This window comes from Symphalangus syndactylus, chromosome 18 (genome assembly GCF_028878055.3).
Source record: "Symphalangus syndactylus isolate Jambi chromosome 18, NHGRI_mSymSyn1-v2.1_pri, whole genome shotgun sequence".
In the NCBI taxonomy this organism is placed as follows: domain Eukaryota; kingdom Metazoa; phylum Chordata; class Mammalia; order Primates; family Hylobatidae; genus Symphalangus; species Symphalangus syndactylus.
Genome location: NC_072440.2, coordinates 22233642 through 22345513, shown reverse-complemented (window position 1 = coordinate 22345513; position 111872 = coordinate 22233642). Strand labels below are relative to the sequence as shown.

Here is a 111872-nt window from a genome sequence, read left to right as displayed (position 1 = left end):
GAGGTTGCAGTGAGCCGAGATCATGCCACTGCACACTAGCCTGGGCAACAGAGTGAGACTGTCTGAAAAAAAAAAAAAAAAAAAAAAGGAAGGAAGGAAGGGGGGGAGAGAGAGAGAGAGAGAAAGGAAAGAAAGAAAAGAAAGAAAGGAAGGAAGAAAAAAGAAAGAAAGAAAAAGAAGAAAGAAAGAAAGAAAGAAAGAAAGAAAGAAAGAAAGAAAGAAAGAAGAAAGAAAGAAAGAAAGAAGGAAAGAAAGGAAAGGGAGGAAGGAAGGAAGGGCAAGCCTGCTGCCACGGGAGGTGAGTAGTATGTTCCCCATTGCTGGAGGAGTGCAAGCACTGTTGCTCCAAGGATCACTTGGTGGGTAATGGAGGAGCTTGAATTCAATAACCTTCATTTATTTGTACATCCCACAAATGTTTATGGAACACCTACGGTGTGCCAGGCACTGTCCCAGACACTGGTACAACAAGGCAGAATCCCTGCCTGCATGGGGCTCACATCCCTGCAGTGCTGAACACACGCTGTTCCAGAGGAGGCAGAGCGGGCAGTTGAGGGCTGGGCTGGGCTGGGCAGAGGGCAATCCGGGGAGGCTTCTCTGAGGAGGGTGCTCGAGTATTGGCAGCCAGGCTGGGGACAGGACACGCACCTGATAATGCAGTGAACGCACCTCATGTCTGCCCCACACTGAACTGTGGGCTCCTTGTGGGCCAGACCGTGCACCTACTCAGTGCCCAGCACACAATAGGTGCACAATAACTGCTAGTTCACCTGAAGTTAACTGATAAAAGGCCCTCTGGGTCTCAGCATCAGCAGGTGCAAATGTCCAGAGGCCTCGAGAGCTATGAGAACGTTGGTGTCTCCAGGAGATGCAGGAGTACCTGGAGAGGCCACATCACAAGCCAGGAGCATGGAGAGCTGGGCTCTGACTCACTGGCCCCCTGAGTCTCTCCAGGGCATCTCTGCTCGCCTTCCTGCCGTTCTGCCACTCCTCGCTCTGGTCAGCAGGGGGCTCCCACCACACGTGGATAAGAAGTTTCAACGCTGCAGCCAGCATGGCTGGACCGGCTGGACAGGGCTGGACAGGGCTGACCAGCTGTCCCTTGCAGGGACGGGGTCTCTGTCCAGAGTAGAGCCCTGGCCTGGACATCCTAAAGGGGGAGGCATCTGGTCTACCAGGGCCCAAGGGCTGGAGCAGCCCAGTGGACACCCATGGACACAAACAAGCATGGGCCTCCCCGCCACTCGTGCTGGGCACAGTCACCCCTGCTGGGGCTGGCATCGGGCCTGGCGCTGGGAGACTCGCGCAGTCTTGCTTTCTGGCTGTGGGGCCCTGAACAAGTTGCTTACCCTCTCTGGGATTTTCCTCCCTGAGAGGTTGGGCCAGGTGAGTTCCATGATGCAAAACTTGAAGGGGGACTTCCACATGCAACAGGCACCGCTGCAACACAGCTCCTGCCCTGGAAGGGATGGCGGGGGAGGAAAATGAGCAGGTACCATGAAAGCCATTACTGTGACAGGGCACGGGGTGGGGTGGTGGCGCAGCCGTAAGAGCCACCCAGAGGGCCATGGTGAAGGCTCACCTCTCCCCTGTGTCTTAAGCAGATTTCCTAAGCTCTCTGAGCCTCAGGTTTTCCATGTATAAAATGGAAATAATTAAATATACGTAAAATGCTAACAACAGCGTTGGGCAGCTCCTGGGATGTTACGTGCTGCTATTGTTATGATCACAAGGCTGACTGTGGGCATGCTTTCATGGAGCTACAAAAACATGGAATTGGGGCCATTGGAGGGGGAAAGATTCATGTGGGCAGTGGGGCAGTAGGGGAGATCTGGGAAGACTTCTTGGAAGAGGTGTGCTCAGGAAAGATAAGCCAAGTGGAGGTCTGAGCCTTCCAGGCAGTGGGGCCAGTAGGAGACAGGACAAGGATGCAGGTCGAGGCAAGGTATTTCTGGAACTCCCTTGGGCCCCAAACACAAGCCCCAGTGGGCCAAAAGAATGCAAGGTTGAGGGAGGCTGGGTGCTGGCTGGGACTTAGCTGTGTGCACCGTGCAGGATCCTTGCAGCTCTGGGGCTGCAGCTCTGGCTGCATGAAGCTCCGAGTGGGGCATCCAGTAATGTGGCTGCTAAACGGAGACATCCCAGCCTGAGGGAGGACTAGCTTGGCACAGAAGGCTCTGGGTTGGAATAGGCCGGGGCAGCAGGGCTTGGAGAAGGCAGAGTGGGCCCCTGCCAGGTACCTGGGCAGGAGGAGCCCCTCCATCTTGAAGCCTGGCACACAGAGCTGCCAGGGGACAGGAGATGGGGGCAGGCAGCCCAAGTCGAGTGGCGGGTGTGAAAGACCTGGAGAAATTGATTTATTAGGGACATAAAAGGAGCTAAATATGTTTGCCGGCTCAGCGATGACTCAGGCCTTCCCCAGGAGTCTGCAAGTGTGAGCATCAAAGACAGGCCTGCTCCCACCAGGACACTGCAGGCTCCAGACCCTCCTTCCCTTCAATGGCAGGACCACCTCCTACCCAAAGTGTCCTGACAGCCTGACCTCTGAGGGGCACCAGAGACCCAGCTGCTCACTCCTGCATGCCTCCCAACTCTCTAGACTGCACCCAGAATGGCTGAAGCATGAAGCCAGAGAGTGACACACATCTGGGTCAAAATCCTGGCCTTGCCCCAAACTGCCATGTGATCCTGGCCCAGTGGGGACCCTCTCTGGACCGTCCCCGTGAGTCAGCCCCACCTCCCTCCCTGTCTGGCAATGTTGTCCCATCCCTTTTGGCTTCTTCCTGACAGCACAGCCTCCTCTGCCCAAGATCCACCAACCACCCTCCAGGAGAAAAGCCAGACTCCACAGGGCCTCGCTGGGGAGAACATGCTCTTCCCGTGGCGGTTCCAGGCCGGGCACTGGGCTCTGGAGAAACGTGGGCGAATCCAGTCTGCAGGCAGGGCCGGCGGAGGAGGAAGAAATGACCTCGCTGTGGGGACAGCATTGGGAGCGACAGTAAGGATGAGGGAAGGGGGGCTGTGGGGCCTGGGGAGAGTGGAGCACGGAGCCCCCACACAGGAGTTTGGCACATTTGAGAAGCAGTGAATTCTTTGGTAGGCCTGGAGGAGGCCTGCCTAGAACAGCTGGACTTGGAATGGAACAGAAGCAGAGCCACACTGGCCAGCCTGCGTGGGTGACTTTACCAGGACGGGGAAGGGGAGCCAGAAAAGGGTTCAAAGCAGAAGAGAGACTCTGCTGGAGGCCATCTGGGGATAGCCCCTAGGATCGACCACTCAAGGGATGGATTAAGGAGGCTAGGTGGGCCACAGGAGGCTGGAGGAGCTGAGGGAGGAACAGAGTGGTTGCTGGACAGGAGGAAAGAGGCTTGATGGGCCTCCAGGACTAAGACTTGTAGGAGGTGACAGCATTCCCCGAAACAGCCCAGGGAAGGGCAGGTGGGGGGAAGGAGTCAGGGAGAGGGGAGGTGAACAGGTCGCACTGCGTCAGAGGGGCAGCAGGACCTCCCCGTGGATACCTTCAGCTGTGAGTTAAATAAGGGCCCTGGGCTCAGTGGAAAGCCCTTCCCACCTCCTCTTTCACACCCTCTTATCTCCTCCTCCTCTCCCCCTCCCCCTTCTTGGCCATTTAGTCTTGGCTCAGTGGTGTGTACTGGCAGGCATCTGGGTCCTGGGGTCCACCTGCAGGCCTGGGTTCCAATCCCAGTGTGCGGGTTCTTAACAGCACGTGACCCTCAAAAGTAACCCACAAAGACCATGGTTTGCCCTGGACAGCCCTGCCCACCCCCACCATGCCCAGCATCAATATGTCATGGCCAAAGCCGCCAACCATGGAGCACTCGCTAAGGCCAGCACCTCCCCCTACATGCTGTCTTCCAACCTTCCAGCACTCCCTAAGCAGGCGTGACTATCCCCATTTTACAGAGAAGGGCCCTGAGGCTCACTCTGGCCCAGCCAAGAAGGACCTGAGCCGGCATGGAACCAGCGCCATCTGATTTGAAACCTATGTCAGGGCGGCCACAAACTCATCATCCATAATAGGCCCTTCCTATGAGTGCTGGAATCTGGATTCCAGGGGACGCCAGGACAACAGGCAGAAACCAGGACTGCTCCAGGCACCCCAAGACATAGGGTCACCCTAGAGATCAGACATATCTCTAGGCGCAGCAAGGAACTGGGGTCACTCTGGGTGGCCCTGTGGACTGGAAGAGTTGTGCCCCGTGGCTGCTTTATCCTGGAGAAGGAAAGGACAGCTGTTTCCTCCAGAGCAGATGGGGCTCAGCCTCTACCGCCACCAATTCATCCAGCGAACTTTTCTCCACGGTGAGTCTCCCCGAGTCCTACCCCAAAGTGGCACCGTGTGGACTGACACTGGATTGGGTGAACCTGGTCTACTGCACGCCCTCAGCAGATATTAGCTGTCACTGTTATATTATTGATGGAGTCTCACTCGAGAGGGCTGAGTTTGAGGACTCTGAACAGGACAGAACCATGGAAGGTAATGGGGGCTGTCCATGCCATCCTGCCAGCTCTCCTCCTGCAGGAAGCCCTCCCTGACCACCCCTGTCCCCAGGGCTACTTTAAGACTCCAGAGGTTTCACCATTTGGCTTTTGGTGGGCTGGCTTCCTGGTCTGGGGTTGCCAGGCTCAAAGTTTTTGTTCAGCTGCTCAATGCCAAGGCCCACAAGGCCTCTCCTTTTCCATCCCTCTCGGCTTCTGTACGGGGTCCTCCAGCCCCATCCAGAAATGCCCTGGCCTATAAAAGCATCCTTCCTGTTCTTTCATGAGGAAATCAAAGTTCACAGACATTCAGGGACACGCCGTAAGTCACCCAGCACAGAGGCTCCATGAAGAAGCCCGAGGCAGAAGTCGCTGGCATTTGTAGAACATACTTCACCTCATCTGATCCTCCCAGGAGCCCACAAGGTAAACAGGATTATTCCCATTTAACAGATGAGGATGTGGAGGCTCAGAGAGCTTGTGACTTGCCCAGAGTCACACAACCAGGAACAGGCATCGGATCCAATTGTCAAGGCCAGGAGGACCCACCAGCTGGAAGGCTTCAGCAGAGGGCGAGGATTAATTCTGTGACCTTTCCAGTCCCTTTGATCCTTTGAGGCTAAAGCTTAACTCTTCTCTTTCTCCCTCCCCCAAGGGATTTTCAGTTCATAAATAAGAGCCCAGAGGGGACCAACCTTTGATCCAAAGAAATGATTTTTTAAGAAAATGTCCCCCATTTAAAAATTAATAAAACATGCTCATTGCAGAAAATTGGAAAGCGCAATGAAGAGGAAGAAAAACCTTAGACCAAAAAACGAATGAGATCATGTCCCCTGTTGCAACACGGCTAGAGCGGGAGGCCATTATCCCAAGCAAACAAACATAGACAGGAGCGGAAAGCCAAATACCGCATGTTCTCACACATAAGTGGAAGCTAAACAATGAGGACACACAAATACTAGGAGAGGGACAACAGACACTGGGGCCTTCTGGAGGGTGGAGAGTGGGAGGAAGGAGAGGATTAGAAAAAAATACCTGGTGGGTATTATGCTTATTACCTGGGTGACAAAATTATCTGTATACCAACCTCACATGGCAGTTTATCTATATAACAAATCTGCACATGTATCCCAAACCTAAAAGTTAATAAAAAACCTAGACCAAGAATTCCTCTCCCGATATTTTTGTAAACATTTCAGGATATTTCTAGCACACCTCTACGCTTTATGTGTTATGTCTCTGCAATGATACTGCAAATGCAGTTTTGTAACCTTAACACTTACGTCTTTTTTTTTTTTTTTTTTGGAGACAGAATCTCACTCTGTCCCCCAGGCTAGAGTGCAGTGGCACGATCTCAGCTCACTGCAACCTCCTCCTCCCAGGTTCAAGCGATTCTCCTGCCTCAGCCTCCCGAGTATCTGGGATTACAGGCACGCGCCACCACACCCGGCTAATTTTTGTATTTTTAGTAGAGGCGGGGTTTCGCCGTGTTGCCCGGGCTGGTCTCGAACTCCGCACCTCAAGTGATCCGCCCGCCTCGGCCTTCCCAAAGTACTGGGGTTACAGGCGTGAGCCACCGTGCCCGGCCTTAACACTTAAGCCTTAAGACTATGAAATCCGGATGTCCACGTGTATACCAGCCAGGACAGGTTAGGTTACACCGTGGCAACAAATATCCCCAAATCTCAGTGGCTTCACACACCACAAGAGGTTATGTCTAGCTCACACCCTATGCCCTGGGATTGCAGGGGAGGGGTTGGCATGGAGTCTCTGCTTATCATAGTCACTCAGGGACCTCGGCTGAGGAGGTGCCATCCTGGCATGAATTGCCAGGAGTGCTGTCTGGACGTGACATGCCACTTCTGCTCACATTGCATTAGCCAAAACATGCCACATAGCTACCTCACTGCAAGGCCAGACGAAATTCCATCCTACCACCGGCCCTGCAACATGCGAGGGCAGTAATACTTGGTGTGCGGCACTAGTGCCGATTATAGCTAGGGTGACCAACTGTCCCCATTTTCTCAGGACCAAGGAGTTTTCCAAAATGCAGGCCTTCTTGTGCTAAAACTGGGAAAGTCCTGGGCAACCCAGGAGGACTTGTCTGCTCCTACTGTATCACGTTGTGCGGTCTTTACACACTCACTTTTCAAAACTGCACAGCAGCCATCTTGTAGATGAACCAAGGTTTCTCTCCCCAGTCCCCTATTGCTGGAAACTCAGAGTGTTTCCAGTATTCCATGTTTATAAATACCTTGTCTTAAATACCTCCATGGATAAAACCGTGTCTGCGTGGCTTCTCAGAGGTGCCGTTGGTGGCCGTTTACAGGCTCACAATACCTGTTGTCCATAGGTAATTCAAAACGGTTGAACCAATACAACTTGCCTTCTGCAGCCGAAGCACGTGCGTGCTTTCCTTACCTTCTCCTGGAACCCAGAGCAGTCATTCTCTAATTGTAGCCTCCAGCTCACATGGGGAGCTCCTTAAAACAGATTGCTGGGCCCTAGCGCTAGAGTTTCTGATCCACCAGGGCTGGGGTGAAGCCTAACCTTTGCGTTTTTGTGTGTGTGGTTTGTTTGTGGGGTTTTTTTGTTGTTGTTTGTTTGTTTGTTTTGATGGCGTCTCGCTCTGTTGCCCAGGCTGGAGTGCAGTGGTGCAATCTCAGCTTACTACACGCTCCACCTCCCAGGTTCATGCCATTCTCCTGCCTCAGCCTCCTAAGTAGCTGGGATTATAGGCGCCAGCCACCACACCTGGCTAATTTTTCGTATTTTTAGTAGAGACAGGGTTTCACCGTGTTAGCCAGGATGGTCTCGATCTCCTGACCTCGTGATTTGCCCGCCTTGGCCTCCCAAAGTGCTGGGATTACAGGCGTGAGCCACTGCGCCTGGCCAACCTTTGTGTTTTGAGTGTGTTCCCAGGCAATGTTGATGCGGCTGTTTTCCGAATTCCGAATCACACTTGAGAACTACTGATGCCGTGGCTTTGTTTTTTTGTTTTGTTGTGTTTTTTGTGACGGAGTTTTGCTCTTGTCGCCCAGGCTAGAGTGCAATGGCTCAATCTCAGCTCACTGCAAACTCCACCTCCCAGGTTCAAGTGATTCTCCTGCCTCAGCCTCCCGAATAGCTGGGATTACAGGCGTGCGCCACCAGGCCTGGCTAATTTTGTATTTTTAGTAGAGACCGGGTTTCTCCATATAGGTCAGGCTGGTCTCGAACTCCCAACCTCAGGTGATCCACCTGCCTCAGCCTCCCAAAGTGCTAGGATTACAGGCATGAGCCACCACACCCGGCCAGATGCCATGAGCCACTGCACCCAGCCAGATGCCACCGCTTTGCCACCGAACAGGTGACCCTGCTCAGCTACTCACCAGAGGTCTAACCTGGAGCAAATTATGCAATTAGCCTTTCTTAGCCTAGGTTCCTATCTGTAAATTGGAGCAGTTGGGAGGATGGACTACCAGGGTAACCAAGAGTTCAGTTAAAGATAGTTACAGTTATTCAGCGATAGATTAAATAACTTTATGTTTTAAAATATTTGTGAGTTTGAATGGAACTGCATTGATTAACACTTGTATTCCTTTCATACCTGAGTGGGAATGGACTTTCTCCCTCTGAGGGTTAAGCATTTGTGTTTCCTTTCCAGTGTGAATCATCGCTCCTGCCCTTTGCCCATTCACCTGCGGGTTTCTCTGCCTTTCCTCTCCGTCTGCCTGGGCTCATTACAGAGCAAAGATAAACCTGCATGGCCGTTCTTCGTTGCTAGAGATTTCTCCAAAGCTGTTGCTCACCTGTCTGCTGGGGCCATTTTTCTGGCTTACAAAGTGGCCGAATCCATCTGACTTTCCCATTTTTATTTTCTCTATCACTTTTAAGCTTAGATTGGAGCCCTTCTCCAGAATGTGACAATATAAAGGAAATGGATTTTGAATGATGAGATTTCCTGCACCTTGAGGGGTGGTGGAGGTGGGGGATCCTGGCTCACCTCAAACCCTGTGGTGGTGATAGAAGGCATAGTCGGAAACCAAGGGCCCCTCAGCACCAGGACAACCCACCACCCTAAGCTCTCCCCGGCATTAGCCACACTGTCTCTCTCCCCATCTGCAGAGTCCCCCCGCAGAGAGGCACAGGGCAGGCCAGAGCTGGATGCGCCGCTGGAAAGTCAAAGGCGTCATCCTCAGGTTGGAGACAGGATGACCGAAGGTGTAAGAACTGGCCAGACGAGTGGGACAACTCCCAGCTCAGGTCTCTCCTCGACTGCATCGGCCGTATGAGCTTTGCCTCTCTGGGTCACTGTTGTCTCATCCATAAAATGGGCCTGACCATGCCCAAGTCGACGGAAGGATTTAAATAGATCAGCGCCCTGAGGTCGGTGCCGGACGCCGAGTACACGCGCGCAGTACACAGGGCTTGAGCTCATTAGACGCCCCAATTCTGTTCCTGGGGTGGTGGCGTGAACCCCACTGCCTTTGCCTTTGATTGCACTGAAAATATCCAGCACCGCTGATGTCAAGGGCCCAGGGCCCGGCGGAAATGAACTCCCAGACTTGGGCGCCCAGGTTTCCGTGCGCGACCCCCAGCCCCTCCCGCTGCGGCTCAGCCCATCGGCCCTGCGCGGGAACAGCGTCACCCGGGCACCCGGGCCAGAACAGGCCACGCGTGTCCCAGGAGCGCGGGAGGCTCCCACGCCCCCTCCCCCGCACCGCTCCTTTGGCTGGCAGAGCGGGTCCTGAGCGCGTCTCAGCCGCACCAAGCGCCTCCCGCTCCCGCGCCACCCGGGCGCGCTGCTGGGGCCTGATTTCCATAATAATCAGCCATAGATCTCCCGAAAAGGCTGGGAGCGGCCGCCGCCGCCCACCGGGGAAGCTCCCGAGGGTGGGCGCCCCCCTTCCCACCATCCCTGCCGCCGCCCGGAGGGAGCCTCGTTTTTAAAAGCTTTCAAGAAACCGTCGGTGCGCAGGAGGCAGCTGGGAGACACCCAGGATGTCGTTCTCCGCATTAAGGAGGGGGACGGCGGTGGGGGGAGGTGGGAGAGGCCGCGGCGCAGGTGTAGACCAGGCTCAGAGGCAAAGAGGGGAGGAGGGAAACTGAGGCAGCCGCGGTTTGAGGAGACGTTTCAAGGTACATTCTCACCGCAGCCTCACAGCGACCCTGCGGGTGAGTTATCTGCTATGCCCCACTTTACAGGTGGGGAAACTGAGGCCTAGAGAGGTTTCCAGTCTTCCAAGCTGGCAAGTGGCTGGGCGGGGACCCTTTTCCGAGTTGGGGGATTCAGAGCCCGTGGCCTGCCCGGCACACTACCTCCTGCCCAAAATGGGCAGCGTAGGAGCAGGATGCTCTGTGCATCCCAAGATGGGAGAACCAACCCGAAAGGGAAAGACCAGGGGGCTGAGGTCCGGCACATACTTGGAGCTGATCTGGTACAGAAGCCCGTGGGCTCGCAGAACCTAGTTTGAACCCCAGCTCTGCCACGTCCCAACCATCCCCCAAGGGGTGGGCAAACTACAGCCCCTAGGCCAAACCCTGTCAAACTGTTTTGGTACAACCAGAAACCAAGCATGGTTTTTTTTTTCTTTTTTTTCTCTTTTTCTTTCTTCCTTTTTTTTTTTTTTTTTTTTTTTGAGATGGAGTTTTCGCTCTTGTTGCCCAGGCTGGAGTGCAGTGGTGCGATCTCGGCTCACTGCAGCCCCTCCCTCCTGGGTTCAAACAAGTCTCCTGCCTCAGCTTCCCAAGTAGCTGGGACTACAGGCGCCTGCTACCACACCTGGCTAATTGTTTTGTATTTTCAGTACAGATGGGGTTTCACCATATTGGCCAGGCTGGTCTCAACCTCAGGTGATCCACCCTCCTCGGCCTCCCAAAGTGCTGGGATTACAGACATGAGCCACTGCGCCCAGCTAGGTTTTTTTCTATTTTTGAATTAAAAAAAAAAAAATCCCTGACATGTGAAAATTATATGAAATTTGGATTTCCATGTTCATCCACATTTTTTATTAAAATACAGCCACACCCACTTATTTCTGGTACTGTCTATGGCTGCTTTCCCTCTATGGTGGCACCGTTGAATAGATTTGACCAAGAAGCATGGCTCATAAAGTCAAAAATATTTACTACGTAGGCTTTTCCAGAAAAGCTTTGCCCATCCCTGCAATAATGGGGCAATGAGGAAGCTTCTATGCCTCGGTTTTCTCACCTGGACAGATGGGAATGCTATTAAGTGAGGATGAAGTGAAGGCTGGGAAAGCCCTGAGCACAGTTGGCAGCACCTATCTTAGAAATGCCTTTGACTGGCCGGGTGCAATGGCTTATGCCTGTAATCCCAGCACTTTGGGAGGCCGAGGCAGGCAGATCCCCTGAGGTCGGGAGTTCAAGACCAGCCTGACCAACACGGAGAAACCCCATCTCTACTAAAAATACAAAATTAGCCAGGAGTGGTAGCGCATGGCTGTAATCCCAGCTACTCGGGAGGCTGAGGCAGGAGAATCCCTTGAACCCAGGAGGCTGAAGTTGCAGTGAGCCGAGATCATGCCACTGCACTCCAGCCTGGGTGACAGAGCGAGACTCCATCTCAAAAAAAAAAAAAAAAAAGAAAGAAAGAAAGAAAAAGAAATGCCTTTGACTTTTGCCAAGCCCCTGCTGCGTGCTGCCTCCCCATTCCGAATCACAGCTACCTGAGTGGATGCACTTTGAACTCAAGATGTTCATCCCCTGCCCCCATTCATCCTGCTTGTCCTCACTCCAAGCTTATCAACCTGGCCTCCAGCCACCCTCCCCAATCAGTGACCCAGCCTGACCGGTTCCACCTCCAGCATCCAGCACAATCCCTGCCCCACACTGGTTCTTAGCAAACATTTTCTTTCTCTTTTTTTGAGACGGAGTTTCACTCTTGTTGCCCAGGCTGTGGTGCAATGGTGCAATCTCAGCTTACTGCAACCTCTGCCTCCTGGATTCAAGCAATTCTCCTACCTCAGCCTCCCAAGTAGCTGGGATTACAGGCATGCGCCACCATGCCCAGCTAATTTTGTACTTTTAGTAAAGATAGGGTTTCACCATGTTGGTCAGGCTGGTCTCGAACTCCTGACCTCAGGTGATCTGCCCACCTTGGCCTTCCAAAGTGCTGGGATTACAGGTGTGAGCCACCGCACCCGGCCTCAGCCAACATTTTCTAGATGGATGGATGGATGGATGGATGGGTGGATACTTTGCAGTCTTTCTCCATTCTCTCAACTCTAGCCTCCATCATCTCCTTCCAGGTCTCCCTGCTCCCCCTCTTCGTTTCATCCCCGACTCTGTAGCCAGGGTCACCTGCCTCCTCCCTGGCTCCCCAGTGCAGCACAGGTGCTGAGCCACCACCCTCCACCAAACGCCCAAACTCCTAGCACTTCCCTGAGCCCAACAGGTTGTATCAAGCCTCCAGGTGTTTGACCATTCAGTTTCCTCTGCCTGGAACCTTCTTTATCCCCAGTCCAATGGGCTTTGCATCCTCTACTTGACCCCCAAGACTCAGTTCAGGACCCAAGTCTATGAAGCCATTCCAGGTCTCTCCCTCTTCTCCCACTGCCCCAGTATACAAAGCTATCTTGGTACCAGTGGGACTTTGGTACCTTTATGAATATGCATGAGTTTCTCCTGGTGAGCCTGTGAGCCTCTTGAGGGCCAGAACTGTGACTAGTATTTCCTAGTATTTTCTTTTTTTTTTTTTTTGAGACAGAGTCTCACTCTGTTGCCCAGGCTGGAGTGCAGTGGCACAATCATGGCTCACTGCAACCTCCACCTCAAGCGATTCTTCTGCCTTAGCCTCCCAAGTAGCTGGGATTACAGGCGCCCATCACCACACCCGGCCAATTTTTGTATTTTTAGTAGAGATGGGGTTTCACCATATTGGCCAGGCTGGTCTTAAATTCCTCACCTCAAGTGATCCACCCGCCTAGGCCTCTCAAAGTTCTAGGATTACAGGTGTGAGCCACCGCATCCGGCCTATGACTAGTATTTCTGAATCACCAGTCCCAGCAAAGGCATGCCGCAGAGAAGACAATACATTTTTAATAAATGAGTGAATGGAGGAAGGAAGGAATTAATATACTGGGATCATCTCCCTCCTTGGCTCAACAACTTTCAGACGCTTCCCAGGTTCCCTCTGTCAAGGCCCAGCCTGGTCTTCAAGTCTTGAAGCCCTATATGAAGTGGTTCTGGTTCACCTCCCAACCTTGTCTCAAGCTGCATCCACCATACAGTCTTCCCGAAGCAGTCCTGGCCTCCAAGCCTCCATTCATGCACTTCCCCCTCCCTGTTTATCCTCCTTAGCCTACCCACATTTGTGCCTGTGGGGGCCCTGGCCATCCTTGGAGATCTTACAAGGCTTCAGGGATCCAGGGGCACCTGCAGTAGGGACCAGCTATCCCCACGTTTCCCAAATCCCACAGCAGAAGGCAGTGAGCAGGACTTTGACCGGGGGGACCTGGGTCCCGAATGAACCCTGCTAATGTTTACTATGGAGATGTCATTTCAGCTCTTGGAGTAAAGAGGAAGAGTCCACTTTACTTGTCTCCCGGGACTGCTGTGGGGTTAGAGATACTGTTACCTCTCTAGCACACGGTAGGTACTCAATAATGGACAGCTATTTCCAACCTGTACACAACCCTTCTGCCCTTCTGAGAGGAGGCTTAGAGAGCAGACCTACAGCTCCCCTCAACCTGCAGCCCCAACCTCTCTCTCTCTCTCTCTCCCTCTTTCTCTCTCTTTCCCTCTCTCTCTCTCTCTCTCCCCTCACCCCCGACAGTGCCTGCAGCCAGCGACTGATGCTGGCGTGGACAGAATGACAATGAGGCCAGGACCCAAGCGAGCCCATCTGGGAACCTAAGACTGTGGCAGAGGCTCAGATGAAGCCAGGGCTTGGGAGGGGTTGGACAGGGATGGGGCAGGCAGGCAGGGCAGAGCAGGGGTAGGAGCAGGGCAGTGATCTGCCACTGACCCTACAGCTGGGTCTCAGCTTTCCCTTCTGCCCAATGGGTGAATCATTCCCTCCTCTCAGGTCTTGTCCTGAGTACTAAGGGCCAAGTGAGAGTTTGGGATGAAGAGGGACAGAGCCAGGCAGGGCAGGAGCCAGGGAGTAGGGCAGGGGCAGGGTGGGACCAGGGGATGGGGTTCACGATGGAGATGGGGCTGGGGCAGGGACCAGTCAGATTTCTGATTCAGAGCAATTAAGATTGCTTGGGCAATCAATCGGACAAAATCACTCCCAGGGCAGGAAAAGAGACAGTGAGAATATTGTTGGGGGTGGTGGTGCGTGCAGGGAAGAAGGAAGAAGGAGAGAAAGAAGAAAGAAGGAATCTGAGAAGGGACCGTGGAGGGGAGGGGGAGAAGCCACCCCCTGCTGGGGTCCTGGAGGCAGCCCCACTGGTGCCAGCCTTCTCCTTTGGCCGGTGGGACCCCTGTGGCCAGAGGGCTAGGGACTCACCCAGGCCCCAGTGAGGAGGAGGCAGAATGGACAGAATAGGTGGGAAGACGGGCATGGGGAAGGGGTAAGAGGGGAGGTAGGGTGCGGCTGGCACAGGACTGCATAGCTAACAATCAGAGAGACGGCCGCCCCTCCTTTTCAAGTCCACATCACAGGTGGAGGGGCTGACTCTTGCCACATGGCCAGCTCTTACCACCTCATTGCCTTTGCCCAAGCCAGGGCCCTGCCTGGGATGCCTTTATTTCCCTACCCTCACCCCAAACATTTAATCCTCCTCCCTAATTCCTCCAGCCTTCACCCCAGCCCTGACCTCCCTCAGCAATGACTGTCTCACCCTCACCCTCAGAGCTTGGTGTGAGCGGGGTTACAGTCTGGTGGTCCAAGCATGCTTGCCGGTGTCCCATAAATGTGCTTAGTCCTCACAAGCAGCATGGACGAGCATCACAGCCTGGTGGTTAAGCTCACAGGCTTGGGACTCCACTGGGCCAGGTTCTAGTCCCAGTAGCTTTGTTTTCACATAGTAGTTGCTTCATAAATGCTAGGTCCCCTCCTCCTGTTCCATTGCTAGCTCAGAATGTGCACACAGCAGGTGCCCAATGGTGGCTTCTGGGCTGAGGATGCCCTTCTGTTCCCTAGTGGGCCCCTTGTCCCTGAAAGGACACATAGATGTCACCCCTGCCTTGGCCTCCAGGCCCAAGCCTGAGCAGTGAAGCTTGGGAGAAAGGCCCCATTGCTCATTCCCCTTGAGTCTGCAGCTCGGGCAATCAATCGGTCACCATGGAAACCAGCCTTCCAATCAGAAGCAGGCACTTCTTGGCTGCGCCAGCGCCACCTACCCACCCACTCAGGCCTGGCTGTGCGGTCCCTCACCTAGGACTGCCAGGGGTTGGGGGCAGGGAGGAGAAAAGGGAAACTGGCATAATCGGGGCACACCTGCTTGTATCCCTAAAGCCCTGAGACTCTCCAAAGAGAGAGCATTTTCTTGGGGTGGGGGTCACTACTCCAGTGGCCCCCTGATTTTTACAGCATTCATTCCTATAGAGTATGGCCCTTGGTACTCAGAACAAAACCTGAGGGGAGGGAATGATTCACCCATTGGGCAGAAGGGAAAGCTGAGACCTAGCTGTAGGGTCAGTGGCAAAGCTAGGCGCATGCCCCCTCCCTGAGCCCCCATCTCCTTCCCCCTCCTCCCTGGCCTGAGGAATGGGGCAGGGAAAGGAGGGGCAGAAGAGTTCCTGGCCCGCTGCAGCCAGCACCTGCCTTCCCACTAAATCTACGCCTGGCACTTCCAGGGCCCATTAGCGCCGGGCCCACCAGGGCCCATTTGCCAGCATCTATGGGCCTGCGCACCCACCTGCCCACCCACGCCCAGCTGCAGCCTCCCGCCCAGGCCCCTCCTTCCCCCACTGCCAGCTGGGATTGGACAGAGCCCAGGCTCTGAGTCACACAACCCCACGTTCAACAATTGGCTCCTCACTGCTGAGCCTGAGCAAGCCAGAAAACCTCTCTGAGCCTCAGTTTCTCTGTTTGGAAAGTGGAAAGAATTACTCCTGCCTTACAAGGGAGTGATGAGGAGTCAGAGTGCATAGAGAGCTTAACACAGGGCCTGGTATGGACTCAGTAAAAGGGAGGCCACCTTCCCCGTCCCTGTTCCCTCTCAGTATCCAAAACTGTCCCTTGGAGCTGAGCTAAGACATCCACCTGCCAGGAGAAGGCAGAAGACAAATTCTACTATTCTTAATAACCAGCCCAGGAAAGCAAATTACAAATGAGATTTAGAGAAGGGCAGCAACTTGCCCCCCTACCCCGACACTGGGAGGGATAGGTAGGATTTGAACCCAGGGCTGTCTGACTCAGACCTGAGCTGTCTGCTGCAGCCCAGCCTCTCCTGACCCTGACCCAGCCCTTCTCCAGCCAGACAAAGCCTGTCACCCTGGGCCACTAGTGCCCAGCTCTGCACTGACAGAGCACCTGCTAAGAACTTGGCATGCCAGGTGCCCACCACCACATACAGCACCCCCAGCACTCACAGGGCTGCAGAGGGGAAGTTGAAGGGATGTTGAGTCATGCTGGGGGATCTGACCTGGTTGAGGATGCTGGGGAGACTTCTGGAAGGAAGGTGGAGGCTAGACCACCTCCCGGCCACCACACAGCTGGTGCTGCCGCCTGCTGTTTGAAGCTTTTGCCCTCTCTGCCTAGAAGTCTCCCATTATGGTGCTGTGTCTGCTGGGACCCATGGGGCACTGCACAGGGAACCATGTGGCCGTGTACCTCAAGTCCAGCCCAGCAGGGGTCAATTGTCTCAGCCCCACCCCTCGCTACCCCCAATATCCTCTCTCCTTTATAGATCACCCACTAAGTGCCAGACACTGCAGAAAGCACATTGACTAATATTAAATATTAGCCCAGCTACCCTGCTGGGCTGTCCCTCTTAGAAATGAGGAAATGGAGGGTTAAGTGGGTTTCTCAAGGTCGTGCAGCTGGTAAATGGCAGAACCAGGATTTGAACTCAGGTGTGCATGACTTCAAAGGAAGACACCACTGAGGCCTCCTCTACTGGGTCTGCCTCCCTCCCACCCCTGGCTCCTCAGTGATGACTCCTGTACAACAGGATGGAGCAACTTGCTTCCAACTATTATCAGATTTCTGCTTCCCCCTTCTCTCCTCCAGAAAACAAATTGATTCATCAAATTACACCTTTAATCTGTCCTAGGGAAGGGGAGGAACGGGACTCAGCACCCCCAGCAGGAAGCAGGATGGGTAATCAGCCCACCTGTCCTCCCCAGCTCAGGCACAGCCACCCATGCTCTATCCTCTCGTGATTAAACACTAATTGCCGCTATGCTCTCGAATTGAGTATTTTAATTTCCAGAAACGCAGAGTACATTTCAATCAGTTCCTCTCCCAAACCATTCCTTCTCAGGAGCCAAGCCAAGAACATAAGCCCCCCAAGGCCGTAGACAGCTAAGCCCCACTCCTGTACTCCTGCCATCCCTCTCCCCCGCAACCACTGCTTCTCTCCTTCCCGGGTACCCCGTGGGGGGATTGTGGGCAGTCGAAGTGTGTGGGAGCATCCAAGAGACCCTACAATTGTCAGCTCAGAAAAGTGAAGCAGGCCCCCCCAATCCTGGGGTCAGACAAGGGGACGGGGACTGTCCACTAGAGGCAGGGTCCAGGCTGCCTGCTCCTCACCTGCCCCCGACCCTCTCCCTGTACACAGTCAGTAGACGCTCATCCCAGCCTTCGGAGTGGACAGAGGCTGGGCAGGAATCCCAGTGGGAGCAGAGACTGGCGGGCTGGACACCAGGCCCTTAGTTCCAACTCTGCTACACATCTCCCCTCTCTAGCTCTCAGTGTCCCCATGTGTCCCAGGAAGGGGCTGGGGAGGGTCTCACAGTCATAGCTGGAAGGTATGTGCTTCCCAGGCACAGGCCCAGGGCCAGGACCCAGCTGGCTGCAGATTCCCCTTGGGGTTCTGAGGAGGGGCCAGAAACTGACTGACTTTTTTTTTTTTTTTTTTTTTTAGACGGAGTCTTGCTCTGTGGCCCAGGCTGGAGTGCAGTGGCGCCACCTTGGCTCACTGTAACCTCCACCTCCCAGGTTCAAGCAATTCTCCTGCCTCAGCTTCCTGAGTAGCTGGGATTACAGGCACCTGCCATCATGCCCAGCTAATTTTTGTATTTTTAGTAGAAACAGGGTTTCACCATGTTGGCCAGGCTGGTCTCAAACTCCTGACCTCAAGCGATCTGCCCTCCTCGGCCTACCAAAGTGCTGAGATTGCAGTCGTGAGCTGCGCCTAGCCAAACTGGCATTTTTGAAAGGCTTTCCGAGCTGGGCATAGTGGCTCATGCCTGTAATCCCAGCTACTCAGAAGGCTAAGCGGGGACGATCCCTTGAGGCCAGGAGTTGAAGACCAGCCTGAGCAACATAGAGAGATTCTGTCTCTTAAAAAATAAAAATAAATAAGTAAATAAAAATTAAAATGATAAAAAGCCTCTCCAAATGATAACAATATGTAGCTGGGGTTTGGGAACTGCCAGGCTAGTGCAGCCCTCTCTGTTGACAGGTGTGAATATGGGCCCAGAAAGGGTGAGCCTCTAGCCCAGAATCACACAGCAAGTGAGAGATGTTAGCCAGGAGATAGCTAACAACCCTTCCAGTTTGGACATTTCAGAAAAGCAGGTGAACAAACACACAGAGTGAAGGAGAACGGGGTGTAGCACCCACTGTCACAGAGAGGAAGGGTTGCTGAGAGGTCTAGTCAAGAATTCCTACTTAAAAACTGCATCCCCTCCACAATGTTAGATGTAGGTCTTGAGCAAGTTACTCCATCCCTAAAAACAAAGATGGGGCTAGGGATTTAACCGAGGTCTCTCCAAGGTCCCTTCTGGCTCCAGAACCCTCCTTCCAGGCCAGCTGGAAGCATAATAAATAATAATAACAATGGCAGACATTTACTGAGCATTTACTAAGTCCAGGAACTGAGCTAAGCCTTTGGCGTGGATTGATTCTTTCTAGCCACTCCACCATCCTAAGAAGGGCTGTCTTATTTCCCTCTACCTCCCCTACAGGTGAGCAAAGCGCAGCTCGGGGAGGTAGCTCCCGCCGGAATGGAGCAGAAACTTCTCGGCTGGGAATCGAACCCAGGGTCATTCAGTAGCGGCCGCGTTTTAGGACCCGGCGGTGCACGGAAGACCCGGCGGAGCGGCGCGCACCCCAGGCCCAGAGCTCATTAGCCGGGCGCCGCGGGGGCCTTCATTAAAGCTCAGCGACGCGGAGGCCTCGCCTGGGCGCTCCGGGCTGGCCCGGACCTGCGGCGTCGGCCTAGGAGCCTCTGGAAACGGGGCGCGGGGCGGGGATCGGTAGGACCGCCTATGCTCAGGGACTGTCACCCACCCCCTCCCCCAAGCCAAGGAGTAGGGGGGAGGGGGGCGAGTGCACTCGGGTATTGGGGGGAGCATCAAATCGGGGTGGAGGGGGCCGGTGTCACCGAGCTATCCCCAGACGTCGAACGGCCAAGGCCGAGTCACCCCCGCCCCACCTCCACACACTATGCACCCATTTCACAGATGGCAGGTCCTAGCTCAGAGGGTTAGGGCAGGCCCAGAACCGCATCGCCATCGCCCGTTCGCAGGCCTGATTGGGAGGCTGGAAACGAGGATGGGAAGGGAATGAGGACCAGTAGGCTCTGCCGGAGAACTTGGGCGGGGCCGGAGCGGGGCATCCAGGAAGAAGCCCCCACCCCAGCCTTGGATAGGGTAGTATACGATAGGGGGCGTAAAGAAGGGCCACTGGCTCCGGTGGTCGCAGGTCCCACCGGCAACCGCCAGGGCGGGGGCAGCAGGAGCAGGAACCTGCCCGCCTCCACACCTCGTCGGCTCCCCTCTCCCGCCAGACTCCTGTCTCTGCGCCAGGCTGGCCACCCATCCCCCACGGCCCGCCCCGCGCCTCGGTCCTCCTCCCGGCTCCCCGCGCTCTCCTCGCCTCCTCCCGCTTCTCTTACCGGAAACTGATCCTGTCCCCTCCATCCCACTCCACCGGTTGACTGAGGTCGCCGCCCATCTCTCCACCCCCGCTGTGTGACTCTAGACGATTGTCTTAACCTCTCCGAGCCTTAGTAAGTAGACAAGTGGAAAAAGAAGTCAGAAGACTCGGGTGATGGAATGCCAGCCTTTAATGGGTTAAAAAGTGGGAAATGTATGTGTGTATATTTGCTTTTCTATGCATATGTTTGCTTGTCTGCGCAGACAGCCTGGAAGAGGAGGGAAGTCGCTGGCGAAGCTGGCTGCCTCCAGGGAAGAAGCCTGGTCCCTGGGGAATGGGCCGGGGGGAGACGGAGACTCAGTATTGCACACACCTCTTAAATATTCAAATGTGTAAATGCATTAGCAATTCCAGCTAATAAACAAAATAAAATACATTTACAAAACTAAAATTTAAGAATAATACTAGTGAAGATTAAGCCAGATAAACTGTGTGAAGCCAGCAGACACACAGAAGTTTCAGTGAACCGCCCCTGTTTTGATTGTCACTGCTCACTAGGTTTGCTGTCCGCTGCTCTGGGTCCCCCTTTTCTTCCCCATCTCCCTCCGTCTTCTGGCCTCAAACCCACCTCGCCTCCCCCTCCCTGCAGCCCCTCCCTGCGCTGAAGCCCCTTGCACTCCACCCCCATCTCTTCGAGGGTGGCTGGACACCGGACAGAGGGGCAGGGCTGCGGTGGAGCCCTGGGGATGATGGCGAGTGGGGGGCAGCTGAGCTGTCTGCCAGTCCCCAGGATCCCGTTTGGGAGGGGATTCCCAGTCCAGCTTCAGATATCTCCCCACCTCGCAGACGCAGGGTCCCAGCGTAACCTTTGATGGGTGAAAGGGTTGGGAGTGAGAACTAAGAGCAGGGGGCGTGGCCGGGCGCGGCAGCTCACTCCTGTAATCCCAGCACTTTGGGAGGCCCAGGCGGGCCGATTGCCTGAGCTCAGGAGTTGGAGAGCAGCCTGGGCAACATGGCGAAACCCCATCTCTACTAAAAATCAAAAAATTAGCCAGGCGTGGTGATGGGCGCCCATAATCCCAGCTACTTGGGAGGCTGAGGAAAGAGAATTGCTTGAACCTGAGAGGGGGAGGTTGCAGTGAGCCGATATCGCGCCACTGCACTCCAGACTGGGAGACAGAGCAAGACTTAGTATCAAAAAGTATATAAAAATAAAAATTAAAAAGTGGTGGGCGAAGCCCCCAGTGAACCACTGGAATCCCTTCTACACGCCCCTGCAAGACAAACGCCCCCGACATACACACACAGCCCATCACCCTACACTCCATCCCACGTGCACCCGGCACAACCTCTGGCCTGCCCATCCCTCTCTTCTCAGCTCCTCCCCTCCCCGCCCCCTCCACGACACAGTCTTGGCAAGAAGGTCCGCAGAGATAGCAACAAGTAACTAGCACCTTAGGCCAGGCTGAGGGTGTGGCAGATGTGGCCTCAAGGCAGGGCAGGGTGGGGCTGGCCCAGGAACCAGAGACCTTTTCAGAATCCAGGCTCAAGGACAGGGAGAGGTGTTTCATGACAGGAAAGAAGGAATCACTCTAGCAGCCCCAGAAAGCCTGTCCAAAGGGAGTCTTGGAGCTCCCCTAGAAAGACCCTCCTTTCTAGTCTTCCTGCCTCCAGCTCGTCCCCTCCAGGCCACCATCCCCGATGCACAGTTCAAGGTGCTTGACATGTGCTGGCTCTTAACAGGGCTTTCCCAATGCACACCTGCCAGGCCTGTCCCCCACCTTCCTTTGAGGATCAAGTTCATGCAGTGCAGGTTGACATTCAGAGCCCTCAAGAGGTCCTCCCTGGCCTTTCAGCTGCAGCCTCCTTTCTGAAGCTCCAGCCCCCACCTCACCCTATGCTCTCCGCTCCATTTGGAGTGAAAGGTACCCACCCGCCTGCTTTCTGTGAGAGCACCGCACAGTCTGCAACCGCAGCCTGGCCCAAGTGAGTGGAGAACCTAGAGGCCAGGGTCTGACTCATTTCTGAGTCCTCAGGGCCCCTTGGACACAGGGAGCCCAGAAGGGCAGGGGAGTGATGGCAAGTTCTGCAGATCAAGAGGGCTGAGCCGGGGCCCAGTGCCAGGCAGAGAAACAGCCCTGCCTTAACCACAGACCTGCAAGGCCGGCCTGATGGGTCCCTTTAACAGGAGAGGAAACTGAGGCTCAAAGCAAGTGTCTTCTCCAAGACCACACAGGCCTTGTTTTGGTTCCTGCATCAGTTGGCTCCCAGGTGGGAAGAGCCTGGAGGGCAGGAGGAAAGCCAATGCCAGGGGATTCTGCCCCTCTCTGACCGCCTTGGGCGCGGCTCTGGCCAAGTCTGCACCCTCAGGGCTCCAGCTGCTGCCAGAATTGCTCCTCCTGGTTCCATGGTGCTGGAATTCCAGTAGAGCCATCTCCTCCCTCTGTCCCCCTGGCCTTGGGAAGCAGCAACTTCCTACTACGCTGTGATCTCATTGTCCCTTTCCTTTTTTTTTTTTTTTTTTTTTGAGACTGAGTCTTGCTCTGTCACCCAGGCTGGAGTGCAGTGGCACAATCTTGGCTCACTGCAACCTCCACCTCCGGGGTTCTAGCGATGCTCCTGCCTCATCCTCCTGAGTAGCCGAGATTACAGTTGTGCGCCACCACACCCGGCTAATTTTTGTATTTTTAGTAGAGATGGGGTTTCACCATCTCTTTGGGATTTCCCAAAGTGCTAGGGTTTCCCAAAGTGCTGGGATTACAGGAATGAGCCACCGCGCCCGGCCTTCATTGTCCCCTTCTAACGCTTCCAATCCCCTATGGTAAGTCCCCGATTTTCATTTCCTGGCTTGGCCCACCTTCCAGGAGGGGAGACTGAGGCCCCACCAGGCTCAGAGATGCCCCCATAGTCAAATGACCTGGCCCCCGAGTGGAGCCTGTGACCCCACCCCACCCCTGAGCTTCTCCCACTGCATTTTTTTTTTTTTTGAGAAGGAGTCTTGCTCTTTCACCCAGGCTGGAGTGCAGTGGCGCGATCTCGGCTCACTGCAGGCTCCGTCCCCCGGGGTTCACGCCATTCTCCTGCCTCAGCTTCCCGAGTAGCTGGGACTACAGGTGCCCGCCACCTCGCCCAGCTAATTTTTTTTTGTATTTTTTAGTAGAGACGGGGTTTCACCATGTTAGCCAGGATGGTCTCGATCTCCTGACCTCGTGATCCGCCCACCTCGGCCTCCCAAAGTGCTGGGATTACAGGCGTGAGCCACCGCGCCTGGCCTCTCCCACTGCATTTAAGCCCAGCCCAGCACTGGGAGCTGCTCTGGAAACAGGGCACTGTCTGCCCCAAGTCCTGCCCGGAACTGGCCCCCCCACCTACCCCTAAGTGCCCCCCTTAGTTGGCAAATGCCTCGAGAGTCTCCTTCCTTCCCTTCTCCACCGCAGCCATCCTGAGAGTATCCTCACAGAGAAGAAAGAGGCAAGGAGATTCCTAAAAAAGCCAAATATCCTGGTGAGAAGCTGCTATTAACCTCCTGGGAAGCTCCAGAGAAGAAATAGCAGGGAGCGGGGAGGCTGCCCGACTCCTGGGCAGTGATGGAGAGCCAGGAGGCGGTGTCAGGTGGTGGGTGGGCGGAGAGGCGGCAGCATCCAATGATTCCCATCACACATTCAACGTCTGGCAGCTCCCGCTGAGTGAGCACCTGCTGAATGCTCAGGGGCCTCTGCAGGTGCGGCAAACCTTGAGGCCAGAGCCGGGGGTGCCAACTCCATGATACAGATGAGAAAAGTGAGGCCTAGGCGAGGCAATGGGCACGTGGACGTAGCCAAGGTCACACAGCTGAGGAAGGCCGGGGCTGCAGCTTTGAAACCACATCTGTCTGAAGCCAAAGTCTAGGAGAGAAATAGACAGATGGAGGGCAGCAGGGCAGAGATTGGACTGAGAGAGATGGAGAGAGGGAGGGAGAAGGGGAGGGATAAAGAGGGATGGAGAGAAAGAGGGAGAGAGAGCAAGTGAGCCAGACCATGAGGGGCACCCACCGACCTCACCAGCAGCCGGGGGCAGGGGTCACCATGGAAATTGTGTGCTTAGTGGCAATGTGGCAGCATGGGAGGGGAGGTGCAGTCTTGAGTGGGTCGAGTGGGCCTCTGAGGCTCGCATGGCAGGGGTGTAGGGCAGGAGCTGAAGGGGTTCAGTCCCTCCCACTTTACTGCTGTCCCCTCTGGAGTCCTGCCGCTCCACCACTGTGGCCAGCCATCCTCTCCGCTTGCCTATCTCAGGCCCTCCTGTGCAGCTGTGGAGGACGGAGCTAGGTGGGCAGTACCTGCCTTTCCTCTCCAGCTCTGGGCCGAGCCCACTGTGCTCACCAGCCTGGGTCTAGAGGAGGAGGGAAAGTCTAAAGCCCTGGGTCCCGGTCCCTGCTCTGTCACTGGTGTGCTGTGCGGCCCCGGGCAAGCCATATTTCCAAGATGGTTGAAGGTTTCCCGGATGGTTCTATTTCTGGGGTTTTCACACTGTCTCAGAACAGCCCCATCTCAAAGAAATCTCTTGGGTGCTATTTGGAGAGAACTCATTCTGGAGTCCAAATCCTCAAAGTCTGACTCCCATCCCTTCATTAAGCACCTGCCATGTGCCAAGCACTGGTTCAGAAGCCAGAAATACTGGTTTTGTTGGTGAACTCGAACCACTGACAATGCTGAACCTTGGTTTCCTCATCTGCAAAATGGGTCAGTGAGGACAGAGCCCCTCCTCAGAATGAGGAAGAGGCATGGATGAGAGCATTTAGGGGAATTCTTCCCACAGGCAGGTCGCTACCAGGATTCTCCTCCTGCTGGGGCCCTGTGGTCACACAGACGCAGGTTCCAAGCCCAGCTCACCCACTCACCACTTGCACTGCCCTGTAGAAGCCCTGACCCTGACATTAGACAGGCACAGGGGTGGCCTGCCATCTGCGTTAGTCACCCCAACCTGTCCCCTTGCCCCCCAACTACCGCCACACCTCCATGCATTCTTTACACCCCTCCCCCAAGACAGGATGAGGACATGGGTCCCTGGAGACCGAGCAAGTCTTCCCCTGAAGACTTGAATAGGCACGGAGAAGCGGAGTGAAGCAGAGTTTCCACATATCCATCCCCTGCTCAAAAACCTTCCATGGCTCCCTATTGTCCTGCAAATGATCCAGCTCCTCCCCAGCATTTCAGTCCTCCAGAATAGGCCCCTCTGCCCCTTTCTCCCATTACTGCCCTTTCTCTAGCCTCCCTCTAGCAGCACCTGTTCCCCAGTGTCTCCTGCCCACCCCCTGTCCTCTTGCAGAGAAGGGGGAGAAGGAGGGCCATTCCAGGCAGAGGGATCGTCCTGTGTAAAGGCTCCGTGATGCAATGGGAGGAGTGGGGCACAGTGGGGCCCTCCCCCGAGGTGCAGCCCGGTCCTGCGCTCTGCTGAGCGCAGTCCTCCCTCCCAGGCCCCCCCACTGCTGGGTCCCACTGCTGCCCCTGGGTTTTTCCACCTTGTTCTTCCGGAAATCCACTCAGATTTCTCCGGGGGCCCGGGAGCTGCTGGGCTTCACTGTTGATTTTTCACAAGTGATTACTGGTGGTAGAATTTGTCACCTGCACAAAGAAAGGAAAATGAACCTTTCATCAGAGCCAGTCTGTGGGCCCCTGAGGAGGCTCAGCTTCAAGAGCTGGGGAGCAAGGTGTGGATGGGGGGCGGGCACAGGAAAGGGAAGCGGGGAGGGGAGGGAAGGGGCAGGGCTACCCAGGGCCAGGCCCAGACAGGTAGATCTGTTTCAAGCCCCCATTCTTTGGAAGATGGGGAAACAGAAGCTCAGAGAGCCTGAGGGCGTTGCCTAAGGTCACACAGCAGCTAAGGGACAGCTTACCTGGGCCCACTCGGCACCCCGTGAATGCCGGCAGAGTGGGTGCCCTGGGGCTCAAGTCACAGAAACAGGAATATGGCAGATGGTCTGGTCCCAGGCCTCTTCAACTTCACAGAGAGACTGAGGCCCTCAGAGGGACCGGAACTTGCCGAGGACACACAGTGAGGCCACTAGAGACTAGAAGGCAGAGACTCGACTGCAGGCTCCTGAACCTCAGCCCAGCTCCTTCCTCTGGCCAAGGAATCCCATAAGTGAGGCAGGTGGGGGCCCCAGCTGCAACAGTCTGTGTCCCAGGTCCGCTCCTCCCTGCTCCCCCGCCCCTATGCCCCTGGGCTCCGAATGGGTGGCTTTGGAACAACCTGCCCTCCCTGAGCCTCAGTTTCCCCACCTAGAGATGGGCACTACACCCGCCCATTTCTTGGTCTGCTGTGAGGGTTCCCATCTGCTGGCCGATGCCCGCCTCTCCCGCTCCAGGCTGCCTCCAGTCTGAGGTTTCTGTCTCTCTCTCAGCCCCCGCCCTGGGCTCCACTGTCGGTTTCACGCCTCCTCCGCCTCCACCTTGGCCAGCTTCCCTCATTGCTGTGAGCCGAGCCCGTCTTGCTCCCTCCCCAGTGCTCCCGCTGCTCAGCCGTGAGGATGATCAACACCCACCAGGCTGCCAGCCACCAGCAGGAGGGAGCGCAGAGAGCCGGCCTGGCTGGCACCCACCCCTTGGCTTCCAGACCCACCCCCCCGGACCCCAGCCTCCCCGACTCATCTCCAGTGTGCACCCGCCTCAGTCCCTCCAGCCATATCTAGCCCCTCCAGCTCCCAAACCCTTTCTAATCCTCCCCACACCCTCTCCAGCTCTCCCAACCCTCCTGGCCCTTATCTTCCCCAGTTTCCGCCAACGCTATCCCTCCTCATGCCCCTCACACCCCCCTGGATCCCTTAGGCCAGGCTGCTGTCAAAGAGAGAGTGGGACAGGGCAGTGGGTGGAGGGGCTGAGGGCTTAGAGCACTGCTCGCCCACCTGCCCATGACCCCCTGCCTATGCCCCCCTGCCCACACCCCCACCCATGCCCCCTGCTCATGCCCCCCCACCCATGCCCCCAGCCCCCACCCCCGCCCATGCCCCCTGCCCACACCCACCTGCCCATGCCCACCTGCCCACACCACCTGCCCACGCCTCCCTGCCCATGCCCGCCTGCCCACGCCCACCTACAACGCAATGGTGGCAGCCACCACCCCTCCCACAGCCCAGTCACCACACTCACACAAGTCCTACACACACCGCTCCCACAGATACCTCCTACACTCACACACAAATCCACATGCGCACATACACAACCACCCAGGAGCCCTGACCGCATCCCACACCCCCAGCATCGCCAGCTCTCAGCGCCAGGTGGATGGGGCACTGGGAGTGGACGGGAGGGGCAGCAAGACCCAGGCTCAGGGCACCCAGAGCCCCCCTTCTGCCCCCACACAGGCGGCCTTCCTGGTCCTGGCCCAGTGCCAGCCTCGATTCTTGGGAACACATTCCTCCCAGCCCTCATCCTGGTGCCTCTGATGTGGCAGGAGCAGGGGGACGCTGTGGCCCACTGTGGCCACACTGTCACTACACCCCTTCCACAAGAGACTCCATGCACATGGCCCTCAGGGGAAGGGAAGCCTGATCCCCAGCATAGCTGACCTCTGCAGTCCTTGAAGGCTGACCTCTGCAAACTCCTTCTCCTGTCCTGGCACCACCACGGGCGTCCCCTCTGCCACAGGCACCCCGTCCCCATCCACGCCTGCTCTCACCCTGCTCCTCAGGTGCGCAGGGGGCGCTGAGGGGCGAGATCCCCCAATGGGCATCATCATCCCATGCCATCTCCATGCCCAGAGCACAATCCCCCCGCCCCGATCTGCCAGGGGGCCCTCCCCGTTCTCTTCCCTGCTGTCAGCACCACTCTCCCACCAGGAGCCAGCCCAGGCGCCTGTCCCTGTAGGGCCATGCTCCCAACAGTCCCTGCAGAGCAGGCCTGTCTCCTCTGGGTCCCCCTGCACCAGGCACTGCCCCCATCACAGAGGTCCACTTGGCCCACTACCTGCCTGTGCCCCCTTCTGGGCCCACCAATCTGTGAGCACCTTTCATCCTGACACACTGGCCTCCTCCTCGCCATTCCCAGTCTTTTCTCCACTTTGTCTGTCATTGTGCAGTTTCCTTTCTGCCCCTCCCTCCCCATCACCTTCAGAAGCCACCTCCTCCAGGAAGCCTTCCCAGATGCTCTGTGAGGTGACGCTGGGAAGTTGTATACAGGCTTTGGACTCAGGATGATCTGGGTTGTCTACCTATCTGTGTGACCTCAGCAAGTCGCTCCACTTCTCTGAGCCTTAGTTCCTTATGCATAACATGCATTAATAACATCCCCTGCCAGGGAGTCAAACGCCCTGGCACACAGTAGGTGCTCCACAGCCCTGAGGCACACCTGCCCCCCTACGAAGGGCCATGTCCTCCTTGTTTTTTGTTTTCATTGTTGTTGTCTTTTTTTTTTGAGACAAAGTCTCACTCTGTCACCCAGGCTGGAGTGCAGTGACACAATCTCAGCTCACTGCAGCCTCTGCCTCCCAGGTTCAAGCAATTCTCCTGCCTCAGCCTCCAGAGTAGCTGGGACTAGAGGTGCGTGCCGCCACACCTGGCTAATTTTTGTATTTTTAGTAGGGACGGGGTTTCACCATGTTGGCCAGGATGGTCTTGATCTCCTGACCTCGTGATCTGCCTGCCTCGGCCTCCCAAAGTGCTGGGATTACAGGCATGAGCCACCGCACCCGGCCATGGCCTTGCTTTTACCCTTGGCAGGGAGCGTTTTCTTTGTCCCACTGTTTATGTCTGCTGTCACCCTCTTTTCCCACTGGCCCTGACATCTGCTGATCCCAAACCGCCCCCAGATGTGGTACTGAGCATTTCCCATCCACCCTCGCCTGGAATCCTCTCCACCATCCTCTCAAAAACACTCACTAACCTCTCTGGGCCACAGATTCTTGGTTTCTTCATCATTAGGACAGGATGATAACACCTGCTCGAGGTTGATGTGAGAATTAAGGGAGATAATTCGGGAAAAGCACTTGGCCCAGTGCCTGGCTCAAAACTTAGCAGCCACATCACGCCTGGGTTTATAGTTGAGACTCTATTATCGTTCTGCCCTGGAGAAGCTCCGGCCTGTGTGCACACTGGGCACTTCCCCAAGCCTCCCAGACCAGGCCCCAGGAAGGGCTGGCATTGAGGGCCCTGGCCGGAGCGGGTGGGGTGAGGCTGAAGCAGGTTCCCCCGCCCCAGAGTCCAGAGTGCCCTCCAGCCTCCAGCACCTCCTACCCCACCCCTCCTTCCCTCCCAACCCAGGCCCTGGGTGGCCCTGGCAGCTGCTCTGTCCCCACCCTACACACCCCTCCTGCCTTCCTCCTCTTATTTCTCCTTGAAATCGCTTCTCCAAAAGTTCATTCTGAAAGAAATCGATTTCCAAGCTGTTTGGAGATACAATTTGGTTTTTCATTTTGAAGAAATGATGGTGGAGGAGAAGTTTGGAGACTTAATCACCGGGGAAGGCCATGGAAATAAAGAATTCCTCTGCCCTTGGCTGGAAACTAGGGGGAGGCTGTGTTCATTCTCTTGCTGTGACAGCAGAAAACAGGTGCACACGGAGAGGCACGGCTCCTGTATGGTATGACACACACATGTGCACACCACATGCAGCACACAACCGTACACACACGTTGCGAAACACACACATGCACGCAGAATGTACACACCAAGACATACACACACACAGCCCTCAGTGAAACACCGTGGATGCCTCCAGCCCCCAGTCCCCTCAGCAGTGCAGAGACAGGGCGTGGCTGGACTCTCTCCACCCCCAGCTCTCTGTCTCTGTCCCACACCCTAATGCATCTTGCTCTTGGAATAACCCCATCTTCATTATTATTATTTTTTTTTTTGAGACGGAGTTTCGCTCCTGTTGCCCAGGCTGGAGTGCAATGGCACGATCTCAGCTCACTGCAACCTCTGCCTCCCGAGTTCAAGTGATTCTCCTGCCTCAGCCTCCCGAGTAGCTGGGATTTCAGGTGTGCGCCATTACGCCCAGCTAATTTTGTACTTTTAGTAGAGATGGGGTTTCAACATGTTGGCCAGGCTGGTCTCGAACTCCTGACCTCAGGTGATCCACCCGCCTCGGCCTCCCAACGTGCTGGGATTACAGGTGTGAGCCACCGCACCCGGCCTCCCATCTTCATTATTTCCTGGAGGGCTTGACTTCCGCTGCTATTCCAAAGGTCCTTTCCAAATCTGAAGCTGCAGATATTCATAATCAGACATTACTGCCTCACTCAAGAAGCTTCACGAGCTCCCAATTACCTGGCTGGACAATAATCACATCCAAAACCACGGGCAGAACCACCCACACCTCCGGCTGTGGAAGCACCTCTGCATTCCATGTCACTCCCTGACAGGATGGGCAGCTGCTGGGAATGTGCCTGGGGCCTGCAACCGCACCGTCTGTGTCATAAACACACTGACCCAAGAGGTTGATGGACTCACACAAGATTGTATAGGTGGTGGGTGGCAGAACACACACACACACACACACACACACACACACACACATCTGTGGCTGCAGTTTCTCATTATCAGTTCATTCTTTTGTATCTGGAAGATTTTTAAGAGTTCGCTATGAAGATGGGCCCCTGGGAAAGTCAATGTCTGACATACTAAGGCAGGGAACCCCCAAATTCCTTGGAATGGAGGACAGAACAGGCTCTAAATTCCATCTAGTTCAACCCCTCTGATATGTGAACCCCTTTACAGTATCCTTGCCTACAGCTCTTCAGCCTGTACTTGCATACCTCCAGGTCTGGGGAGCTCATGCCCACCTGCCCATCTCTGATCTCTTGTGAAGGTTGGAGTCCCTCGTTCTGCTGAGCTGAACTCTACTTCCGGGTATTCTCCCACCTTAGGTCTTGGGTCTCTGCCTTGGGGCTCCAAGCCTTCTCCTCTTCTGGCTGTCCTCAACCTCAGGGGCCCAACTGGGATGCCCTTCTCATTCCAAGTCTATTGGCAGAGGCCGGTGTGGGCCATGTTGAGGCTGGAAGTTCACAGACACGTGCGCACATGTATGAGGCATTTGGCCTTCATGCTGGGGAAGGAGGAGAACGGGGCCCATCTTCTTGGGAGAGGACACCCTTGGGGGCTAGGGGTGCCGGGTGAGGGGCACTGTGCAGACAGCAAGGACAGGGCCTCCTTCTCACAGAAGTCTTAGCAAGGGGCTTCCAGGCTCAGTGGAGACAGGCGTGGCTGCGGGGTTGAGAAACAAAGAGCCCTTTGTTAGGGGGCAGGGAAGGGCTGAGGGCTTCCTGAGACGTGAAAGGAGGAGAAACGAGGCTGGGATGGGCACAGGGCCCCAGATCAGGGAGGGGCAGCCTTCCTGGAGTGTCTCCGAGCTGGTCAGTCCCATGGCCATGCAGGGGAAAGCAAGGTCCGGAAGGTGAGGCCCGGCCCCGGGCCAGACCAGACCTCGGGGCAGGGCTTCTGTCCCCACACCCTTCCCTATGGTCTGGGTTTCTCTCTCCCCAAGAATGGGCTGTCCCTGGAAGGATACTCAGGGGCTTCCCTTCCCTCTCTCTGTCCTCAGCTCCCAGGGCCCATCAATCTGTGTCCTATCTGAGGAATGTGCCACCCGAGGGAGACCTGGGGAGGGGGAAGGTGGGAGAGGACGTGGGGGTCAATCGGACCCTGCCAGCAGGGCAGCAGAGCATGAGGGGTGGGGAGAAGATCATAAATATGATTGCTTGGTGGAGGTGGCATCATAGGAGGCTTCCTGGAGGAGATGAGGTAGGAAGTGAGCCCTGGGGGCTGGGGAGGTCTGCATCTACCCGTCTCACACACTTACCCACAGACTGGTTTCCCATCTGCTGAGCGTTTACTGCATGCTGGGTGCTTTACATGCCAGCAGGGCAGCCCACAGATCTCTACAGAGCATCCCTCCTGCATGCCAGGCACTAGCCTGGGCTGGGCTGGTTGACTCTGATGGGCAGTCCTGGGTCCCCGCTCCCCACGGCAATGTGATACACCAGGAAAGAGGCCAAGCCCCGGCACCAGGAGGCCTGGGTGCAGATCCCGGCCCCGACACTTAGCTGTCGTGCAGTCCGGAGGTGGCATAGGACTGTGTGCTTGTGAGAGCCAGAGGCCAGTGGGATGAGGGTGGCCTGGTGGCCCTGCCCTGGACTCTCCCTACAGGGGCAGGTGGAAGAGAGGCACTGGTGTACAAGGCCCAGCCCTGGGGATCCACGGTGTCCCCGGCCCAGATTCCCTGCACCTGCCCCAGTTTGGGGCAGCCCGGCCTACTTCTCAAGGATGTTTGGAGGTTCCTGAGAGGCCCCCCAGGGGCCCTGCCCGCACCCACCTCCAGCATCTGCTCCCCCCTACAGCCACATACTCCGACCCCTAGCCTGACACAGGGTAAGCCCCAGCACGGGGACCCCCTTTGCGGCCCCTCTTATCCCGGGGACATCAGATCTACCAGTCCCTTCCTCTTCCTGCCCTGCCCTCCAGAGAAGTCACTGGGAGGTGGCGGGGGGTGGGGTGCAGGTGGGGCCTTGCAGGGCACACTCGTCAGCCCATGCCGTGGTTTACACCCCACCCTCACCACCCTCATCTTATACCTCCAGCCCAGGACATTCCAGCTTCTGCTTTCAAGGTGGGGTTGTGCCCACGGAAGTTAAGGCTCAGCGTTTCAATTTTGAAATAAAAATTTGAAACTTGTGTCAGAGACAGCAACATTGAAAGGAGATTCCAGCCAACCCCTGGGCACAGAAGGCCCAAAAGCCAGCGTTCCCTAAGGACAATCAAGAGGTAAGTGGGGGCGAGGCTCCTGTTCCCGAGGGACGCCTCCCATGAGATCGGAGAGCCAAGGCAGTGAGGAGCGGTGAGCGCCCACAGCAGCACCTGGTCCTGGCGGGCAGTGGGGACAGGGTGTGAGGCTGCCTGGGCTGTGGGACGGAGAGGGCTGCTGGCTCAAAGGACACAGCACCCAGAGACACCCTTGCCGGAGAAGGGAACCCCACAGCTGGCCTCACAGACGCCCAGGAGTGAGCGGGTCCAAGGAGAACCTGATGCAACGGCGAAACCCCCATGTGGGCTGAGTTTGTCTAGAGTTTGTCTAGAAGGGGCCAGGTAGCAGCATAAATGGCAGGAACAGGGTGGGAGCCAAGGAAATGATTCCGTTTTGCTCCTGGAGGCAAAAGAAGTTCCATTTCTGCCACTTGCGTTTGCAGCCTGAGAAGGTTCCTCTGGCACACAGTGTGCAGCTGACCGAGCAGACACGGTCGGGCAGCTGCAGGGGACTCGGTGGCCTCAGTGAGCTCTGGCCGCTCAGGGGGTGAGGGGAGGGACCCACTCACTCAGACCCACTACTGACCCCACATTGCTGAGGAGGTTTTAGAGACAACCCCAGGCCCTATCCCCTCTTTCCCTGCCTCCTCACCGCAGGCCCCTAGGCCCATCGGCCAGCCCCTTCCCCCTCCCCAGGCCTGGGCCCCTGGAGGCTGAGATTGTGTGTGACCCCAGAGCCCCCAGTCCTGTCATTAGCGCTGATTACTCCCATCAGCACCCCAGGGTGGGGGGTGGCAGCTCTGGCAGAAGTGTGTCAGGAGTGCCAGGCATCCCTGCTCCACGCTGGCTGTGGGCAGCCACCGAGAGGGGGCGCTGGGAGGCGGGACGGGCAAGGTGGTGCTTCTCCAAGACCCGAGGCCTCCAGGCAGTCGCCTTTCACCCCACCTCCAGCAGCCTCGGAGGGGCCCTGCCCTCTCAGGACTCCTCCACCCTTACCCCCTGACCCATTCCATCTCCCTCCCCGGCCTGGGAGTCAGGAAACCAGGCTCTGCCCTCTAATCCTGCCCCTGCCTCAGTGGGCCACGGCACCCCGGGTACATGGCTTCTCCTCTCCGGGCCCGGTTCCTCCTCTTTTAAATGAGGGGTGCCATTTCTTGATTCCTTTCCAGCTGCAATCAGCCAGCCAACCCTCCTCCCTTGCGGTCCCCTGGGCCGAGTGCCCACCTGCCTGCCTCCTCTCCTCCTTCTCCCCTCTCTCCTCCCGGTCCTTCTCCCATCTCTTCCTCTCCCTCTTCTCTCTTCTCTCCCTCCTCCTCACTGTCTTCTTCCTGTTCTCTAGTCCCTCACTCCTCTCCTCTCCTGCCCCCACCCCCAGCAGCCTCCTCTCTCCCTGTCAATTAGACTGGCTCTGGCAGGAGGCTCAGAGAGCAGGCTAGGGCACCCAGCTGGAAGATTGGGTGTCAAGCGCTGTCTGGAATCCTAATGCCCTAGCCCTGCCCTTCTCCACATCCCTCACCTCTCCTCGAGTGACAGGTGCTGGGTGCTGGCATTGATTCTTCAGTGGGGGCACCCTCCCGCTGCTCTCACCCTGCCAGGCCTGCAGCCTCCTCTCACTGCCCCAAAACTCCTCTCACTCTGCCCCTTCCCCATGCTCCGGCGTCCCCCCACCCTCTCGACCTCTGACCATCCCCAAGGTCAAGGCTTGGAGGAAAGAGCACTGGGCTGGGACTCGAGACCTGCATGCTGGCCAGGCCCCCTTTCAAGGCCTCAGTTTACCTGTCTGTGAAGTGAGGCTCCACCTCGGAGCCCTTCCTGCTCAGATTATGTGGCCCCCAGACCTGTCAGCTTTCTAGCCAATGCAGAGGGCTGTCGTGGGGTCACTCCTGACCTGCTCTGGTGGCGGCCCCATTTCAAATCTTATTTTGTTTTTATTTTCAATGGGAATGGCTCTGGGCCAGGGCATTAGCATTCCACTTTCTAGCAGATTCTCTCCTTCCTGTTCTGTTGCGGGAGTTGCCTCACTCATCTTTGCGCCTGCCTGGCCCCCGAGTAGACTGGGCTGTCCAACTTGGAGCTGGCAGCCACCCAGGGCTGGTGGGCATTCGGGTAACCTACGTTCTGGCCACCAGCGCCACCTGGCCTCATCCCAAGCAGCTCAAGAAGGTGCCTCTCTGGAAGTAAAAGGTACATGCTCCTCACTCCCGGACCGCATGCCCTGCCCTATGGGTGCCATAAGTCCGCAAGTTTCAAGGACAGCGATGGTTCACCCAACTCAATCGTCTCCTTTGGTTATTATTAATTACTTTTCACTCTTCACCCAGGTAACCCCAACAAGGTAACCCCAACAAGCAGCCTTCTTGTCCTCTACCAAGCACACCTCCCCAGAGGGTGGAGCCTGTGCAGAATCCCAGAGGTGACTCCAGCAGACTTTGGGGAACCGTCACTATCAATCAGGCACCTGCTGTGCATCAGGCACATGCTGGGACTCTGGGGACACAGCAGGGGACCCCACCAGCAAGTCCTCTTGTCTCACATTCTGCAAACAAAATAGAAAAATAGCTCATTTCAGAGTGGCCAGTGTCATGAAGGAAAGAAAACAGAGTGAGGGGATGTTGACCCAGGGTAGGGCCAGATAGGAGGGCTCAGGGAAGACACCACGGGAGAGGTGACCCTGAGATGGGCCCAAAATGATAAGAAGCTGGCGTGGCAAAGTTGGGGTATATATACCATTCTAGATGGAGGCGGCAGTAAGTGCAAAGGCCCTGAGGCTGGAACACGTGTGGTTGTTTGAGCAACACGTGGCCAGTGTGGCTGGGGCAGAAAAGTGGCAGGGGAGGCTGTCACACCCAGATCACATCCTGCCTGGATGGGCACTCCTGGAAGGAGTTTGTGATGCATTCTAAATGCAAGAAGTAGCCACTGGAGGCTTTGTGGGAGAAATGCACTCTGTGTTCGTTTGTAATGATCTTGCTACTTCTGGCTGCTGGTCACAGGTGGGGGTGGAGGATGGCCAGGGCTGAAGCAGGCAGGCCAGTTAAGAGGATGCTGCAGTGATTCAGGCAAGGGGCAAAGTGGCTGCATAGAAAGGCAGAGAAGTGGCTCTGGCCTATACAGAGACCACAAGATGGGATCTACTCAATGTGTCCTGCCCATGAGAGCAGTAAGCCCCTTCCCAGAACCCTCTCCCATGTTCTCACCTCCCCTGCCCCCAGCTGCGTACCTTGGTTCCTTTTGATTCCTTCTCTCCACCAAAGTCCCTCCTCTTGCATCCAGTCTTCAGCGTGGGTTGTGAGTCCCCAGCTCTATCTGTTTCTGCGGCTGACCCAGTGGGGAATTAGGTCCTCAGGGAAAGGGGAGAGGAGGAGCAGAGGCCCTCATGGGGTCTAGTCCAATCGAGTTACTTTTATAAAAGACAGCCAGACCATTCATGCTGCAAAGATTCACCTCCGGCTGTTTTTCAGCCTGTAGCTTATTATGCTAAGAGTGTCTCTTCCCTTCTCAGCCTTGAGTCGCTTTACAAAAGCCACCCTTCTATTACCTAGGCCTGGGTGATGCTAGGGTCCAAGACAGCATGGAGCATTGTAAGCGAAGGAAGAGCCAAGAGGCTGCACAGCGGGAAAAGATATTTGCAACAGGACTCTTAATTACAAATCAATGAGAGAAATGGAGATAACCTCACAGAAAAATGGACCAATGGCCCGAATAGGCATTTCACAAAAGAGGACAATCAAATGGCCCATAAAGACATGAAAAAGTGCTCAGCTTCATCATCAGGGAAATGCAAATTAAAATCACAGTGATTAGCAATTTACACACCCACCAGAGGGACTAAAGCGCAAAAGCTACAACCCAGCCAGGCTTGGCCAGGAGGCAGCAGCCCAGGCGGAACTTTCGTCTCTGGTGGATGGCAGTGTAAACCTATGCAAGCACTTTGGAAACTCGAATGGTATCTAGGAAAGAGGAACACACATTTGCCCTATGACTGAGCGATTCATTCCTAGGTTTACACTCAACAGGAGTGAGTACATATGCCCAAGAAAAGACGTGTGAAAGAATGCTCATACCAGCTTTCTTCATCATCTTGCCAGACGGGAAACGACCCAAATGTCCATCAACGGTTGAATGCATAAATCCATTGTGGTGTATTTTACAGCAATGAAAATGATCCAACCGCTGCTCCGATCCACATGAATGAATCATGACATGTTGCTGAGGGAAAGACGCCAGTCTCAAGCGAGGACATCGGGTGGGATTCGGTTCATGTGGAGCCCAAAGCAGGTTGGAAGTCAGGACAGCAGTTCCCCTCGCAGCCCTCGAGGGAGAGGCTGGCAGGGCTGCGAAGGGCCTCATGGAGCAGTAGCCATGCTCTTCATCTTCATCAGGAGGCCATGCCGTGGGTGTGTTCACTTTGTGAAATATCTGTTGTTTTGATAGGCATGCTTTCTGCGTGTGTGTATACACGTATATACTCACTTCAGTTATGATTAACTTCACAAATAATAAAACACTGCAGAAGGTATTTAGAGTAAAAGAAATGACCACTCCCTACCTACCCCACATGACTTAGGTGTGTGACCTTCCATACCTTTTTCTATGCAATTATATGGCTTAGTTGGGTGTGTCAAAAGAAAAAAAGAAACACACACACACACACAACGCCATCCCCAGTGACAACCCCAGACAATGCCAAATGTCCCCTGGGGGTAGGGTTGCCAGAGTAAATACAGGACATACAAATGGGATCCTGCCATATCTTATGGGGTTTTTGCTATCTTTCATTTAATACAGGAGTTCTCACCCTTGTCACAACTGACATTTTAGGCTGGATAATTTTATTTTATTATTTTTTTTTTTTTGGCATGAGCTGTCCTATGCATTGTGAAATGTTTAACAGCATCCCTAGTGCCTTCCTACCAGATGCTGGTAGCACCTAACCATCCCCAGTGACAACCAAAACTGCCTCCAGACATTGCCAAATGTCCCCTGGGGGTAAGGTTGCCACGGTAAATACAGGACATCTAATTAATATGCACTGTCTGAAATTCAGCTTGAACCGGCTGCCCTGCATTTTTATTTCCTTAACCTGGCAACCTACCTAGGGAGCAAAATTACCCCTGGTTGAGAACAGATGACATCTCTCATCGCTGGTTCCTTTTCAGGACGGGAGGATACCCCCTCTTTCTTTTCAGCGCTCTGCTGTGTTCTGTGATGGGGACAAGCCATAGCCTGTCAGTCTGTCCCTTGGGATGGACATGGTGCTTGCTAGCCAGTGGGAGGTTTTCTGCCGCAAGTGACAGAAATCCCTGCTCAGTCTCACGTGGGCCACAAGCCCATCCACAGTGCTGCCTGGCAGGGAGCAGGGTAAGCATTGGCCCTTTGCGTGTTCTGCTCTTCCCCACCTCGAGTCAGCCTCATAGGTCAGCCTCAGCATCCAGGCTGGCCGGGCCTGAGGCCACCTATGGGCCCTCCCTGATGTCTCATTGGCTGAGACTGGTCACAGCCCACACCTGACCTGTCACTGGCAGAGGGTGCGCTCAGCCTGAGATCCATCAGGAGCACCTGCCGTGGTGGCGAGGTGGAGGTGGCGCTGGCGTCGTAGGCTTCCTCTCATTGTCAAGTCCCTTCTCAGACCTCACCTCTGCAGCGGGGCCACCCCTGAGCACCCATCGATTGTGGCCTTGTCTCCCCACCCAAGGGCTCTCCTTCCCAAGTGTTGCCAGAAGCCCCATCAGACATCTACAGTCGAGTGTCAGCTCCTGGAGGGCCCAACTCCTGGTGACTGCTGTGGTCTCAGGCCTTCTGAGTGCAGTCCGTGGCCGGGGGAGCCTCTCCACTCACACCGAGTGAACTCAGCAAGAGAGGGTGCCTTTGTGCTCTGCAGAGTGCAGTCCGGTCCCATATCCACAGCCACGAAACCCAAATGCTCCCAGAACCATACTCCTTTTCTTCTACCTATTTGCCAGCAAACCTGACCCAAATTGACGTGAGAGTGTCCAGCGCCTTTGTTTCTCCCACTTGCTGTGATATATGTGCAGCTTGCTGAAGAAATAATGTGTTTCATCAGGGGGTTGTCTTGGGCTGAGTTCCCCAAAAGCAAAGCCTGAGACAGGACTTGAGTGCAGGTGGTTTTTTGGAAGGCGACACCAGAATCCAGGAGGGAGCAACTGGGGAGAGTGAGACGGGGGTCGGGAGAAGATAATACAAGGGTCATTACGGAGGTCACTGCAGAGGGCACTGCAGGAGGGGGCAGTCGACTTCTCTAGGACCTCCTGAGCAATGTGGGGTGCTTCTCTGAAGGACTAGAGGCTGCTGGGCGCTTACCCACCTGCCCCTGGGCTTTACCAGCTGAGGGTTACCCGAAAGGCCTTCACTCCCCAGAATTCCCCAGTTGCGCTTGAGGTGGGCTGGACACCCCAGAGGGTCTACAGCATGGGGCACCCCCAGACCCCGTGGAAGAGTAACACAGGATGGGGCATATGCGCCAAGTTACCTTCCGAAAATCTGAAACACATTTGGCCCCAAGGGATTCAGGGTCCTAGAGTTGGAATTTCTGGGTTAGAGGGGGCACCTTGGGGAGAGTCTTGTATGTAGTTTGAAAGTTTTGAAACAGCAAGAGCTCTCTGAAATGGCTGTCTACGTTTCACACTCCTGGCCAGGCGTGAACGTCTTTCCTCTGCACCTGCACACCAACCTCAGGTATGCCAGCTAAATAGTAATAGTCACGGCAGACACTTATGCGTGCTCTGTATGGGGCACTGTTCTAAACACTGATCCCTCACAATGACTCTGTGGGGTAGTACTGGGTTTGACACTCATTTTTTAGGTGAGGAAACTGAGGCACAGAGGGTTACACACTTTGTCCATGTTTCCACAGCTGGTAAGTCCAGAGCAGGAGGGATATGAACCACAGCACTACACCGTCTCTAACAATATCATCGTCTTTTTAGGTTTCTGCCAATCTCATGAGTGAAAAGTGATCAGGAGTTTGGCAAGTTTCTTGTCTTGTTTTGTATTTCTCTGTTGCTATCAGCTAGGAATAGGCAGGGGAACAAATGACAGAGACTCAAGCCAGACATTTATTGCTTAAGTAAAATCAGGAGGTAGGCAGTCTAGAGCTGGCATGTCAGCTCTACTCCATGGTTTTGGTCACGCAGACCCCTCCTCTTGTTATTTGCTATGTGTGATCTCTGTCTCCAAGGTCTCCTCACTGCCCCATAAGGCTGCTGGAGCCCCAACCATTATGTCTCGTATTCCAGCCACAAGAAAAAGATAAAGAGAAAGGAAATAAGGAACACCTGTCAGCTGCCTTTTTAGGACGGTTCCTGGAATCTGCTACTTCTCATTGGCCAGAACTTGAGTACGGGGCCTCATGCTAGACGGGAGGTTGGGGAATGTCTTAATAACAGACCACATGCCTGGCTGAAAATCAAGGGTTTTGCTCCTGTGGAAGAAGGGAAGGTGGACACTGGAGAACAGCTTGTGATCTCTGCCACAACAGAGGAGCATCTTTGCATAGGTTTCTTCGCCATTTTTATGTCTTCATCTAAGAATTCCCTTTTCCTACTCTCCTTTTCCTCTCACACTGATCATCCTTTTCTTACTGATTTTTAGCCACACTTCTTATGGAGAACTCACTACACTTCCCAAAACCATCTGTAGCAGTGCTTGGCTCTAAGAATTTGTGTCAAAATCAAATGGGAGCCACAGTGATGGACCCAGCTCAGCACGTGGCTCACGTTAAATGCCTCACAAATGTTGGCTTCCTTCCCTCGAGTCAGGGATTGCAAAAATGTTGGGATGCCCCAGAACCCCCTAGAGTGCTAACAACTTGGAGCCCAGGCTCATTGAAAGACAGGGCCTGGGCCCTTGTGTTCATATCAACTTCCCTGGGTGAGAATGATACCCACTGAAGTTTGAATTTGCCCTCAATTGTTGACAAACTCTGTACTGTCATTGACTTCCTCTTGGTTAGCAGCACGAGCATGGCCACTCCCTCCACGCATCACCCTGCACGCATCTGAAGCCGAAGTGAAGTCCCACAGCCAACCTTCTCTTTGCCAGGAGAAAAAGCCCCATTTCCTCACTTATCCCTTGCGTGGCAGGGTTTCCCAACCCTTCTAGTTGCTGTCATTCTCAGCAGGTGGGCCTGGTGGGTCAACCTCCCTCCTGGCAGAGTCAGCCTGGACTGACCATAGCCTCTCCAGGTGGAGTCTGGCCAGTACGGGAGAGCACAGAACCCTCACCTCCCCCAGCCCAGACCCGGTGATCCTATTCACATGGCCCACGGCTGCATCGGCCCTAGAAACAGCTTTGTCACTCTGTGAACCTACAGTAAGTTCAAATCCCCCACAGTCTCCAGGAAGTAGGAGTTCCATGTTGATGGTTACATCTGCACATGCTACACGCGGCACAAAACCTTTACTCACGTGAGTTCAAGCAAGAGACATCAGTTCACATGAGAAGGCAGAGGCACGCAGGCCCAGGTCCGTCGGGGTGAGCCTCGGTCCACCGTTTCTTCGAATACAGGATTTGTTCTCTTTCCACTTGGACATCTCCATGTTTCACAGAGAGGGCCCTAGTGTTTCCTAAACTGCAGAGTTTCAGGCATCTGCATCCCGATTAGTTACAACCAATTCTAAAGGAGGATCATTCTTCTCATCCTATCTCCTCTTCCTGGTTGGAACTGGGTCCCGTGGCCATTCCTAAGCCAATCACTGGCAGGGGGAGTGGGACTACCATTTCTGGCAGGTGCCAAGGTCCAGAGGCATGAGTCAGTGATGGGCCTTCTCAGCATGGCTGGAAGAGCCTGTGAGATTATTTAACAGATGAGGGGCACAGCCAGATGTGGAACCACTGGCTGCTATCATCCGCCAAGTGAAGGGTGGTGTGGCTTGCATCCCAAGGGGAATGGGTACATGGAGAGGAGCCGCCAGATTGAGATGAGTTTTCAAGCTCAAGTCAGGATGAGATGAGGGGAAGGTGGAGACTAGCTCCAAAAAAACAGCCCATCATGTTGGCTTGAGCGGCACAGGACTGCCACTTACATAGGAAGCAGGAGGATTGGGGGCTGCTGGGCTATCTGAGATGGATGTGGGGCTGGAAGTCACCAACATATATCCATATGTTGGTATTGGAAGCACTGGGGCTTGGGGGAGAGCACTAAGTAGGGAATCAGTGAGTCGACACTTTAGCACCTCCGTGACTGTCTCCAGCTGTGGCAGGAATCCAAGTGAGAGATGGAGACCTGGATTAAGGCCACCCTGCAGAGAACTGAGAATATAATTTGTAAGACTCCATCATCAATGCCAAAGAAGGAGGAAGCGAAGGAGAGGAAGCAAGTTTGGATCTCAGAAAGACTCAGATGGTGTGAGGTCGCTGTCACTGACCCTCAGCACATGGGGCTCGGCTCTGCCCTCACTGGCCTGGTCCTTCTTGGGAGCCTTCCCCTGGCCTCCCTGGCCAGGCCCCTGCCACTCCCCTCTTCCTTTACCCCACTCGGAGGTTCTCCTGGCTCTCTCCTTCCTGGCTCTCGGCCCTCTATGGGGTCTATTTCTTTTGAACAAAGCATCTGCTTCCATTGCTGTATCTGCAACACTGTTGCAGCCTCCTTCATTCAGCCAACATTCTTGAGCGGCCCCTACCTGGGCCAGGCCACAGTATGAACGATCCTCAGCTTTCAAGGCTTCCGTGCCTCGATGCAGCTACGTGAAGCAGGTGTAGCTCACTCCATTTCACAGCGGTGGAAATTGAGGCTCTGGAGTTCGGAGGAGCACTCCAAGGCCCAGTGCCTGACCACCATGGGGCAGGGCAGACGAGCCCCAAACTTGGAGCCTACGCTAGGAAGTTTCTTGGCTTTGCTCAGGAAAGAATTCAAGTGTGAGCTGGTGGTGGAAGAAACAGCTTTACAGAGGCGATAGTGTTACAGCTCTGTGATTGCCCCTGAAGAGCAGGGCTACCCCACAGGCAGTGTGCTGAGAGCAGCAGCTCAGGAGGAGTTCCGCAGTCATGTTTATACCCACTTTTAATCACATGCAAATTAAAGGGCAGGTTATTTAGAAATTTCTAGAAAAGGAGCTATAACTTCCGGGTCATTGCCATGGAAAGGGGCAGTAACTTCCGGGTATTGCTATGGACAAAGGTAAAACTCATAGTGCTGGTGGTGGGCATGACTTCTGGAGAGAGGTGCTTTCAGGGCCTCTTCTTGTTTTAGCCACTCTTCAATCTGGTCTAGAGTTGAGTCTCCATCTCCTACCTCAACCACACTCCTTCCCTTGACCCTGGTGGTCAGTCCAGCCCTAAGTTCATAGCCTGGCCTGGGGTGTCTCATCATGGATTTATGGGTGTAGAGGCAGCCAGGCCTAGGATGGGGACATGAGCTCCTAGAGTCAGGGAGAGTGGGCAGCCTGGCCTTGCCTGTGTTAATCAGCATTTGTTGGGCCTCAGTTCCCTGGTCCATACACGGAGGGTAAAAATAACTGCCTTTTCCTCATTGGAGTACAACAGAAATCAAACGGCCTCATGCCTACCTCGTGAGATGTCACTGGAAGCTCTGTGTGTGAGCACAGTGCGGACACACAGTGGGTGACTCATCCCTCAAGGAAGTCCTCCAGTTAAGAGCCATGGACCACGTACCTTTGTACACCCCACCCCAGCCCCCCCTTAGCAACCTCCATCCAGCTGGCACAGGGACAGACTGAGGGGAGTCGATGAGCAGCTGTCAACAGGGAGTCAGTGGGGAGACTTCCACTCTCAGGTCCTAAAGTCAGTAAGTTCCTTAGACCGAAAGGAGATGGGAAAGCAGGGGCCAAAGACCGGAAATGGGAGCTGCAGAAACTGAAGTATCAGACACAAAACAGGAAGAAAGAGCAGCTCTGGCCACGAGGCAACAAAGCAGAACAAAGAAGAGGCTCGTACAAGGCAGAACAAAAATGGAGATGAAGAACCAAGATGGCGCAGAAGCCTCACTGCAGTGGGCAGAGTGAAGCGTGGCGCTCCCCTCTCGTGCTATGTGATGGGTGGACTGTGCCCTCTGGAATGGGGTTTACAGCAGAGACTGAGCCACTCGAGGCTCCACTGTCTCCTAGGGTTACTTCCTGCCTTTAACCCTCACCTGAAGCATGTCAAAGGACCGTTATAAACTGCTAAGGGACAGCCACATCCCGGCAGCTCCCCAGAGACAGAGGTGCTGTCTCCTTTAGGCTTTCCCACCGCAGGTACCAGCCAGGGCTGGTGCCTCACATGGCACGTAGAAGAAGACTTGTGAGTTGACCCTCAGAGCAAGAAACTAGGAAAAGCAATGGGGCCATGCGATGCTGCTGAGCAGCAGAAAAGAGAAAAATATGCTTTTTACTTAGCATATTTGTATGCTAATACCATCCAATACCAACATATGGATATATGTTGGTGACTTCCAGCCCCACGTCCATAAATTACTTGAAAGGGCAAAAAGAAGACACCCCAAATGTAAAGTGACTTTCTGAGCCCCCCTCCTCCCTACCCCCTTATCCTGCCCTCCATGAGTTACCAGTTTCACCCCACCTTCCTCCCACCCCCAGGAGAAGTTTCTGCCAGCCCCATCCACCTCCTGGGCCCAAGTGACGCCATCTCCCCTTCCACCTCCCCAGTCCCCACAAGGTCGTTCCCTCCTCTGTGAGCAGCCTTCCAAACCCGCCCTGCTCCTGCCCAGACACAAAACAGCAAAACCACTTCCTCTTCCTTTTCCTCCATGTATAGCCTTTTCCTCCAAACAGTGGGCCCATCCCACACCATCTGACTTCTACCCCCAGGCCCCGTTAACCCAGAGCCCAAGCCTACCCCTAGTATTTGCTAGGCCTGGGCGTGAGTACAAAGGGAAGCCCAAATCCTGTGTCTAAATACCGAAAAGTTCTCCATTCAGCTAACAAACTCTTAGTATATCCTCCTGCATTGACAAATGTACCTTCATGACGACCTCTAACAGGTTTGAATTTCAAATTCCTCGCCTCCCTGAATGTAGTGGCCTACGGAAAGTCTAAGCCCCATTCTCTGGCCCACAAGACACCCTCTTCTCGCCCACAGCACTATCTCACAACTTAAAGGGTCTCACAGGCATGCATAGAGACTGCCACCCCACGCATTCAAGCTCTGCCTACACCTCCCACACGCAGCTACTCCTTGGTCATCTCTCATGCCTAGGAGTGCCCACATGGGTGGCACGGTCCACCCTGGGAAGGACAGGCCTTGGAAACATGTCCAGGGCCAACTGGACAGTCAATCCTGGCATCCCAGGTGCTTGGAGCATGGTCAAGTGGAAAGTGTCTGGGAATGCCCGTGGGCCCTGCAGACTCATCAGCCTGTGGGGAAGAGCAGGGGGCTAGGGGAGGGTCAGAGCAGACCCTTCTCACATACATGCCCTGTGGCAGGGACCCCCTTGATCCTGGTCCCACCTGCCTCCTCCTCCTCCCGTCTCTGGGTTATAATCGACATAACCGCCAGACGTGACCTCTTCTTCCTTGGTCACGCTTCCTATGACCACAGGAAGGCTCTCCCTGCTTCCAACGCTTATTTTGGGGGGCTCATTCTTTCATCTTTAAAGGGAGGATTTGGAGCAGATCTCTCAGCAGGAACCAGAATTTTAGCAACAAGACACGAGATGCAGGGGTTGACGGGGCTGGCACAGGCCCAGGGATTACTGTACGGGTGGCATCTCTCGACACTCCACTGGCCTAAGGTTGGGACGTTGGGCCATGCCCCATCTGGGACTCAGGTCTTTGGGCCCTGACCTCTAGGGGAACAGGCGAAGTTTGGGAGTAAAGTGGGTTAGAGCTCCTTCCAGCTTTCTGGGTATGCTGTGCTTGCTTGGGGCAATTACTGTCTCTGAGTCTTTACCCCAAAGTATAGAGCAGGAGTAAAGCCCCTACTTCACGGAGCTGCTGAGGAAATAAACACACCCTCATCCACGCACCGGATGTGAGGCATCAGCCCAACCCTGCCAAACCCTCTTAAAGCTGCAGGACAGATGTTTGGGCTCTGCAGATCAGATGCTCTTCTGAGAGCCTTGGAAGGAAGCAGTGAGGCAGAGAGATGCTTCTACCGCCATCGTCCCTGCCCTAGGATGGGAGTCCACAGCCCATTGCCAGCACCCAAGGGATACCCATGCAGCTGCTGTGATCCTGGCACCAGCAGCCCAGGCCCCCCAAGGGACCGTTTCATTCCCTCAGCAGCCCCATGAAGCAGAAACAGGTGGCAGCTTCTTTGGTGGGCCAGTCCTGTGTAGTTACTTTAAAAATCAGTTCGAAAAGGCCACCCTCAAGTCTGGTCTGCAGCCCTCCTGACAATTCCATTCACCACTTGGTTTCCCCTTGTGAATTTTTCTTCCTGCTTAAATTAGTTACAGAGAATACTGTTCTCTGCAATAGAAGCCGGACTGAGGTCTATAAATTCACAGCCATGGTGCTTAACATATGGGGATTGAGCCATACAATTTGTTTGAAAAGTAAGTGAGAAGAGAGAGGGGCAGATGAGTGAGTTTTCTCCCCTGGACCATTGCAGATTCTGGGAGTTATCTAAATCAGGGGAGGCGAGAGTGCTGGAGGAGTTTCACCCCCCTGGGAACTCCTTCACACGTGACCTTGCTTAGTTTGGCAAGGACCAGGAGGATAGAAGATGGACAGTCTGAGATGCAGGTGAGGGCGGTTTCAGAGGAGGCCAAGAGAGAGAGGGGGCTTTGGGGTGGGGACTGGGTAAGAATGGGTGTGGTGGGCTTGGTGCTAAGGAGAGGGGAGAGCTGACAGCAGGCTGGGGCCCTAGGCCTAGGGAAGGAGAAGGGGCTGCCAGCATATGCTGGAGAGGCAGCCCGGGCCTCAACTGGAGGTTGGGCCCTAGCAGTCAAGTCGTGAAACCCTCCAGGCAGGAGTGGTGGGGAAAGCAGAAAAGCCCTAGCTTCCTGACATGTCCCCACGTGCCTGCGGGAGAGGGCAATGGCTGAGCTCCCAGAATGGCAGGGCCGAGAGCAGCCTGGACAACAAGGAGCAGAGGGCAACCCACAGGTGTAGTGTAGGGTTGGGAAGACAGTGACAGCGGGAGGCCAGAACCGTCACCTCCAATGCACACCTAGCAGCAGATCTCCTTCCTTGCAGACAAAGGGCCTTGGGAAGGTGGCTCATGGGGCCAACCAGTTCCCCATGTGGGAGTCCTCAGATGCAGAGACCAGGAAGCCGCAGATGGAACCTGTAATCCAGGGGAATTGGGGTAAAGTGAGACCAAGAGCAGAACTCAGAATTGGATTCCCCAGCCCCACAGTCTGGGAAGAATGTGAAGAAAACATCTGAGCCAGCAGGGATCACCTAAGCCTCCCTTGGCCAAGGAGCAGACAGTAAAGGCTTTCCTGGAAAAAGGGGCATGCAGACCCCAACCTCACGACACCAACAGGATGGAAGCCTCGGGGAGGCCAGGGTGGTGGTGGCAGCAGGGGAGGAGCGCCTGGGATTCAGGGCCAGGCACAGGGCCACGGGGCAGCCTCAGGGATGAGGGGCTCCAGAAAAAGCACGAGGGCTGCCAGGTAAGAGCCGGGGATGAAGAGCAGGAGAGAGACTGGCCTGGCCACAGCGCCACTGGGACAGCTGCACTGGGCCTGTGTGAGGGTACTCAGAGGGGACAGGGGCCAGCTGGGGCCCAGGCAGGAAAACGGTGAGGGGCCGAGCGCTGGGTCATCCCAGAGAATCCCCACAGTTCAGCCAACTCCCAGGGAGGCAGGAAGGGAGCAGGAAACCCCATGGGCCACCAGAGCCAGCAGGACACAGCTCCTGTAGACATAGGCCACGGATGAGTGCCACGCTGTGATACCAGTCACAGGGAATAGCTCAGAACAAGGGAGTTCATTTAAAGCAAGCCATAACAATCCAGGCCGAATCCAGGGGCCTTCTGGAAGAGGGGTTGGTGGCAGCTGGAGAACGGGAGTCTGAGAAAAGGGCAGGCGGGCTCTGCCTCTAGGAAGCAAGGAGGCTGGGGCTAGGCGGTGGGCCCCAGGCTGCCCCGGAACAGAAGCTCGGGCGGTTCAGCCTGAGGTCACTGGATGCTGACCTGAGTGCCTCAGCCTGACCAGAGAGACAAGGCATCTCCTAAATCTGAGAAGGAGCAGGAGTGCTTCCTGGCTGTGAAAAAAATGAACAGCAGATGGTGGGAGGGCACCAGAGGAGCGGGTGGGGCAGGGGTCCAGGACAGGCTACCCAGGCTGAGCCCAGAGGAGAGAACCAGTGGGTCCCACAGAGACCCTGGACCCACCAATGACAGGAGCAGGAGGAGGCCAGCCTCTGAGACGCTGGGCCTGGGGCTGAGTGCCTGGAACCCTGCCTTCAGAGACTAAAGGAGGCCCTGAGAACCAGTGATCCCCCAAACCCCGCAGCCACAAGCGCTCATTTTAGGCTCACCTCTGGAAAGCGTTTATAATTGTTGCATCAGGGGGAGCTTGAGGGAGGGGAATATTCAGCTAAACGACTAAGCAGAAAAGGAAGTTCCTGGCCCAGCAGCCACGAGGGTCACCAGAGTCACCTTGGAACTGTCAACTCCTTCAAACCAAGCCCCAGCAGAGCTCAGGGAACTGTGCTGAGGACACCTAGCTTCCTTGGAGCCCTGCTGCGGGGAAGAACATTAAAGAAGCTGGAGAAGGAAGCCTGCCCGGGCTGGAGAGGGCCGGTGGTCGGTGAAGTCTGAGTTACAGATATCTTGGAAAAAAAGAATAAAGAAAAAGGAGGAAGAACTTACATACCAGCAGTTTAGCCCTTGGGCGAGGCTTGAGAAGTGCACCCCACTTAGAGGGCATGACACAGAAGGTGTCAAAGTGGGGTGCCTCTGGCAACTATGGTCCTGTTTACAGCACCCAGGCCCTTGTCCCACCTGAAATATCCAGTTCCTGGGGCCCAGCCAGCAGAGAAGCTTTAACCCAACATTGTCCACGAGGTACAGCCACACTTAGATACATTCGTCCAACAGATGGAGGAACACCCCTTCACCCCAGAAAAAATAACACGTTGATGCCATGAAAGGTCATCTTTTTGTCATCTATATTTTGTGTCATGATATCTGAGCACGTGTAGCGTTTCAGGTATTTGCGAATGTCCTCGAGCACTTACGAATAAATTGATTGTTTGTAAGTAAGGCATCAATTCAGAATTGGGGTTTTCTTTTAAGTAACGGCTCACGCGTTAAGATGCAAGCACTGGTGAAAATGTGTGGGCTCATGGCGTTTGCTCGGTTTTCAAATAATTGAAGTGTGCAGAAAGCGAAGCAGATACGCGACACTTACGACGTGGGGGGTAGCTAAGGACATTTCCCTAATTGCATTTGTAAACGGGATCAAAATTAGCCCAAAGCCCCAAAACATGCATGTTAAATGTGCTCCGTTTAGAAACAGAATCACTTCTGAGTTGAAATGAAAAGGCAAGGGTGTTTGCATTTGTAACATTAGGGAGTAAAAGTGACTTTCTAAGCCTAAGAACTGTTGCCGGATCTCCACCCACCGGAGCAAAGCCATTCCAGAGGACACTTCCACACTCCCAGGGGCCACAGGGCTCCCCCAGCCCAAGGCCGGCGGAGGCAGCAGAGGGGAAGGGCCTGGACTTGGACTCCCAAGGTTCATTGATCCCTTTGATCACCTCTTAAGTTTCCTGAGGAGTAGAATGAATCCTTCAACAGAAACAGCTCCTGCTGATGAGGAAAACAGGGACGCAGTGCGACAGGCAGGCAGCTGAGCAGAGGCTCCTGGAGGCCACGGTTGGGTCCAGGGACCATAGGGCAGCCCCAGCTGAGGGGCCTGAGGGGACAGAGGCTGTCAGGGCCCAGGCCCTACCTCTCTGAACCTCCCACAAATGTGTCCCACTGTCCTCCTCCTCCTCCCTTGGTGCAGGCTCACAGTGAAACCTCCCTCACGAAGGAGGCCTGGGACTGGCAGGAAGCAGAGCAAAGGAGGGACCCTGGCTGGCTGTGGCCCCCTTGGGATGGCTGCACTGAGTCTGTGTGAGGGCCCTTGGAAGGGACAGGCATCCAGCTGGCGCTCAGGCGGTAGAAGGTGAGCGGGCCCAGGCCCTGGGCCATCCCAGAGGGTCTCCAGAGTACAACCAACTCTTAATGGAGGCAGGCAGGGGGGCAGGAAAGCCCTGTGGGCCACCAGAGCCACTAGGACACAGCTCCTGAAGACCTAGGGCTGGGCTGAAGGCCACAGGGTGATATCAGGGAATAGCTCAGACCCACAGAGTCCAGAATATCCCATAGCAACCCAGGCTGAAGCCAGGCCTTCCTGGAGGAGAGTTTTGTAGCAATTGGAGAATAAGAGTCTGAGAAAATGGTAGGTGGGCTCTGCCTCTGGGAAGCAAGGAGGCTGGGGCTGGCAGGTGGGCCCCAGGCTGGCCCCGAGCAGAGGCTTGGGCGGTTCAGCCTGCAGTCACTGGACGCTGACCTGAGTGCCTCAGCCTGACCAGAGAGACAAGGCATCTCCTAAATCTGAGAAGGAGCAGAAGCCCCGAAGGACCAGAGAGGATCGCTTCCCCAGCCATGGAGAACCGCAGCAGATGGTGGGAGGGCACCAGAGGAGGGGTGGGCCAGGGGCCCAGGACAAGCTGCCCAGGCCAGGCGTGGAGGAGGCCCAGTGGGTCCCACAGAGACACTGGACCCACCATAGACAGGGGCAGAAAGAGGCTGACCTCAGAGACCGTGGTCACTGACGGGGTGCTTTTCTCCTGGGAGGCAGCTGAAGTCTAAGAATGCCCCCACATGGCCCTGCCTCTCTGTACAGGGCTCTGAATCCCGGGTGTGGGAGAGGCCCAGGGCAGCAGAAAAATAAAGTGAGAGCGCACAACAGAGGGATATCTAGGCTTTTGGGAAGGGAGGTCATCAGGCCCCCAAACCATCAGACGGCGTGGTGTCTGGGTGCACACGGACCCTGGAATTGAGTTTCCTGCTGGCCCCCTCTCTCTGGCAGACCCTCTTTTTTTTCCTTGACCGCAGGCAGTGACCCCCACCCTGTCCACTAAGCCTTAGCCCCATGAGTGGGGCTCCCAGTGGGAAGGCAAATGGGGAAAAGGGCACCGAGGGTCATGGCAGTGCAGTGTGGGAGGAATACAGCATAGACCGTGGCCCCGTAGCTTTAAATAAGAAATTTATTGCAAATATAGAAATTGATTCTCTCCATACAGGAATCTCCGAGTTGAGGAAAACAATTTCGTGCCATTCAGTTTTAAAACAGGAAATTGAGGGGAGGGAGAGGCAGATATAGGGAAGAGAAAATAAAGTTAACCCCCACCCCCAAAAGAAGAAAAGGAGAGGGTTCAAGGCCCTCAGAGGAAGGAAAGGTTCGTAACACAGCGAGGGTTCACAGGTTCAGAGCCCAGGGCCTGAGCCCAGCTCTGCAGGACCCAAACCAGGTGCCCAACCACAGCCAACTTGGGGACTGGCGGCTCCTGAGGGAGGGAGGGAGGGAGGGAGGGAAGTGTGGCCACCACTGCAGGAACTCCAAGCCCCTGTCCCAGCCCTGTGGTGGAGTGTGGAGTGGCAGAGGGGCAGGAGGAAGGAGGAGCAGGCCCAGACCATCCTGCCCACCCTACAGGACCCCCTTCCTCTCCTTCCTGCTCAGCAGGACTGCCTGACCTTTAGTGAGGCCTGAAGCCGCCTCTGGAGGCAAGCAGTATGGACCCTGGTTTTGTCTTAGAGGTGGGAAGTGGGAGACCCAGGGTCAGGGAAGGAGTGTGCCAGGATGGAATCTGAGCATGAGAGTTAGAGGAGGTCCCCTCTCCTGGGGCTCAGCCACCTTGTCAGACAGGAGAGGTGGCAATGGCGCCAGGCAAGGCTGCCCTAACCTTCACACTGGCTTCCACGGGCAAAGTAAGCCCCTCAGGGCCGAGCTTCCCTGGGCTCCCCGACAGCTTGGAGCCGTCCATCCACACTCAGGGAAAGGGGGCTCTGCTGGGCCAGGAATGGGCAGGGGCAGAGTAGTAGGGGACAGAGGCGGTGCCTGGGGGACAGGCAGCCACTGCAACCCCATTCCCTCTAGTCTCGTGTTCACACCCACCCACCCACCCACCCTTCTGGCTCCTCTTGTCATTCAGAGCTTGGCTGCCTGTCCCCCCATCCCACAAGGGATGCTCCCTGACCAGCCTTTCCCCTCCCCACCCCATCACCCTATTTTATTTTCTGCAAGGCCCCAGTCACTAGGGAGCATTGTGTTTATCCCTTCCCTGCACTTAGGCCCCTTATAAGCTGGGACCTGTCACTGTTGTCCTTCATTCCTGATGCCATCCCGGCCCTAGCACTGTCACTAACAAGTTTCTCGACTCTAGGTTTCCTTTCCTCTTCTTTCCTTCTCTGCACTTCTGTTCCACCCTCTGTGACATTTCCAGGAGGGAGTGGGGCAGGCGACCAACTTCCATTTGAGAACATGGGTGACTCTCGGCCAGCCTGACACTCCCCACTGCTGCTGCCCCAGCTGCCTCCCGGGGGCGATCCAGGCCTGGCCTTCCCAAGTGGGTCTTTTTACTCCCACCCTCCTCGCTCCCCTGACAGCCCTTTTCCCAGACCTACCCAGACACGGGCTCCCCAGCCTGGACACAGGCTGCCCCCACATGCCTCCTGCACTGCCCCAGGAGGGAAGCCCAGGTCAGGGATCTTTGGTGGGCAGAGAGAGACTGCTCCTGCCGCGGGGAGAAGCAAGGCTGGGACCCATGAGGAGGTTTCCCCACCAACCAGGCTTTCTTGTCTTCCTGCCAGACCTCTGTGTTTTGCTACTGGAGGGCCATAGGCTCCAACAGAGGGTTAGCTGCACCTGCTGTGCCCTCCAGGAAGGAGCAGACCCATTGTGCTACTTCCCAGAAACAGCTTCAGAGGAGATTCTCCAACAGAGGCAGGCAAGCCCAGGTGTGACCTCGTTCGGGCCCAAGGCAGGAGGCCTCCCCGCAGAGGTCCAGGGCATGGCACCCACACATCCCTCACTCCACCGGGCCCCCATCTCCCCTCCCTCCCTGCGGCCCCCCTGCCCTCTTCTCCTGGTGTCTGCCCTGCTGGCCTGCCCCAGACCACAGCCCAGTTCCACCATGCTCATCACCATCACAAACCCAGACCTTGGATGGCAGCGTTTTGTGAGTACTTCCCTCCCGCATGGGAAGAACTCACCCTGAACAGGACGTGGGACACAGATGCAGGCCAGCCTCCGGTGGGCTCTCCCCAAGCTGAGCAGTTGGGGCTCTGGCCTGGCTGGGAGGCCAGAGATCCGAGTCTTAGACCCTGCTCTGCCTCACAAAGAACCACATGAACTGGGTCTTCAAGGCCAGTTCCCCTCCTGGATCATCAGAGTCCTGCTCTTTGGAAGGGCCCCTGTCCCTGCAGTCAGGGAGTCTGAGGTCTGATAAGTATCTTCACACAAAAAGGATGGGGAAATGGCAAGCACAGGCCCCTAACTCCTGCTGCCGGGAACCCTCGCTGGGGCCCAGCCCAGGCGTGCTGCTTCTTCACATGGGTTCCTTTCTCAAAGCCCCCACCCTCTCCATGAAGACCCCCACGAAGCCCCAAGCTCCTGGCCTCCTATACTCAGTAGTGTGACTGATCCTCCACCCCAGCTGGCCAGCCAAGTCACCAGGCCCCCGTCTGGGAGCCCTGATTTCCTCATCTGCAAAACGGGAACAAGCGGGACGGACGGACAGTCCCTTCCACCGGGACATGAGCCCTTGAGGAGGCTTCCCTGGGGCTGCCCTCCCTGGCATGGAGGAGGGGAAGGAACTTGGGAAAAGCAGATGGCAGTGGAGAGAGGGAGGAAGGAAGGGAGGTGGCACTTGGGACCAATGCTCAGATGCACAGGAGATGGGTGTGGGGCAGGGCTGTGTCTTGGTGGCACCTGTTTTGGGTCTGTTTTTGCAGAGCTGACCCCTCCCTGGGTTTCAAGAGCTGCTCGTCAGATCACAACAGACAGAATGTGGGAAAGCAGGGCATCAGAGAGGGGGCAGGGGAGTCTGGACAAACTGGCACATACACGACAGATGTTTGCTCAGAAAAATACAGTAAAATCATCATGCAAATATAACAGGGAGTCTGCTTCCTCACAACCCTGGCTTCTCTGCCTGCTTGCTTTTCTCAGTTGTGCCGACTGGGTGTGAGGAGGGGTTGGAGGGCAGGTTTTGGGGGCCGGGGGAGGGAGGTCTGCTCCGCGTATCCATGCCGCCCCCTCCCCTCCTCGCCCGGGGAGAACAGTCTTTTCTTGCAAATGTCACCCTCAAAGTGAGCCCTGGGCTTCGTTAACCCCAAAGTTCGTGTGAGAGAGGTACTTAGCTGAGCCCGAGCCTCCTAGCCCTCTGCTGTCCTCCCCCACCCCCTGCCCCCAGCAGGAAGGTCGTTGGGGTCCCCAGGGGATGGCACTAGCTTTCCTGGTCAGAGCCCCTGCCCACCAACAGTGCTGGTCTTGGACCCATTCCCGTGCCTGCCCTCACCCCTCAGTCACACTCCCCAAATCCCAGGAAACCCATGTGGGCCACAGGCCCTAGACTGGGAGTCTCTGGCAGGGGCGTGGGGAGAGCCGAGGCCCCCCAAGCTGAGGTGGGTGGGAGCCAAGAGACATGTCGCTAGGCGGGCAAAGCTGCTAGTAGAGGCATCCCCACACCCCGCTGGGCCAGCTCCCACCCAGAGGTGAAGGATGATGGACTCCGGCCCATCAGCATCCTGACTGGTCAAGACCCCAGTCTCAGGACCCCAGATTTGCCTCCCAAAAGAGCTGGCCCCAGGAGCTGCTGCCAGCCCGGCCCTCCCTCACCACCCTCAACACCCTCTGCCACCGCCTACACAGAGAACCCCGGAGCCCAACGGTCACTCTGGGCACCAACTGCCAGGCACAGGGTTACCATGGTGACAGAGGCTGGCTGGGAGGGGGTGGGGCACCACGAACCCAGCCTGCTCCCCAACCCTCTCTCGGGTGGGGAGCCTCACTGTTTGTGCTTTGTTTGATGTTGGGTGGGGGGTCAGAAAGAGGGGAGTGGCCATTGCCATGGAAACATGGGAGCCCCTCTAGCCAGGGGGCCAGGCCTGGATAAGCAGCCCAGAGGGGGTGGGTGAGAAAGCCCTCCTTCCCCTGGTGGGTGGCTGAGACAGGAGCCGAGATCCCACGATGGGGTCGGGCAGGTGGGGACACAGGCCATGGGGACAGGCCGGAAGTCCCCCATGACAGCTCCTCCCTGCAGCCCTCCAGGCATCACAGTGCACCGCTGCCCTTCTGCGGTGAGCAGGGGTCTCGGAGGACCAGAGAAGCTGGGGCCGGGGGCCTGCACCTGAGATGTCCTGGGAGCTGGCCTGCCCGCCACACACCCCACTCTTCCCAGGCCACGTGGAAGACACTTGAAGTGGGCTGGTGGAATGTCGCCCTGCCTCGGCTCCTTTCCCGTCAACAGGACCCTCTCCCTTCTCCCGGGTGCCAGCATAGGGGGCAAAAGCCCCCCAGGATTCTGAATCACAGCTGCACGCTCTGGGGGCACTGCCATGTGGCTTTCTAGGAAGAAAAAGCACCTGCCTGATTCTCAAATCCCTCAGCCCCAAGGGACCACAGCTTCGGAAAGGGATGTGGGGTGGGCACAGGGTGGGCAGGGGTCCACAAGGGGGCTGCGGGGGGTTCCAGGACAGCACTGGGCTGGGAAGTTGGGAGACTTGAGGCTAAGCTGCTGTGTGACCCTGGGGTTGTCAACTCCCTTCTCTTGGCCTCAGTTTCCCCCTCTCTAAAGTGGAAGGAGACATTGCCTGATGTCTGTCTAATGCTAAATCTGCAGGTGACTTGACCCCCAGCTTGGGAGGGGACCCTCTCCCTGCCCCAGAGGGGCTTCAGTCCCTCTCTACTCCAGCCTTCTTGGTCCCCACACCTGTTTCTAGCCCCAGACCCCCAGGCCCCACACTCTCTTGGCTTCCTTCCTCCCCCTGCCGGCCCCCGGCCCTGCACACCCCAGCAGAGTCCCTGGGCAGCACAGTAAAGACGACTGGTTTCGGTATCAGTTTGTAAACTTTAAGGAAAATGTGTCTCTGTTTTCCTGTCCGTTATTGTCGGATGTTGGTTTGTTCACAGTCGGGTGGTGGTCAGGTGTGTGTGTGCGTGCGTGCGTGCGGGTCTGCATGTGCGTCCTCTCCTGGGCCTTGGCCCCCGAGTCTGCTCCCCGCCCTGGCCGCCTGGACCCTTCCCCAAAAAGGCCCCCAGCCCTCTGGCTCCGACCTCACCAGGGAGGAAGGGGGCATCACAGCTTCTGCTGGGCCGAGACCCCCTTCCAGTAATCGAGGATGTCATGCAGATCCTCGTCCTTGGCGAACTGGACCTTCTTGCGCAGGGCGTGACCGGCAGCCATGTACACCTCCTCCCGGTGGTGCTTCTTGTAGGGCCGGAAGCGCTCCCAGATCTTGTGCGTGCTCTCGGATGAGTACTCGGGGCTGGAGGAGTACCCTGAGTAGTAGTGTCTGGGGGAGAGCTGCGAGTAGGCGGAGTCACGCTTGGAGCGGGTCAGCGGCTTGAGGAAGGACACGCGCTGGCTCAGGCTGTCGGCACCCTCCTCGTAGTACAGGGCGGGAAAGCTGTGCCGGTGCTCGCTGCAGTGGTAGGCTGGCTTCACTTCCAGGTGGTGGATGCCCCCGCCCCCGCCGCTGCCCCCACCGCTGCCCGCCGGCACCAGCGGGAGCCGGTCCAGCGGGCTGTTGAGGGGGCTGCCCTTCTCGATGTACTTGGAGTCGCCCTTAGCCAGCCCTGTGGCGGCCGGATGGTCAGGCACGTCCAGGCTAAAGACCTTGGCGCTCTTGATGGAACCACCAGACGACACGCTGCAGGTCTTGCGGGTCACGGCCGCGTCGGCGCTCAGCTGGCGCTGTAGTGGGTGGTGGGAGCTCTCCTTGTAGGGAGGCGAAAGGAAGCTGGGCCGCTCCAGGGCCCCGGGGGCAGTGGCCGAGGAGGCGGCAGCAGCTGCAGGGAGGGACTGGCACTCGAAGGCCAGCTCGGGGTCCCCACTGCTGCTGCCGCCTCCCAGAAAAGAGGCCGAGTCCAGCTTAAGAGCATCAATGCAGTTGTTAATGATCTGGTTGACCTTGTCCACCTCTTTGGCAATGGTGGAGATCTCTGCAGCCGAGCCCTGGCCGTTCTCGAGGTCCGGGAGGTCATCCTCGGGCCGAGCCAGACTGTCCCCGCCGGTGCCTGTGCGCACCTCGATATAGTTGCCTTTGGTGGCTACCTTGGGTGTGTCCAGCCCGGCCTCCAACCCCTTGGCTGTAGGCAGCTTCTCCCCGATCATGGAGGGGATGGAGGCCATGCGAGACACGGGCAGCACGGGAGGCTCGCCCAGCTTCTGGGCAGCGTGCACAATGGAGCCGGCATCCACATCAGCCCCGTAGCGCATCTCCAGGATGGTCTTCTTGACGTTGACAGACTTCTGCTTCTCCTCCTGCATGCGCCGCTTGCGCAGGCAGTAGTACACGGCTCCCAGCACGATAACCATGCCGAAGAGGCAGCCCAGGATGGTCATGATGTAGTGGGTGGTGGTGGAGGTGCTGGGTGCCAAGTCTCCGGGGACGGGGTCCCGCGTGGTGAAGGTCAGGCAGGTGTGGTTGAAGCGGCGGCTATTGCGCAGCGAGGTCACGCAGAAGGTGTACTCAGTGTGCGCCCGCAGTTTGTCCAGCGTCACGATCTCCTTCTTGTTCTTGAGGGTCATGACGTCGGAGAAGTAGCTGTTGTTGTACTGCACCAGGATGTACATCTTGCTGTAGGGGTGTGGGATGATGACCACCAGGGTGGCCGAGGTGAACGTGACGTGGTGCAGCTTGATGGCTGGCCCTGCTGACGCATCCGTGGTGGACGAGGCCGGCGGCTCCACCGAAAGGATCTCGTCGGGGTTGAAGCCCGAGTTCTCATCTGGCTCCCTCTGGGCGTCGGTGGAGTATGGCGTGGGGTGGCTCACGGGCCGGGCGGGCAGCGAGCCGTTCCGACACTTGGCCTGGAGTACGGTGATGGCGTTGAGGCTGTGGTAGGGCCGGGGCACCAGCAGCGGGTACCCGGCAAACTCCCGCGGCGACTCGCACTGCAGGCGGTCGTAGTTCTTGGTGACGTTGTTGAAGACCACGAGCCAGGCCAGGAAGCCGAAGAGGTCGCACTCACAGTTGAAGGGGTTGCCGGCCAGCTCACACACCATCAGGCTGGCGAGGCTGGCAAAGGTGGCGCCGTCCAGGCGGCTGAGGCGGTTGGAGGACAGGTCGATGCTGATGAGGCTCGGGCACTCGGAGAAGGCGGTGGGCGTCACCACCTCGATGAGGTTGTGCTGGACAAAGAGGAACTGCAGGCGGCTCATGCCGCGCAGCATGCCCTCCGTCAGGTTGCTGAGCTTGTTGTAGCCCAGCTGCAGGACCTGCAGGCTCGACTGGCCCAGGAAGGCACCGTCCTCGATGTAGGAGATCTCGTTCTTGGTGAGGTTGAGGTCGGTGAGGTTCCCAAAGCGGTTGAGCGAGGAGTAGAGCACAGCTTTCAGCTTGTTCTCGTTGAGCCGCAGGTCATGCACGGTGCTGTTGATGTGCTGCGGGATGGTCTCGTAGGGCGGCTGGTTCTGGCTGCAGATGGCCAGCCACACGTAGCCCTTGTCGCCCTCAATGAGCCAGCAGTCGGCACGCACGGCACCCGGCCGGCACACGCACAGCAGCACCGCCGCGCACAGCCCCAGGCGCAGCATGGCGCTGGCCTCGGAGTGAGGGGCCGGGGCAAGGTAGGGGATGCCTAGCGGCCAGAGGCTGGGGCTGGCAGTACAGTCCTCCCTGGGGCCGCCACCATCTTGGGGGCGACCCCCAGCACGGGGGCCCCAGGCAAGGTGGGTACAGCTAGTGCCAACTGCTGGGGGTCTTCTAGGGTGCTACGGCAGGCACTACGCCTGGCTGAGGCTGGGGGTGGGGGCCCCACAGCCTGCTCCCCACCGCAGTGTTGCTCCTTGTCTCCTGCTAGGAAGGTGCAAGGGTTCTCAGGGCTTGACTTCCTCTCCCTCCTCCTCCTCCTCCTCCTCCTCCTCGTCTTCCTCCTTGGCTTCCGGGCTCAGAACTTCAGATGATTCCCACAGGAGACTGGAGAGCGCCACACTGAGCCGGGAGTGAGAGAGATGGGGGCAGGAAGGAAGAGACCCATCTGCACCTGGTTCCTGAAAGGCAGCATCGACAGCGGGTGACAGATCAGTGTGAGGGCTCAGAGCAGCCCCGTCAAGCTCCAGCGCAGGCCCCCCGTCCCTTCTCCACACCCCGTCCCAGGGCCTCTGTGCCAGCAAGCACTCTGGGGTCCCTGTTACATCAAAGAAGCAGGGGGTTGGTGGGTGGCAAGAGGCAGGAGGGGGCCCAGGGCTGGGATGGAGGGAGACAGAAGAACAGGGGGAGTAGGGGCAGAGACTGAGGACCATGGGCACAGAAGGGACACTGGAGAGGAACAGGTGGGCACAGGTGCAGACACACACCCCCAGCACCCTGGAGGCCACGCTCATCCCCCCACCTGCACAGAGACCCACATGCCCCCACGAGCCAGACCTCCATGGCATGCACACGCAGACAGCTACACACACGCACAAGCACACCTACAATCTGCACACAACAAGCAGGCCCATACGCACGTGTCCACATACCCAAGCAGGCACCCCTGAATCCACATAAAGAATTAAGAAGCCCAGCAAAATGCCTCCTTTCCTCCATGCCCAAAGATAAATAATTCATTTGTTGTGTAACTGCTCTTGTTCCAAAAATAATTCCCTTGTCTCAGCTTCCATGGGGGAGGGGGAGCAGAATATCACAGCTGTGGGGCCCCCCAAGCAGGGGGACACAGAAGCCGGGGTCTCCCACAGTGGGAGGGCGTGGGGAGACCTCATCTCACGGGCAGAGCAGAGCCAAGGGAAAGAAAGGCCAGCCTCTGGGAGGCCAGAGGTGCCCCAGTATCATCTCCCCAAAGTGCCTTCCCTGGAGCACCTTGATCCTTGGGAGGGGGCCAGCCTTCTGGAGTAGCATGGCTGAGGCCTGGCTCCCCTTCCATGGCTGGAGAGTCAGAGGCCCAGAGAGGGACAGAGTTGCCCCAACTAACACAGCACAGCCTAGACCAGGATCAAGGTTCCTAAGGCACTGAGCCCAAGTCAAAAGTCAGGAGGCCTGGAGCACCACATCTGCTCAGCCCAATTAGCTAGGTAAACCACAACATCTTCTATTTCCACAGCTACAAAGTGGGTCCCTTTCTGGCCCACTTGATGGGGGAGAAGAAGCAGGGGACTCATGCTGCCCATTTCCAAGATGCAGAAGGGCAGGGGAGGCACCACGGGGGTCACAGCGGCAGACCATCTGCATCAACCCTCACTTTCCAAGTGGGGAAACTGAGCCACAGACTCAGGGGAGACTTGGCCAGGTTGCCCAGCAAACTGGACACAGCCCCTTGGACAGATCCCAGCCCCAGCCCCCACCCTGTGCTCTCAACTATGGAAACAGCCCAGTTCTCCCTCCCTCTGCCCCGGGCAGGGGCCAGGGATGTGAAGACTAGGTCTGAGAAATCCACGTTTGGACACAGAAAGCCAGAGACTGTTCACAAGAGCCACCTCTGCCTCTCTCTCCTCCTCCTCCTGGGAAAGTCCAGGAAAGAGTGCTTAAAAAAATTTTTAAACCTTTGCCATTAAAGCAAAACCAATTTACAGCACTGAGCCCCAGAGGGCTGGAACAGAGGAAAGGGAAATGGGTCCGGGGGGCGGGGGTTAATCCCACAGGAAGTCTGAGGTGGGGATGCTGACAGGTGAACAGGGAGTCCAGATGGCCCGCTGGACTAAAGGCTGACGCTACGTTAGAGGCAGTCAGAGACCGTCAGAGGCTGTGATGATCTGGACCTCTGAGGCCAGCCTCACACCTCCCCAGTCGCTACAGAACCAGCTTGGGGGCGCCACAAGGCAGCCAGGCAGGAAGGGGTGCCCAGGCAGCAGACAGCAGCTCTGTCCTTGACTGTGCTATGCAAAGGTCTCAGGGCTGCAGAGACCTTGGCCCCCATCCAGCAGGGCCACTGGCTCCTGGGGGACCCCAGGCCAGTTCTACCCCTCTCTGAGCCTCAGTTTCCCCGCCCACAGGTAGCAAGGTTGTACTGGAAGAGGCTGAGTCTCCATGTTTGCCACTTCAGAGATCCACAAGCCGGCCTGTCAGAGAACCCTTGTCTGCTCCAATGCAGTCCCTCGTCCTCATCGGGGAATGTCTGGGGACCGCATTTGTATGCAGGTGCACACACAGGTGGCTCAGAGTGCTGATGCAGGGGTGTGCTGACGTGTACAAGTCGAGGATGTGCGGGCAGGCGCGTGTGCACACGTCCTGTGCATCAGCTTCGGGGGCATGTGCTTGTGTGTAGAGGGGCAGGAAGGTATGTGTGTCGGGGACATCCCAGAGAATGCAAGCACCCATCTATGTTATACTTGGCATGTTTAAGTACATGTGTGTTCTGTGTGTTCTACACATGTGTGTGCCTACATGCAACTCCAGCCCCACTCCTCATATCTGAGTTGCTCAAACCAGCATCCCCACAGCCAGACCCAGGGTATTGGGCAAAGCCAAGCTGTCTGGAGCCTTGGGAAAGCCCAGGCCCTGCCAAAGGATGCGAAGAGGCTGAGTGTGGAGGGGCGTGGGAGAAGAGGCCCACGTGGGAGGGGAGCTAGTCCCCCCACCAGCTCTTCCCAAAGAGTCCAGGGTGGGCAGAGGCCCTCTGTGCCCCAACCCCAGCCACTCCAAGCTCTGCCCACCCGAGCCTCAAGGTGACCTGCCTGTGGCCCTTTCTCCTCTTCCTCCTGGTCTCCAGGATGGCTTGGGCTGGGCCGAGCTCCCACCCACCTCCGTGACTCAGACGGAACTGGGAGGAGGCCTCCCATCACCCTGTCCCAGGTGCGTCAGCTGCCCAGTCCCCATCCCCGGCTGCCTGCCTGCCACCCGTGGAGACCTGACGCAGCCAGGGAGGGAACAGAGAGGCCGAGGCAGAGAAGGCGCTGACAGCAGCACTTGGCCCCCAGCCCAGCTGTTCTGTTCACGCACTCAAGGTGTCGGGGGTGGGGGCACCAGCCTGTCCTCTCAGGTCTGAGGCTGAGGGTCCAGCGGTCACATGGCCAAGGTCATGCCCTTCCCCTCCTCCCATGAGGGTGGTCCTCCCACACACACAGCAGGGGGGACAGGGCAGCACCTCACATACCCAAGTGGTGAGAGACGGGAAGAAGGGGGGGCTGCAGGGAGGAGGCGAGGACTGAGAATGGTGGAAAAGCAAAAATATCAAGACAGCCGAGCAGACAGACAGAGGAGGAGAGAAAAGGAGAAAGTGCGTCTGAGACAGAGGCACCAATGGCAGTGAGCTATCTAGATGACAGACGGGGGGCGTGGGGGACATGGGCACCTGCTTCCCTCCCTCAGCCCAGAGGCCCGGCAGACAATTGACACCTGGTCTGGCTGAACCACTGGAATGCAGCCTGTGACCAGCCCAGAGGGAGGGGGGAGCAGCGGAAGCAGCTGTGGGGCGCAGAGGCCTCTTCTGCCCAGAGCCCGGTGGCACAGCCCAGGAGGGGTGCGGCCATGCAGGCAAGCAGGCATCGGGGGTTGGCGTGTTCTGGCAAAGAGCAGTGCTCCTGTGCCCTGGCCTGACTGGACCCCTCCCCTAGAGCGTTTCTCCCTTCAGGCCCCAAGTGCCCCACCAGCAGCTCTCTTTAAGGGGCGCTCTCTCCTTCCAGCACAGAAGAAACAGCTGCACAGCCAGGGTGCATGCCATTATCGGGGGTTCCCGGTCTGCAGGCTGCATGCTGTAGGACGTCCCCTCTCGTGGGGACATTGGTGGGCAGAGAGGAGAGTCAGTGAGACCTCACAGCATTTGCTGCTCTGAGGGCAGAGCTGGTGGTGCAGGAGTCTCATTTCAGAGCTGGGCAGGACCGCAGATCCCAGAGTCACTCTAGGCAAATGCCTCCCCTCTCCGGGTAGTCAGCTGCCCAGTGATCCCGCTGGGTTTGCGCCCTTTCCGCCCGGGTGCTCCAAGGTCCTGGGCCCCTCGCTGGACTCAGAACTGGGAAGACAAGGAGTGCTGGCTCAGCCCCACTCCTGCCCCCCTCGGAGGGCAAGCCTGGCACAGCGCCTGGCCTCTGTGAATGACAGCTGCTGTTGTTAACGGGGGTTTTATCGTTATTTCTTCACAACCCTCATCACCTAAGATCAGGGTTCCCCTGGACTCAGGCTCGCTGAACCTCGGGGTCACATCCTCTCGGCCCCCCACTATAGGTTGACTCCCAAGCTTCCCTGTCAGAGGAGCGTCTGGACCCGCGACCCAGGGAGAGCCCCCACTGCACTGTGGCGTGCGGCAGGGGTTGAGGGGTGTTGGGCTAACTCCCCAGGGTGGGTGAGAGGGTGAACAGAACAAGGCCAGCTGGGGATGCAGGCAGCGGAGGTCAGCAGGGAAGACGCAGACCCGACCAGCTCTGAGAACCTGGGTAAGCTGCAGGCCCTCTCCGAGCCTCAGTTTCTCCCCGTGTGGCAAGGTGAGTACCACCCAACTCCAGAGTTCCCCCAAAATCCCAAGACATGACAGACACACACACGCTCAGTCCAGGGCAGGAGGCCCCACAAACACAGCACCCCAGGCTCCCGCTTGTGTGGCCACACTCTTGCAGGGACACCCGTCAGCTCCAGGAGCAGGTGGGGGAAGCGCAGTCTGTGTCCTGGCCTCCTAGGAGCAGGGACGTGAGGCTCGGCCAGGGAAATCTCATTTGCAGCAGCTCATAAGCCCTGGCACAGGCTCTTCCCTGAGCCAGGCTGGCCAAGGCTCCCGGAGGTGTCATTGTCACCATCCGTGTCAATGCCATTACTGAGGATTAGGAGGACCGAGGACTCCTGGGGCCCAGCCACATCCCTCAGGTAGGTGGCCGCCTCACCCCTCGCTGCTGGAACCCTAGCACCAGGCCAGGAACTCTGCCCTCAGGGACAAAGCCTGCCACCCCCCGGGGAAGAGACTCAAGCCGGGGGTCTGAACACCGGTCTTGTCACTGCCTAGAGCTCCTTGGAGCTCCCTTGTCATGGAGCTCCCTGGGCCTCAGTTCCTTGTCTGTAAAATGGGAGGATGATACCTTCGCCATGGAACTACCGTTCGGTAAGTTAACTGTTTGGATTTCCAGCGCAATGAGCTCTTGCTGCAGGGCATAGATGGTGAGGGGAAGGGTCCTGGGATTGAATGCTGAGCTGTGTGGACTTCAGGCACATTATCTAACTCCTCTGGGCTTCAGTCTCCTGGCCTCTAAGATAGTCATATACCCCTTATCCAGTGCTCCTTTGTGTCTGACATTTGATGTTCCTTGAATCTTATATCAACTCCACACAGCTGGTGCTGTCAGCCTCATCTTACAGATGAGAAGACAGAGGCTCTCTCCTCCCCGGCTTCCCTCCAAAGGGCTGGGACCATGGCAGGGGCGGGACATGCACTGAGCCAGTCTACTGGGTTTCCTGCCCCTGTCAGAGGAAAGCGTGCAAAGGGGAGTTGTCCACAAGCCTCGAGAGACTTCGATGTTTCCATCAATCAGGAAGTACTGATTCCAGGCCAGCTGTGCTCCTCAAACCCCTAGGCACGCTTCCACCCCAGGACCTTTGCTCTTCTCTCTGCCTGGAATGTTCTTCCCCCAGAATCCCCATAATCTACTTCACTGAGATCTCTGCTCAACCGCTCCCTGCCCCTGACCCCCGCCTTCTCTGGCCCCCCAGTCTGAGATAACTCACTCCTCACCCAACCCAGGCTTCGGTCCCCTGACAGCAGCCAGCACTACCTGATGTCACTTAATTCTTCATCACCGCCCTGCCTTGCCCCACCCCCAGCAGAAAAGCAAAGCAGGATTTGACCTTGTTCACTGCTGTAACCCCCATGCCTAGAACAGGGTCAGACGTACAGCAGGTTCTCAGGGCGTGCTGTGTGCAATGAGAGCTCCAGGCTAGGGACGGTGGGGAGATCCTAGAGCCCCTGACTCCGCTGAGTCAGAATCTTCAGTATCAGAGGGAGAAGCCCCCCCGTGATGGGGTGCTCATGATGGGGCACAAACTGTGCCGAGCCTTCCTTTTAGCCTCACGGCCCTCCTTACGCCTCCCATTTTACAGGCGAGGAACTGAAACTCAGAGAGGTGCAGTGATGCACCCAAGACCACACAGCCAAGAACCCAGGCCAGCCTGAGCTCGTGGAACCAGCAGACTTTCCAAGACTCCTCCCTGGAAGACGATGTCCCGTCACCTGCAGACCTCCAGTAACAGGGCTCTCAGCACCCACCTAAAGCTACTGGGTCTCCTTTTTTGTTTCTTTTCTTTGCTCGCTGCAGCCTCTGCCTCCAGGGTTCAAGTGATTCTCCTGCCTCAGCCTCCCGAGTAGCTGGGACTACAGGCGCACATCATCACGCCCAGCTAATTTTTGTATTTTTAATAGAGATGGGGTTTCATCACGTTGGCCAGGATGGTCTCCATCTCTTGACCTTGTGATCCACCCGCCTCGGCCTCCCAAAGTGCTGGGATTATAGGTGTGAGCCACCGCACCCGGCCTTTTTTTTTTTTTTTTTTTTTTTTTTTTTTGAGACAGAGTCTAGCTAGCTCTGTCACCCAGGCTGGAGTGCAGTGGCACGATCTCGGCTCACTGCAACCTCTGCCTCTCGGGCTCAAGCAATTTTCGTGTCTCAGCCTCCCAAGTAGCTGGGACCATAGGCACATGCCACCACGCCCAGCTAATTGTTTTGTATTTTTCGTAGAGACGGGGTTTCACCACGTTGCCCAGGCTGGTCTTGAACTCCTGAGCTCAAGCGATCCACCCACCCACGACTACCAAAGTGCTGGGATTACACCCAGCCATCGTACCCGGCCCTGATTCCCTTCTTGAACAGCTCTGATTGCTAGAAATTTCTTCTTCTATTGCAAAGCCAAGTCTGGCTCCTTGTGCCTCTGTTCATGGGTGCCACCGCGCTCTCTGGAGCCACTAGGGATGAGGCCAGTACCCCATAAAGACCCTTCTGACATCTCCTGGTCTGTTATCGCTGTTTATCCAAGCTAAACAGCACTGCGTCCTCTACCTGCTCTTCCTCCGCTGTGGTGTCAAGTCCCTCCTGCCCTTGGGTACAGCTGCCCGGGTCATGCTTGCTGTCAAGGTCCCTCTTACAATGTGTCGCCTGGAGCCAAGCACCAGTGCCGATGAGTTTGGAGCACGATCAGCTCCACAAGATCCACGGGCAGCTCTGGGCAGTATCTGTTTAGGTCTCTTCCGAGGTGCTGGGTGTTCGTCCACCCCCATTCAATCATGTCTTGTTAGTCTCAGTCCTGCACACCAGCTGCTCTGGGTCTCGGGGGGAGCTGGCTCCTGCCCCTCACTGCTTTGGCACCTGCTCCGGGCTCTGTGTCATCCTGCACTGGGTGAGCAGGCCATGACTGCATCTGTGTCACAGGGAAACACGGACCAGGCCCGGGCTACAGGCCCTGCCTGCAGTTCAGCCCTGGGTTGGGTGAGGCATGCTGCTCAAGCAGCCACACACCCACCCACGTTTCTTACGCGTTCCACATGTATTCCCTGAACACCTACTATGCGCCTGGCCCTGGGGCAGACAGATTTGCCTCCCCTTCACTAAGCTGCCTTCTTACTCAAAAGAGCTTAACAAGAACGACACAGCACCAACAGCTGACAGCAAGGCGTCAGGGGCTCTGCAAGGCCTTGGTGCTTTGGACGCACATCTCCAGGCGTAACCTCAGCCAAAGAAGGGGCTTGGGGCTGGGCCGCTGAGCCGCAGCGTAACCTCGGGCAAGTCAGCACCTCACTTCCCTGGGCCTCAGTTTCCTCATCTGTTTGGAGGAAAACCACAGTACACATGTGTCTCTGGTTTGCTGGGGCCACCCCAAAGCCCTGTCACCTGCCCACTGTGTCACCTCCCATGGCTCACCTCGTCCCCGTGCCTCCCCTGTTCACAGGGTGCCACAGTCATCTTTAGTACCTACTCCGTGTCCAGGCCTTCGTGGAAGGAGAGAGGCAGGGGGTGGAAGGTTTTACCAAAGGTCTTGGCCTTGGCAAACCACCCCATGGACTAACAGGAGAGGCCTGAGCCTGGTTCTAGGGGCAGCTGTAAACACACGGCCCGTGAGCATGGCCCACTCCCTGGTAAACCCCCACCCCAGCCCACCCACCACCAGGCACCTAGTGACAGAACTGTCCCACAGCCAAGGATGACCTGTATTAAAAACCCACCTCCTGGCTTTCCCAGAATCCTCCAGGCTACTCAGGAGACTGCCTCCCTCACCCCCTCTCTCCCCAACCTGGCCTTTACCTCTCCTCCTCCGGATCCCACCTCCCCCATGGACTCTGCCTCCCACACCTGATCCCACCTTCCCAACCCGACCCCTGTCCTCATCCCATTTGACCCCACCTCCCCCCCCCCCGCCGCCCATGACCTCTAGCCACTCCCCACTTGCCCTTGCCTCCCCCACCTGACCCTGCCTCCCACACCTGACCCTGCCTCCCACACCTGACCCTGCCTCCCACACCTGACCCCTACCCTCTCCCCACCCGACCCCTGGACTCTCACCACCTGACCCTGCTTCCCACTCCCAACCCCTGCCCTCTCCCCACCTGACCCCAATTCCCAGTCCTGACCCCCTGCCCTCTCCCGACCTGACCTTCGCCTCCCGCCCCGGCCCCTGCTGGCCCCCTCAGCTGCAACCCCTGGGCACTACTCACCAGTGTCCACTGGACCCGCTCTTTCACCAGTGCCTGCGCAGCACGGCTGCCTCTGCCTGCATGGCCTCCATTCATTCATTCAATAAACATTTATGGAGCACCTACTATGTACCAGGCGCCGGCTAGGCCCGCCCTCCCAGCTCTGCCTCCTCCACCTGCTCCTCCTCCAGGGTCCCAAGGGGCGAACGCTTCCCTGCCCTCCAGTACCCTCAGGGCTGTCCCAAGGCAGGGGCAGTGCATGTGGGGACCGCAAGGGGGAAGTGGAGGCTCCAGTGGCGGGGAGCAAAGCCCCTGAGAGGTAGCCCGGGGAGGGATGGGCAGCCTCTGACAAGATGAAAAGAGTCTTCAGTGCTTGCACCGGCTGGGCCTCCGCACTTCCCATATTAACTCATTTGATCCTGGGCCAACTTTAAATGTCTTAAAAGCACTATCACTATTCCCACTTTGCTGATGAGGAAACTGAGGCCTCACAACTGCTACGCAGTGGCTTCCAGCCTCCACGGCCCCAGGCTCTGTTCAAGAGCTGCTGCGGGATCCTATTTCATCTGGATGGTGGTTTTCACATTTTTTTCATCAGTTGCCAATATTGAAAACTTGGCAGATTTTATTTCAAAAATCCTCATTTCTGGAATCCACTGAGATACAGGGAAGATCTGGCTTCCCTGGGTCTGCATCCCTGGAGGGACAGCAGTGGCACAGGCCGGGGCGGTATCCAACCTCCTCCCTGCCTCTCTGGTTTAGGTGGCCAGCTGACCCCTGCACACTGGAGTTTATGAGGCCAGCAACAAGGGGGAACCCCAGAGTGGGGACAAGTAGAACCCCAGCCTGTCAGGGGTATTCCTATGAGCCTCTCAGCCTGGGACCCAAGGGTGCCCCGATCCCTGCCTCCTGTACTTGACCCCTGCCTGACCTTGAGCCCCCCCTCCCCTATCCTCCTGACCCATGGCTCCTGGGTTTTAGCACCAGGATACTAACAGCATGGATCTGTCATTCAGGGAGGGAGGTCTCCAGTTATGCGTCTGGGGCTCAAGGATTCTAGGATGTATCTACCATTTATTTGGTCCTAAAAGTCTCCCGTGTCTTGGCCTCTGTGGGTCACCAATTCTACAGGACTCTAAGCTGTCCTGACCTTCCGACGGCTTCCCCTTGGCTCCAAGCGGCCCCACTGGGGAGAGGTCCCCAACCAAGGGAGCTCCCACACAGCCACCCCAGGCCCACCTGTCACCCTGTGGGGCCCACTTCTCCCCTGCCAACAACCCTGCCTGGGTCAAGTTTGGGGCTCCTACTGGGGTTTGAGGGTTACCCTCTCCCAAACATTATTTCCACCCCACAGAACACTGCCAGCTGGCCTAGCCTAGGTGCTGTTTCCAGGCATGGCTGCTGTGGACACCAGGGGACCTGAGTTCCTGAAGCCACACCACAGCTCACCAAGGGGCCCTGGGGTTTCTGGAATGGCTCCTTGGTCCCACCCCTCTCCCCAAGGACTTAGGGTCCCCTCACTCTGCTCACCTAGGACTGGGACACCTGCCTGCCACGCCCCCAGCCCCCTGTCTCTAGCATGGCCCAGCACCCAGGGTCCTGGAGCCCTCTAGGCCCAGGCTGAGAAACCCCTCCTGAGGCCACAGCCCATTCAGCTTCTGTCGCTTCAGAACCTCTAACCAGGCGGTCGCAAGGGGTCAGTATGGACACCAGCTGGGGTAGCCCAAATTCCCTCCCCCTGGCCCTGAGACCAGCTTTCTCTAGAGGAGATGGGAGGGTCCAGCCCACACTGACGGCTGCCTCTGAGGCCATGGGGGGCCTGCAGCTGCAGCATCAGAGAACAAGGAGGCTCTGTCAGTGCAGAGGGGTTGACATCGAGCCCCGGAAACTCCCCGGGAAGGGCCACCCCAGGACTGCCGGCTGGGCAGAAACCACAGCCCGAACGTGAGGCCATCTATGTGGCAGCTCCTGTGTCCACCAACTCCACGTGGCCAATTCGCCAAGACCGGCCCTCCCTAACGTGCTGCCAAAGCGTAGGGTCCACATTCAGCTCAAATCCAGGCTACGCCACCTCACCCCGTGGTCCTGGCAAGCTAATCTTTCCTGGGTCTCAGTTTCCTCTTCTGTAAAGTGGGACAAGAAGGGCACCAGCTCAGAGGGCTGTGGAGGGGATGGCCACAGGCCAGGGTCTGGGCAGGGTCACAGCTCCAGGAAGCTGCCTCCTGCAGGTATCGCTGTGGGGGTCTGGCGCGTGGCACACGCCAGGCAGGCAGGAGGACCTCATTACTGCAACAATGACAGTGAGGAAGGATGGGGCCTGGCCTGACAATGTCTTCCTTTCAGTCCCGAGGGCAACACACCCCTCTTTGCCTCTGTCCCTGTCCCCTCTCTGATGTCCAGGCCCCCCAGCAGCCTGCTCCCACCCCCACCTTCAGCCTGTTCCCCGGCCTCGGTTTCTCTCCCATTGCCAAAGTACAATGGCTGTTATAATTAACGAATTATCTCAGTGTGACAGCTGTGGTCCTTTGAAAATTAGCTTGAATAACAAGATCCTGGTGTATGGTAATTTATTTTCCTCTCTTTCTCCCCCTTTCTCTCTACCTCACTTCAGCCTTGTCATGCATGCAAATGTTTTTCCCCTTTTCCTCCTTCCCCGACACCTTCCCCCTCTGTAGCCTCCTCGTCCTCCTCAGGAGGGTAAGGGACAGACTAAGCTTCTGCCTTCAGGTGAAAAGATGCAGGAGCTGACCCTCCTGGGCACCTCGTCCACACTGGCGCCAGGCACAGCGCCTGACACGTCGCCTTCTGAAATCTCCCTGCAGATCTAAGTCCTGCCACCTCCTTCCTGGGCTGGGGACCTGCAGCTTTGCTTTCCCGCCACCTCCCAGGCCGCGGCCCCTCAGGCTCCTCTGCTTGTACACCAAGCAGTGGCCTCCCCTGATGTCCTGGTCCCTGCTCACTGCCTCTCTCAAACCCGCTTCCCCCTCCCCTACCCCAAGAGCCCTTCAACCCCTCCCAAGGCTTCTAATGTCAGCTCCGGGCTGACCACACCCAAACCACCGTACCTAGCTGCCTCCGGGGCCCTTCCCTGGCACCTGAAACTCACTCGTCCATGTCCACCTCCATGACTGGACTCGTCTCCCATGGCCCCTTCCCCCTCCTCCCCTGCTTCTCTCCCAGTTTCCAGACACGGTAAGAGGCACCCACACCTCCCCACCTGCCCCTAGTCCCGCCTTGGTGCCACCCCCTCCCCCTACTGCTGCTGGTCTGCCTCCAACCCTACCTCCCCACTCCATGCCACCTCCCCACCCAGCAGAAGATGAGCTTTCTAGAACGTCTGAGCATGGCACTCCCTGCTGAAAAGTCTTCGTTGGCTCGGGCTGATCTGGGAAAATTCCAACAGCATCCAGAGCCCAGCCCACATGGTCCTGTGGGAGCCGCTGCCTGTTCTGCCCTCCTACCTGCCTGCCTTCTTCCAACCTGGCCGGGGTCTCTCCTGTGGGTCCCCACAGCCCCCTGCGCTTCCTTCATCACAACCGGAATCATAACTGCTGCTGCTACCCCTGGACTGAGTTCCCCGAGGAAGGGTCCTGCTTCTCCTAGTAGGTGCTCAATAAATATTTGTTCATGGCTGAGTGAAGGAGGCCAGCTCGCCGCCCTCATATAGATAAGGAAATCGAGGCTCCGAGTAATTCATGACTTGCTCAGATCACACAGTTCATGCAAAAAACAAAACCAGGATTTGAACCAGGTCTGTGACTCCAGTGCTCTTCTGGGCTCTTCTGCTCCCTGGGGAGGTCGGGGAGGGGTCGGCTTTTGCACAGATCTCAGGGGACTTGAGCCTCCCTCCAGCCTCAGTTGGGCAATAAAGAGACCAGCTTCTAGCCTAGGCTGTCACTCCCTTGAGTTTGACCTTGGACTAGCCACATGACTCTCAGGGCCTCAGTCTTCTCATCTGTAAAGTGGGAAGGAGCCCCGCCTCATTCTCTATCCCAGAGGGTGGCTGATAGGGCAGAAACTCAGGTCTTGGAGAAAGCCAGTCCTAACATCTGGGATTTTCCTGACCTCACCCTCCAAACCCAACTGCACTGCCCTTGGCAGGCACTCCCCAGGGCTTTGTGGAGGGCATCCCCAGGATGGGAGGGGTCACAGAGAACAGGAACTCTTTCAGTGGGAGGTAGTGGGAGAAGCAGGGAGGCTTGGGGGTCAGATCATGACCTTGGGCAAGAGCTTCCTCTCAGAGCTTGGCGTCCTCCTCTGTGAATTGGGGCCGCAATGAGGACTAATGTACACAGTGCCTGGCACAGTGCAGGTGCTGCCATGTCCACATGGCTGCAAGGTTCTATGGGAATGTGATCCTGAAGTGTGCCCCAGAGAGGGAGAGAGAAGAGGGTGAGACAGAGCAGGACCAGCTGTTCCTGACTCTCCCTCAACAGCCCACAGAATAGAGCTCACACCCCAACCTGTGGCTCCCACTGGCCCCAGAATAGAGCTCACACCCCAACCTGTGGCCCTAGAACCCCTCTCTCCCTCTCTAAGCTCACACCCCACCATGTCCCCTCGCAACCCTATAGAATTGGGGGCACGCCCACACCCACATCCACCAGGCCATTACTCACTAGCCATTAGCTGGTCCTAACCCTGGGACCCATTCCCACCTGTCCCCATCCCCTGGGCCAAGACCTTATGCCTCCTCCTCTGAGAAGCCTTTGGAGATCTCCCTTCTGCAGGGTGACCCCCCTGCTCTGCCCCCACAACCCCGAGGTATAGCCCTTGGAATCCTGGGTGGGTCCTAGAGATCATCTCCCCCATTTTACAAGTGGGGGAAACTGAGGTGCGGACGAGGAACACCAGCTCTCCAGTGATGCACTTGAACCCGGGTCTCTGCTGCGTCCAGCCTGCCAAGCAGCTTCTCTCCTGGTGCTGAGCTGTTTAGCCCTCGCCTGTCTTCTCCACGCCCCCTCCCCTGCCTGGAGCTACCTGAGGACAGGACCCCACCTTCCTGTCTGCGCCCCTCCCCCAGTGCCCAGCCTAAGGCCTGGCGCATAGTAGGCACTCAGTAAATGTCTGTTGAATTGAATTGCGCTCAGGGCGGCCAGTCGTCTCTGCTCTGTAAGAAAAGCATAGAGTTAGTGGAGCTCTCCCCAAGACCAGGGGGGTGGGAACCAAGCTGGTGGGGTGAGGAACCTGGCCTGCCCCAAGGAGCCCGCGGGCCCTGGGGAGGGGGCCTGGGAAGCTGGAACATTCAGACTTAGATGAGTCCGAATTCTGCCCCAACAGGCAGCATGACTCTGGTAAGTCACGCTGTGGCAGGGCCTCACTGGCCTCATCTGTCAAATGGAGATGACACTCCGGTCCCTCCAGGCTGTGAGGACTGCTTGTCATGAGGACCGCTTGTGATGAGGACCAGAGAGATGTGAAGAGTGTAAACAGTAACACCCAGCTCACAAGCATGGAGTGCCCAGCGCCTGACACAGGAGAGTCGGGTGCGAATGATGCCCATTCTACAGATGAGGAGACTGAGGCTTGGAGAGGGGCCTGGCTTGCCCAAGGCCACACAGCCCATGCATTGATCTCATGCTGTACACACGGCCTCCCTGCCAAGCCAGAGAGAAGCAAGGTGTGATAATGAACCCCAGACGAAGAAGCTGAACCCACCAAAGGGTGGCCCAACCCTCACCCAGGCTGGCAAAGATTCTGCAGGCAAAGGGCCCAGCATGAGCCCGAGAGCTGTGAAGGGAAGGGTGAGAAGCCGCATTCTCCCCTCCCCATGGGGGTGAGCTCTGATTCCACAGCCCCCCAGAGGGTTCAAAGGCATCCTCAGATCCGGAGGCTGCAAAGGCCTGGGCAGGCCTGGGTGTTAATATAGATCAGTAGACACTATAAATACACGGCCAAGCTGGACACTGCAGGGTGGCTGACCTGGCACAGCCAAGACAGAGGTTCTAACCCCAGCCCTGCCCCCTCCCGCCACCCCTCTCCCTTCTGGGCCTCGGTTTCCTTGCTTGTCAACAGCAGGATGCTCCATGACCATGACTGCCAGAAGGTTCTTTACCCAGCAACACACAGTTTTCTGACCCCAGCCAGGCTGGCCCAGGGGGAGGCCCTGGAGGCCCAGGCAGAGACCTGGGAGAAGAGAAGGATGTACAACAGGATCACCCCGGATCCCTGAGACAGTCAAGTGAGGGGCTTGACTACGCCCCTGCTCACCAGCCTGGAGCTGAGAAGAGGCAGAGAAAGGAGCCTAGAAGCCAGTCATTCATTCATTCCCTCCCTCTTCATTGAAACAGCCATTCTGTGAGCACTGCCTCCTGCAAGTGGAGGACTCACAGCCAAAGCCAGGCCTTCTGGTTGGGGCTCTGGTGGGGAAGACAGGGAGATGTATGAGCATCTCTTTCCCTATCCACCCAAGGCTGCGTGGGGGCCATCCTCTGGCTCCCAACCCCCATCCCAGGTCGCATGACAGGGACACTGGTTTTACATCCACCTTCTGCCTGGACCACAGCCTCGTAGAGGACAAAGACCAAGTGTGGACAGTCTCACTCACCCTGTAAACCCAGGGCCCGGCACCGTCCCAGCAGGCTCTCTGTACACGTCCATGGCTGAAAATCACCCTGGGAACACAAGAGAGCCACCACCCACAGGGCCATGACACAGGCCCAGGGACAGAGGAGCACACCGTGCCGGCACCCGCTGTGTGCCAGGCCCTGCACACTTCACACATGGCAGCCACACTGTCATGCCTGCTTGAAGGATGAGGAACTGAGGCTGAGAAACGACAAGAGACATGCCCGAGAGCTCACAGCTAAAGTGGCTCGGCACCCACGACTCCCCAGATACAAGTCCAGCTGATACAGCAGTCTGACCATCAAAGGGACGGTGTCTGGGACTCCCCCAAGGCCAGGCATAGGTGAAGGGACAGTGTCCCACTTCCTCATCAAAGCCGCAAAACAACCCCAAACGGCAGACAGACCCTTACATGACAGGGAGAGAAACTGAGGCTCTGAGAGATGACCCAGCCCCAGGCCTGGCAAATATTGGAAGGCCCTTCCCAGGCAGTGCGTGCGTCCCACGTCCTCTGAGACTCAGGGGGAAGGGGTGCAGACCTGGGCCCAAGTCCAGCTGGCCCTCATGTGGCTGGGTGACATGGGCAGTGACCGGCCCCCTCAGAGCCTCAGTTTCCCCAAGACTCATCTCCTCTGCCCCACGCAGCTGCTGCAAGGAGAAGGAAAAGGATAACCAATGGGCGACTCCCCTTTATAAACTGTAAAGTGCCATTCATCTTTGTTCTTCTTTCTTGCTGTCAATGCAACAGAAGCACCGTCCATCTTAAGGGAATTTAACTGCTACCGTTATACTTTCCTTGGCCCTCCTCAACCACTTCTCCGCCCTGGTCTCTAAAAAGGCTGACCTGTGTTTGTGAGATGCTCACAACGAGCCCACCCTTGTTAAGGGATTCTCTCACATTTCATCCCCAGGATCCTAGGAACCAGTTTTTTGTTGTTGTTTTTTGTTTGTTTGTTTGTTGGATTTTTTTTTTTTTTTTTTTTTGAGATGGAGTCTCACTCTGTCGCCCAGGCTGGAGTGCAGTGGCGCAATCTGGGCTCACTGCAACCTCCGCCTCCCAGATTCAAGCAATTCTCCTGCCTCAGCCTCCTGAGTAGCTGGGACTACAGGCGCCCACCACCACACCCAGCTAGTTTTCTTGTATTTTTAGTAGAAATGGGGTTTCACCATGTTGGCCAGGATGGTCTCGATCACCTGACCTGGTGATCCACCCGCCTTGGCCTCCCAAAGTGCTGGGATTACAGGTGTGAGCCACCGCGCCCGGCCAGAACCAGGTATTATTTTTATGCCCATTCTGCAGATAAGGGAAGTAAGGCTCTCAGAGATTAAGTGACGTCCCCAAGATCGAATTGCAAGAAAGTTAGCATGCTCCCCACGCCACTGTATATTTGCCCCCACATATCTGTATATTCCACTCTCAGTGGCTGCTAGAACCCTCTGGTTAGTTAATGCCCATCTGTTCCCTGGTTTATCCGACTTCCCAGATGTATGTAATATTCATATTTCCATCAGCAGCAGCTAACGCACCCCTTTCCAAGGCCTTCAGGAGCTCCATTAATCATTCAGACACACCTGCATATTCATTAACTTCTGAATAAATACAGGGTCCCTTATTACTTCAGGCCTGCTGCCTGCATTAAAGACACTTCAACTTCATTCATTATTAAACTCCCCTGGTAAATGATCACACCCCTCTTTCACAGAGGTGGACAGCACCCAGGCCCTGGGGCTGGCAGGCCTGCTCCCAGTGACAGCTGCTGTGTGACCTTGAGCCAGGCCCTCACCCTCTCTGAGCCTCCTGCATGTTTACCTGGTAAAATCAGGCAAAGGATAGTCTTTGACCACCACCTGGCCTCATCAAGGTGGCCCTGTCTCATCCTTTGTCCTTTCTCTGCGTGTCTTTCTTGGACTCACATAATCCCTCCCCAGAATGGAAGCCGATCCTCTCTGGAGGTTTCCTTATGCTCCCCCATCAACAGCCTCCACTCGCACCTGGGCCTGGGCCTGGGCTTTGCAGTCAGTGGGCCTCAGGTCCTGGCACTGGCCCATCATCCTGAGGGCAGCATCTCTGGGCTAACTCGGCTTGGGCCTGGCAGACCACGACACGTCCCAAATCAGAGAGGACAACTGACACCCCCCACCAGTTGCTGGACTCCAACTGCCACACAACAATATTAATGATGATAACAGTAATAATAACAGCACCCAGCACTTCCCGAGCCTGGACCATGCCCCAGGCCTTGCGCTAAGTCCCATACGGTCCCATCCTTAGATCAACCTCCACTTAACAGATAGGAAAGCTGAGGCCAGTGAGGTCAAGTCATCTCCCTAAGCCGGGCTGGAGCTGGCTCTGCACCCAGGCCTTGCTGACTTGGGGTCCCCAGGGCATCCCCATCACATGTGCCACCAGGAGGACCCAGCACTGGGCCACCCTCTTGCCCTGGCTCCTTCCAGCACCTTCTTCCCAAGCTCATCCTTTATAGGCCTGATCTCTGCCTCATGGAGCTGCAGGCCACACGGAACGGATCCCCCATTCGCTGGCAGATGCCCCAATCCATCTCCATTATGCCTGGCGCTAAGGAGCGCCACAAATGAAGCGTGATGATGCCACCAACAGCGTCACTCCTGCTGGCTCTGACCTGCCTGCCACCTCCACCTAACGTGCACACCAGGCTGCGACTGATGTCCACAGGCCCAGCTGCCACCTCGTACAGATGCTGGGATGGAGCCTTTGCTCCTGGCCCCACTGTGTGTGACTGTGGGCCCCTTACTGAACCTCTCTGTGCCTCAGTCTCATCATCCGAATTATGCCTGACTCCACCCTCCCCCTCGTCTCTCATTTCCCATCCATCTCGACACCTCTCCAGGCCACACACCTGTGTGTCCACTGCCGCCCGTCAGTCCAAGCTTGTCTGGATGGCAGCACCCACCTCCCAGGGTCTCTAGTGTGCCCCAAGGTCCTCCCCTTCCTCTGCTCGGCTCGGGTGCTGTCTTTTATGGACTCACCGAGGCCTCTTTCTTAACACCCTTTCAGCCGCTTCCATGGTTCCCAGGCTAAAGCCAGACGTTCTCCTGAAGGTCAAGGCCCCTCAAGGGCCTGGCCTGGCCGCCTGTTCCAGGCTCCCTCCCACCCTCCTCCTGGGCAGCCTCACCTCTCCCAGGGTGACTCCTTGGTGAGTGTCCGGCCCCCCTGGACCATCAGGGGGCCGCAGCGGCCAGCACAGTGGGTCCTCCCCTGCAGCTCCCGCCCCTGGCACACAGTAGGCAGAGCAATCCCGCAGCTTAAAGGAATGCCTCCGTCGAGTGCAGACAGCAGTTTCATCCCACGGGCCATGGTGACTGTCAACAGTGCCTCATATGCTGTCAATGAAGAACTCTTCACTCCTCGCCTGGGACTGAGCACTGGGTTGGCTGCTGCAAACTCAACACCCACCCCCGACCTTACAGGGTGTCAAGATAAAGATTGTCAGGCCAGGCGCGGTGGCTCACGACTGTAATCCCAACACTTTAGGAGGCCGAGGTGGGCGAATCACGAGGTCAGGAGTTTGAGACCAGCCTGGCCAACATAGTGAAACCCCGTCTCTACTAAAAATACAAAAATTAGCTGGAAAAGCGGCCACACATCTGTAGTCCCAGCTACTTGGGAGGCCAAGAGGCAGGAGAATCACTTCAACCCAGGAGGCGGAGGTTGCAGTGGGCCAAGATCACGCCACTGCACTCCGGCCTGGGTGACAGAGCGAGACTCTGTCAGAAAAATAAATAAATAAATAAATAAAATAAAGATTTTTGGATTAATTTCTCAGATGAGAAAACGGAGGCTCAGAAAGACAAAGTGGCCTCACGGCGTCACAGCTGGTAAGTGGTGAGGCTGGGATTCAAACCTGGCTCTGCCTGTGCCTGGTTCCGGCAACCAGAAGAAACGTCCTAGAAGTAGTCAAGGAGCATCAATCAAGTGCCGACCACAAGCCAGACCCAAGTAGACATTTACATCAATCACTTCATGAAACCCCTCCACGGCCCTGGGAGACGGGCACTGTTATTCTACCCATCTGAGACACGAGGGATCAGGCCCAGAGCAGGGGAGCCACTTCCCAAAGGCACACAGCTAAAAAGCGGCAGGGCCTGAGACACACCAAGGTGTTGCCCCCTCTAGCTCTGCCCAGATCTCTTTCCCAGCCTCCTCTGCTGTCAGGGACACTCTAGGGAGAGAGGCACCCCTTGGCTGGCTCTGTGGCAGCCAGGAGTTGAGCAAAGCCCTTCTCTCCCTGGGCCTTGGCTTCCTCACCCACGGGGGGTGGGAGATGTGGACAAGACAACCCAGGGGTCGTGTCAGCACTGGCACAATATCCGTGCACCCAGGGGCCCACCACACACCAGGCCCTGGGCTTGGCACCGTGGGCTGCAAAGACCTGCAAAACTAGTGTCTGGCTTGCAGGGCATCACCAAGGGAGGCCCAGGGTGGGAGAGGCAGGGAGCCACCTGTTCAGGGCTCAGGGGACAAGCAGGGTACAGGTCCCTGTCTGCTGTCAGCACAAGCACCACAGAGCCAACAGGAAGCCAGAAGGGTCATGGACCCGGCTGAGCCCCCAGATACCCGAAGTTGGTGATTAAGTGGGAGGCTCGGCACCTCTGAGGACCCGCTACCACCCAAGAGGGCTGGAGACCCCCGGAAGGAGCTGCATCCAGCTAACCAGACATTCTACATCCGATGGGCACCTGGCCTAGGATCTCAGGCACACCATGGAAAAGACAAAGACAAGCCAGGAACTCACAGACGGACAAATGAGCCAGAGACTTCGCTATTTAAAGAAAGCTTCCTGTGAATTATTTTATAAGCTAAGTATCAGCCTCCAATTCCCCATCAAAGGCTTGAATTTTCAGATTGGGTTCGCCGCAAGTGAGCTAACACTCCTGGCTTTCTAGGTGCTTCCGTATTGCACACCCCAAGGGTGGGACCAGGGCTGTGTCCCCACCATGCCCCCAGCCCCCAAAATGGGGCCAGCATGCAGAAGAGGCTCAGCAAATGCTGCAGAAGCCAACTCTGTTAGCGCACTCATTTCCAAACCCCAGGAGCAGAGCTGCTTGGGTGCCAGGATCCCCCGGCTGGCACACCTTGTGCCATCTACTTTCAGAACCTCTGGGGCACTCGGAAGGAGGTCAGAGCTGGTAGATCCCTTAGCACCACCCAGGCCCCTGTCATGCAGCAGGTGAGGAAACCGAACCCAGAGAGGACCAGAGCCTTGAGCCCCATGGCCTCCCAGCCACGCCCCCTCCCCTTCCAGGTGCCCCCTTCCTGCCCTGACCCACTAACCACCGCTGCTCCTCCAGGCTCTGTCATTGGCCTGTGGCGCCCTCGTCTGCCCTCTCCTCCAGGGTCACCTCATGCATGCCCCTGGCTGCTCAGATCGCGTTCGCTCATGGTCACCACTGCCTGCCTGCTTGCTCAGGCCACAGATCCCAGCTTTCCCATCAACTGCTGCCTCTCCCACTGGAAGATGAAGATCAGACCAGCCTCCAAGTCCATGCCAGGACAGGCCACTATCATCACTTGCCTGCCACTCACAGGGATCTCCTTTTTTTCCAGCCAGAGGGAGCCTTCTGGAGGGCAGCTCTGATGCTGTCTCTCCTGCTCAAAATCTTTCTAGGGCTCCCTGCAGCCCCAGGGCCAGAGGCTAAGCTCCTTCTTGGTGGGTGACCACCAACACGGTGAACTACTACCAGCTTCAGCTCGGGCATCACCTCCTCCAGGAAGCCTTCTTTGAATCCCTGGTCTGGCTTCACCACTCCACTCCACAGCACCCCCATGCTCACCAGCTCCAAGCGGCATCCCATTGAAGGGTCACCGTGTCCCCTCCAGAGGGCCAGGAAGCACGGCGTGTCCCTCTGTGCCCCTTCAGTGCCCCCAGTGAGAAGCCTGGCACAGAGAAGGCACCCAGGGAGTGAAAATTGAAAATGCAAAAGAACCACATAGGCCCCCAGGCATGTAAATCCCAGCTGGCGTCCGTCTCCACTCGCTCACCCCCACCCACGCTGAGTGTGCCCATTATTATGACTGATGACAGCCAGGCCTCCCAGCTCCTTCTGGCTGCTGCGACCATCAGGAAGCCGTCCAGTACAATGAGCTCCCATGCTGGCCCTGCCCTCAGGCCAGTCTGCAATGAGCTCCCATGCTGGCCCTGCCCTCAGGCCAGTCTGGTCAGGCGAGTGCAGAGGGACACGGAAAGGGGGGGGGAACGTGGACACAGCCCCTGCCGGAAGCCTCGCCTAGACCCCAAGGTCAGCTGACGCTGCTGGCCTTGTGGGAGCCCCGTGTGACCTTCTTATCTGGGGACGCGGGGCTCTCACTTCCAAATGAGGAAACTGAGGCTCCAAGAGCAAGCAGCCGACCTGAACCCAGAGATCGGCCTTGGTCTCCTGCCCACTTCTTCGTACATTGGATCCAGGAGCTTCCTAAGCGCGAGGAAGGGAACGAGTTTACCGGGCTGGGCATTTTACAGGCATTCTGGGAGGCTGTGAGCACCCAGGAAAGAACACCAAGTCTGGGGTCCTCATAACCTGGACTCAGACCCTTGCTCGGTTCCCCTCCCAGCTGTGTGGCCTCAGCAGCCTGCGCAGCTTCTCTGAGCTGACGTCTTCACTGGTCCCTGGGGGTGCGAGGCTGCCCTGCAGGGTTGCTGTGTTAAATGAGATGGTAAGGACACAGCCAATAACAGCTGAACATCTTCCGGGCCACGCTGCGGGTGGACTATTGCATCTAATCCTCACAGTGACTCTGTGAGGCTGAGTCTAACAGGGTCCCCATTTGACAGACAATGAAGTGAAGGTGCCAGGGTCAAACACCTTACCCAAGGCCAGGCAGCTATGGGCGGCGGAGCTAGCGCTCAGTCCTGGGTAGACCGTGCCGGGCACACGGAGGGCTTCACTAAAAGACATTCTTTTTTACTCCAACCTGCCCGTTATTCCTCAAAGGCCCCTGAATATACTGGCCTCCAGCCTGGCCTCTCCCTCCTACGAGCCTTTGTAGGGACTGTTGCAGCCACCTGCTGTGCCTCTCCTTCCACTTCCAGAAAGCAAACCTCTCACCTTTTACATTCTCATCAAATGCTACCTATTCCACCAAGCCGTCCTGGGCTCCACCACCCCGCTCCTGTCCGGCCCCTTCCCCCTACCCCACTAAAGCCCCTCAGCACAGCACAGCAGTCTCCTAACCGACTGTCGCCTACCCTGCCTCAGCCCATCCTCTGCACAGCAGCCCAAGGAAGCCTCCTGCAGCGCAGTCACGTCACCACCCTGCTCTAAAGCCTCTGGCGCCTCCCCAGCTCCTCTGCTCCACAGTTTAGGCCCCTCATGATCTGGCTTGGCCCTGTCTCTGCAATGTGCCCTCCAACACCATCAGGACAAACTGCTCCCCACTTCACACACACAGGCGTGCACACACACGCATCTACACATGTCATGTGTGCACACATGTACACCTCTCCAGCTGGTGCGGGATCTCCTAGGCTCCTCCCTTGCTTGGGCCTCTACCTCCACTCCTGCCTTACCCACCTTCCCACCTCCAGCCCGACCCCAGAACAGCACCTCCAAGAAACACCCCCTGTAATCCCTCAGCTCCCTCCACCAGCTCCTTCCTGGAACACAGCATCCACATGGCCTGTTCCCAAACACACACGTGCTCCCTGCTGCTGGAAGACATAGCATCCAGCCTTCTCTCGGCCTAGAGGGAGCTCAGGGGCCTCTGGCCTCCTCCCCAGACTCCTGGATCCTCCCTCCCCACTCCCAGGCATGGGCCTGTGAGCTTCTTACCCCTCTCTGAACTCGGAGAGGCTTTTCGCACCTCTTGGCCTTTCCCCTTGAGATTCCCAGGCCTGGAGTACCCTCCTGTCCCATCCCCGCCCAGTGAGGGTTACTTCTCAGGCAGGACTCAAAGCTGCCTCCTACAGGAAGCCTTCCAGCCCACCAGGCCTCAGCCACCCTGTAAGGACTGGCTGGCAAGTCTGCCCCTGTGTGGGCTTCCTGAGGGCAAGGACTCTTTTCATGCCCAGGCTCATACTGGCTCCTTGAGAACTGCCTGCTGAGGAAACATGCTCCCTCCTGTGCCGCCCCTGAGTGCCTGGAGGCAGAGCAAGCAAGTGGATCAGACCACGGAGACCACCAGCCCACCTCTCCCACCTCCACCAACCATGGGGACCACTGGCCTACCTCTCTCACCTCCACCAACCACGGGACCACCGGCCCACCTCTCCTACCTCCACCAACCATGAGGACCCCGGCCCATCTCTCCCACCTCCACCAACCACGGAGACCACCGGCCCACCTCTCCCACCTCCACCAACCACGGGGACCACCGGCCCACCTCTCCCACCTCCACCAACCACGGGGACCACCAGCCCACCTCTCCCACCTCCACCAACCACGGGACCACCGGCCCACCTCTCCCACCTCCACCAACCACGGGGACCACCAGCCCACCTCTCCCACCTCCACCAACCACGGGACCACCGGCCCACCTCTCCCACCTCCACCAACCACGGGACCACCAGCCCACCTCTCCTACCTCCACCAACCATGAGGACCCCAGCCCATCTCTCCCACCTCCACCAACCACGGAGACCACCGGCCCATCTCTCCCACCTCCACCAACCACGGAGACCACCGGCCCACCTCTCCCACCTCCACCGAGCCCCCCCGCATCGCACACCTGGGCCACCGGCCGACCTCTCCCACCTCCACCAACCACAGGGACCACTGGCCTACCTCTCCCACCTCCACTGAGTCCCCTGTGTCGCACACCTGGACCACCAACCCACCTCTCCCACTCCACCGAGCCCCCTGCGTCGCACACCTGGGCCACCGGCCTCTGCCCTCACCGGCTGCTGGCTCCCATGAGATTGGAATAGTATCCAAAATCTTCCCAGACTTCCACTTCTTCACCTCCCACCTCACTCACTTGCTCCAGCCACCACCTCCCCGCCATGGCCACCTTGCTCCTCCTGGTGAATGAAAGAAGGAAGGGCTTGCAGAGCTTGACCAAATGCTTCCTCAGCACTCACTGAACCCTCAAACCAGCATCATCCGCAAGGCACAGAGGAGGAAACTGAGGCACAGAGAGGGGAAACAACTGCCCAAAGCCAGGCTGCTGCAGGGTGAGGCCTGCAACCACCCCCTCCCTACCTCCAAAGGCCAGGCCCTCCATGTCCCCAGCCCATGCAGCAGGTCCCTGGGAAACCAGGAGGGACAACGGGGTGCAAGGGAGAAGAATGTAAGGAAAGGTGGGGTTATTATCCTCCCGGGTCAGGGGCCTCAATCACCCTCCACTCCACTCAGAGATGCTGACCCACCCCCTCATGTCTACACCCATCCCACCCCACTCCGGTCCAATCAGACTTCACCTTCTGTCCACAGGTCGACTCCCACTGTGGACAGAGAGCTGCCCCCACTGACACAGGCCTGGGGGTAGCAGCAGGGGCAGTTGTCCCCTCACCCCACCCCCGGAGGCCCACACACCTGTGCCTGAGGGGCACCTCAGCCACCTGGAAGGCCAGGGCTGCCTGGGCAGGGCTGGGGCAAAGGCATCCTGGCATCTTAGGGCCTCCTAGCAGGTGCCTGGTGACAAAACCTGACTACCAAGAATCACGGCCTGGCAGAACTGGAAGAGCTTAAACCTCTTCGCTGTCACCCATCAGACAGATGGGAGCCTGAGGCCTGCAGGGGTGCCAGGACTCCCCAAGGCCCCCTCAGCCTCCCCACCCACCCTCGGTGGGCACGCCTGCTGGGAGCAGCCCCTGAGCCCCTGGAGGGAAGGACATGGCCTCACTCCCCCGCAGGGTCCCAGCACCCGGCCCAGAACAGGAGTTCAAGAGTTTCCTCGAACAAACAAAAGCATGAGAGAGTCCATGCCGAACACAGGCCCTACCTTGCCTTCTTGTAGGGGGATCTAAAGGTGGAGATCAAACGAGGGCATTAGCCTGAAAGTGCTTTCAAACCCATAAATCACTACACACCTGGAAGGGACTCATAATCCCTAAGTGGCGAAAATGGACCCAGGTTAAGTATTTCATTCACTCATTCATTTCATACCGCTTCTCAAGTCCTGGCTCTGTGCCAAGTCCTGGGGCAGGTGCAGGGGACTGGCAATGACCTCGACAGACATGGCACTGCCCTGAGGAAGCTCACAGCCCCAAGGGAGTCAGTCATACAGGGGACCAGGAATTACAAGCGGAACGTGCGGGGCTGTGGGGCCTAGGCCAGCTGGGGCTGCCTGGTCTTCCAGAGGAAGGGTCACCTAGCTCTCAGGCCTATTGGAGACAAAGGGTCTCCAAAAAGACGGGTCAACTAGCAAAGGGAGCACAGCTCCCCAACCAGCCAGTGTCATCTCGGGTGGGCAGTGTCTAAGACGGAGACACACAGTTGGGCAGTATATATAACACTATCATTGTTCTCATTTTAAAGATGAGGAAACTGAGGCCCAGAGAGCCAAAGCAACATACCTCAGGTCTCACAGCTCTTAGGCAGCAAAGCTGGTGGTCATGGGGCCTCCTGCACATTCTCAGGTCCCTGAGGAGGCTTGGAACAGTTTCTAGAACATTCAGCCAGTGAACTAAGGGCCAAGCCACTGTGATGGGATTCAGGCCAGCTGCTCCACTCCCAGCAGGGAGGGAGGAGGCCACAGCCAGGGTAGGCCAATGCCAATCACACAGTGGGCCCTCAGGAAACACGGCCCCAGCTGGACCTGCAGAAATCACTAGAAACAGCCCAAACCAACCATCCCTGCACAGGAGCTGCCTAATTCGAGCCTGGGGGCCACCGCCCTAGGAGGCACGTGAGGTTTCCCAGTAACCAAGCCAGCCCGGCAGCCCTCCCTTTAATGCATGCAAACGAGGGGCATAAATTCCTGCTTACTTAACTTCACAAATGTTAACAAGCCCATAAAAAATAAGTTATTCTTCCCCAGCTCCACAACACCCTTCGTTTATTTAATTTTGCTTCTCCTCTCCCCGCCCCCAGCCTCCTTGGCAACAAGGGAAAAGCTGCCATCTTCCGTCTTTCCCTGCCTGCGGGGTCTTTCCCTGCCAGCGGGGTCTGCCCTTGCCTCAACCTGCCCCAGGGAGGCTGAAGGAAGAAGCCCCAGATAAGGAATCAGAAGACCCAGGAGTGAGCCCTGCTCCCTCCTCTGCAGCTGTGTGACCTTGGGCTCCTGACTTAACTTCTCTGTGGTTTAATTGCCTCATCTACAAAGTAGGAACAGTAGCTGCACCCCGCCTGCTTTGGGGTTCCTGGGAGGATCAGAGGAGATAATCCAAGTAAAGTGCTTAGTTGTCTCTCGCACAGAGCAAACCCTCAATAAATGTTAGCCCATGTTATTATGTAAAGAAGAGTTAAATACCCCCCAGTTAATCCATTTGTAGAGTTTGTCTTCCGGGGCAAGCTGGCAGCTCCAAAGGCAGCCTGTGGTTTGGTTTTGTTGGCAGACTCGGTGTTGACACACATTTGAGTTTTGATGCCATCCAAACTGACCGCTGGAGTTTGCCACAGGCCCCACCACACCCTATTGCCCTACACAGACCAGACGTGCGCCTTGCAGTGACCCAGCCCCGGTGAGCATCTGAGTTTCCCACCCCTAGTTCTTGCCTCTCAAAAGCCTTTCCAACTGGTAATCTCATTAGAGGCATCACTAGGCCCAGCTGACAGATAAGGAAACCGAGGCTCATGAGGGGGGCAGCAACGTGCCCACAGTTCCCAAGGAAGGGGCTATGGAGCCAAGGCGAATGTGTAGCCACCAGTCCCAGCCTGTCTTCTCCCCTGAGCCCCTGTACCACCACGATAGTTTCGGGGAAGCCTCCCTGGCAGCTGGAGGAGCAAACAAATGGCCAGTTACGCAGGTGGCAGGAGAGATGGTTTTCAGCCTCCACGGGTTCAGTGGGTCCCAGGACCAGGCAGGAGGCTGAGCAGAAGCCAGAGCATGCGCTGGGCCTCGTCCCAGCCAACCCAAGGCATGCCAAGCCAGGGTGGCATTGCTGTGTACCGAGCACAGCACTGGGGACTCCGAAAGATAGGAGACGGGGGATAGAGGTGGCCTGTTCCCTTCAGGTCTCCTCCACATCCTCCACTTGAGCCCACTTCCAAGAATGGCCCGGGCCAGAAACCATGCCTCACTTGCCCACAACTGCCCCCTCCTGCTGGCATCGAGTAGAAAAAGCCATAGCCCCAGCCTATCCCAGTTACTACCAGCTACATCTTCCCCAACAACATCCCAAGCTGAGGCCACTTTCATTCTTCCCTCTCTCACCAGTCTCAAGTCCCCCGTGACGTATCACTCCATGACGCTCCGCCCCCACCCCCAAGCAGGTGCACCTGTCCATCCATTCATTCTGCAGAACAAAGTTAGGCTCCCAGCACTGCAGGGACTTGCCCAAGGTCCCACCAAGCCCAGAGTGAAACCCAGCTCCTAGACATCCCTACCACCACCTTCCCGATTTAGGAGGAGTCCCCAAGGGCATCCCCCGGGCAGAGGGCGGGGCCAGGCTCCTAAGGGGCGGGGCCATGCAAGGCGGGCGAGGGGCCGGAGGGTGGGGGTGGGCTGAGAGAAGACTGGATCCTGGTCTGGGTCCCGGTTGCCTTGGCAGCAGGACTAATTAATTCCGACTCCATCTGTGCCTTGGCTGGATGGGCGGTTTGGGCTCGCGGGTGTTTGTTTTGAAGCAAAGGGAGAGAAGCGAGAGGGCCTGGGAGGCTGCGGCCTCGGGATCTAGCGAGGGGCTGACACTCACCCCAAATTCACATCGCATGCCCTCACCCCCACCACAGGAAAAGGCAGAGAAGGCAGGCCAGGCACCCAGAGACCATCCGGGACCTCCTCTCCCCAATGAGGCTCATCATCTCAGCCCAAACGAGGTCTCACACAGGCAGCCATAGGCAGTGAGCGTGTGTGCACACGTATACACGCACCTGCACACGCCGAGGAGACCACAGGCCCCAGAATGAGACAGCCTTGGGTTTGGCTGCCAGCTTAGCCTTCTGAGTCTCAGCTTCCCCATCTGCAAAATGGGCAACACCGCTCCCCTCAAAGGGCTCTTGGGAGAAAGAGAGGGACGTCCCCAGCGCAGGGACACCTGAGGGGCCTCATCTGTCCTGGGGTCCAGGAAGGCTTTGCTGAGGGTGATCCTGGCGAGGGAACCATGTACGTGGTACCCAGAAGGTGGCACTTTTGAGGAACTGGAACAAGGTCAGGAGAACTGAGATCAAGATAAATGGAACGTCAGAAGGAGAGGGAGCCCCGAGGCCGAGCCAACTCCTTGCAGATCTCAAGGTTCTGGATCTTGGCCCAAGGGCAGTAGGGAGCCAGTGACATGCTGGGGAGGTGCCACCAATGGAAGGGTTCGGAAGGCATCGGAAGGGCGGGAATGGCGCCAGCGGCCTGTGAGGAGGCTGCAATGAGACGGGCCTGGAGGGTGACTTGGTGCAGGCAAGGACAGCAGGGTGGGCACATGAAGGCAGATTTGAGTCAGGCTTGGTGAAGAGTCGGGCAGGATGAAGAGAGAGACCAAGGGGGGAGTTCAGGGATGCCACCCAGGGTCTGGGTGGGTGGCTGAGTGAGGGTAGTGCCTGCCCTGGCACAGGGAGCCTCAGAGAATGGGCAAATAGCAGTGCAGGAGGGCAGAGGCAGAGCCCGGGTGGGACCAGTTGAGCTTTAGGAGTCAGAGGAACACCCGAAAGGAGTGACCAGTCAGCAGGTGGCCACATGCAATGTCCTACAGCCAGAGGCAGGTGACGGCGGAGGATGGAGACTCAGGCATCCCTTGCACACAGCTGTTAAGATGCTGGCCCGAGAGCAGCGGCTGACACCCGGGCTGGGAGGGTCAGCGCTCAGGGACGGGTGTAGCCGGGAGTGGATGCTGGTGCTCAGGAGCCTGCCACACCCGCCTGCGTTCAAAGCCCGAACCCAACACCTCACCAGCGATGGGATCCTTGGCAAGTCACTTCACCTCTCTGAGCCTCAACTTCCCCATCTGTAAAATGAGAATAAAAGCAATACCTACCACATAGGTTGTTGTGAGGAGGGCCATCCCCCCAGATCCTTAGCTGAGCCCCAGAGACACAGGAGTTCCAGCTACCTGCTGGTGATCAAGAAGGAAGGGCTGGGCGTCAGGCCTGGGCTGAATCCCGGGGCCCCTACTTACCAACTGTGGAACCAGGGCGAGGCCCCTCACCTCCCTGAACCTCAGTTTTTTTTTTTGTTTTTTTTTTGTTTTTTTGAGACGGAGTCTCACTCTTGCCCAGGCTGGAGTGCAATGGTGTGATCTCGGCTTACTGCAACCTCCGCCTCCTGGGTTCAAGTGATCCTTGTGCCTCAGCCTCCTGAGTAGCTGGGATTACAGGTGCCCGCCACCACACCGGGCTAATTTTTGTATTTTTAGTAGAGAGGGGGTTTCGCCATGTTGGCCAGGCTGGTTTCGAACCTCTGATGTCAGGTGATCCACCCGCCTTGGCCTCCCAAAGTGCTGGGATTACAGGCATGAGCCACCGTGCCCAGCCACCTCAGCTTCTTAAAATGTAAAATGGGGATAGTGAAGGTATCAACCCCATGGCTCATGGGGTCACTGCAAATATGAAATAAGAAAACATGTCAGGCATGGGTCACCTGCCTGGGACATAGCAAGCACTAAATAATTCATCACTGCTGTCATTATTAGTTATTATCACTGCTCCTCCCAGTGACCCAAGAAGGGGGATGCGCTGATGCCCGAATAACAAACGAGAAAGACAAAAGCCTCAACCTAGCATCCAGGACCTGGACTGACCACCAAGTGATCACAGGATCCCCTTTCCCGGCCCAAACAGCCCCCTTAGCCTGAGACAGGGCTGCATGAGACGACCTGGATCTGAACCCTTTCCTGGCCTCTCCAAACTGTGTGACCTTGGACAAGTCATCTCACTTCTCTGGGCCCCAGGTTCCTCCCTTTAGGAAAAAAAAAAGGGCGGGGGGGGGTCCTGGGCAGGCACAATGGCTCACGCCTGTCATCTGAGCACCTTGGGAGGCCAAGGCAGGAGGATCACTTGAGCCCAGGAGTTTAAGACTAGCCTGGGCAACATAGTGAGACCCTGTCTCCACAAAAAAGTTTTTTAAAAACTTAGCTGGGCATAGTGAGATGCACCTGTAGACCCAGCTACTCTGGAGGCTGAGATGGGAGGATCGCTTGAGCCTAGGAGGTTGAGGCTGCAATGAGCCACGATTGCACCACTGCACTCCAGCCTGGGCGATAGGGTGAGACCCTGTCTCGAAAAATAAAATAATAAAACAAATGAAAAATAAAAAACAAGGGTCCCCTATCTGCACCATTGTCCCCAGGACTGAACAAGGTGATACCTGAAAGTTATCTAGTCCAGTGATGGCACACAGCAGGTGCTCAACAAGTGACAGCAGTTATGATCGGTGATTGGATATGAAGACCTGGACCCGGCACGAATGACTGCATACAAGCACTCACAATGAAGTGCCGAGGTATGGTGCCTGTCAGCTCAATCACACCCCAGAGGGCTGAACATCTTGGGACTCACCCCCAGGTGACCCTCCCTGGCGCTCCCCCATCAGGGAAAGGGCAGAGAGCAAAGGGACCCCCAGACAGTGCCTCCCATCCATGCCGCCCCCCACTCCCACCACCTCTGCAACAAGCACACAGCCCCGCGTGTGCCGCCCCAGCCCCGTGACCCACTAGCAGCCCCTCCCAGTCCCCCGCTCTGCATCTGCTCAATTAGGGAAACTGGGGAGCGAGGGAAACAAAGACTTAATTTCTGAGCTAATCAGCCTGCCTCATACTAATTACCATCCTCCCGGGCATTAGGGCAGACTTCCTGGGGGAGGCTGAGGGGGAAGCTGGTCCCTGGGAATGACACCCCCTTCCCCTAAGGCCTGAGAGCCCAGCAATGGGAGGGTGGTGGTGCAGGGGGACCGGGAGGCTTGGCCAGGTGGGATTTCAGGGTGGGATGAAGGAGACGTGGTCAGAAGCAGGAGACAGAGTCCACTGGGCAAAGCAGGGAATGCGCCCGTGGTCACCTGGACAGCCCCACCTTCCCAGGGTTCCTGCCCCATCCTCTGGGCAGCCACAGGCTGGGGGGAGGCCCAGAACAGGTGCCCCAGTAGGCATGCAGCCCATGGCCTTGGCCAAGAGGACAGATGGACAATTTGAGGCTGGATAATTGAGCAACGATCAGAGGGAAGCTTCTGGATCATAGCCTACTGGGTGTGTGCATTTGTGTGTGCTTGTGTGTGTGCGTGTGTGTGTGTGTCATATGTGCACACCAGAACAAGAGGGCTCAGGACTGGGAGTCAGGAAGCCTGCATTCAATTCCCTGCTCAGGCTCTGGGAAAGTCCTTGCCCTTCTGAATTTCAGGCTGTACCATAAGCGAGCTGGAGGGCACGATTTTTAGAAATCATTTCAGAGGTGACCACAGGGCCACTTATTCTTCAACAAATGCTTGTTGAGCACCTACTATCATGCAGCCGGCTCTGTGCTGGCATGACAGGCACGTTCGTGAACAAGACACACAAGGTCCCCAGCCTCACGGTGCTTTCACTGTGATGGGGGAGCCGGGGAGTAAACATGAAAATCAAGAAACAAGTGCCCTGGCATTGGCAGATAGAGGAACGTGCTCTGTAGAGTCGACCCATAGGATGTGGGCAAGCGATGGGGCCACCGCAGCTAGGGCTTATGGCAGCATTTTTTAGAAAAGGCCCCACCCAGCGGCCAGGCCCAGTGGCTCACCCCTGTAATCCCAATACTTTGGGAGGCTGAGGCGGGCAGATCACGAGGTCAGGAGATCGACACCATCCTGGCTAACATGGTGAAACCTCATCTCTACTAAAAAGAACATTTTTTTTTTTTTTTTGAGACGGAGTCTCGCTCTGTCGCCCAGGCTGGAGTGCAGTGGCGCAATCTCGGCTCACTGCAAGCTCCGCCTCCCGGGTTCACGCCATTCTCCTGCCTCAGCCTCTCCGAGTAGCTGGGACTACAGGCGCCCGCCACCACGCCCGGCTAATTTTTTGTATTTTTAGTAGAGACAGGGTTTCATCGTGGTCTCGATCTCCTGACCTCGTGATCCGCCCGCCTCGGCCTCCCAAAGTGATGGGATTACAAGCGTGAGCCACCGCGCCCGGCCTAAAAAAAAAAAATTAACTGGGCATGGTGGCAGACGCCTGTAGTCCCAGCTACTCGGAAGGCTGAGGCAGGAGAATGGCATGAATCCAGGAGGCAGAGCTTGCAGTGAGCCGAGATCGCGCCACTACACTCCTGCCTGGGTGACAGAGCAAGACTCCGTCTCAGACAAAAAAAAAAAAGAGAGAAAAGGCCCCATCCAGCAATTAAACTGTAGATAATCCCAACTCACGGAGGGCCTCAGAGCAACCCCCCTCCCTTCTCTGGACCTCTGTTTCATGCACACAGCACAGGAGCTGGATGAGATGCTGTCCAAGGCTGATTCAGTCCCACAAGCAGGAGTTCTCACAAGTTTCTCTAGGCCGGGTGTGTGCATGAGAATGTCTGCATGATCCCCCCAGGGGCTGCGGTCTAGCCCACACATTTATACATACACAGACAGATGACCACTATGTCCCCAGTCCTGGGCCCGGCTGCACGATGGATGTACCAGGTAGACAGGTATGTGCCTGATGATGAGAGGGGCGGGGCATCACATACCCCAGGGCCCATCAGCTCCCAATCACGGGCTCTGGGGTCCGCACTCCAGGGGACACACACAGCTCTGCTGGCACAGGTGTTCCTTGAACTGCCTCCCTCACACCTGGCCATGGGGCCTTCGCAGCGGCCCACCATGTGCTGAGCACCTGAGCCTCACTGCACAGAATTCTCACAACAGCCCTGCCAAGGAAGGGCTGTTACCCTGTTTTACAGATGGGGAAACCGAGGCTCCACTAGGTCAAGTCACTTGCTCAGTAAATAATCAGCTAGGCATTCAAATCGGGCCTGATCCCAAACTGCCACCCCTACCATGTGCCAGGACCTTCTTCCTGGACCACTCTCAAGGCTCAAACCAGGGGACCCGCCTGGACCAGCCCTGCCCAATAACTGCCTTCCAGGGATTGCCAAGGGCGCCCAACACAGCAAGGCAGTCAGGTTCAGATGGCCAGGTTCAAATCCTGATTTCATCACCGAGTCGCTGTGTGACCGTGGGTAGGATCCTTAACCTCTCTGTTCCTCAGCTCCACCTGTCAAGTAGGGATGGTGATAGTATCTATTTTGCTGGGTTGTTGTGAGGATTTTGCTAAGTTCTATAAAGTTCTTAGAACAGTGCCTGGCACATGGTGTGTTGATAAAAGGAAGATATGATTCCCTTTGACTCTGTGAATGGCCTGACACTTGTGTTCCACAGAAGGCAAGAGGCAGAGCTGCAATTCGAACGCTGGACTCAGGACTCCCTGTCCAGCGCTCTCTCCCCACAGCATCAAGGAATCTCCAGCTTGGCCAAGGGAACAAAAAAGTCCCAGGACTGGCCCAGGCTCAGCCCCAAGGCGGAAAGACAGCCTGTGAGGAAGACTAAAGAGATGAGAGCCGCAGGCCAGGGGCCAGGCCCCAGACCCTTCTCCATCACCTGCACCTCCCTCCTCTGTGCCTGGCACTTGCCTACCCGGCCCTACCCCCAGCTCCAGAAGGCCCAGGCACTCCTGTGGACACTCAAGGACCCTGGGAAGCTCCTGGGCCCTGAAGCAGCTCCCTGTGGCCCCAAGGAACCCAGTGCCCAGTGATCCTGGGACACAGCAGGTGGAGAACAGCAGGGAACAGCGTGGTCTCCCGGCACCACCTTCCAAGTCCCTAGGTACTCTGTCCCCAGAGACAGCCAGGGGTCCTGGCCCTGGACCCCCACACCCTACCTTTCCCCAAGTCCCAGGGAGCCCGCAGGCAGGAATCCCAGCCAGAATGGGCTCCTGCCTAAAGTGCTCAGCCAACAGCGAGAGGAGCCCAGATGTCCACACTTAGCCTTGGAAGCAGATCCCCGCAAACCAGCCCACCCATGCCCCGGGGCGGCATGCTGGGTCAGAGGAGCTTGATTCTGAAGTCAGACACTTCAGATCTGAAGTGGGTGAAAGCAGAAAAAGTGCAAACAGCCCAGGCACTCACAACAGGGAAACGTCCTTTCAAGGAAAGCCCATTCCAAAGTGGATTAGGACACAGGTCCCGCCGCACCCCTGAGGAGGGTGCTCCGGGTGCAGTCAGGGGCCGCAGGAGGGTGCAGGGCCAGCTGCGAGGAGAATCCCTCCTGGGTAAGAACAGATGGTATACATGTGTTTGTAGGTACCAGGAAACACGGGCCAGTGAGAGCCTCTGGAGAGGAGGCCTTGGGAACAGGCAGTGGCCCGTTCCTTTCTGCTGTGCACGCCGAGAGCATGTGCCAGTTCCCCAGGTATAAGGGGGTTTGTATACTTGTGCATTGTTTTACACATACATGCTCCAAAACCCAGCAAATGCACAAAGATCACAAGGGCACACACATACACACACACCTGCCCATGCGTGCCCAGCTTCCGTCCAGCCAGCTCCCTCCTGCGGCCTGAGAGAGAGACAGGTGGCTGCGGCAAACAGACAGGGCAGGGCCACAGAGACGGGTGGGCAGACAGAGACAAAGAGACAGGGAGAGAGACAGAAACAGAACGAATGGGCTCAGCTCAGGCCCTAGGGTGATCCTGCTCAGAGCAGCCACTTCAGGCTGGTCCAGGGGCTGCGGGAAGCGAAAGTGCCCAAGAGGAAAGCCGGCAAGGCTCCACCCTCAGCCTGGCCACTCACTGCGGAGTGGGCCCGAGCCGGCGCCTCACCTCTCTGGACTGCAGCCTGCCCACGAGTGCGGGCAGTGGGTGGGTGACCCGCTGGCTCCGACCCTCCAGCACTCCGGGGGGTCCTGGTTCCCTGTCAAGCCCCTGCTTCCCCTCTCCCCAGATGGTGCCGAGGGCAGCATCCAGGTCAGCTGCCATCTCAGCCCAGCCAGGAACTCACTCCCAAAGCCCCTCCCTCCCCTGCCATCAGCCCCTGCATCAAATCGGAGAGGGACGAGCCGGGCACTGACCAGAAACCGCAGGCGTGGATACTGCTGTCTTCCTGCCTCATCTCACCTAATCCCCATCACAGCCCTGATCCCATCCTACCACACGAAGGAAGCCCCGCGGCCAGCGGGGGATGAATATGAATGAGCTGGGATGGAACCCACGCGTCTACCCCAAAGCCCATCGGCTCCTTCCATGACACCCTGTTTGGCAGGCAGCAGGAGGGGCCACAGAGGCAGACACCCCCACATTTCCTGACCTAGCACCCAAACCCGGGACTCCACAGGCCCCAGCCTGTCTCCAGCAGCCTCAGTGGTGACTCCAGTAGGGCCCCTGAAGCCCTGCCTCCCTGCTCCGACCACCAGGAAAGCCAGCAAGAAGCCCAGAGCTAGCATTCCCGACTGCACGCCAGGCGTGGCACCAAGTGCTTCATAGTGTCACCCTTGGGAGGTGGGTACTACTTTTATTCCCATTTGACAGGTGAGGACACCGAGGCACACACAGGCGGGGCAACTTGTCATGAGTAGAATCGGGAACTGACAGCTGGGCCCATGGGCCTGATCACTGCGTCACCCCATCCTGCAGCCTAGGAGTTTTTCCACTCTGACCTGCGACCCCCAAGCCAAGGAGTGTCTAACGGGGCAGCAAAGGCCTCACCCCAGAAGTGCTGCTTAGATCAAGGGCCCTTGAGCCACCACCACTGGGGCAACTCAGTGCCGACCCCTCTCTGTAGCCAGTCTCTTCCCTGGATGATGCTTGGGGTCCCTGGAGAGCCCCCACCTCCATCCTTGAGTCCCAGCCCTGGGTGAGGAGGGGAAGCAGAGAAGGTCTGTGTGCCCCCACAGACCTCAGACAATGTCCTCCGGGACACAGGCTGTCCTTTGCCTGAGGTCCAGAGAGAGTGTGGGACAAGCCAGACTCACACAGCAAGCGGGAGGCAGGAAGGGGCCCCACAGCCCTTCATCTCTGCCTCCCAGCTTGGCACAGAGGGCACCCTACCTCCTATGCTTGGTGAGTTGAGCTGTGACCCAGTGTGGAGACAGGGATGGGGCTATGAGTTCTCAGTAGCTTCTAGCTTCTCTCACAGCCCCCGGCAACCCTGTGGGCCTATTGTGTGCAGATACTCCTATCTCCAACCCTATTTCACTCCATCCCCTCCAGGAGCCTGGCAGTATCCCCATTTCACAGATACGAAAACTGAGACCGGGACATGTGACCACTCAGGCATGGGATCTAACTCACAATGCCTCACTTCCCACCACCAAACAGGCCTTCCTGCAGCCCCTGCCCCAATCCAACCACTCCCAGCCCTCAGGGACTGCCTCTTTCAAAAAAAAAGTCTTCCCAGAGCTCCTGGAACCTCCGCCCAGTGGACCATCTCTCCTCTGACATTCAGAAAGCAGACTGAGCCTGTAATCTCAGCATTTTGGGAGGCCAAGGCAGGTGGATCACTTGAGGTCAGGAGTTCGAGACCAGCCTGGTCAACATGGTGAAACCTCGTCTCTACTAAAAATAAAAATACAAAAATTTTCTGAGCATGGTGGCAGTCGCCTGTAATCTTAGTTTTCTCTCCAGCCTGGGCAAACGAGCAAAACTCCATCTCAAAAAAAAAAAAAAAAAAAAAAAAGAAAGAAAAAAGAGAGAAAGCAAACTGAGGCCAGCATACCCACAGTGCCTCTACCCTCAGACTGGGGCTCCTGGGAATTGAGGCTCTATCTCCCTCAGACAGGGCACTCACTCCCCTTCCCAAAGACTAAGAGGTCCCAGGACTCCCTCCTCCAGCACCTCCATCTACACAGCCCCCTACCCGATTGCAGGACTCTGCCCCAAGGGGCCAAGCAGGACCCCAGGCCACGCCTCAGCCCCTCCTCTCCCTTCTTCCTGGCGCTCCTCCAGGCCTGGCCAGTACCAGGCAGGCTACCCTCCCACCACTGGGCCCTATCCATGAATCCCACCTCTGTTGGGCACCACAGACCCCCCTTTCTCCTCCCCAAACAAATGGGGTCTTGAGCAAGGCACCAGGACAACCACGCACAAGGCCAGATCTATTCCCTGGACTGGCACGGCTGCCAGCAGGGTGGGCAGTCAGGCTCGCGGAGCGGTCTGTCCTTTCCACAGCCCCTCCAGGTCCAGCCTCTGGCATTGGGAGCCCAGCACTCTAAGCTCGTCCTGGCAGGGCTGGGACCAGCAGCCCCCCCATCCCCAGGTGACCCAGGAGTGGGCCTGGGCCACGCGCCCCTAACAACGCTCCCTACTTCCTCCCCTCTCCCTTCCCCTGACAGAGTGTGGGCAGGGACCTCTGAGCGTAGGTCCAAATCCCTGCTCTGCACCCTGGAAGAGAATCTCTCCAGGCCTCTGGTCGTTGGTAACTGGGTGTGACACTCCCTATGCTGCAGGAGCTGCTGTGGCCACAGATGGGGTGGGGTACAGGCAGAAAATCCCAGCACAGAAGAGATGCTCAGTTCAAACCGGTTTTTCTCTCTCCTTCATTCCCTCCTCTGCCCTAGGGGGATAAGAGGTGGGGCTGGCAGAAGTGGGGGTGAGAGGGCACAGGCTGTCAGGGTAGAAAATGACCTGTCCCAGGCACTTAAAATGTTGCCTGTTCCAAAATCAAAGCCTCAAATCCCTCTACAGCTGGCAGTGAAGTATCGTAAGACTAGGCTGGTTAAGGCTTCCAACACCCCACAGCCAGCCTGGGCAACACAGTGAGACCCTGTCTCTACAAAAAAAAAAAAAAAAAAAATTAGCTGGGCATGGTGGTATGTGCCTGCAGTCCCAGCTACTCAGGAGGCTGAGATGAGCAGATCACTTGAGTCCAGAAGGTTAAGGCTGCAAGGCTGCAGTGAGCCATGACTGCACCTCTGCACTCCAGTCTGAATGACAGAGCAACAGCCTGTCTCAAAAAAAAAAAAAAAAAAAAAAAAATCCCACAGCCCATTAATGGCAACACTGGGGAGGAGGCCTCAGAGCTAAGCCTGCAAATCAAAGCTCAAAGCCCACTGCCTCCTAGAAGCCAGCCCAGATATTATCCCCACTTTACAGACAAGTAAACTGAGGTACACAGTAGTTAAGTAATATGCCTGAGGTCACACAGCTAGTGAGCATCTGGATTGATTTCTTTTGACAATTCAGGCTGCCACCAAAAGCTGTTCATTATGGCACAAGCACTCCCTAAGAATCTGTGATTTTGACTCTATATCCAGAGTCATGTCTGAGTTCTTTAGCCTGAAATTCAAGGCCTCCCAGCAAGGTGGTATCCAGCAGCAGAAGACAGCACCGGACCTCAAGTCAAATGCCAGGCCTGCCACTCACATCCTGCTGTGTACCCACGGCAACTTACCAGGCCTCCCTGCCTCACTGTCCTCTTGTGTAAAATGGGAATAACAAGACTGACCTCCCATAACAAGCTGGTGGGGTTACCTATCCATGCAGTCACACAAATTTATTGAACATCTACTATGTGCCAGGCCCCATTCAAGGTACTTGAGATAGAGCAGAGAACAAGACAAAAAAAAAAAAAAAGCTGCCTTCAGGGAGTTGATACTCTACAGTGGTGGGAGGGCAGAGATTAAGCAAGCAAATAAAACAGTATTAAATTGTGTTAAGGGCTTTAAGAAAACAGAGGGAGGAGGCCAAGGGCAAAGGACAGGGTGGTCAGGGAGGACTTCCCTGAGGAGGTGACAGTTAACCAGAACAGGAGACAGCCATGCACTGAGCCAGGGGAGCAGCAGTGAGCACAGAAGGAACAGCAAGGTCAAAAGCCAGTTAATCAAATGAGAGCTGGAGCCTATGGGAAAATGCCTGGCACATAGCAGATGCTCAATAAACAGCAGCTGTGAGCATTATTACTCTACGCCCCCCAAACCCCTTGCTCCTTGCCTTCCTCTTCTGGAAACCAGGTTGCAATGCAGCTTGAAGTGCATCCTAGGTCTCTTCCACATTCCTTCATTCATTTAAAGTAACCCTGCTTCCATTAATAGTCCTCCCATTTCGCAGGTGAGAAAATTGAGATTCCCAAGATCCCATAGCCCATAAACGACAGCATCGGGACATGAACCTAAGTCTAGTGGTCTCAAACCCCACGCTCCTGGCAGCCTTGGGTGGTCTCACTTACAAAGGGCGCTCACTACATTCCCCCTTCCCATCCCAAGACAGCTCAGCCTTTCAGAACTCCTCTAGGATGAACCAAGGTCTTAGCCTGCCCTTTGAGGCCACCCAGGACAGCCCTCTCTCCTCTTTCCCAGGTCACCCTGAAATGTTAGCACCTGCCACCTGGAGCACCTCCCAGTGCCAAGCCCTGTGCCTGACTCTGTCCCCTGGCCTTGCTCCGGCAAGGTGAAGTAGGGATTCTTATCATCCCCATTGTACAGGTAAAGAAATTGAGGCCCAGAAAGGTGGAGAAACATGCCCAGCGGCAGCGTCCAGGAAAGTGGCAGTGTTGGGATCTCAGCTCAGGCCCTCGTCACCTGAAAGACAGTCACCCGTCACTTCCCAGGCCTCTCAAATGGTCCTCTTTGGGCATCACTCTCAGTCCCTTGCCTGGCCTGTCCCCCTGGTGATGCCAAAATGATAGATAGGACAGGCTTCCCCTGACTCGTTATTCTCAGGGCACCACCAGCCACATGCCTGGCATCTGGTGCCCTAGGCCAGGGCTGGCTGAACAGCTCAGAGCACCCAAGTCCCACGAAGGAGACCAGTGGCCAGGGGCTCAGGCAATGGCTGTGGGGACAGGGCTCGCCTGATGAAACTGCACACACAGGCCCTGGGGCAGGCAGGAGAGGAGCACCAGAGAGGCAGCCTGCCACACCTGGCTCCATCCTGCCTCAGCCACCAGGGCACTATGTGCCTGTCAGAAGGCTCTCTGCCTCTCCGGCCCCATTCCTGTTACCACGAACTCAGGACTGTACTCCCACTGCTAAGGGTCATGGGGAAAGGTACGATGCCACAGAACTCTAGTGAGATCTGGCTATCCCATGCGTGTCAGGAAATCATTTTAAAACGATTTTTAAAAGTAATGATGGTGGGCCAGGCGCAGTGGCTCATGCCTGTAATCCCAGCACTTTGGGAGGCTGAGGCGGGCGGATCACAAGGTCAGGAGATCAAAACCATCCTGGCTAACACTGTGAAACTCCGTCTCTACTAAAAATACAAAAAATTAGCCAGGCGTGGTGGCACGCACCTGTAGTCCCAGCTACTCAAGGAGGCTGAAGCAGGAGAATCGCTTGAACCCGTGAGACGGAGGCTACAGTGAGCCGAGATCATGCCACTGCACTCCAGCCTGGGTGACAGAGTGAGACTCCGTCTCAAAAAAAAAGTAATAATGATGGTGGTGGTGGTTCCCAGTCACTGAGAGTCTTACATACCAGGAGCCATCACATCCATGAGCCCAAATAACAGCCACCCTGGGAGGCATGTGCCTCACCTCCATTTTACAGAGGGGGAAACTGAGGCCAGAGGTCCTCCACTGTAAAAACCAGAGCCAGGTTGCAAACCCAGAACTTGCTGCTCTCCTGTGCAGCTTCCTGTTGTTAGTAATTGAATGAAATGCTGCTTCAGGAGAACCCCTGGGGACTGGGGGGAGAGAGAGGACTCAACGGTGTGAGAGAGACAGGCTCCCCCAGGGAAGGAGTTAGGCCTGCTGAGTCCGGCACTCAGGGAGGGAGATGCTCCCCAGAACGTGCCTGCTGGTGACCTTGGACAAGTCACTTCCCCTGTCTGATTCCTCAAAGGCAGGTACCAATGCTGGTCCCCCCAGAGAACGGCACTGGGTCAACAGGTCCTCAGCAAACATGACGGATGGGGACAAAGTCACTTGGGGGCAAGAAAGGAGCATGTGCCCAGATGAGAGACTTATGTGATCAGAGGCCCTAGGGAGCCAGAGGGCTCAAGGAGGCAGAGGTGGGAAGATTATGGCCATAGAAGTGGGAGGGAAGGGCTGGGTGGAGGCGCTGGGAGGAAGCACGCGCTGGTGCAGCAGTGTCTCCGGTCCGTCCACAGGGGCAGGCAGGATAAGCAGAGACCCGCCCACTGTGCTTCACTCCCCAGCCCTCCACCACCAAGAACCCCCACTTCAGCCTGTGACAGCAATAGCAAGTCCCCTGCAGCAGCCCTTCCCCCTCCACACCTCCTCCGTCCTCCAGGGCGCACCCACCACCCTGCACAAGCCCCCTTCAGGGCATCCATCACTACCCCTTTCCTGGGGACCTCCAACACCTCGACAGCCACAGCCCCTCCACGTGGGGACCACCGCACCTTGGAGACAGCATCTCCCTATCCTTAGCAACCACCAACACTGTGCGCAGCCAGCCAGCCTCCTTCCTCTGTCTCCTCCTCTCTCCACGGAGACCACAATGCCACAGAGGCGGCTCCCTCGCCACGGCAACCACCGTCACTCAGCGCCGCCTGGACAACAGCTCCCTCCACGTGGCCGCCACCAACACAGCCTCGGTGACAGCCCCAGCCTCTCCTCTCCTCTCCAGGGCAGCCACCAGCCCCAGCCAGGACGGAGCAGCTCCTTCTGCCTGCCCGTCTGCCTGTTTGCGGCCTCCTAGTGCCAGACGGCTCTCCCTGTACCTCCAAAATTCAATGACATAGGATCAGGCCCCATATCAATTCTGCTGGCGTTTTCCCCTGCTCCCGGCTCACTTCCAGCCTCTCTCTCTACAATGGAAAGACCCCTACCTGAGCGAGACCCCCACCAGGGGGTCCCAGGCCTTCCCCTGGAAGCTGGCTCTCCACCCCCAGCAGGTGCACAGATGCCCCCTGACCTGCTGGGGTGCAGACTAGGCCTGGCTCAGCCTCTCTGCCGGGTGATGGGACAGGAGCTGGGGTCCTTGAGCCAACAGGGGCTTCCTGCCCACCCTCCCCAGTGGGCTTGTCTTAGCCCCCAACAGGCCTGCCGCTCTGCAGGCTGCCTCACAGGCCCTGTGGAAGGAAAGCTGGGTGGGGGGGTGCCCACGGCTGGGGGCAGGGGCCGGGCCCACAAGAAGGAACACACAGAAGCCTGAGGCTGGGCCACATCACAGGTTTGCAAGGCCGGGTCATGTGAGCTATGCTCACGGACAGCGACACACACACAGGCAAAAGGACCCTGTCCTTACCAGATGTCTGCAGCAGAGGAGGCCCCTCCGGCACTGTCCCCGACCTGGGTCTCAGAAAGGTCCCCCAGGCAGCAGCGGCAGCAGTAGCAAGGAGATCTCAGGTCCTGGCCCAGCCCAGGTGGCAGCAGCTCCTCACCCAAGTCCTCTCCTTCTGCAGGGAGGCGAGGGGGAGAGAGGGGAGGGAGGGAGAGGGAGGGGGGACAGCAGGAGGGAGGGAGGAGGGAAAAATGCTGAAGTCTTGAAGGGTACACTCACTTCTTTCTTGGGTTTCCCATGGCAACCGAATATACCACAAATGAATATCAGGGTGAGACAGAGAGAGGAGGTAAAGGGAGAGGAGGAATGGAGGGAGATGGAAGAGAGATGGAGAGAGACAGAGATAGAGAGATGGGGGAGACAGGATGGGGAGAGATGGAGAGATGCAGAGAGAGATGGAGGCAGAGACGTGAAGGCACTGAGATGGAGAGATGGGGCAGGGAGAGGAGAAGAGATAGAGGTAGAGACAGAAAGATGATGAGGCAGGAGAGATGGAGGGCTGAGGCTTCCAATCGTAACCCATGGGGCTCAGGGGCCAGGGGAGAGGCCAGGGGCCACAGGGCTTCTTTCAAGCCCCTGGGCAGGAGGAGCAGGCACAGATGAGTGAGCTTTCTGGGAACCAAGGGGCCTCCACTCCCACCCCTTCACCTTGTCCCACACTCCCTACTGGGCTCCACAGCCTGGAGGTACCTCCCAAGTCACATCCCAGCCTCACACCCCACTCACAGCCACGGTCACACATGTCACACCCACATGTGTGTGCACACTCACTCACACTCCCCTGACCCCCAGTGCCCCCCACACAGCCCTCACCCCCTCCATGGCCAACCACCCTCCTCTCCTGTTGGTCACTCAGATCATCAATGCCACCCAACCCCATCATCAGCCGGGCCCCAGGGAACAAAGACACCCTCGCCCTCAGCACACCCTCTCCTCTTCAGAACTCTTCCAGGACTGGCACACGCCTTCCCCTATGTGCTCAGCCTGTTCCCAGCCAGGTGTAATGCCTCTGCCCCACCTTCCCGCCATATGGGCTCACACACAGCCTAAGAGCACAGTACCTGGCTGACCTCCACCTGCACAGACAGGCGCTCCCAGACAGACGGGCCTCGGCGGAACCTCGCCTCCATCTGCGCAAACACGTGCACACATACACTCAGCCCTTCCCAAGGAGGCCCCTCTCCCTCTCCGGCCCCGCACCCCACCAGCCCAGATGGTACTCTTGGCCCTCCCCCGCAGGCAGGGGCTCACACCTCGGCCCCCTCGGCATTGCCATTCACAAACATATGTAGACCCACCAAGTGCTGGCAGCCAGCGGCGCCCAACAGAAAATAAACACATACTCGGGCCTCCCTTCCCCCCTCCCCTCCACACTGCCTCAACTCTCTCACCCCCACCCAAAGGCAGAGAACTAGCAGGGCCGGCTTCCTCCAGGAAAAGTTCCCAGGCCTAGCTGGGAGCACACAATTGACCCTGAGCCCAGCAGGGATGGGAAAGCACTCCGGAGGCACACACTATACCCAAACACACACACACACACACACACACCAGTCCTCCCAGAGCACACCCAGACAGAATTCACACAGGAGAACTTCCCACCGCCGCAGAGAAACGCACATCACAGACCCAGAGACCCGTGGGCCTAGAGACCAAGGTGCACTGCACACAGCTGAACCAGAACACAGGGGCGCCCCACACAGACACACTCCCCAACACGCAGGCCCACGCTGGTGCCAAAATGCATGGGGCCACTGCACAGACGCACAAACCAGGGGCACCGTGGACTGCCCCGCCCCAGGCTCACCAAACACACCCAGAAAAACGTGCGTCGGGAGCACGGGGCCCCCAACATAGACACACGCCAATACATACATGCCCCAAGCATGCCCACACACAGGGAACCACTCCCAGACACACGTGCCAATGCACATGTGCCAACACACCCCCAGCACAGCCACGCCTGCACGCCACAGCGCTCCCAGGGCAGTTCACGCGGCACGTCCCCATGCCGTCCACACCCACCGGGCACACACACGCCCTCGCCAGCAACTCGCCTGGTCCTGGCTCCGGTCGCCCCCTGTGCCCCTGCCCGGCGCGGCCGGCCCGGCCGCCAGCCCCCGCCCCTGCCGGCCGCTTTCGGAGCCCGGGCACCGCGCAGAGCCCAGAGGCTGCGAAATTGGCTGCGAGCGTCAGGGGCTGCGGCTGCAAATTCTAAACACAGGCAAGTAAGGAGGAAAGCCGGGCCAGCCGAGCGAGCCGGGCCAGCCGGGCGCAAGTTCCGGAGGCTGGAGGGGTGGGCCGCCGGGGACGGGGGCCTCGAAGAGCCGCAGACGGCGGAGGACGGTGCGGGGGTGGGGAGCGCGGCGGGGTCGGGGAGAATGAAGGCGGTGCGGCCCCGGCGGGGCTCCGAGCGCGCGCTCCCGTCCCCACCACGCCAGGTCCGCAGCAGTTCCCGCCCGCCCCCTCCTCCGGCCCAGCAGCCATCGCGCACCCGCCCCGTGCGCCCCCAGGACGGACAAGCCCAGCTGCCCGCCAGACCCAAGTCTGCCTCCACCAAGTGGATGGACCGTATGGAGCCACCGCTACGCGGCTGTGCGTCGCCTCCTCCAGGACGTCTTCTCTGCTCTCCGCCTTCTTCGCCGCTGCTCTGCCCTCACCTCCACCTCCGCCTCTGGCCTCTGCTCACATACACAGCCGCAAACTCAGCTCCACCAGCGCCCTCGCTCCACAGGAAGGGAGAGGGAGGGCATTCGCCCTGTCCAAGGCGCTGGGCAGGCCCGCTCCAATTCCACTTCATCCCGACCACACTTTAGGCTGCTAACGTGCCTAGCTTTAGCAGCTGTGCGGCCTCGAACCCGTGACCGCACACTCTGCCTCCGATTCCTCATCTGTGCAACATGAAAGATGCAGAGGGGCGTTTTGAGGATTTAATGAGGGACTCCTTAAACAGGCTTAGAGCAGCAGGCAACGAACATGGAAGATGATTAGCCAGTATTATTAGTCAGTATTGGCCCCTGTCTTGCTGCTGTGGCGCGGAAGGTTAGGCAGACTTCTCTGAGCTCAAGCTCCTCCTCTCTGGAAAATGAGGATGGCTTTGCTGGCTCCGGAGGATTCTGAGAGGAGTCTCAGAGACCCCGGGGAACATGCAGCTGCCATCCAACCAGCAAATGTGAGTGAATTAATCTTCGGGAAGGCATTAAAATTGCAAGTTCCTGCAATTTTCCCCTCGTCCACTCTCCCAATCAAAATCCCAGTGTACAGGGCCCAAGAATCTGCATTTTAACGAACACCCGGAGATTCTAATGCTCCCTGACAAAAAGGATATTACTCAATTTCTTGGCGCAGCATGGATGGTCCCGTGTGGTTGATCCTCAAACTACATGTCCAGACCCATCTTCTCAAAATCCACTCTGGGCTTCCCCACCTCCGGGCCCCTGCTCACACGGTCACTCCATATGGCACGCCCCCACCCAGGGGCAGGCAGGGCCTCTTTCACAATCCTCCAGCCAAAATTAAACAAGATAACAGAGAGTGCCTTGCCCGATGCCTGGCACATAGCAGGTGCATAATCGAGAGAATTCTGCAGAGCCCAGAGCAGAAGTTGGCACAACCTCTCCAGCCCTGCCCGGGAGGCTCACTCCACACCTGGCCTCCAGCCTGCAGCAGCAACCCCCTCTCGGTCAGGTCACAGAGGGACAAGAATCACCTGTCAAGCAAGCCCTACTGTGTGCAGACCCCATGCTGGGCACTCATCAGAGGTTCCCGTGTCTCACCTCTCCTCCAGGGCCCTGAGCTCTGCCAGGCAGGGGCTCCTCTCTGGGGGTTCCTGCCTGAGCCCCGGGGCCCAGCATTTCTCCCTGGGTGAAACATGCTAATAAGGGTGTGTGTGCACACGCCATCTGAATGCAAAATGCAGCGATCCGTCCTCGGTAGCATGTAGATGAAAGGAATTTGTTTAATAAGTATTTTTTGAGGGCCTACCAGTCTCCGCCTGCACAGAGCTGACATGCAGTGGGAGAAATAGACAGGCAATAGGCAGATGTAGGAAATCCACTGGGGAATGAGAAGGGCCAGGAAGGGAGGGAGGCAGGTAGGCTGACCCCACAGCCTCTGTCTCTCCAAGATTCAGGGACAATTGTAGGGGGAGAGGGATAATAGACAGGCCAAGGAGGGAAATTGATTCAGGCCTGAGTCTTGGGACTAGGCCCACGGCAGGCTGGTCAGGCAGCCTTGGGATTCATTCCCTACTTCCCCCTGAGAGAGGTGGTGACCAGTGTATACAAACAGTCACAAGAGCTGGCAGCACCCAGGCTCTTTTCATGCATCCTTGGGCCCCCCAACCCCCAGCAGTACCCATGCACTTCAGGCGGTGAAAAGCAGAGGGTGAAAAGGATGGGAAAGAAACAAACACATGCATGCACAGTGCAGACCCCCTCCAGGAAGCCAGGAATGAACGGAGGGGGCAGATGGGAAGGGGGAGGAAAATAATGGCATCTCGCATGCCAGATAGGATGTTATACACGTGGTCTTCTCTTACCTAACCTTTAGCATGACCTTTAGGACAACCCAGAAGGGTTAAAAATTCGTTTTTTGGTTTTTTGGTTGTTTTATTGCTGCTGTTGTTGTTCTGGCCAGGCACGGTGGCTCACGCCTGTAATCCCAGCCCTTTGGGAGGCTGAGGAGGGAGGATCACGAGGTCAGGAGCTTGAGACCAGCCTGACCAACATAGTGAATTAGCCGGGTGTGGTGGTGTGTGCCTGTAATCCCAGCTACTGAGGAGGTTTTTTTTTTTTTTTGAGACAGAGCCTCACTCTGTCACCCAGGCTGGAGTGCAGTGGCACAATTTCGGCTCACTGCAACCTTGGCCTCCTGGGTTCAAGCGATTCTCCTGCCTCAACCTCCTGAGTAGCTGGGATTACAGGCATGCACCACGACACCCGAATAATTTTTTGTATTTTTAGTAGGGACAGGGTTTCACCATGTTGGCCAAGCTGGTCTCGAACTCCTGACCTCAGGTGATCCTTCTGCCTCGGCCTCCCAAAGTGCTAGGATTACAGGTGTGAGCCACCACACCCAACCAAGAATTCGGTACTTTTTTCCCCACTTCACATTGAGGAAACTGGGCCTCAGGGAGGGGAAGTGACTTGCCCAGGACCCACACCAAGGAGGAAAAGAGGTTGGATTTGGAGCCCTGCCCCTGTCCTTTCCACAAGCAAGATGGCCAGAAAGTGGGGAGTCCAGAGGGCCACAGCTGAGGCCACGATAGACTCGGGACCTGAAGAAGATACTGATCCTGGGGCAAACTCCCCACCATCACCCCGGGGAGCCCTCCAAGCACTGCTGTTCGAGGCACTGTGGGAGGGCCAGGGAGCAAGGGGCTGCGTTTGGGGGTGTCCCATCTCTGTGGAGGAGGGGCGCAGGAGGAATGGGATGGGGGGATTGAGATGCAGGCACCACCCACGAGGCCCCTCCTTTCCTGTCTCTCCTTGCAGCCAAAGCAAAGGGCATCCCCTGCCCCCAGCTTCCCTAGGGCAGGGTCACTGCACCCATTTACAGATAAGCAAAGCAAGGCCCAGAAAGGGCCTTCAGTGAGAGGGGTACGCCGAGATGTAGAGGCATCCAGGCCCACCTGGCAAAGGAGTTCAGCAGCCAATGATGCTGACGTGAGAGTCTCCCTTCAGGGGTTCCAGTCCTGGTTCCATCGCTGTGTGGCCCTGGACTAGTCTGTAACCTCTCTGTTTCTTGTCTTCAAAATAAGGAATAATAATAGTGCCTACTGCAGCTGGCTTTTGTGGGACTAAACGAATGCCGCCCATAAAGAGCTTCGAACCGGGCCTGGCTCTCAGTAGGGGCTCAATAATATTAGCTGATATCATTATTATCACTATAGTTATTACTATTTCAATCAGCAGCATCGTGCAGCCAGCACCCTTCCTCTGGCACCCCAGGCATAAGCAAGCCTGCCCAGGTAGCTCTTCAGTCCTCAGGGCTTCTCTGGGGCTTTCCTGGGGACTGTCTGCAGAGCTGGGGGGAAGGAGAGGGGGCTCAATTATTCCAACCCCCAGACACCATCTCCAGTAATAATGTCAATGCCTCTGCCCCAGGTGGTAATTGAGCCAAGAGAAGGTTAATTTAATCAGGGATTGGGCCGGGACGGCAGGAGGCAGAGGACTGGGTTAACCTTCTAGACTATTAACGCAGCTCCTGAAGAGGTCTGACTTGCTAAGAAGGCTCCGGTTTCGAGGCAATCCTGCTTCTCGGCCATCCACTCCACACAGCACATGTCACAACACGGGGCAGGTGTGGGCACCAAGAGAGAGGAGCTTGGCCCCCAGGCACCGTGGCCGGAGCAGGTGAGGGTAGCAGCAACGCGTGCCTCCCAGCCCTGCACACACGGTTGTCACCCTTTCACACTCACACATCACACCCGCAAGGGAAGCTGCCACCACCCTCTTACAGAGACAGGAGAGGCTGACCTCTGTCACACACAGCCAGGATGCAGATGCGGCAGGGGTGTCACTGGAACCCAGTTTTGCTGCCAAAAACAAGCATCCTACAAGATGTCAGGGGATACTGAGGAACAGGCATGGAGCCCCCAGTGACCGCCCCAGACACGCCCCACTGGAGAAGGCTTGCTGGGTGTGCCCGTTCCTATCACCCTGACTGTTTCTGGAGCTTGCGGGTGGCAGAGCAAGACAGCACTGACCTGGGAGTCAAGAGCAGCCTCTCCTCCAGCCAGGGACCTCTTGGCCTTGGGCTCATCACCTGGCATCCCACCCCCAATTCCTCATAGCTCCATGTCTCTCCATGAAATGAAGGTACCCCTCGAGAAGGGGCTGGGTAATCAAATGTGTCTCCTTGTAGCCACTGAGGGTGGCGGGGGTTGGGGGGTGGAATTCACATTAAATCAACAGACAGCTTATGCCAGAACTCAGTTTACTCATCTGTCAAATATCCACATAATAGCAGCTAACTCACCCACCTCAAAGAACTGCCATGGAAATCCAAGGAAAGGAAAGAAAGTCCTTCGCAAAGTTAGACTTAAACCAAAACAGGAAAGCAGCTACTCTGGGCTGGGGGTATAGGAGGTGAGAGGACAGAGCTCACACAGACTGAGCCCCCACCATATGCCAGGCATCAGCACCCACCCCCCACAAGGCCCATGGTCTCCTTAACCCCCTTCACCTCTCTAACCCCCCACCCCATGTTACAGAGAAGAGACTGAGGCTCAGGGAGGCAACGTGAATGCTTAAATCACAAAACACAGAAAGTAGCAAAATGGGATTCGAATCAATGGTCTCACGCTCCCTGGCTATGGCCATTTTCTATTGTCACATGCACTGACACACTCACATACACACTCATTAAGGCACATCCACCCAGGGTTGGTGGGTCTGGCTGGGAAGAAGAGGAAAACAGGGACTGGGGAGGTCAGATTGGGGGCTGCAGCACATCGGAGGCCTCCAGGCCCACCTGGCAAAGGAGTTCAGCAGCCAATGGTGCTGATGTGAGAACCTCCCTTCGGGGGTTCCAGTCTCGGAAGGTGCACTATTCAGGGCGCAGGACTTAAGGAAAGGCGTCCCATGCCCACTCAGGATGCTAGGAAAGGGGGCCTCTTGGGAGGGACCACGCCATGCGTCCTAAGGCTCCATCCCTCTCCCCTTCCCACCCCTCATATACAAGGGACATAACCACACCTGGCCACACACACTCCCCTGACATCACACTTACACATTCTGGCTGGGGGGAGCGACCTCCAACAAAACTGTCCCACTGACGTCACCTGTGGCCTGGAGCTTATGTCACACCTGAGGTTCTCACTGACGTCACATATATACTTTTTCCTGATGTCCCCACAATTAACCCTCTTTCTTCCTGCCTAGGGGTTGATGGCCCAGAGGTATCCACCTCCCCACCCACACAGCTGCAGGGCCCCCAGCTCATCAGGACAGCACCTGCCTGTGCACCCCTCTCGGGGGACACACATGCCCACATGCTTTGCTGATGGCCCAGATGTGACACGTCCCACAGGTGTCCACGGGCCACGAGAACAGGGGTGTCGGCCATGCACATACACATACACACACACACACTCCCAGTCCCGTCTCATGATGCAGCTTGCATATTAAAACACCTCTCAGTAACTGCGCCGGGCAGTCCGCACCCCACAGCTTCCACCACATTCCTCCAGGTGCTGCCAGCACCCCCTCCCTCCAGCTTTCTGACTCCGACAGCCTGGCCTGCTGACAGCGACAGCCGCAGCCCAGACACACACACACACTCCAGCCCAACACCTGTGTCTCAGCAAGGGACCAAGGCAGTGCCCTCCAGCCGCAGCTGCTGGGTGGGAGGAGTCCAGGGGGAAGGGGCACAGCACAGAGCCCTGAGCTGCAGAAAGTGCCGAGTACCACGTTCCTCCCTAGCTGAGTGCACGGTCAGCACCACTGTCCCCTTCTCGTCTCCCTTCTTGGGCACGCCTGACACACCACGGCCTGGTGGCCTCTGTTTTGGACACAAGCTCCGCGAGTGTGCATGCACACGCACGCACACACACACACACCAGCTCGCTTCCCTCCAAACATTCCGAGGAAATCCTGCCAGGCCACTGACAGTGTGCGTGTGTGCGCTTGTGTGTGTACAGACAGAGAGCAGGGTCCACCCCATGTCCACACACACACGCACACACCACACACACACAGCATGCACAATCCTCCCCACATGCACACGGCGCCCCACCGGCCAACACACCCACCCCCTCCCCATCCCCTGACAGCTGCTGGAGCCCACACATGCACACACACACACTGGCACGCGCTCACACACACACACACACATACCCGGCAGTGGCCCCAGCCCTGCAGTCTCTGCGATTTATGCCGCCTCCCTGGGCTGCCTCCCTCCTTGTCCCTGGCCAGCGCCTCTGCAAGGGTCCCCACCCCCCAATTCTGGTCTTACCAACCCCACCGCCGTCAAGCCCCACCCTGGCCCCCCTTCCCCTAGAAGACATCCACCCCGTCAACCCCTCTTACCAGCTAGAGGATGAATGCCTTGACCCAGCAGCACCCCGTGAAAGAGAGGGGTTAGGGCCCCCGATTCGAAAAGATGAGGGCAGAGAGGTGCAGTGTGGCACCGGCTGGCACACCGTCCACCATCAAGCCTCTGCACCACCCCCAGAAACGCTCACCTCACCGACCGTCCTCGGTGTCCTCCCACCGCCTCCGCCCACCGCCACCACCACCACCTCCCTCGCGCAGGGTGGTCCCCCGGGGGGCTCACGGGGATCCCCAGACCCAGGAGACACTGGGGGTGGCTCTCCCCGTCTCATCCCCCTCTTCCGTGTCCCTCTCCAAGCCCCACCCCCACTGACGGAGGGGGTGCCCTCCGGCTCCAGCCCCGACTCCCACCGTCTCCCCGGTCGCGGCGCTCGGATCCGGATGAATTCACTTACCCCAGCCCCAGCCGGGATCCGGGCCAAGCACCGCCTCCGGGAAGCGGCGGCCGCGGGGCCTGCGCGTGTGAGTGTGAGTGTCAATGTGAGTGTGAGCGCGTGTGTGGGTGCAGGGTGCGTGGCGCGTGGCCGTGGGGTGGCCCGCGTGTGTCTGTGTGTGTGTCTGGGAGCGCGCGTGTGCGCGCAGACGCCGCCGCCCCCTCCTCCCCGCCGCCGCGCCTCTGCCTTTGCCTCCGCGCGGAGGGCGCCCGGGAGGGGCCAAACGGCGCGCGTCAGGGACCGCAGCAGGCCGTGTCCGTCTGTCCGTCCGCCAGCCCGCCCGCGCCCGGTGCCCTCCGCAGGCCTTTCCGCAGCAAGCCAGCTCCCGCCCCCGAGCCGGCCGCACGCTCCACGGACACACGCGCGCTCGCAGACACACGCCCGCGGGGCTGGGGCCGCGCCTGGCGCCGCCGCTGCAGCTGCAGCGCCCGGGGAGGCGGCAGCGGCCCCGCGGAACCCCAAGCCCCGGCCCAGCGGACCCCTGTCCCGGCCTCGGCCCCCTGCGCTGCTCACCCCGCGGGATCCGGGTCCGGGTCCGGGTCCGGCCTCCGCCAGCGCATTCAACAGCTGGGGGCAAACTTGCAGCGGGGCCGCCCGAGGTGCTCCTGGACTCGCCCTCCCCCTGGACTCCGCCTCCGCGGATGGGCCCCCTCTCCGCCTTGTACCTCCATGCCCTACCGCCTGCGCCCTGCTGGTTGGTCCCGCGTTCAACCGCTGGCGACTGGGGAAGTGCGGCTGCTGCGTTCCCATTTTATAGGCCAGACAACTGAGGTTCGGAAGAGGAGTGATTCCCCCAAGGTTACACAGGGAGCCTGCAGACAGTATTAGACTTTACGCTCCCCTACCTTGTGCCAGGGCGCTCACTGCCTTTCCCCACCCCTCCAGGAGTAGGTCCAAGGGATACTGGGCTCATCTGCAGCTAGAGAAGCTTCATTAGCCTTCCAGAGGCCCAGTCCCCCGCCCCTTACGCCAAAGCCCCTGCCACCTGCTGCCACCTGCAAAGGGGTGGATGCTGGGAGGAGGAAGAGGTGGAAGATGCAAGAAGCTCTGGCACCCGGGGCCTATACCTTGGTGCTTGGGCAGGCAAGCACCTCCTCCCGAGCCCTGCGAGCTGCATGTCAGAAGCCTGCTGCCAGCAGGCCCTGTACTTCTCCATCACTTTTATAGGACCGCATGCACCAGTGCCTGTTCTCAGGTGTTGCACAACAGATGAAGTCCAGGCTACAGGAACTCCCCGTCGGAGCATCTCATGAAGGTCTGGAATAAGGAGACTCCCCAGAAGAAGCCACTGCCTGAGCTGAATCTTGATGGATGAGTAGGAGTTGGCCAGCTGAAGGAGGAGGAGAAAGGTGTCCTGGACTGTGGGAATAGCATGTACAAAGAGGCACAGAGGCATGAAACAGCTTTGTATGTGTGTACAGGGAACTCCACGGAGTTGGGTATTAGTAGAGCAGAAAGAACTTCTGTCCAGAAATTCCTCCCTCATGTCAGCTAAGAACAGGGAACGGCCCAGGATGGGGCTGGGAGGGCAGACAAGCACTGGGTCACAGGCCACTGGTTGTCCCGGGGTATGGAGAAGGACTATTGGGCATTCCCCACCTGCACCCCAGGCTGCCTAGCACACCTACCCATCCTTCAAGGTCCTTCGCTGCAAACCCAAACAAGCCATATGCTGTCTCTGCCCTTTAAACTGAGCCCTCCTACAGGGCAGGGGCGGTATCCAACTCATGGTGTGTACACCCGACAAGGCTGGGCAAGAAGCAGGGTCCCAGCTCCAAGACCCTGCTGGAAGAGCCC

The 111872-nt window shown here is 57.1% G+C and overlaps 1 protein-coding gene and 1 long non-coding RNA gene across 5 annotated transcripts; both read right to left on the bottom strand.

The window, feature by feature from the left end:
- Positions 1–22783: 22783 nt before the first annotated feature.
- Positions 22784–25511, bottom strand: LOC129467659 (uncharacterized). The gene is made up of 3 exons (XR_008652427.2): positions 25314–25511; positions 24939–25041; positions 22784–23371 (listed from the first exon to the last, which is right to left on the bottom strand). It is a non-coding gene; the product is annotated as an uncharacterized lncRNA (long non-coding RNA).
- Positions 25512–50266: 24755 nt separating this feature from the next.
- ELFN2 (extracellular leucine rich repeat and fibronectin type III domain containing 2) lies at positions 50267–110126 on the bottom strand. Of its 4 annotated transcripts, none has more exons than XM_055252266.2 (3): positions 110037–110126; positions 100553–100703; positions 50267–58294 (listed from the first exon to the last, which is right to left on the bottom strand). In XM_055252266.2, the coding sequence occupies exon 3, from the start codon at positions 57836–57838 to the stop codon at positions 55376–55378; it is 2463 nt and encodes an 820-aa protein (XP_055108241.1). In that variant the 5' UTR covers positions 57839–58294; positions 100553–100703; positions 110037–110126; the 3' UTR covers positions 50267–55375. The 4 variants fall into 4 exon arrangements, 1 of the variants encoding a protein (XP_055108241.1); XR_008652425.2 differs by lacking the exon at positions 50267–58294 and adding an exon at positions 71668–71947; XR_008652424.2 differs by lacking the exons at positions 50267–58294; positions 110037–110126 and adding exons at positions 71668–71947; positions 109618–109735.
- Between the last annotated feature and the right edge of the window lie 1746 nt (positions 110127–111872).

Excerpts from the sequence above, each read along its gene's own strand:
- ELFN2 (XM_055252266.2), bottom strand. The coding sequence starts at position 57,838 with ATGCTGCGCCTGGGGCTGTGCGCGGCGGTGCTGCTGTGCGTGTGCCGG.